The sequence below is a fragment of the Perognathus longimembris genome, chromosome 3 (assembly GCF_023159225.1).
Source record: "Perognathus longimembris pacificus isolate PPM17 chromosome 3, ASM2315922v1, whole genome shotgun sequence".
NCBI classification, from domain to species: Eukaryota; Metazoa; Chordata; class Mammalia; order Rodentia; family Heteromyidae; genus Perognathus; species Perognathus longimembris.
This window is the reverse complement of record NC_063163.1, coordinates 116484723-116599065: the sequence shown is the minus strand read 5'-3', so window position 1 is coordinate 116599065 and position 114343 is coordinate 116484723. Positions and strand designations below refer to the sequence as shown.

The 114343-nt window shown below is 50.1% G+C and overlaps 3 protein-coding genes and 1 pseudogene across 8 annotated transcripts; 2 read left to right on the top strand and 2 right to left on the bottom strand.

Moving 5' to 3' along the window:
- Positions 1-278: 278 nt before the first annotated feature.
- Positions 279-57226, bottom strand: Cep164 (centrosomal protein 164). Of its 5 annotated transcripts, none has more exons than XM_048343906.1 (32): positions 57110-57226; positions 52206-52308; positions 50564-50675; positions 44722-44926; positions 37403-37558; positions 36862-36996; positions 35030-35107; positions 25813-26205; positions 24476-24553; positions 22139-22222; positions 18446-18531; positions 17663-17830; positions 17054-17200; positions 13154-13363; positions 11177-11308; positions 10880-11096; positions 9959-10036; positions 9637-9768; positions 9194-9316; positions 8060-8203; positions 7580-7663; positions 7387-7455; positions 6944-7119; positions 6542-6662; positions 6203-6267; positions 5566-5773; positions 4935-5042; positions 4588-4699; positions 3783-4136; positions 2587-2653; positions 1772-1894; positions 279-1645 (listed from the first exon to the last, which is right to left on the bottom strand). In XM_048343906.1, exons 2-32 carry the CDS (start codon positions 52285-52287, stop codon positions 1552-1554), a joined length of 4341 nt encoding a protein of 1446 aa, XP_048199863.1. In that variant the 5' UTR covers positions 52288-52308; positions 57110-57226; the 3' UTR covers positions 279-1551. The 5 variants fall into 5 exon arrangements, with proteins under 5 accessions (XP_048199863.1, XP_048199865.1, XP_048199866.1 ...); XM_048343908.1 differs by having other exon boundaries at positions 6542-6659; XM_048343909.1 differs by having other exon boundaries at positions 36862-36987.
- On the top strand, positions 10138-10236 carry LOC125349761 (annotated as a pseudogene).
- Positions 57227-63221: 5995 nt separating the features above from the next.
- On the top strand, positions 63222-89419 carry Bace1 (beta-secretase 1). The gene is given in 10 exon segments (XM_048343905.1): positions 63222-63473; positions 63475-63666; positions 80883-80971; positions 82256-82472; positions 82960-83097; positions 83745-83879; positions 84825-84926; positions 85882-86031; positions 86240-86411; positions 87012-89419. Coding segments are annotated over 10 exon segments (1527 nt in total). The 5' UTR covers positions 63222-63383; the 3' UTR covers positions 87254-89419.
- A 1738-nt stretch (positions 89420-91157) lies between these two features.
- On the bottom strand, positions 91158-113479 carry Rnf214 (ring finger protein 214). 2 transcript variants are annotated; one of them, XM_048343903.1, is made up of 15 exons: positions 113217-113479; positions 111365-111486; positions 108127-108637; positions 107298-107357; positions 103396-103536; positions 100263-100402; positions 96599-96695; positions 96348-96436; positions 94576-94666; positions 94281-94379; positions 93475-93851; positions 93249-93381; positions 92956-93060; positions 92594-92689; positions 91158-91759 (listed from the first exon to the last, which is right to left on the bottom strand). In XM_048343903.1, exons 2-15 carry the CDS (start codon positions 111472-111474, stop codon positions 91694-91696), a joined length of 2115 nt encoding a protein of 704 aa, XP_048199860.1. In that variant the 5' UTR covers positions 111475-111486; positions 113217-113479; the 3' UTR covers positions 91158-91693. The 2 variants fall into 2 exon arrangements, with proteins under 2 accessions (XP_048199860.1, XP_048199861.1); XM_048343904.1 differs by having other exon boundaries at positions 113261-113479.
- Between the last annotated feature and the right edge of the window lie 864 nt (positions 113480-114343).

Sequence of the window (114343 nt, the reverse complement as noted above, 5' to 3'; positions counted from 1 at the left end):
ACCAGCACGTCCTCAGCCAGCTGGCCAGGGGCTCTAGGAGAGCGAGGAAGGAAGTGGACGGCTCTACGCCTTCAAGTCAACTTCCGTTTCTGCTCCTCTATAAAAACGGAGCTGAAAATATCCCTAGCAGTATCTACACTGTTAGGACGATTAAATCAGATACCCAGGAAGGCGCTGGTGAAGAGTAAAGCCTCCCTCCTCCCTCCTCCCTCCTCCCTCCTCCCTCCTCCCTCCTCCCTCCTCGGGAGGAAGCGTTCCGAAAGAGAGGCCAGTCACCCGGCGGCTGCCTTGCTGCCTTGTACAGAGCAGGCCTGCAGAGATTTAATTGATGCGGAAACACAGGATTGTCACCAGACTTGGTCGGTCGTATCACATGAGCTATTCCCAAGGCGCACAGAAGGATCCAAACAACAAAATGGATTTTTTTTTTTCTAAAAACTATCTGAGGAGGTAAAGAAACCAATCGGCTCACAGTGCCTTATTCCACGGCAAAGAAACGAGCAGCAGGGACGGCGCTTTCTGTGGGTTGGAGGGCAGAGGCGACCCCGCAGCTCTGAAGACAAGGAAAAATGGGGACATTTTGTCTAAACAATGGGACAGATGTCGGCGCACACGGCCTGCCACCGAGGAGCCTGCTGGTGCAAGTGCGGCTGCGGGGAGCCGTGCCAGCCGGCAGCAGCTCCACCTGGCACCGGCCCTCCCTCCAGTGCCAGGCACCAGCCCAGCCCTGCCCGCCAAGCCGAGAGGTGGCGGCGGCGAGACGGGATGGAGCGGCACAGGTAGAACAGACGGAAACAGAGCCCTGAACAACAAACAACAAGCCAGGACCAGAAGCCACTCAGGTTTTTCCTATGGCTTTTTGGCTTCGGGGGGGGGGGGGGTATTTGAGACCTGAGGGGGGCCAGGAGGCCCCGGCAGGAGCTACAGGCCCCATAAAGCACAGTGCGGCACAGGAGAAAGGGCGTCCTCAGCAGGGCTCGGGCGGCTGAGGGCAGGCCTGAGATAGTCGAAAGGAAACACCAAATGCACGAGAAAGGAGTCATTTAAAAAATAAAAGATTAAAGAGGGGAAACGAGAGAGGAAGGACGGGAGGCTGAGGTATTGGACAGCTGAGGCAGGTCCAGGCCCGGAAGAGCCAGGTCCTAGGCACAGACGTGTTGGGAGGCCTGGCCCTCCTAACCAAGGGCCTCACCTCCGTGGAGCCCCAGGCAGGGGCCTGAGGGCAAGGGCCCCACCCCATGTGTCTAACGGCCGCTCCTCCAAGGCGACCCTGGCTCCCAAGGGGACTCAGGTCCCAGAAGCTCCTGGAAGCAAACACTTGTCCTCGATGCCACCAAGTTGACACGGGAGCTGACACCATCCACAGCGGAGCCACGACGGCCTGGTCACAGGGCGCAGCTGTCTCCAGCCCCGGCACCCTTTCCCTCCAGCCCGGGGTGGCGTGGTTCCTCTGCATCCCGGGCGGGAGTGCGTGGCGAGGGCGCGGACGAGGAGGCTTCCGCGGAGGCGCTGGGCGCGGGGAGGCGGCCAGCTGCCTCGGGCCTCCAGGGCTCAGTAGCGATACACGTTCAGCCGGTCGTTCTCGTCCAAGCCCAGCTGCAGCAGCTCCGCGGTGCCCATCGGCTTGGGCACGGAGAAGAGATGACTGGCCACGAGGTAAAGGAAAACTGAGGAGAGCCGCGCACATCTACATAGGGCCAGAGACGGGCCAGGTGCTGAGGGGGGAGGGCAGCAAGGAGGGAGGGGGCGTGGGAACCCGCCAAGAGGATACGTCTGGGGGTTGTTCTTGAAATTCTCTAGCCACTTGCGATTGGACTCGATCATCGTCTGGATGTCGGTGTTGCTCACCTCGGGGACTCGGGAATGGGGGCGCTGCACGAGGCGGAGCTGCTCACTGGGCGGGGGGGGGGGGGAGAGGGAGGGAGGGAGGGGAAGAACAGGCCTGGTGTCAGGGGTGGGGGCACGCACAGCAAGGCGCCTCCCCCCTCCTCTCGCGGGGCGGGGTCTCCCAGGAGGGAGGGTGGGGACGGTCCTTCCGCCCCTCAGCGCTGCCCCATGCCCCCCATCTACTCCCAGCCGCCCGGCCAGCCAGGGACTATGTCAGCTCACACGCCTGCCCGGCCTCCACTCCCAAGCGGGCCCAAAGAAACAGGGGTGTCCTTGGGGGCGAGGGGTGGGGCAGAGGCAGAGTGGGGGGATGTATTTGGCAGGAAATAATGGGAACTTGGAAACAGGTTTAAGTAATCGCCTGTCTGTCTCCCACGTGGGGGTCCTCCTCAGTCCAGATGTTGCTGGGCAGGACTTGGCGAAGGGGAGGACTGTGGCAAAGGCAAAGGCCGGCGCCCAGGGCTGGAGGGGCGCTGGAGGGGCGCTGGGACGGGCTGCCGCTCCAGGGCAGCTTCCTGGAGGAGCTGGCTGGGAAGCGCAGCCCCCACACTGGGTCTCGGCAGCAGGGGCTTGGCTGCTCCCTGGCTGTGGGCTGGGACCTGCCTGTCCCCCTGAGCCACAGGGGGCCCCCCCAGCCTACAGAGGCGCGGCCAGCAGCTGGACTATGAGGGTTCACCCCAAGCCCACGGCGCCACTTACCTGACGGGCACATAACCCATTCGGTTCTCCAGGGACGCGGGGCAGCTGCTGAGCAGCGGGATGCCAGCTGGAGGGCAGAGGGCAGAGGGCAGAGGTCAGAGCAGCCACGGGCGGCCGGGCTGCCCAGTCCTGGGGGCCACCGCCCTGCTCTGTCACCCCACTCATGCACACGGCAGCACCCCCAGAAAAGACACCCAAAAGCAGAGCGCGTTTCCATGACTGGAAGTGAGGGACAGGTGACAGACAGGAACTGTCCTACTTTATTTCTAAACTTAAATGTTGAATCGTGAGTGGGCCAAAGGAAGAGATCTTTCCACATCTGCCCTGAAATGACTGCCTTTGTCGCTTCTCGCATTCCGCAGCCAGGACTGGGACCGAGGGGGACACCAGGCCCAGGAGGCAGAGGGAGCCACACAGCCAAGGGGTGACGAGCAGAATCCTGGGGTCACAGACACGTGGGCTCAAAACTCAGGTTCTGACTCGCTGGTAATTTTGCTGAGCCTTACCTACATGTCTGTAAAAGGGGGACTGATCACACCTCAGACAATGATGACACGGTCTACGTTAAAAATATGTGTATGTCGGGCTGGGAATATGGCCTAGGGGCAAGAGTGCTTGTCTCGTATACAGGAAGCCCTGGGTTCAATTCCCCAGCACCACATATATAGAAAACAGCCAGAAGGTGCGCTGTGGCTCAAGTGGCAGAGTGCTAGCCTTGAGCAAAAAGAAGCCAGGGACAGTGCTCAGGCCCTGAGTCCAAGGCCCAGGACTGGCAAAAAAATAAAAATTATTTTTAAAAAATATGTGTATGTACTTGTAGTGTGTGTGTGTATACATATATGGAAGTATATGTAAACACACACACACACACTACACCGCACAGGATGATAGACATTACAGTGGTGACAATGGCCTTTTATGTTCTGCTGAGCTCTAGAAACCACAGGGAAGACCCCAAGCATCTCAGCCTCCACACGATGCCTCCTGACCACAGAGCCTCGGTCGGGCTGCAGGATTCCAGCAAGGTCTTCATGATCAGGGACCCCAGACAGAGCCAATGGCTCTAGGATGAGCGCAAGGTAAGGGGTAAGGGAAAAAAAAAGACCAGGAGGAAGAAGGCAGAAAAGGAAAGGGGAAGAGGAGGGATGGGGCGGGGGGGGGGGGGGGGGCAGCCCAGAAACAAGCATGAGACTTACAGGGAAAATACTTGCGCCATTTCTCCAGCAGGAAGTCATCCACCGACTGAGTGCTGCTAGAGGAAGAGGGCCTGGGCCCCTGGCCTGGGCCCCAGGCCCACTGGGTGGCCATGGGCGAGGCAGAGGTGGAGGAGGAGGTGGAGGCTCTGGTCGAGGAGGCGTAGGTGGGCGTGGGGGCGCTCTTGGAGGAGCGGGGTGAGAACGGAGCTGGGGAGGAAGTCAGGAAAGGCAGCGGCTGCGAGTTGAGGCTGCCCAGCACGCCAAGGACGCTGTTGAGCTCACTGCTGATCCGCTGCAGCGAGCTGCTCAGGTAATGGATCTTGTTGGGGGCGATGGGACTTGGAGTCAGGGTGTCTGGGAAGAAAGAGGCAGATGGTAAGAAAAGCTCGGGGCCTGGCGTCTGGGAAGTCATGGGTCCTGCTGGCACTACAGCACACGCTGGGGTTCCCCAGCTTCGTGGGGACACTGAGGGATGGCAGGGCTTCTGTGTTCCAGACAGTGCAAGCCACAGGGCAGGGGGCCGGCAGAGAGGTAAGGAAGGGAGAAGAACCTGCTCAGCCTGCCGGCCAGAGAACACAGTGCAGGGACAGGGACCCCCTCCAGGAAGCCTACGAGAGGCACAGTGTACAGTGCTCTGCAGCACCCCAAATGTTTTCCCTGGCCTTCTTAGGCTTCATGCTACCAGCTCACCCCTCTACCCTATAGGACTAAGCAATGCTGACTGGACATACGTCCCCACACTCCCCCCTCTTCCCAGACACTGGAGGCTTCACCCCGTCTCTCGCTCCCTCCTTCCACCACTTGCCGTGGGCCAGGAAACTGGATTCCGAGCTCTCGCTGTTGGTGTCTTCTGTGTCACTGAGGTCGAAGGTCACCTTCTTGGCGGAGGCTCCCCTCAGGGTTTCCTCATCCGAGGCCTGATGGGCAGAGGCAGCTGTTGGTCCCACCCCTTCCCACAGGCCTTCTACCTGCTTGCTGCCCTTTCTGCCTGCAGCACTGAGGCGTCAGCAAACAGTTGGCACCAGGGCCGTTTTACCAGCCAAAAGGCCAAGCAAGCCGCCACCAGTTCTGGACCCTAGAGGCCCAAATCCACCTGGTCCAGAACCAAGAAGCCAAGCCCACCCCAGGAGCAGCAGAGGGAAGGGAGGCTACCTCCTCCAGAAGCGAGGACTCCAGCTGGTTCAGCTTCTCCTCCTTCTTCTTCAGGAGGTCGTGGCCCCTCCGCATGATGGACTTCATCTCATCCAGCTGCCTGGTCTCCTGCAGCCAGAGGGGAGAGAGGAGGGGAGGGAAGAGGTGACGCACGGCAGACACATCGGCTCCATGCTCGTGAACCAATCAGGTTGTGAGACGTGAATCAGATAGGGTGTGGTACACGTCTCACACCATGCCCACGCCAGCCAGGAGTGGGTGGTGCATGCCACGCAGGAGGCACAGAGAAGGAGGATGGTGGCCTAAGGCCAAAAAGTCTAATGCTGAGATACTTTGTGTCCAAAAGATTTTCACTCTGAAATCCTCAGCCCTCAGTCATATTCCCCCCCATCTGGAAAACGGTATCTTAATACACAGCGGGGGGGGGAGGGGGCATCCCTGATTCGGAATGCATACTGGAGCTTTCTTTCTATCACCTGGTACGTTAGCGTATGGGTAACGTGAGGTCCAAACCGTTCACTACGAGGGAAGGTGTTTGCACCAATGCACTGCCACACCTTGGGGGACCCCAAAGGTGAGCCCCCTCCCCCCCGAGTCAGCGGGTCAGCGGGCTCTTGTCCAGGCTCCTGACCTCCTCGAGGTTCTTGCGCACGTCTTCCAGGACTGTGGGACCAGGCAGGTCTTCGGGCGACTCCGGGCTCCCGGACAGCTCGTGGTGCCAGTGCTGCTGGGCGGCTTTCAGGGCCGTCTGCCGCTTCCGCATGGACCGCGTCTGCCGCACTAGGAACTCCCTGGCATTGCGGACGGCTATGCTCTCGGCGGAGAGGTAGTGGCGGACACTGTGGAGGCCAGGCAGCGGAGAGGAAGAGAGAAGATGGGAAGAGCCCTGCCCTGGGTCACGGGGATAGGCCTCCAGCAGACGTTCACCCAGCACATACAGCAGCTACCGGGCTGGGCAGCCCACAGGCAGGGACGCCCCGGTTCAACACCTGCAGATGGGACACGTGGGACTATCTGTCCCCAACCCTGACTCTGAGAGGAAGTGCGCCTGCGCCTGCAGACAGATGCCAGAAACTCCCAGCAAGCTGACCCTCAGCCAGAGGTGGGCGGGAGGCAGCAGTTCGGATTGGCAGAGAACACTCCTCCATCCCTGGGTGTCCCTTGTGAGCCCAGCCCCATGGTGGTCACTATGGCTTCTGCTCCGTGACACAATCACTCACCCCCTCGTGGTGCCCTCACCCCAGAGCGCGACCAGCTGCAAGACCCACCTGTCCGTGGGCAAGTCCGTCTCCTCCTTGCTCTGGGAGAGAGCAGACACTTCCTGGGTGTGGTTCTATGGACACGTGGTAGAAAAGACCCACTGAGGGGCGCAAAACCAGACCCCCTGCAATCTCAAGACCCTGAAGCCCCTCCCAGTGTCCTTGACAAGGCCTCTGCCAGAGGCCAGACCCCTCCGCTTGAAACCATCTGATTGGTGAAGAGGACAGGAGGAGGAGGAGAACAGAAGGCCGGGTTGTGAGGAGCAGAGCTGGGCCCCCTCCGGATCCTCCCCCTCCACCCCGCCTTCCCCTGCCCACCCCCACCCCAGCCCCAGGCCCCTGGCTCACAAGGGATTTCCTCAGGTCCTCAGTGCGGAGTTCTGGCTCAAAATGTGAGGAAGCATTACTTTCCTCAACGGCCAGTTGTTTCAAGATGTCCTTCTTCCGCTGAGCTTCGGCCTCCAGGCTGCTGCGGTGGGAAGGGAAAACGTGGAGCCGTGAGGCCGGCGCCGGGGTCAGCTCCGCGTCCTCCCTCCCACGGGCAGGGTGAGGGCTGGCTTTCAACTCAGGCCCTCCCTGAGCTCCACTCATCGGGCCACAATGATGGGGCCTGAGTGGAAGCAGGCAAAGGCTGGGGCAGGGGGGCAGAAGGCTAAGGGGCGGAGGGGTGGGGCAGGGGGGGCAGAAGGCTAAGGGCCGGGGGCAGGGGTGGCGGAAGGCTAGCTGCGGGGGGTGGGGGGGCTTCTCCACCTGACATGCTTCTGCAGCCTCTGACTCTGGGCCTGCAGCAGATCCACCTGGGACTCCAGATCCAGCTTGCGGGCGCGCAGCTCCTCCAGTGCCCTTCGGAGCTGCCGCTTTGACTCTACCAAATTCATGTGCTCCTTCTTCGCATCCTCCACGTGCTGCCGGGTGATGGTGGCTTCCTGGGGGCAGAGGGAAAGATACAACACCCAGAGACACCTAGGGCAGGGCCAGAGCCACTGAAGCTACTGGAGCAGGGGGGCTGCAGGGTCTACAGGCCCCCAGCCTCCCACCTCAGCCCGACTCCTTGAGGTTCCCAAGATGGGTCCACAGGGTAGCATGGTTTGTGGAATACAGGCCAACAGAGTTTGGCGCCAGTGTCCTACGCACTGCAGGTGAACACAGCGTGGGGCACGGAGGAAAGCAAAGGGACGGGGAGGCAGACAGACCTCCCTCTCCAGCGCAGCCCGCCTCTGCACCTCCAGCAGCTGCTGCTCCTCCTTCCGCACCGTCTCCTCCTGCGGGGATACGGAGATGGGCCCCCGCGGACGGCAGAGCCCCAGGCTGGCCTGTGCAGAGGTTCAGACTCTGCGCTCCGGGGCGCCCTGAGGCAGGGCACATCTATCTACCCAACTCCCTCACCTGGACACTCAGCTGAGCCAATCTGGCCTTGATGTCTTTACTTCTGGTTTTAAGTTCCAGCTCTAAATCTTGAAGTTTCCGTTCCTGCCCCGAAGTGTAATGAAAGACACAGATGTAGAAAGAGCATAAAGTGTGAGCTGAGGAGCAGGAGGCTGATCCCGAACTCGCTGTAGCACACCACAACCTCCAGGCTGGCTCAGGCCAAGCACCCACCTTGCCAATTCCCAGAGGGCAAGGAGACTCAAGCACACACACACACACACACACACACACACACACACACACACACACACACACCTGCCGCCCCAAAGGGGCTCACCGCCCCTTCAAAGCGTGAGCATGCTCCGGGGCACAGAAAACACAGGCACAAAGATGTCCCCACGCTCAGACATGGCCCTTGTGAGATGCCCGTCCTGAAGATGTGCCTGCATCGATCCCCAGCAGGGAGGCGGCTGAGGAGCAGCCCAGCCCGGGCCTCACCTGCTCCCGGTACCGGTGCCGCAGGTCCTCCAGCTGCTGGTCCTGCTGCTGCCTCACGGTGTCTAGCTCCCGCTCGTGGACGCGGCGCAGCCGCTCGAGCTCCCCAGTCAGGTGCCCCAGGAGGTCGGCACGCTGCTTCCTCTCCTGCAAAGAGGGCAGGGCTGCCAGTGGGAGCCGCAGTGGCTCCTCACACCCCGAAAATCAAGTCTTCCCCACCCTGCAGCCTTGGGGATCTGCAAGGTCAGAGTCATCGCCAGCTCGGCACCCCAACATGCCCACCCCCCTCCTCCCCACAGCTGCGGGAGATGTTGGCCAGACACCACGAAGGAAGCCCCCTGTGGAACAACTAGTCAACTAGCACTAGACTTTCGCAGGTCAGAACTGATCCGGGAAGTGATGTGGCACAACTTCGTCCTAGGGCCAATTCTGCTCTGGAAGATTAAAGAACCAGTCCGGGATATAGACCCCAGGGACTGAAACAGAGTCTCCAGGACCCTATGGGGGTCAAGCTGTGGGCCAAAGCCACCACCTCACTTCTGCCCACTACCCCTACACAAGCCAGCCAAACAGGCTCGAGTCCACTCGAGTAAGCCTCGGGCCAAACTGAAGCGGGGAAGGCTTTCACCTACATACTGTTTGGCTTGTGCCCTTCAGTATCTCCTGACCCCTGGTAGCACAGGGCTGGAGTGACCAAAACGCAGGGCTCTGGAGCCCAACAGCTGCGCCAGAATCCTCAGTCTTCGTGTGGTCTTAGGAAGCACGTGTGTTCTCCGGGCCTCTGCCCATATCTTTGACGGCTAGGTAGTGACAGTGCCCACCTCTCAAGGCTACCAGGAGGACAAAGCAGGAGATGAGGCCTAGAAGCCCAAAGCAGCACTTGGCCTGCAGTACAAGCTCGGGGTCTGTCAGCTGTTACTACCACTGGAGGGGTCTGTCAGCTGTTACTACCACTGGACGCACCTCTCAGGGGAGGGGCGTTTTTAGTAAAAAGCCAAGCAGTCACTTTACCACGGCAGGGAACCACAAGGAAGGAAGGCCTCCCAGCCCCCTGCCCTGCGGCCAGCTGGGAAGAACCCCAGGACGGGTGCGCAGGTGCGCGTGTACACACGCAGACCAGGGGTGTGGCAGAGCTACCTCGACTTCATACCACTCTCTGGCCTCGGACATCACTTGCTGGTGCTCCTCCTTCATCTTGTCCATCTTCCTTTCGTGTTCCCGCTCCACTTCCTGACGCTTCTCTCGCAGGAGGCTGCTGAGCTGGAGGGGAGGGAGGCAGCGGGAGTGCACCACGCAAGACGCAGGGTGGGCCGCACCCACGGCCTGGTCTTCCAGGTGCTGGATGGGGTCCCTGGCCTAGCACCACACACACAGCACCGAGGCACAAGAACGGCCGGACCTCCGCGCCACGGCCCTGCGGCACGCAGGAGTGGGGGTGGAGGAGAACCTGGCCTTGAGGGAGCACGGGTGGCGTGGTGGAGGCAGAAATGCCCGCTCCTACTGAGCTGCTCGCAGCAGAGTGCAGGGCACTGAGGTGGACAGCCCGGCAGGTCAGAACGGAGCCACAGACCAGGACTCACCTCCTGCTCGTACTCCATCACCTGGTGGACCTTCTGGTGGGCTCTCTGCTCCGCCCACCCATGGCTCTCCCCCAGCCGAGCCTCTTCTTTCTGCTGAGCTTCCTCTACCTTCTTCTGGAGGCCGGAGACCGCCTGAGGAGGGGCCAGCACATGCAGCAGCCAGGCCTACCCCGCAGGGACGCCGTCGTCTCAAGGCCGAGGGGGAGGGGAGGCTCGCTCCACAGTGGCCAGGGCGGGGGCGCAGCTCTCTGCACACCACTGAGAAAGGGGGTCCTGGGATGCCCAGGCTTGGCGCCCGCCGCCCCAACGGGCCGTGTCTCACCTCCTGGTGCTTGGCCTCCAGCAAGGCCTGGAGCCGCTCCAGCTCTGCCCTGTGCTCTCTCTCCAGCCCTGCCACCGCCTGGGAAGCAAGAGACCTGTGAGGAAAGCCAGCAGGAGGACCCCGAGACAGAAAGCCAAGGGGAATAGCGGGTACGTCCTCATCCTTCTAAAATAACTCAGGTGCTCGCTTCGGCAGCACATATACTAACACTGGAACGATTCCTAGCATGGCCCCTATGCAAGGATGACACGCAAAGTCATGAAGCATTCCCTATTTATAAAACAAGAATAAAATGGAGTAACTCAGTTCCCAAGTCTACAGATGGCAAAGGGATACAACCCAAAAGTGGAGGACATCTTCAGGCGGCAGGTTTCGGCTAGCCATAGGAACACAGTGAGCTCCCCAGCCGGGGAGCGCCCGAGATCTGAGCCGTCCTGTCTCGCTACAGTTCTAACTCCGTCCTTACCGGAAGCAAAGCTCTGCCTGGCCTGCTCCTCCAGCATGTGTCCCTGGGACACAGATGGGGAGCTGGAGGGAGGGCAGGAGGACAGAATGGAAAGCCCCTCCCATGCCAAGGCAGGGAGGAGGCCTGGGAAAGGCGGGCAGGCTGCCGCCTGCAGGGGCACAGGGACGGGGCACCCGCAACTCAAGTCCACCAGTCTGGGAAGCATCCCCAAACCCACAGGATGCATACCGTCTAGCTTCTGCACCCCACCCCCCACCACTGACAACGTCAGCTGCTCCCACCATCCAGCGCTACCCTGAGGAGGCCCACGGTACCCTGCTGGATCCTGCCAGAAGGCCGGGCAAAGGGACCCAGTCAGCTCTCCCTCCCAGCCTGTCTGTGCACACCACCATCTAGGGCTCCCCCCGCAGGCAACCTGAGCTGGGGGTGGGGCTGCCCCCACGTGACTCACTCACTTCCTTCCTCTCCTCTTCCAGCTGCTCCTTCAACTGCTGCAGGGCCACGTCGCTCTCAGCTTTCAGGACCGCACAGGCTCTCCTCTCGGAAGCCTCCAGCTCCTCCCGGAGCTGCTCCAGGGCCTGCCTGCTCTTCTCCTCCAGACCAGCCCTCTCCGCCTTCTGCTGGGAGGCTGCCTCTTCTCTCAACCTCTGCAGTGAAGCCTCCTGCTCAGCTCTGGGCAGACAACACAGTGGGAACCACGCGATGCGTGTGGGTCCCCTCCAGGTACTGGGACACTTCCAGTGTATTCTTACCTCATTCGGTCCTCATCTGCTTCCGCACTGGATTGGACTTGAGCTCGAAGCTGGGACAGTCTCCGGCTTTCCTCCTCTCTCATCAGAGCCTCCTCTTCCTTAGCAGCTTTCTGCAGCTGCTCCTTCAGGGCTCTGAGCAAAAAACAGCAAGGTGGGGTGTTTCTTGGAGGAACCAAAGGTCTTGCCTGGTCTACTCCAAGTCCCTGCCTCTCCCTCCAAGAGCACCACAGCTTGACTGAAAAGTAGCCTATCTTACAGCTAGGTCTAATTTCAGCCTCTGGGTGCGCGCTACCTCCCAATGGTGCCTTCACGGGGTAATGAGGGACCCAGAAACTCCACTACCCTTTGCCAGGGAAGCACACTGCAGGCTTCAGGGTCCTTGGCCCTCCCCCCCACAAGACCAAGGGATATGCTATCCACGTAAGGGATTTAATGCTAAGGAAAATACAGTTCAAGCCAGGCTCTGGTGGCTCACGCCTGTAACCCTAGCTTCTAAAGAGGCTTAGATCTGAGGACCATGGTCAAATACCAGCCTGAACAAAAAAGTGCATAGACTCTTATCTCCAATTAACCACCAGTGTCCAGGCCCCAAATTCAAGCCTCAGGACCAGCAAAAAGAAAAATAAAGTAACATTTTGACCCAAGTATGGTGGTATATACCTATAATCCTGGTACTCAGGAAGCTAAGGAAGGAAGGTAAAGTGTTTGAGGCTACCTTGAGCTATACTGCAAGATCCTGTCCCAAAACAAAACAAAACTCTCATGAGTTTGAAGCCAATTTCTTTGAAAAGCTCCACAGAAAATTCCAAAGCCAAAAAGATATAGGATAATATGCTGCATTGCAAGTTATCAACACAACTGCTCTAAGAAAATCTGAGTCAAGCAAAAATCTTTCCTTCTAGGCTCCCTAGAAACACTTCCTCTTTTTCCCATGGTTAAATGTACAAACAGATGTTAGAGCTGGCAGGAATATTAGAGGTGAAGTCCAGTGCCCCCATTTGACAACTAACCCAATTGAGGTCAAGCCTACTTGCCTTCACTTTAAAAAAAAAAAATCATTTGTTACAAGAGCAGTCATGGCTTTCTGCTGCCCAGTGCAGGTTCCCCAGCAGAGAGGGGGCCCCACCCCTCAGAAAGGCTCCGGTACAAACAAACAAGATTCTTGTAATGAACTGCTTTGAGGAGAGCCAAAAAAGGTTTTATCCACAGAGAAATCACTTTGTGGAGACTAACTGAAACTATATTGATTTCAACTGAAAATAAATGCAAGTGCTGCCATTTATAGAGCAACTACCACGTTCCCAGCCTCAAGTCAGATCATTCTGGCATGACAGTCTCCACCACACACTGCCAGAGCTCACAGGAGACCCCCCTCGGTGCAGGATGAGGGGGGAGTACAGAAAACACAGCTCCAGACCAAGGTCAGCAAGATGGAGGAGCCACCAAGACTGCCTCCACAGTACTGCATGGGGAGGTCTTTTGAGGGCATGACAGAAGGACTCTGTATCTGCACACCCCATGTTGCACTGAGGAAATTGCTCCTGACCTTATTCTCCAAATCAGGCATAAAAGTTTCAGCCACTCTCTGCTCTGTATATCTAAAACTAGTAATTCTCTACCACGCTTGGATATTCTGTCCTAAAGGACAAGATTTAGCCTCTAGTTAAACTGTCAACGAATACAGTACTGTTGTTTTGAGCTCCTTTCCCACCCTTGGACTGTGACAGGTTGCTCACTCTCTTGACTATGTCCATTTGACCTTTCTTCTGAACTAATAGTGCTCTGGTTTTATTCTGGCACAGAAGGAATAAAAAAAAAAAAAAAAGAATGTTTCCCAGGGTCTCCTGCAACTGAGGAACTCCATGGGATACCAGGGGGAGGTACTGACTAAGGTCTCTAGGAGCATCCTAGTGGGGCGCAGGGCGGAGGAGGGGGTCCCCTCGCACCCCACATCATTCTGCAGGGCAGGAGCAGAACCTGAGGGTCCTCTCCTTCTGCTGGCGAAGCTGGCGCATCTCCTCCTCCTCTTCTCGATGCAGCTTCTCCCGCAGCTGCTGGATCTTCTCTTGCTGCAATCCCAGAAGCCGCCTCTGTTGGTCCTCGAGGTCCTCGGCCGCAGCCTCTCCCGTGGCCTTCGGTGCTGCCTGTGAGAGCCGCTTTAGGGGAGCGGCAGGTTCTGTGGATTGCCTGCAGGGATCACCACACGGTAATATCCACTCAGCTACACATATCACAGAGAAACCCCAATGCAGGGCTCATAGACAAGAGTCTCATATGCAAACCAGGCCACACAAAGTCAGGCAATCAGATATAGTCAACACCTATGATACGGGACAATCCCCCCCTGTAGGAGAGTAAGGCTGAGGAGAAGGGCTGCCCACGGCCAGCTGTCAGTAGACCTGGTAAGGTATGGCCTGAGATCAAAACCTAAAGCTGTGTCAAGAGCTGGCAGCAGAGAACATGAAGCTCTCCATGTCTCCTCCACTAGAGCCCTGCCCACCTATGCCGGAATTCAGAAATGGTTCCCAGCTATTGCTCTCTGCCTCCCAAACTGAGCAGGCCAAGACAATAAAAATGAGCTGATAGAGAGGTAGTAACGTCCCCTCCCCTTGTACCCAGGGAGCCAGACTCTTTACTGAGCCAAAAATGGCGGGAGGTTTTCACTCGTTAAGAGTTAAAGGTTTGGGCTAGGAATATGGCCTAGTGGCAAGAGTGCTTGCCTCATATACATAAAGCCCTGGGTTCGATTCCCCAGAACCACATATATAGAAAATGGCCAGAAGTGGCGCTGTGGCTCAAGTGGTAGAGTGCTAGCCTTGAGCAAAAAGAAGCCAGGGACAGTGCTCAGGCCCTGAGTTCAAGGCCCAGGACTGGCAAAAAAAAAAAAAAAGAGTTAAAGGTTTGGAAAGAGGCGAAAGAAAGTCAGAGCTGACCTGAATGAATGCACAGGCGAGTGGGAAGGGATAATGGCACTACTTTACAAGGTGTTTACAGAGTAATCAGGACTGTCATTTTGCTTGCTTCTGGTTCTTGAAAGAAATACCCAAATGAACATTTGAGAAAATGTGAACAACGAAGGCCTAAGCAAGATAAAGCATTCACCTGCCAGGATGACTCTCTTAAAGGCCAGTAGGTGTGAGCACTGCTGGGTCCCTGAGCCTTGTGTTAGAAATTGATACTGGCGCACAGCCAGCACCCTTCAGTACAGTGCTCGGACACTTCAGGCTGGCACAGTGGCTTAGGAACATGTAGGCAGGGACTGAATCAAAGAGGACTGAGCAAAAGTCAAACGGGTGGAGCCTGCTTCACACAGTAGCAAATTGAAGGGAGTAGGCAGGAGATCAGAAGAACAACAGCAACAAAAAAAAACTTAGGGGTTGGGGTTCTAGTTCAGTGGAAGAGCACTTGCCTGGCAAGTGCCAAGGCCCTGATTTTGGTCCTCAGCTCTGAAAAATTAAAAAAGAAAGGAAGGAAAGGAAAAGAAAGGAAAGGAAAGGGAAAGGAAAAGAGCTTGGGAATCCTATTGAAGCCCCTTGAGGTCAGAGAGAGGCTACAAAAGAAGCTGAAATGCCATTAAGACTCATCCTTCCCTCTTTTCTAAAAGCAGAATCGGATCAGAAAGAGTCTTGCGGCATATCTTCAATTCTTTTCAGCTCCCACCTCCTCCCTCCTTCCAAACCCTGGCTCCCTCTGAGCCCCCAGACACAGCTTAACTGATTCAGACATACGCAACGTGGCTGTCATCTCCTCTGAGACGCTGCCTTTGGAAAGGGTCTTCCCCTCACAGCTCTTCGCCTCATCAACCCCCCAACTCATTTCCAACCTTGGCTGAAGACATCTTTTTTCCCCTGTGATGGCACCTCTTAACGGCCGACCCCCTTATGGGCTGTGCAGCCATGTGGATCACCAGGGGCTGGTGGTCTGGGAAGAAGGGCACTGGCGGCAGCACGCGCCCAAGCACCAGTAGGCCCATCTGTGCACCTGGCACGCAGGCTAACAGAGCTGGCTCCTCCCTCTCCCATTATTTCAAAGATACCCAAACACCCCACTTAGGTCCAAGGCACTGAACTATGTCTGAAAGTTCTAGAAGAAAATGGGAAAGCTTTGTACTCCAAGGGTAACAGAAGGCCAACCCCTCAGATATCAGCCTCAGTGAGTCCCGGTTTCCAACCAGGACAAGGACAGTGGAGGCTCTGCAGGTAGCTTGGAGACACGTGAGTAAGGGAAAGGAAGACGGGAATGCTGGGAGGAAGAGGAAGGAAGGAGAAATGGTAGCCCGGGAATGCCCTCAAGTGCGTGACTGACCTGGTCATGTGGGTGAGTGACTGACCTGGTCTCCTGTCACAAACCACTGATTGGTACTCACCTACCATTTCACTGCAAATCCTCGCCAAGATGCTACAGTGAAAAAGGGAGGACCCTCAGGGTGCCCAGTCTCAGCCTTCTGGCCACACGGCCTGGCCCTGCCCTCTCTAGCGCATGCTCTGCTCCTCACCCTTCAGATTTCAGCTGTCAGAGGTACTTCCTAAAGTACCCTGAAAACCACATGGCCCCTCATACAGTTATGACCATTAATAACAAGGAAGTTACGGGGCCCAAAATACTTATTAGGAAAGGCAGGAGTGGGATAAACAGGGCCAGCAAGGTCAGGGAAAGTATCTGGAAATCTGGAAACCCTAACAGACAGCACTGTCAGAGTAAGGAGGAAACACAAAACCAAGGCACCATCCAAAACACTGGGGGAGAAGCCGGAGACTGTGCTCCCCTCCAAGGGTCCAGAGAAGACAGCCCCTGGCCTCTGATTAGCCTATCCTCTCTGAGGCTTCTCTCCTCCTGGAAAGTGCCCTGACCTGCCTGTCAACGGCCACTAAGGAGACCTGGGAAAGCCACTTGATTCTGTGGGTCATAGCACCATCTGACTATATGAGGATTTGAGAGCGTGAGCACCAGTGCCTGGCAGTCGTTGGTGACACTTCCTTATTCATCATCAGTGTAGGATCCTGTCTCTGCTCAACAGAGGAGAATATGAATAAATAAATTTCAGCACTGGTCTTCCTCCACAAACAAAGTGCACTGGTTGTACACCGGAAACCAGAAGTAGGGTCTAGTAGGGTCTAGTCCTATGAAGTTGTGGCTCAAGTGGTAGAGCACTAGCCTTGAGCAATAAAGCCCAGAGAGGGCACACAAGCCCTGAGTTCAAGCCCTAAGACTGCCCCCCCAAAGGAAGTATTAGTATGGGAGGAAAGAAGCTAGATGACTTCTAAATTGCCACAGTTCTTGGCACAATGTAAGTAAATCAAATACACACTGAGCTCTGAACCCAGCACATTTCCCAGTCCCAGCACATTCCATTTATAGGAGGGTGGAGAACTGGAAAAATTAGCCTACAGGATGGAAGCCAGAGCAGAAAGGCACTAAGTGGTGGAGAAGAGAAGGAGGAAATTTTCCAGAAGGATGGAAACATCCTGTGTGTCATTAACCTGAGGGGCTGCTGTGTGGCATGCACACAGGCAGACACCACTGAATGGGACAGTTCCAATTATAAACCACAGTGCATTTAAGTACCTCAATAACAATGACTTAAAAAGAAAAAATTAGTGCTTGCAACATGACTGACCAGGTTTCTGCAAATGAGAGAAGGTCTGTCTGTCTAGCCCTCAAATCCTGACCAAGAGTCCCCAGGACCTAAGCTAAAGGTGTGCAAGGATCAGTGACGGTGACGGCTGCTGGCAGGCTCAGGCGGATGCGCTCCGCCTCCCCCTCCGCTGCACTCCCTGGCCAGAGACTGAGCACTGCCTCCCAAACCACACAAGGGAATGGGCACTCAAGCCATGCACACCAGGGAGGGACAGGGAGACACATGAAAGTGGCCCTTACACCTCTGGAGAGACTGGCGGGGTGGGGCTGGCCGCCACCTTCTTGGGCTCCTTGGCCTCTTCGTGGCCAGGGCCCAGCTCCGGGGCCTGAGAGTGCTGCTGCTCCTTGCCCCTCTCCAGTGCAGAAGGTGGGCTTGGGGCCTGCTCCCTTGAGAGCAATAGGAAAGCACGTTAAAGCCAGCAGGAAGGCAAGAGGTTCAATTAGCGCCCCATTCCAGGTGAGAGACCTGAGGTGGGGATGGGTGGAGCAGGACAACCCCAGAAGGCTTCCCTGCCTCGACTCCAGCCCCCTCCCCTCGTGGCCTCCCACCCCTAGAGGAGAAGCTCTCCACACAGCAGGCATTCAGGGCATGCTGCTGACGAGGACTGCCACGGCTCAGTCCCCAGTGGCCCAATCCACCCAGATGGACGCTAAGACCAGACAGACCGCTCACCAGGGGCGCAGGGGCACAGGGCCTTTAGCAAATGGGAGGCCTGCCATCTGGCTTCAGGGCTCTCCCCATTCCCACCCCCCTCTCATGGCCCACTCCATCTTTCTCAGCTCCAGTGCACACACCAACAACACCCAGAGGGGCTACCACACCCAGGGGCCCTTCTCCTAAGACCTTACCCATGGAGGGACACCAGCAGGTTGGGACGAGCTACAGAGTCCTCCCTAGGCTCCTCTGAGCCCTTACACTCAGACTGCTCCTCGGGGACCTGCAGAGAACCCTCTTCACTGGCCTTGCTGTGTGGGGGACTGTGGAGCTGCTGACCATGCAGAAGAGGAGGAGATAACCTGGTGTGGCCAACAGAGCACCAGTCAGGACCCTCCCTGTGGCCAACAGGAAGAGGACTCGGAAGGACAGTGGTCCCTGGGTGGGTCTCTCCTCAGCCAGTCCCTCACCTGCCCGCACCCCCCCCCCCCCACAGAGCCGCGGGCACGCAGCTGGATGCGCAGCAAGGAAAGATGCTCTCCTGAGCTCAAGGCTCAGCTCCCTGCTTAGTCTACTAGGACCAGCAGAGGTGGACACGCTCACAAGGGGTGCACTCCCAGAGTTCACCATCACTGGGCCAGAGAGGAATGGAAGAGCTAAGTGGAGACTAGGCTCAAGTGGTCAGCCTACAGAAAACGCACGAGGCTGCAGCAGTAAGAAAGTGAAGATCCAGAGAGCTTTCTGAGGTTCAAGAAAAGGATGACTATTTCATTCCACTTCCAGGTGTGGGAGGAGTCCCTCTCCTACCGGGGGAGCCCCTCTCCTACTAGAGGACCCCTCTTCTACCAGGGAAGCCCCTCTCCTACTGGAGGAGCCCCACTCCACTGCAGATCAAGGTGAGAAGCAGGAAGCCTGGTCAGTGTCCCTGTCGGTATCTCTGCCTCCAGTCCCTGAGAGCTGCCCCCCGTGTACTGTACCTCTTCAAGCCTTTGGACTCCTTGCTCTGCAGCTCTCCCGGGATGGACTGGCTGTCATCCTGCTCTTCTCTTCCTAACCCCTGGGCCTGCGGGCAAGAAGCAATGAAAAGTGTACATTACAGAGTCTGGGTTGCCCTGCTGAGTCCCATACTTAGCAGCCCCAGAAGAAGCCCTCAAGAAGATGGAGGTCCCAGGGGACACCGAACGGAAGGCTAGCCTTCTGTGAAATGCAGCTCCAAGAGCTCTGGCTAAGCCTCAGGCTTATAGCTGAAGCAGGGGGCAGAGGATCACAGCCACTGCACGTAGGGTCAGAAACCAGGGGCAGGAGAAGAACACACATGAAGAAATAATCCCAGAGCCTGGGTTTGATGGCTCACGCCTGTAATCCCAGCTACTCAAGAGACTGAGATCTGAGGATCGCAATTCAAAGCCAGCCCAGGCAGGAAAGTCTATAAGACTCTTATCTCCAATCAACCACCAGAAAACTGGAAGTGGTGTGTGGCTCTAAGTGGTAGAGAGTGCTAGCCTTGAGCAAAAGGGCTCAAGGACAATGCCCAAGCTATGAGTTCAAGCTCCACAACTGACCAAAATAAAAAGAAATCCTGGCTTCCCAGTACTAGAAACCTGCACTGCTAACTGCAAAAGGAGAGAAGAGTGATCCGTGAGCAGCCCAAATCCATGGAGGCACAGGTCAGCAGTGTCAGCAATACACAGGGTGCTGAAGTTAAGTGGACAGACTGAAGACAGCAGGCAAGTACATTCAAAAAGAGTAATTCTGGAGAGCAGGGATCTCGATGAGGAACGAGAAAGCTGTGCCCCAAACCAAAGGGTCTCCACCTGACACCAGGAAGGAGGGACACAGTAACCTTCTTTCCACTGCCCCCTTCCAGGCTCACCTAAAGACATGGGTCCCATTAGCAGACCAGAATGTCCCCTTTCCAGTCTAGGATTATATCATCCATTCAAAAATAAAATCCCCAAAGCTTATTTTAAGTCTCAGTATCTAGGCAAACTTAGCAAGCTGATGAGAAAAAGACAGTGAGAGCAAGAGCGAGAGAGAATTCTTAACGCTAGCAAGTGTTTCCCGCAAGGGTACGGTGGTGCAGTCAGCCTGGGCCATTCTTTGCTCTAGCACTTCCTGCCTAGAAGTCCAACTCCTTCCTGTACAATGGGAGGGAAGTTCACAGGTGAGGATTAAATGAGATCAAGTACGAGAAGCCTGGCTCCAGGTCTGAAGAAGGCGTGCCACAAATGTTACCGCCTCCTCACTTGCCTCTCCCTCTCACTAGCCTGCGGCAGTAAGGAAAAAGAAAAGGCTTTGCCCGTGCTGGTTCCCATTCTAAGACTCGCACTCCTTCTGTCACCCCAAAGGGAGCCCCGTCTGTTCCGGGACACAAGGGTCAACAGGAGAGGAGGAACAAGAGACAGCTCACTCTGTCTTCCCCGTGGGGTCCCCAGCCCTGTCCCACCACCCTCACGCCTCTCCACTGGCAGCCTGAGCCCCAACAGCTGTGGCTGACTCTGCCATCTGGATGAACGAGGAAGGGCAGAGCTTGAACTAAAACCCAGTTCCCCCAAATTACATTAAAAATAGCAATGCCGCCTGTGAGCACCTCTCAGAGCCTGCAGCAGAAGGGCTCCCTGCCAGAGCTGCCAGTCCTCATCGCATCAGCCTGGGCAGAGCCTGCAGACAATGCCAGGGGCAAGCAGCCCTCCTGCCCCACCTCCTTCCCCTTCCATTGTTCAACTTACAACATGGCTTTACCGCCACACCAGACAAGCTCTCAAAATGGCTCCTTTTCTCTCTTTTCAAGGAAAAATTAGTAATAATCACACAAGCTGGGCATTGGTGATTAATAGTAATCACAAAAGCCTATAAATAGGCTCAGATCTGGGGACCAGGGTTCAAAGCCAGCCTGGGCATGAACGTCCATGAGACTCTTATCTCCAATTAACCACCAAAAAGCTGGAAATGGAGCTATGGCACAGATGGTAGAATGCCAGCCTTGAGGAAAAAAGCTCAGGGACAGCATCCAGGCCCTGACTAGAACACACGCATATGCATATTCTCTCTCTCTCTCTCTCTCTCTCTCTGTGTGTGTGTGTGTGTGTGTGTGTGTGTGTGTGTGTGTGTCACGGGTCAACTCCACTTAACACAATTAAAGACCAGGGATAAAAATTGGGAAATTAAGGTGAGTCAAAAGAACTCCAGGGCTTGATGCTAAGTGCAGGAGCAAATAAGCAGGAAGATTAGAGGTCTACACAGCAGTCTAGGTCTTTCTGTCTGCTCTCATCTTGTTGCATCTTCTTTATTTTTACAGCAAACTGAACAAGCTCCCATGGTATAGTAGAGATACAGAAAGGAGGTCCTGGGCTGGGATGTAGCTCAGTAGCAATGCTTGCCTAGCAAATGCAACATCCTGGGTTTGATCCTCAGTACAAAAAAAAAAAAAAGAAGAAAGAAAGGAAGGAAGGAAGAAAGGAAGGAAGGAAGGAAGGAAGGAAGGAAGGAAGGAAGGAAGGAAGGAAAGAAGGAAGGAAGGAAAGAAGGAAGGAAGGAAGGAAGGAAGAAAGGAAGGATGGAAGTCCTTTATATAGGTTTATCTATCCCTTAGACCTTCTTGAAAAAGAAACAAAAGCCAGGTAAGTAAAAGTAGCCAGCGGGGTCAGCACTGTTCAGAAAGGGGAGATAGAAGGCAGAGAGTAAGCCTCTGGCTTAATACTGCTCAAGATACTATGTCCCCATTCCTAACTCAGCTAGGGGACACAAAGAGATGTTTGTGGCACTAGGGATTGAACCTAGATCCTCATGTGTGCAAGGCAACTGCTCTACCGCTTGAGCTATACCCCCAGTCCTTTCATTGTGCTTCATTTTGGAGAGAGGTTCTCATTAACTTTGCCTCAGCTAGCCTTGAATTCTACATCTTCCTGCCTCCCCTCTATAGGCATCCATTGCAACACCTGCCTCAAAGATTTTTGTTCAAGATCCAGTCCAAGGTGAAGGGGAACAAATTCTCGCTGAAACTTGCAGACATCATGTGCCAAAATCTCTCTTCTATCCATCAAAGAAAAAAATAAAGCTCTTCTTAACTTGGACTCCTAAAGACAGGGGGTCTGTGTTTTAGTCATCCTACTTGTGTCAGAAGTCCTCAAGCAACACCGAGCTCACATCTGGCAAGGCAGGCAAACAACCATAAAACAAACGAAGAAGCCTCAAGGAGAGCAAAGGAGGAAACAATTCCCCCTGCCTGGAGGAGGTGGCATCGGAAGTCGGCCTCCATGACCAAGAAAGAATTTGCCGGACAGAAGGGGAAGCAGCAGGTAGGCAGAACGTAATGGAGGTGGCGAATGTGCTTGAGGAAGAGTGAGTGGCAGGCCCAAGTGGGGGGTGGCGGGTGGGCTGAGCAGGAGGCTGAGGGAGGGATGGGCCAGGGAGGGCAGTGCCTTCAAATCCACCATCACCAAAGTGCTTGCACATGAGCAGGGGGTCAATCCACAGTCACTGAGCCAATCGATAAAAGGATAAATGCAGAGAGAGAAATGCTTCCATTCACAGCAGAAACAGGACAGGAATGGTGAGAAGTACCATCAAAGGCACAGCCAGTCCAGTGGCTTATGGAAGGAGAAGGGAGAGGACGTCAGGATTGGGCAGGGGTCGTCCCTGGGTTATTAGGAAAACACCCGGAGACTCACCTCCCAGCGAGCTCCATCCAGGACTGGGGATAGCATGTCGCCATCTAACAGCTGCTCACAGATCCGGCTGCGAAAACCAAAATCCTGGAGAGAGTGGGAAGGGGAAAGCCCGCTCTGGCTCTGCCGCAGTTTGTGCTGACCGGGCCTTTCCACCCACAGCCCACCAACAACAACCCTCCAGAACACCGCCTACTGTGTGCAAGGCACTGTGCTAAGCGACCGCATTTACCCATTTCATTTTTAAAGTGACTAGATTGAAAGATATAGGAGAAAGGAAGTATGCTAAAATATGTGTCACAGATACATAATGAAATTCCTTTACATTTTTCTACTTATTTAAAACTTGTCATAATGCATAAAAAATAACCCTAGAACACTGAAGCTCTTGTCCTCCTCTCACAGATGCTGCGATAGGTTGAGGTCACAGAGCCGATAAGCAGATCGGCTAGGGTCAGGTGGGCCCTTAGGCTGACTCCAGGACACATTCTACCAAGTAGCATGTCACTTTACAGCTTACGGCTGTCCCTCCCTGCTCAGTACCCAACCAGGACACCAGCAATGCCAGAAAACCTGTGGGAAGTTTGGGGATGAGGACTGGTGGGCTCCTTCCGGCTCATTCCTTCCCCCTTCCTCATACAGGTGTCCCTCTGGATGATGGAGATTAATTGCCAGTGCTTTCTCCACAGGCTTCTCTTGGGGCCAGGCAGCAGGCGGCCGTACCAGGGTCGGCTCCTTGCTGCCCTTTAGCTGCCACACGGCTACACTCCCCCCCCCCCCCCCGACCTTGGGAGCCTAAGACGCCTGCTAGCAGGGCTAAGTGAAGGATGGCTACCTGACAGCACGCGGATGGGGACAGTTCTGTCATCCGCCTGATAAATGGCGGGACTCCCAGAAATGGTCTGGTCCTGCTGTCCACGGCCTCCTCTCCTCACTCTCATCAAGAAGAAAAATGCTGATGGGTGTATTTTGTTAAATGGCATCTTTTCTGGAAGAGCCAGACCCTTTTGCTTCCAAGAGTTTGGTAACATGGCTATTCTTCATGCGTGGTTTTTGCCAACAACATGACTCTTTCTTTCCCTTCCCAGCTTGTGGGGCTTTTTAATTTTTTTTCCCTTTTTCTTTCTTTTGTGGCATTTTCCTTGCAGTTTGAGTCCTACGCCACCTAATACAGCTGCCATCTGTCTCCTAAGCCCAAAGCTTGGTGTGGGGCCAGAGCACACAACCGCCTAATTCCTGTGCACCCCTCATATCATCACTGTTCATCCTTGACCCTCTCCTGCTCATCCCTTCCCTGTCATCTGCCTCCTCCAAACAGATGGACGGTGGCTTGGAGGAATAACACTTGGCCAGAAAGCACCAAAACCCCTCCCCTGAGCCTGAGACCTGGCAAACAGAATCAGGACACAGCAGGCTGGGTGGAAGGTCTGGGACAAAGAAACCATGGATGCTGGCAGTCCAAGACAAAGCCCTAACTTTAAAAGGAAAACCACAAGTCAGGCACCAGAGGTACAGCCTGTAATGCTAGCCACTCAGGAGACTCAGACTTGAAGGTTCACAGTCTGAAGCAGCCTGGGGAAGGAGTTTCTGAGACTCCATCTCCACTTACCTCACAAGATACTATACTAGAGTCATGGCTCAGGTGGTAGAGCAAGAAAAGTTCAGAGTGTGACGCTCTGATTTCAAGCCCCCAGTACCAGCACACACACAAAAAGGAAACAGTCCCCCTGGCCAGAGTCTAGGGACCCATCCTTACCACAGCTCAGTGATCCTAAAAATGTACTAGCTTCCTCGGTTTGTGCACTGGTCCTGCTAGAGCTCTGAGGCTCATCACATGACCTCACAGACAAGTCAAACAAAAGACATAGCTACATTGAGTGTTTATATACTCCAATTTTTTTTTTTTTTTTTTTGCCAGTCCTGGGCCATGGACTCAGGGCCTGAGCACTGTCCCTGGCTTCCTTTTTGCTCAAGGCTAGCACTCTGCCACTTGAGCCACAGCGCCACTTCTGGCCGTTTTTTGTTTTTTTTTCCTGTATATGTGGTGCTGGGGAATCGAACCCAGGGCCTCATGTATACGAGGCAAGCTCTCTTGCCACTAGGCCATATCCCCAGCCCCCTATACTCCAATTTTATGTACTCCTATTTTACATTCTCTACCCTACTCTTCTCACAGCAAAGCTATAAAGTAGCGTTATGTTTAATGAGTAAAAAACTATAGCTAACAAGATGTAAGTGTTGAGTTCTAACTTGCTCACTTACTAGCTGTATGACATTACTTATTTAACCCTGAGGACAAAAAATTCAACCACCACACACTTCCCCTTACTGCAAACTCACCAGGCCACAGAAAGACTTGGAGTCAGAAGCCACAGAGTCTGAGAGATGTTCCTTCACGTGTTCCATGATCTCTGACACCTGGGGAGGGGGAAAAAAAAAAAAAGGCACCAATACAGAAGTTTGATGCTATCCCCAAAGTGTGATGAGCCAGTCACCAGTAGCTCATACCTGTAATCCTACCTACTCAGGAGGTTGAGACCTGAGCAGTGTAGTAACAAAGCTACCTTGGCAGGAAAGTCCATGAGACTCTTACCTCCAATTAGCCACCAAAAAATCCAGAAGTAGAGCCGTGGCTCAAAGTAGTAGAGCACTAAGCCTTGAGTACCAAAGCTCATCAGGGACAACACCCAGACCTTGAGGTTCAAGCCCCAGGACCAAACAAACAAACTAAAAGCTTGGATGATATCTTTTTTTTTTTTGCCAGTCCTGGGCCTTGGACTCAGGGCCTGAGCACTGTCCCTGGCTTTTTTTGCTCAAGGCTAGCACTCTGCTACTTGAACCACAGCGCCACTTCTGGCCGTTTTCTGTTTATGTGGTGCTGAGGAATCGAACCCAGGGCTTCATGTATAGGAGGAAAGCACTCTTGCCACTAGGCCATATTCCCAGCCCTTGGATGATATCTTTTCCATGAAGTAAATGTTCTTTAAATAAATTCTCTCACTCTCTACCTAGAAAAACAAGATTCAGAGTAGGAAAGTTGACAATGCTGAAGGCCCTCCACTTAGACCTACATCTGCCCACCTTGTTTACCGGCCTTGTCTTGTGAAAAAATACCACTTTCATGTTCTGTGAAGATCCAGAAAGAACCACAGAAACAGATGTGAAGAGTCTTCCTATAACCTAACCTGTTCAGCAGAACACTCCCAACTGTGGTAACCTTCGCCTTTCCTTGCATATATGCACACACACACAAACACACACACACACACACACACACACACACACACCCCACACACAAACAGCTCCTTATAAGAACTTACACCGCTGCAGCAAACCAAGTCTAGAAGCAGAAGGTGGAGGTAGGGAAAGGGAAGGGGAAGTAGGAGAGAAGAGCATGAATATCCCAGGAGGGGGCCAACAGTAAAGCAGGTTTCTGCTCTGAATTTCCAGTGCCAGCAGGTTTTCAGTTTTCGTTCAAGGTTTTACAGCCTGCTGGGTCTGGGCATATTTGTCACAATTAAAGGTTCTGGCTGATGCTGACAGCCCAGTGCAAAACCTGCAAATAAATGAAGCTCTTGACTCGGTAATAAAGACATGACGCTAGGAAGCTGTACAAGGCTGGAGAGAGCAACAGAGGGTGACAATCCGGCAAGAGCCCAAGGGACACAATAACATACCTCGCTGGCATCAGACCTGCTCTCTTTCATGCCAGATGCCTCCTTCTTGGTCTCTTTTGCTACCTCTTCCCTCTTGGAACCCTCCTCTTCTTTATCTACCAAATCTTCTGGTGGCTTCTTTTTAGAAGGCAGGCTTGTTAGGGCAGGCTCATCCTCCCTAAGCTTTGTTCCAAAGACCACTGGACTCGTGGGAGCCCTAGAATCAATCTTCTCATCCTCTTCTTTGTCTTGGGGCCAAGGACTCCCTCTTTCCTTCTGCTCAGTGCCATCAGCAATGCTCAGGCTGCTGTCCGCACCTTGGCTGAAAAGGTTGCCGGGAGAGGGGGGCCTGGCAATGTCTGGGTCAAGAGAAACATCCTTCTTCTCCTCTGGCTGACTTGATCTTGGAGAATCCTGGAGAAGGGCAGGCCACATCAGAAAGGAAGATGTAAGGGATGCAGGAGAGGATTTTAACATGCTACAAGACACAGTTGCCATTCCTTAACTCTCATGGGACAGTGTTTGAGCTCTGACCCCAGTGGTTTCCTAATACACAAGTAGCTTTTTTTTTTTTTTTTTTTGGCCAGTCCTGGGCCTTGGACTCAGGGCCTGAGCACTGTCCCTGGCTTCTTCCCGCTCAAGGCTAGCACTCCGCCACTTGAGCCACAGCGCCGCTTCTGGCCGTTTTCTGTATATGTGGTGCTGGGGAATCGAACCTAGGGCCTTGTGTATCCGAGGCAGGCACTCTTGCCACTAGGCTATATCCCCAGCCCAGGAACTGTGTTTTAAAAAGCTACTTGTGTGGGGCTGGGGATATAGCCTAGTGGCAAGAGTGCCTGCCTCGGATACACAAGGCCCTAGGTTCGATTCCCCAGCACCACATATACAGAAAACGGCCAGAAGCGGCGCTGTGGCTCAAGTGGCGGAGTGCTAGCCTTGAGCGGGAAGAAGCCAGGGACAGTGCTCAGGCCCTGAGTCCAAGGCCCAGGACTGGCCAAAAAAAAAAAAAAAAACAGTTCCTACACACACACATGCATGCACATGCATACATAGCCCAGATCTACTGAATCAGAATTTTACTGGTGACACCAACTGAGCCCCCATCCACTACTGGGCCTGAAAATCACTGCAGCTCAGTCCTCTCTCGCATGTCCTGCAATGATAAATCTATCTCACTCCAACAACATTAGCCAGATCATAAGACTGCACACTTAGAAGCCAATAATTAAAGATGAAGATGGACAGTCAGGTGAGAGAAAGGTGGCAAAGCCTAACATTTCTGGCTTTTTTTTTTTCCATAGGCAGCAGGGGAAAACAAAGAAGGTGCCCTTCTCTCCAAAGCCTGCCTATACATGCTCATCACTGCAACTGTGCAGATAGCATTCTCTGTCCAAGACTGTTGGTTGACCTGAGTCCTCGGAGCAGCAGATGCTGGGAGACAGCTGGATACTCAAAAGGTTTATTAGGGAGAGACCTAAGGCAGATAAAGGAGGCTGAGAGGGCTTTGGGAACACAACATATGACCCTGTCTATGACAGACAGGAGGAAGCAAGTATAACACAGTCCAGTAAAAGTACTGGCCAGTTCAGTACAATTCCCAAGCCATCACAAAAGACCCTCATTTCTGAGATGGTTTTTTTGTTTTGTTTTGTTTTGTCGGTCATGGGGCTTGAACTCAGGGCCTGAGTGCTGTTCCTGAGCTCTTCTGCTCAAGACTAATGCTCTACACTTTGAGCCACAGTTCCACTTTCTTCTGGTGGTTACTTGAAGATAAGCATCTCATGGACTTTCCTGCCTGGGCTGGTTTGAACTGCAATCCTGAGATCTCAGCCTTCTGAGTAGCCAGAATTACAGGTGTAAGCTACCAGCACCCAGTGACCCTCTTTTCTGAAAGAACCACAGTCTTGGCATCAGCCAGGAAAGACAGAAGGGCAGCAGCCAGCAGCTCTCATCTCTAAGCCACCTTCAACGGGTGGTGTGTGTGTGTGTGTGTGTGTGTGTGTGTGTGTGTGGTACTGTGTGTGTGTGTTGGTACTGTGTGTGTGTGTGTTGGTACTGTGTGTGTGTGTGTGTGTGTGTGTGTGTTGGTACTGGGACTTGAATTAAGTCCTGGGCACTGTCCCTTAGCTTTTCCACTAAAGTCTAGCACTCTACCACTGGAGCCACATCTCCACTTCAGGTTTTTGGTGGTTAAATAGAGTAAGTCTTGAGGATTTCAGCCTCCTGAGTAGCTAGGATTACAGGCATGAGCCTGGCTCAGTAGGATCTTTTGAAAAGAGATGTGAGGACACTTGCCAGTGGCCACACCCTGCTTCTTCTACACACACTACACTCTACAGACTAGTAAAAACCCAAGAATGCTTTTCCCTAAATTCTTTCGAGTTGACCAAAATAGAAACAGAAAATCTTCTCTTGGAAATATGGCCAGTGATCTCCCTGGGGCTCAGGCTGAGAAGCCTCCCCCCAGAAAACATCTGTGCTAACAACACTTAGGCTGACAGGCTGAACAACTTATGTGAGGGATTTTCAAGATTCCCTTTCCTAAAAGGTCAAACAAGAAGCATGATTAATGCAATGGTTTGGATCTGGGAGGGCCCCAAAAGGCCTGAGTGTTGGATGATTGGTGCCTGGGGTGGCACTATTAAGGACAGAACCTTTGGGGAGTGAGACTTCATCTTATGTTATTGGGAGTGCTCCCTTAAAGGGGATTGTCGTGCCTTAGTCCCTTCCTTTCTTCACTCCTGGATGTGATGCAAGTCATTTTACTCTACCATATACACCCACCAGGATGTGTAGCCTCACCCCAGGCCCAAGTCAATCATGGATGTGTGCTTCCAAAACTGTAAGCCAAACTTAACCTTTTTTTTTTTTTTTTTTTTTTGGCTGTTAATTCTTTCAGCTATTTCATTATAGTGACAGAAAACCGGCTCTCACATCTAGAGAGCTGAAAGGTCAAAGGAGTCACCCAAAAGAGAGTATCTATTTATGCTCTCTGATAGTGTCTGTGAAGCCCAAAGACATGGCCATTGCCTGCAGGACTGGCCACCCACCTACAAGTGAACCCAAGCATCAGGGAGAGTGGAGGCAGTAAAGCAGCATGGTTTAGAGTCAACTTTGGAGACAGAATGCCTAAGCTCTGATCTTAACTCCATATTTGTGGATAGAGAGATGCAGAAAAGGCTCTTAATCTTAAGCAGATCATTTCACTTCTCTGTGCTTCAGTTTCTTCTCTTAAATACAAGGATCTAAGTAGTGCCTACCTCACAGGGCTGATTAGAAGATTAAATAAGCAAGCACTAAGTTCGCATTCAATGGAACTGTGCCTGGTATGCTGTCAGTATCTCATGAATGTTAACTCATGTTTAATGATGAGACTCCCTCATTCATCCACTCAGCACCATCTATGGGCAGAACACCACCTTGAGGAAACTAAGTATGACCAGACAGATCATGCCCTCAGGGAACTGAGCCAACTCTGAGAAAAGTGAAATGTTCCAGATGGGTCTTGTTATGAGCCTTGACTGCCCAATACAAAGAAGCTCCAGACGTAGGGATGGCATTATCACCAGCTCCAAGACTGACCCTGGAAGAAAATCAGCGGGGAGGAAGTAGAAAAGGTGGTGAAGAGCCAGACTTTGAAGTCAGGCCCCACTCTACCACGCAAACCTGAGATAAGCAGGCCCTGTGAGCAAACCCAGGACAAGCTTATTAGGGCCCAGCCGGTCAAGAACTCTAACCGCTAGGAATGCTTAACTCTAACCGCCCCCAGAATGCCTCGAGCCCTGAGCCAATCAGATTTGTACCCGTGTCCTAATCTTGCTTGCTTGAACACCGGATGGCTGTAACTTTGTTTTTTTGTCTTGCTTGAACACCTGATGGCTGTAACTTTGTTTTTTGTCTTGCTTGAACACCTGATGGCTGTAACTTTGTTTTTTGCCTTTATAAGCCCTGTGCAATCGCAGCTCGGGGCTTCCTCCTAACCTCCGCTGTGTCGGGTGGTAGGATGAGGCCCGGGCCGTGGCCCGCTTGAATAAAGTCTTGCCTTGCTTTTGCATTTCGGAACATCTGAGTCTCGGTGGCCTTCTTGGTGGTCGTTTCGCACCTTGGCATAACAGTGGGTACCACCCAGTGCCACCTCCCTGCATCCCAAGCTCAGACGGAGTAAGTCTGCTGTGATCACTGAGCGACGCAAAGGGGAACAAGCTCCTGTCCTTCAGACAAGTACCTTCAGGCTGTAGCCAGGCCTCGTTCCCAAGTCCGCAGCAGTACGCAGCACTCAGCCCTCAACAGGAGTCTCCAAGGAGGAGGTGGAAGTTTCTTGGGGTAGTCAAGGGGTGTCTGGCCGTCCACACTCCTCACTTAGCAAGGAGGGACAATCTAACCTGGCCAAGTGCATGCTGGGCCAAGATTAAGGAAGACTTTCTTACTTGAAGCTGGGAATGAAGCCTGGCCCAAAAAACACTAACTAGCAACAGACCTTGGATAAGGAGGCAAGAAGAGGTGTCAGGGACAAAGGCCACACCTCCTCACTTGACCCAAGGCATTTCCTGCCTGCTGCTCGGAGCTTATTTCCAGCCATACCCTACTCATATCTTCTTCTGCCTGCGGCTAAATGTCATGGTATTTAATGTCAAGAATATGTTAGGCACATTGTTGTTCTGTTTGGGGTTTTTTGTTTGTTTGTTTTAGTGGTTTCGCGACTTGGCACAACACAGAAAGCGGCCAGAACTGGCGCTGTGGCTCAAGTGGTAGAGTGCTAGCCTTGAGTAAAAAGAAGCCAGGGACAGTGCTTGGGCCCTGAGTCCAAGGCCCAGGACTGGCCTAAATAAATAGATAAAAACAATTAGTTGAAAGAAAAAAAAACGAGTCTAATAGACTTTCCTGCCTGGGCTGGGAGCTGACTTCAAAACATAATCTTCAGATCTCAGCCTCCTGAGCAGCTAGGATTACAGGCAAGAGCCACCAGCACCTAGCTCCAATTCTTTTTTATTGACTGATTTGGTACAACCTGGGGCCTTGCATATGTTAAGCATGTACTCTATCACTGAACCAAACCTCCAGCCCTCAAAACAAAGTCTCTCTCTACTCCGGGCCCCACTTCTCTCCTAACAAATGGCCACTGGTCCTCCACAGCACTGCCTCCCCCAAAAGCCCTGATTCCTGGGCAGAGTCTTGCCCATCCTCTGCCAGTAGCTGTATTACAATTGCTGGTTGCTGGTATTCTTGTCTGTTTCCCTCAACAGATTAGCACCCTCTTGTGCTCAAGACCTGGCACATAGCAGTATAAAGTCTCATTGGCTAGATGCTCTTAAATGAATGTGTAACAGAGATGTAGGAGTTGAGGCTTCCGTCTCTGCCAAAGGGAGATGTAATATTTATGCATCAAGGTCATACAGAGATTAGACTATTTGTATAGTGAGTATGAAAGGAACAAACATCAACTATTCATTAACTATTCAAAATGATGAAAAACACAAGTAGCCCATCAAAACAGTGGCATCAGTGCTGGAGTGTGACTTAGCAGTAGAGTGCTGTCTAGTATGCCCAGTGCCCTAGGTTTGAGCCCCAAGGCAGAAGAAGAAATGAGGGGGGGAAAAAAAGGTTATACTTGAGGAAACATTCATCTGGTAACATTCCATTGTCCGATGATAAGAACCTTTGCTCAGCCAAGTGTGGATTGCTCAGGCCTGTAATCCTAGCTACTCAGGAGGCTGAGACCTGAGGATGGTGGTTCAAAGTCAGCCCGGGCAGGAAAGTCTGTGAGACTCTTATCTCCAGTTAAACACCAGAAAATCAGAAGTTGCACTGTGGTTCAAAGTGGTAGAGCGCTAGCCTTGAGCAAAAGAGCTCAGGGACAGCACCCCAAGCCCTGAGTTCAAGCCCCACAACTGAAAAAAGAAAAAAATCATTGCTCCAGTCCATTCAACTCTCAAGGTTAAATCCTCAAAAGATTTTCAGCTTGGGATACTGTTTATTGGTAGAGTATGTACTTAGCATGTAACAACAAGGCCCTGGATTTGGTCCTCAACACCCTCCAAAATAGATTTTTTTCACATCCGGGGACTGATCTTAGCCTGCCTGCCTGAAAAGTTGTTGTTGAAACATAGCTCATGTTAAAATAAATGACTTCACTTTCTGCACATATGCAGACTAATTTCAGTCATCAGTCTGAGTCATACTCTGAAAGAAGAGGGAGACTAATACCGGCCACGGACTGTCCACAGCTGGACGTGAAGCATCGCATCTGACTCCGTGCTTATCTCTCCACCCACGCCCACAGCTGGAAGCCCCTGACCACCACACACACTCAGGCATGTGCACAGGTTTCTGTCCCAGGCTCAGTGGGTACACAGCTTTGCCCTGGGCCCAGCCATGCTCACACTCCTCGGTCTCCTGCCATACCCTCAAGCTTTAAGACTGTGCCATCTGCACAGAGTATGTGCGGAGAAGTCCGTAAGAACCATTGCATAAACATAAATAATGAACATGCCCCCAAAGCTATGAGCTCTCCAGGCTCACGGCCACCTCCACCCTCTACCCAGGACAAAAGCGGGGCACCTATGATCCTAACTGCACAGGATGGGGTAGCAGTTCAACACACTGTCCATGCGTTGACCCTGCTCTGGGGAGAACCCCACCAAGCCAAACATCAACTCTCGTGCTCATCCAGTTGGTCTCAATTCTTTGTGTCGCTCACACTTCCGATCACACTGACATCATCCTGTGATTGCTAAGCCCTGGCTCCTCCCGCTCCTCCCACTCCTCCGGCCAGCTGATGGGTTTTCATCAGCACCACATGGCCATACACAAGGCCTGCTTACCACCCCTCGGCCTCCCCCACTCGCTCAGACGCGTTCTCGGTGCCAATTCCAAGAACCTTTCCCTGCTGGTTTGTAATAGACTAGAAATGGATTTGACATAAGAGGGAGAAGGAAACAGAGCTCTATTTTTGCCATCCTACTGCCCTCTCATGGAATCCTGTGCAAAGTGACTGCTCAGTGAACCCGAGGGGGAGAAAGCAAACCCATGAAGGATGCTCTGTCACGGTCTGCCTGGGACGGCCAGGGGCAAGACAAAGTGGACAGCTCAGAGGAGCCAAGGACTTTATGCTGAGATGAAAGCCATTTCAGAGAACAAGGCCCAAACAGGGACAGCTTTGCCTGTCCAGAACCCCACAATCATCCCCATCACTAACCTCTCAACAGAAAAGCTCTGTTCCTGCCTAGTTCCTCCACAGCAATACAAACACCCCCTGTGGTGAAAAGAAAGGAATCTGCTAGATGCTAGAGACTGGGATGAACAGTGCTGTGAACCCTGTCCTCTCTGCACCGTAGTACCAAAGAGGTCATGAGAATGTTTCAAAGCTCCCAGTCCCCCACAAAGCACATATCATTAGAGAGGTTGACAAGTCCAAGACACGTCACAGACGTGCCTTTTTTGTGGACATTCGAAATTCCTTATGAAGTAAGGTTAGCCCAAAGTCAGAGTGAATCTGGGATCTTCAATCCACCAGCTGATAGCAGTACCAGTACCTACTCAACTCAGAAACTGAGAAAGAAAAAGGATGGGGAAAAAAAGCCACACAGTCTACCTGGATACTGCCCACCCCATCCCAGTGTGGCTCACGCATTCATTCTCGCAATTGTTGAGCAAAGCATACCAAAGCACGTCTATGTTCTAGGTAAGTGGGCTACGTGCTGGACATACAGACATGAATGAAGCCACCCTCAACTTGCTGAGTCGCTAGAAAATGCAAGACTTTCCCCAACACTTCTACCCATGTTCATCTTCCCAGGCACAAAACCAAGAACATTACTTTTCATTCCAACAGTCCATCTATGTTGATTAGTGGCAGGTGATAAGAGAACAAAGTTATCACATCAGAGAACTAGGAAACCAAACACATTCTCTGTGTGTGTGTGTGCGCGCGCATGCGCGCACACGCGTGTGACTTGAACTAAGGGCCTCATGCTCTTGCTTGGCTTTTTTCCTCAGAGCTGGTGTTCCACTTCTGGTCTTTTGTTGGATAATTGGACATGAGAGTCTCACAGATTTGTCTGCTCAGGCTGGCTTTGAACCACATTCCCAGACCTCAACCTCCTGAGTAGCTAGGATTACAGGCATGAACCATCAGCAGCTGGCTCCAAACACACTAAATTCTTTACCCCAACCAGACCAGGCCCCAATCAGAAGGAAGAATTTCAAAGTAAGAACGTATCAGGTTGATGATAGAAATGGGACATTCAGGGGAAAAAGTGCCATCTTTGGTAGAAAATGCTGAAGTCACTATCAAAACATATCTGACTATGCCTAACCAAAAAGCTCGGGGACAGCACCCAGGCCCTGAGTTCAAGCTCCAGGACTGGCACACGCACACACGCGCACACACGCGCACACGCATACACAAAGTAATGAATCAGACATTAAACAAAGAACACATAGTAGGGAATCTTCCTTTCCAAATACAAAAACAAAGTTATTACAACTGACAAGATGAGTTTTACTGTTCTTTAAAAGAACGGTCTGGGGGCTGGGGATATGGCCTAGTGGCAAGAGTGCTTGCCCCATATACATGAGGCCCTGGGTTCGATTCCCCAGCACCACATATATAGAAAATGGCCAGAAGTGACGCTGTGACTCAAGTGGCAGAGTGCTAGCCTTGAGCAAAAAAAAGCCAGGGACAGTGCTGAGACCCTGAGTCCAAGCCCCAGGACTGGCCAAAAATAAATTAATTAATTAATTAATTAATTAAAAGAACGGTCTGAGCTGGGCACAGATGTTTCATGCCTGAAATCCCAGCTACTCAGGAGGCTGAGATCTGAGGATTGTAGGTCAAAGCCAGTAGGAAAGTCTGTGAGACTCTCATCTCCAATTAACAACCAGAAAACTGCAAGTGGCATGACACTGTGGCTCAAAGTGGTAGGGCACTACTACCCTTGAGTGAAAAAGCTCAGGGACAGCACCCAGGCCCTGAGTTCAAGCCTTATGACCGACAAAACAAAGAAAAAAAAAACCATTTTGGTGGTAATAGAGAACAAACTACAGAGAAAAAGGATTTGAATCTTGATAATAATAAATGGTTGATACACGAATAAACCAAAAATGCCCCAAATCCCAGAAATCCTGAGCAAGGCTAGACAAAATGCTTCTCTTTCCAAATATGCCTCCCACTGATAGAAAGGCCCAGAAGGAAGGAAGGGCACAGCGGCATATGTTTATCAACAATCTCAGATCTTACCTCATATCCAAAGTTATCCCCCAGGGCCCCAAGGTCCAGGTGCAGATTCTTCAGAAGCTCGCCGGAACTTCGGACACTCTGGAAACAAGTGGTTACAAGTAATGAAGTCCAGGGGGCCAGGTGAGCCCAGGTGAGGGGCTGCAGAGGGAGGAGAGGGTAGGACTTTGCCAGCAGGCAGTGCCCAGGCAAGGGCTCAGAGGACTCCAGGGAAGGACCTCTTCTAAGGAGGCCTCACCTGTGTGCACAATGCTTTGTGACAAGCAGCTCCTGTTGGTTCTGCTTTCTGGATCAGACCTAGGAGGTGTATAGACTGATCAAGAAAGGAAGCTGTGGTCTGGAAATCCATTTTTACTTTGAGATTTTCTGAGCTTCCTACTTGCTAAGCTAGCATTCTACAACTTGAGCCATTCTGCTGGTCCCTTTTTGTGTTGGTATTTTCGCGATAAAAATCTTGCTTTTTGCCCAGGCAAGCATGGACTTGGATCCTCCTATTTGTGCTTTCCTTTGTCTCTGGGATAACAAGCTTGTCCACTGCACTGAAATAACATGCACGCCACTAGGCCTGGTCATTGACTGAAATGGAATCTTGCAAACTTTGATGCTGTGATCCTCCAAGCCCCACCTCCCAGCTGTGACAAGCACACTCATTCATTTTTACTTTTTTTTTTTTTTGGCCAGTCCTGCGGCTTGAACTCAGGGCCTGAGCACTGTCCCTGGCTTCTTTTGCACAAGGCTAGCACTCTGCCACTTGAGCCACAGCACCACTTCTGGCCATTTTCTGTATATGTGGTGCTGGGAAATTGAACCCAAGGCTTCATGTATATGAAGCAAGCACTCTTGCCACTAGGCCATATCCCCAGCCCTCATTTTTACTTTAAAACAGCATCATGCACTTGCCAACAGATGAGTGGGTAAGCAAAATATGATATACATTGAAGTATCATTCAACCTTCAAAAGTGGTGACATTTTAATACATGCTACACAACACGAACCTTGCAAATACGCTAAGCAAAAGATGCCACACAGAAAGAAAAATATTGTTATGATTGTGCTGATATGACATCTCTCAAACAGGTAAGTTCACAGACTAGATTAGAAATCACCAGAGACTGGAGAGAGCTATCATTTAATGGATACAGTTTCCATCTGGCATTATGAACAAGTTCTGGAAATGGATAGCAGTGATAGTAGCAGAACATTGTGAAGGTATTTAACACCCTTGAACTGTACATTTAAAAATGGTTAAAATGAGCCAGGCACTGGTGGTTCACGCCTGTAATCCTAGCTACTCAGGGGGCTGAGATCTAAAGGATCATGGTTCAGAGACAGTGCAGGTAGGAAAGTCTGTAAGACTCTTATTTCCAATTAACCACCAAAGCCAGATGTGGAACTGTGGTTCAAGTGGTAGAGCACTAGCTTCAAGCAAAAAAGCTCAGAGATAGTGCCTAGGCCCTGAGTTCAAGTCCCAGGACTGTCACAAAAAAATAAAATAAAGGTTAAAATGACTGGGTGCTGATAGATCATGCCTGTAATCTAGCTACTCAGAAAGCTGAGATCTAAGGATCCAGATTCAAAACCAGACCAGACAGAAAAGTTCATGAGACTTTTATCTCCAATTCACCAACAAAAAGCCAAAAGTGGAGATATGGCTCAAGTGGTAGAGAGCCAGCCTTGAGTGAAAACACAAAGCAATGCACAAAACAAACCATTAATTCAAGTCCCAGTACTAGAACACACGAACACGAACACACACACTAAAATGGCAATCTATCTTTTAAAATGTTATATAGCACAGAATGCTTATAGGCCAGGGAGAGGACTTGAACATTACCTGGTTGTCACTGTCCCCTTCATCCTCCTCGTTGGTCTCCTCCCCTAAAGCCAAGAGGTTGAGAGCATTCTTGTCCTGATGGATGGCGCTCAAGAGACCCCTTGCACAAGCAGAAGTCTTAAGAGGCTGTGGAGGCTCCAAAAGAGAGGAGGAACATGTAAGAACCCAGCCAGAAGCCCTTCCCAGTGACCCCAGAATGACTTCCCCACTTCCTTTCTTGATGGCTCCCAGCCAAGTCCCGCCCAGTCTATGAAACTGAACACAGACTCCAGTTCACCAGACTCCCTTCTCCAACTCCGACTGACTGGGCTATGTGGGCAAGAAGTCGAGCAGTACATCCCTAAGGCACCATAGTCCGCCTTTCTCCTGCCCACATCCAGAATCCACATCCAGCACCATATAGGCAGGAGTACTCTCCTGAACTAGATTGTGAACTCAAAGATCCAATTTAGGCTCTGTTTCTCCTTAGTGAATCACTCAGTGTGGCACGAAGGAGGCTTTGCAACAACTAAACACACTGCCCAGCAGAAAAAGTACTCACCAGTGTGAGTTCTCCAAGCTGACCTGACTCAGCTGCGCTACCTGGGCTCATGCTTTGAGATCCACGCACAGCAGAGGGAGGGACATCCGCATGACCTCGTAAAGGCCCCAGGCCCCACAGAGGAACATGCACTGGGGCCAAGGAGGAACCCAGGGCCTGGGCAACAGAAAACATTTTGTTAAAAAAAAAACCAGAAATCATGTGACTCTGGAAGTGTTGGAGACAGATATAAAAATAAAACATCTAAATCTTGCCCACTCAAATTTAAACCGCCTCCACTTGGAGGCTGCTAATGAAACACAACATCCAGAAATTATCATTGTGCCAACTGTGTGAGAAATCACATAACTCGAATGCCATCTCACATAAACAGTTCTCTCACATCTGGCAGATGCTGCATGGGGTTCTGTTCTCCTTCCAGAAGCCATAGAGGAGTATGCGGGAAGGAAAGGAGGAGACAAAACCCTCAGCTACCAGAAGTTCCAACAGATAATGGTTAAAACTGATGCATCAAGAAAAAGCAGTCTCAGCAAATGATTACCAAAGATGGAAGTAAACACCAGGAAAAAGGAGGAGGCTTCTGAGGAGGACGGCACTCACCGAGGACTGCTCTACTTTAGTATATGCCTTTGAGTGCTCTTTGGCTTCAACGATGGGCATGTGTGCCTTTAATCAAAGTAATTAACTGTGGAAAGTACGCTTGAGCAACAAAAAGAACTCTTCCCCCTCTCCAATGATGAGGAAGGGGGCTAGAAGGAATCCTGCACAGGGGAAGGAGCCGCAGGGGACTGACCAGGTCTTCTCTGTTCTCAGTAGGGCCATACAAATGCTCCATACTAGTGAGGAATGAGGGAGAGGGGGTCCAGGATGGGATCAGAAGGTGTAAAACTCCAGTTTACTAATCTACCAAGGTACCTGCCATGCCCTGAGGTTTGCAGAGCTGCTCCAGTCAGATGAAAGCCAAGGGGCCTGCGTGAGCAGTCAGGGCCATGTCAACATTATGGCATTCACACTGTGATCATCTGGGCTTAGCAGAAGTAGAAGCCAGGATAGCATCCTGGGACAATTTATGAAAAGCTCTTCAAAACTCTTTCTCAAATTAAAAATGCATAGAACAAAGCAAAAATTTCATTCCTAACTGGTGTTGGTGGGCTGAGAGCTATGGATTACAGTTCAAAGCCAGACCAGGCAGAAAAGTCCATGAAACTCTTATCTCCAATAAACTACTCAGAAAAAGCGGGAAACGGCCCTGTGGCTCAAGCGGTAGAGCACTAGCCTTAAGCTAGCACTGGCCTTACGCTAGCAGTAGCCTTAAGCTCAGGGAGAGTGTCTGGGTCCTAAATTCAAGCTCCAAGACAGAAATGATAAAAGGAAAAAAGCCTTTATTCCACAGGGACTAAAGAGAGAAGGCGGAAATCTTTGTTTGGGTCAGCCATCTTCTCCACCTCAGCTTAACCACCAGGCTGGCCCCAGTAAAGCCTGCTTCTGCACAGAGAGGGTTTCAAGGCTCGGGCAATGCCCAGTGCCTGTGGCTCACACCTATAGTCCTAGCTGTTCAGGAGTCTGAGATCTGAGGATTATAGTTTGAAGCCAGCCCAGGCAGGAAAGTCTATGAGTCTCTTATCTCCAATTAATCACCAAATAAAAAAAAAGAAGAAGAAAAAGAGGCAGAAGTGGAGCTGTGGCTCACTCAGTAGAGTACTATCCTTGAACAAAAAAGCTCAGCTGAAAAAAAGCTGAGCTCAAGCCCAAGGACACCCCCGCCACACACACACACACACACACACACACACACACACACACACACGCGCTCAACTGAAAGAAAGGTGAGAGGAGCCCCACTCCTGAGCCTCTGCAGATCCCTCATTGTATGGCCTGTTGCAGAAAAGGCACTGACAGGGACAAATGAGGAAGGCTTGAGCACCAGCCACTGGTGTGATGTCTCATTTTACTCTCACAACAACCCGAGGCGGGTAAGGTCATCAAGAGTCCAAAGTCACAGGGTCACAGGGGGGCAGTGATGGAAGTGAGCCCTAGGTCATCGCGAAGACAGTACTTCAGGCTGCCTTCTGAATGTAGAAGGATTAAAAAGCCAAGGAAAAGCTTCTGTGAGTGAACCACAAGCCAAGGGCCGGCTCCTCCCATCTCTAGCCCTTCCAACAGCCCCAGCGTACCAGCAAGCAAAATTCTTCCCACATTGTATTTATAGAAAATTACAGACTCCTAACATGGCTAATTTGCAAACGTACTGGGGGCCTGAGCGAGGGAGACAGGCATGCTGAGGGCTTTGTTCTCCCGGGCCTTTACTAAATCAGTGGTTAGCAGGGAAATTATACATTCCTGGCTTCTAGCTGATCATCTTCTATAGCTGGCCATTAACTGAGTATGGTGCTGTGCGTGGCGTTGTCCTTCCAGAGCAGATAAACTTGCTGCCATTGGGCTAATTAAAACTTTCAGGATAATCTGCAGCTTATCTGATATTTATAGTGCTACAGTAGTTATTAGTGCTAACAGAAAACCAGTTCTGCTGGCAATTAGGAACCAGAGGGAACAACTGGGTAAAGCTACAGCTGGACCATGGCAAAGTTCACACTGATCTCCTTGGTCTCTGATCCAACTTGATTCCTTCTGAATGAAGAGTATGGTTACTTTTCAAAGGGACAAAGACTCAGAAAGACAGGGCAGCCCAGCCCTTCAGCAAAACCCAGTAGCAAAGGAAAGGCAGTCACAAATATGGTCTATACATAATGACATGGGTGAGCCATGCAATTTCCAGACCCTAGGAGACAAGGACAGGCACAGCTGACTAGATGACAGAGGAGAACTGTGGGCTTTACTCCTTTGTGAAAATATTAACTCTAGTTCTCTATGCCTCCCAGAAAGGCCGAGTTCAGAGTGTGAGGTAGGGTGCGTCTCTCTCTAGAATCAACAAAAGGGAAAGGCTTCCCAAATCCCCGAGGGCACCCCTGTCCTATGTAAAGGCCACCCTGTCCACCCTTGGACTCAGTCACCTGCAAAGCATGTGAGCCGCCCATGAATTACAGTTAGATGCAAGGAAGGGAAATCATAGGTACATTCAGTTCTACCTTGCGGGTAGCAGAGAGGAACTAATTTGAAATACCTATCATCCCATTACGATGGCACCTGGGGAGTTAGGAGATCAATAGTTAGAACAGTTAGCACAGTTACCAAGGGAAGGGAAGAGGGAAGCAGACCGGGTGGCTGGAGCAGACATCAGCTCCAGCAGCTCCACCAGCTCCCCCGCCCAGCTCAGGCCGCCGAGGCCTGGGGCTTTAGGCACTCTCTATCTGAAAAGCCTACCTGGTTAAGAAGCTTCATCTCGTCCTGCTCTGCAGTGAGCCCCGTGTCGGAACTCAGCTCTACCAGACTCTGCTGGGGGAAGCCGCTGCCTGGCTGGCAATGTGCCTGCTGAGAGGCCTCCTGTCCATCCGAGGCCAGGGCCAGCCCCCGAGGACACTCTAGCAGCTCTGGGCCCCAGGTTAGAAATCTCTCTGTGGCTCTGACCGCCTCGTTCTCACCCTCACTGGACATCCTGGAAGACTCGGCGGCCATGAAACAGACCATGCTGGCGATGTCTTTGCACGGCGCTTCCTGCGTGCTCTCGGGCAGCCCCAGGCCCTCTAGCCGCCTGGAGATCTTGACCATCTGCAGGATGTGCTGGTAGAACCTCTGATCCTCAGAGTAGTCTTCACTGTGTGACTGCTCCTCAGCCGAGCTCTGCACCAGTGACAGCTCCGGCCCCAGATAGGGACAGGAGTGTGGATCTCTGGGCCCCGGGCCTGACTGACCTGTGACTGCCACAGACGCCCAGGAGCTCTGCAGGTCCCAAGGGATATTGTGCACCTCACCCAGGATATGAGAGCCCAAGGGTGAGGCCGGGCTGCCGCAACTGCCACTGCTGCTCTCCAACACGCTAGGATTCCTATCTCCCCTGAGGGTCTCTAGAGACTCTTGGGGGTGTCTCTTCCTATTAGCTGAATGCCCGGCAGGGGCGCTCTGAGCGGGTTCTGAAGCCAGGGCATCGGGTGGTCTTAGTAAAAGGCACTGGGGTGGGTCTTCAGCTCTAGCCGCCCCTGGAGCCACAGAGGCCTCAGGCTCTGTTTCTTGGCAACCTCCTGGGGTGTCCTTATTGACAAGCTTGGAGATCTGTCCCATCCACAGTCCTGCAGTCTCTCTCCTTCGCCTCCCCCAGCCCAGACCCCCACCTTCCCCAGGAACTTGCTGCCAGCTCAGGTCTTCAGCTGGGCTGCTATCTAGTAAGAACTTGTACTTCGGAGTGGGCAGCATGTGGTCAGAAGAACAAAGGGACAAAGAGGGCTCCTCCTCAGGGGGTGGCAAGGGAATGGGACTCGGACCCTTGTCCCCTCCTGGGCCACTGGCTATGCTGTGGCTCTGCTGCTCCCCTTTCGGCTGCAGGTCATTGACGGTATCAGAAAGCTTAGTGAGGACAGGGGTCTGGCTCCGGCATCCTAGCGTATCTTGCCCATCTTGGAGAGGCCCCGTGTTCTGGGGGCCCAGGAGACCAGGTTTCTGCTGTCTGGCCCTTATCTCCAGCTCTTCTACTTCAGGGTTGGAAAACCCCAGGTAGATTTTCTCTGTTGCCTTCTGGGGTACCTCCAGACCCTGCTGATCACCTAATTCTGTCCTACATTGCGCTGGAGCCCTGCCTAAGATTTTCTCCACGTCGTCAAGTACCGGGTGGGTTCTAGAAGCTTGGCCTTTGGAGAGTGGCTGCAGCTTGCTAGGGAGGGCACCCATAAGAGGCATACATGGGCTCTTCCCTTTCTTAAAGGAACCCTCACTTTTAGCCTGTATCTCTTGGTCTATGTCCAGATCAGCAAGCCCAGGTGCTGGGAGAGGGGATGGGCCACGGAGAAAGAGGGAAGCAGGCAGAAGTCCCTGCTCAGGCTGTGTTTCCTAGATGGGCATACAAACATGCAGAGAAAACTAAGAGAAAGCATTCCAAATGCACTCCCTCAGCCCTTGAGAAGCCCTTGACAGAAAGAAACCCCTCCATTTAAAGTAAAACAGGAATCAAAGGGAGAAGAAAAGCTAAAAACTCCCCCGGGCCAAACATATGTTATTTTCTGGGCTCCAATTTCTCTCTATAAAGAGGAAGCTCCACTTGATCAAAGGCCTGCACCCTTGCCCCATGGAACCTGGGGGCTCAGCATAGAAGGGGCAGCAATAGTGCGTGGGGGACAGAAATGTCATGACCCACATCCCCAGGGAAATCAGGGTCGTTTCATTTCCTTTTTTTCATAAGCTAGACCTCTACAGAGGAACTGATCTGAAAACGTGGGCTTTACTGCCAACAAAAGCCTGAAAAGTAGCAAAACTAGGTTATCCCTAAGGTACCATGTAGACCTTAAGTTCTTTGGTTACTTTTATAAAACCTGCCATGTTTATGGAGGGCTCCCAGAAATTTCCTAAGAGGGAAAGAAGAAGAAAAGTACAGCCAGTGGCCTGAGCTTTCAAAATTCAAGTACCCTTCTACCCAAGGCCTAAGTTGGTACTTCTGTCATGTCCAGTCATAGAATCTTGAGGCTAGGAGAAAACCCTAACAAATTCAACCACACCCTGAACATATTCACTTGTAAACCTTACTCAGCCGGGAGCACACACCTTCAGAGGCCCAAACCACCTAACCCCAGGCAGCCCGCCTGCTTCACACCTATCCCTGCACCAACTCAAACTTGAGGCGCTCCATCTAAATCCTCAGAACCAGCCTGCTGCGAAGCTATCCAATTGTCCTTATTTTCCAAAATCACAGAAGGGAGCATTTCCAACAAGGAACTCCAGAAACTCACACTCAGCCAGGACTGGGAGTGTCACCCAAGTCTAGAACCCTCAGTTCACTCCCTCTTCCTCTGTCAGTCATGCCAGAGCCTCTCAGGTTCTTGCCTATCATTTCAAATAATCCTGGGCTAGGGAAAAGTCTATCGGCCACCTTATGCCTTTCAAACATAGAACATTTTAAAAATTCAACCTATTTGGGAACTCACCTGCCTCCTTTTCTCTGTCTGGAAGAACAGGCCTTTTATCTTGCTTCTTAGATTCATGAGTGATATGTTAAGGAGAGGAGGGAGGGGGAGCAGTAACAGTAAAATATGCCAAATGAATCAACAACTGTTCAAAGCAATAACTGATACCTTAGGAAAGAAGACAGGGCTGAGTATGTAGCTCAGTAGTAAGGTGCTTCTAATGTGAATGAGAGCTCGGGTTCATCCCTAGCACCATCAAAAAAAAAGAGGAAAGAAGCAAGCAAGGAGGGAAGGAGAGCAGCAGGCAGGCTTAAACAAATTCTAATGGGAAATAAAAACAGAAAAAGGACAAAGGAACAAACAACTAGGCCATTGAGAGGATGGAAAAAAAAAATCCAGGACTCGTCACCTGGCTGAACTGAGTTCAGTTCAGTTCCTCACAAGGCCACCAACCCCCCTCTTGGTTTGGCCTCCCACCCTCAGCTGGGCAAGGGAAATGAGGCATGTCCCCCCCCCCCCCCCACACACACCCCCCAGCAATCAGCAAGAGCCTGGGTCTCATGTCAGTACGGCCACCACTAAAATAAGGGCAATCATTACCACCTCCCAGTTCACACATGCTATGTGGATAAAAAATAATGGGTAAGAGTTCTCTGAACTCAGTATAAAAACTACTCAAAGACCACAGTGAGCAGGCTGTAATTCAATGTCAGTTATCTATCACTAACCAAGGACACTGGCCACAAGGACAAGCCACAGAGGAGGGAAAGCCTGGGGCTCTCATTTGAATCCTGAAGGCATGGGTGTTCTGATAACGAAATTCACACCACTTAAAGACAAACATGAACACACACCCGCTCACCTAGGCACACGGGCCTCATTGGCTATTCCGGAATGACAGAAACCACCTCATCCCAGATTGCTACAGAACACCATCCTGGACAGACTGTGCTATATCCTGTTATGTAACACATGCTCCCCAACAAAAGAAATTATTTAAAGAAGGTAACAATCACCAGAAACTGAAGAGAAAAAATCAGCTAGAAGATAGGCAAAATTCAGACAATGTACTATCAAAAAATTTATTATTGGGGTTTTCTTCGGGGGGGGGCGGTGTTTTTGTTTGAGACAGGGTCTCACTACATAACCCAGGCTGGCCTTAAAACACCTGCCTCAGCCTTCCGAGTACTAGGCTTACAGGTACGGGCCACTACAGCTGGATTGCACCTCCTCCCTGCTACAGACATCTAGAGATAGCCAATACCCCTCAGTTTTCAACCCTGCCTCTCTGGAAGCTAGCACCCGCTGACTCACCCGGAGACTTTTGGTGGTCTCTTTGTCTTTCTTGTTCTTCTTCTCCTTCTTCTTTTTCTTCTCTTTCTTCTTAGTGGCCCCAGGAGTGGATAGCTTCTCCCGCTCCTGGATCACCAAGTTCCGATAGTGCTCATCACACGGATGGTCCCACATGGACTGCCCATTGGCGAAGTTGAAGTAGTAAATATCACCGGTGATGTCCTGGCTGGGGATAAGCAGAGTTCAAAAGTTTGTCTCTGCCCAGGTCCCAAAGTACTCAGAAGAAAAACAGAGAAGAGGCAGGAAAAGAACACGAAAGGGTTAGATAGAAAGTGGGGAACAGGATTAACAAGAAATTGAAGATATCATTGATACAGAATAAGGAGCTAGTTATGTGTCAGTGGCTCATGCCTCTAGCCACTACGGAGGCTGATATCTGAGGATCACAATCCAAAGCCAGCCCAAGAAGGAAAGTCCTTGAGATTCTTTATTTCCTATTAATCTCTACAAAGCTGGAAGTAGAACTGTGGTTCAAGTGGCAGAGTGCCATCCTAAAGCAAAAAAGCTAAGAGAGTGCCCAGGCCCTGGGTTCAAGCCCCAGTAGTAGCACAAAAAAATATACATAGGTCTATAGGTAGATCTAAAAGTGTACTGTGAAAGTTTTGTTTGTTTTTTGCAGAATATTCTAAGCTCCTAAGAAGTGACAAGTCACTCTATCAGGAAAAGGAAATAATGTAGGAGAAAATGTGTATCAACAAGGTAACCACTCATCTACCACCCTAACTCCACCCCATCTCCACTAGGATAGCTAACAGGAAAAAGAACCCACTCACAACAGCAAAATTGACAATAAATCCAAAATGTGTAAAATCTTTGCAAAACTTCACAGTTAAAGAGAAAACACACACACACACACACACACACACACACACACACACGAGCTAGGCATCAGTGTCTTAGGCTGTAATCCTAGCTACTGAGAAGGCTGAGATCTGAGGACCATGGCTCAAAGCCAGTCTGTGCAGGAAAGTCTATGAGACATTTACCTTCAACTAACCACCAAGAAAGAAAGAAGTGGAGCTCAGAGACAGCGCCCAAGCCCTGAATCCAAGCCCCAAGATCAGCAGTCCGTGTTTCTGAACTGCAAGACCCATGGGGCTGAGGATATGGCCTAGTGGCAAGAGTGCTTGCCCCGTATACATGAAGGAAGTCCTAGGTTCAATTCCCCAGCACCATATACACAGAAAATGACCAGAAGTGGGGCTAGGGATATGGCCTAGTGGCAAGAGTGCTTGCCCCGTATACATAAAGCCCTGGGTTCAATTCCCCAGCACCACATATATAGAAAATGGCCAGAAGTGGTGCTGTGGCTCAAGTGGCAGAGTGCTAGCCTTGAGCAAAAGGAAGCCAGGGACAGTGCTCAGGCCCTGAGTCCAAGGCCCAGGACTGGCAAAAAAAAAAAAGAAAGAAAATGACCAGAAGTGGCACTGTGGCTCCAGTGGTAGAGTGCTAGCCCTGAGCAAAAAGAAGCCAGGGACAGTGCTCAGGCCCTGAGTCCAAGCCCCAGGACTTGCAAAAATTTAAAAAAAAAAAAAAGTAACTAAACTGGAAGACCCAAATCTGACAAAATGTCAAATGAATGAACAAATCCAATACAATCCCACTCAGGCTCCCTATAAATCTGACACACTGAGTCTTAATTCAAATAAAGGAGAAAATGAGGAAAACATTAGAAAGGAAAGAGAGTTATGTGATGGAAGTGGTTTGTCCCTCAAGAGTTCATGCACTGGAAGTTTGGTCCCCAGTGTGGTGATGCTAGGAGACGACGGAACCTCTGGGAAATAGGGAGCGGGACTTGGGAGGTGGCTACGGTTGTTGAGTGCCTAGCTAGCACTCTTAGCCTAACCAGCGCATGAGCTTTGGCGGCTCATGACTCTAATCCTAGCTAAATGAGAGCTAAAGTTCGAGGACAAGTTATGGAGGAGCCCATCTCAACCAATAAAAGGCTGGGTGATATGGCATATGCCTACCGTCCCAGGTATGGGAAAAGCATATATAGAAGGCTCGTAATTACCACGTCACGCTAGGCATCAACGAGACACCCTATTTGAAAAGTAACAAGAGGAAGCGGGGAGGAGGGAGCAGATGAGAGGAAAGAGTAAAGTGAGAAGAGATGGCCTAAATCTTATATCCATTAAAGAAACTGTGTTTGTAGTTGGAATCTTTCCCACCAAGAAAACCTTAAGGCCCAGACGACTACATCAGTAAATTCTATCAAATATTTAAGGAAATAATACCAACCCTACACACGCTTGTCCAGAAAAACAAACGCAGGAATTCACAAATCATTCCATAAAACCAATAGTGTACGGAAACAAGACAAAAACATCATAAGAAAAATGATACTATAGACCAATTTCCCCCCATGAACACAGAGGCAATAATATTTAACAAAATTTTAGAAAATGAAATACCATAAAACATAAAAAAGGATAATATATCATGACAAAGTGAAGTTGATCCTAGGAATACAATTGGTTTAACCTCTGAACATCAATCAGTACAACTTATTACACGAACAGACTAGAAAAAGGGGAAAAAAATTACTATGATTCTATCAGACGTAGAAGAAAATATTGTGAGACTCTCTCTTAGAACAAGGCAAAGATATGCTGTCGGTATCTGTATTTATAAATAATACCAAAGGCTCCAGCCAAGGCATTAGGGAAAGAAACAGAAATAAGAGGTAACCAGATTAGAAAGGAAGCAGTAAAAATGTCTCTATTCCCAGAAGACATAACCATCTCTAGCAATCCTATAGAAAAAAAAAGGGGGGGTGGAGGCTATTAGACTTGACATAATTGAGTTTAGCAAGGTTGCACACTGCAAGATCGATATACAAAAACAATTTTACCTCTGAATAAAAGCAAGAAACAACTGGAAACTGAAAATATATCACTTGTAGAGGCATCCAAAATATGAACTATATAGGAATAGATCTGATAAAAATAAATGCGACATGTACATAAAAACTGTAAATTATTTCTTAGAGATAATAAAGTCTAACTGGAAATAGATCACATTCATTGACTTAAAGATCCAACATTGTTTAAGATGTCAATTCTCCCCCAATTTATTTACACTACATGATTTCAAGATGTATTAAAAAGCTACAATCGTCAAGACAGAATGTGAGCCAGGCACTGGTGACCCGTGCTTGTCATCCGCTACTCAGGAGCCTGAGATCTGAGAATCAAGTTCAAAATCAGCCCAGGCGGGAAAGTCTGTGAGACTCTTACCTCCAATTAACCAGCAAAAAGCCAGGAGTAGAGCTGTGGCTCCACTTGAACAAAGAAGCTAAAGGACAATATCTAGGCCCTGAGTGCAAGCCCCAGTAGCAGCACACACTCAAAAAAAGATATAGATATAAATACAGGCAGAATATGCTTGTATAAAAATAAACAGATCAATAGAAAAGAGCAGAGAATCCAAAAATAGACCTTCATAAATACCCAAATCTCCTTCAGTGTAACAGTAGTTAAGCTGGGCATGGTGTACACATCTATGATCCCAGTAATCAGTAGTTTGAAGCAAAAGGATTGTACTAGATTACAGTGCAAGATCACCTTAAAAATCAAAGCCAGCTGGGCGCCAGTGGCTCATGCCTACAGTCCTAGCAACTCAGGAGGCCAGGATCTGAGAATTGTGGTTCCACACCAGCGTGAGCAGAAAAGTCCTCAAGATGCTTACCTCCAATTAAGCAGCAAAATGCCAGACTAGAGGTATGGCTCAAATGATAAAATGCTAGCTGTGAGCCAAGAAGTCAAGCAAAATCATAAGGCCCTAAGTTTAAGCCCCAGTACCAACACAAGAAAAAATAAGGTAGAGTAAGACACAGTGGTTCACACCTATAATCCCAGCACTTTGGGAAACTGAGGCAGAAGGATTCTGAGTCCAAAGCTAACCTTGGCTATAGAGCAAGACCCTGTCTAGGGCTGGTAGTGTGTCTCAAGTGGTAGAGTACCTTGCCTTTCAATAGCAAGGTCCTGAATCCAATCCCTAGCACCAAATAAATTAATCCTTTTTTTAAAAGACCCTGTCTAAACAATTAAAACAGGAACGAAGTGGACTTCCATCCTCCTGCATCTACTGACATGGAAGAATAGTGCCTATAATATAGCACTTACATTTAAAGTGTGTGTTGAACAGGTCTGAAAGGAATTTACCAACTTGGAAAAGGGACTAGGGTGGAAGATGGCATGTACAAGTAAGCTCTTAAGCTTTTTCTATTATTTTTAACAATGAAAAATAGAAAGCAATGGAAGAGGTGACATTGTCCAGAAAAGAAATGTACTCATTACCTGACTTGCGAAATGGTAACCTCTCTGTGCAACACCTTACTAAGAACAGTCAAATATTTTTAAATTTTTAAAAATAAATAAACAGGGGGCTGGGAATATGGCCTAGTGGCAAGAGTGCTTGATTTGTATACATGAAGCCCTGGGTTCAATTCCCCAGCACCACATATATAGAAAACGGCCAGATATGGCGCTGTGGCTCAAGTGACAGAGTGCTAGCCTTGAGCAAAGAGAAGCCAGGGACAGTGCTCAGGCCCTGAGTCCAAGGCCCAGGACTGGCAAAATAAATAAATAAATAAATAAACAGTTCATGTTCTTCCTCCAGGACAAGGGAGGGTGAGCGCCCATGGGTGCCTGGAGGCGGCTGGCACAAAGCCTGTCACACAGCCATCCGGTAACCGTTGACAGCTCCCCAGTACCCTGTAGGCTGACCCCACAACCACCACCAGGCGGCCCGAGCACTTGAGCACTTGCCATGCAGTGTGCAGTGCCCCCGGGCCTGCCACAGGAAAGAGGTGAGACTGGAAAGGGTCCGCAGCAGGCAAGGCCGTAAAAAAGCTCTAGAGAAGCTGGAAGTGCCGGTGGAAAAAAGCTAAAAGGATTAGAATCCTTCAGCTGAGAAGAGTGAAATGACAATCACAGTTACTCTGAAGGACAGCCAACATGTTCAATAGTACGGCTAAGAACAGGACAACTTCACCTTGCCCACCAAACCTTGTCTTCCTGGCCTGAGAGGGGATCCCTGACACCAGAAGACAAGTGCAGGACAACCACACTGTACGCACTGTACGCACTGTATGCACACTGTACGGTCAAAAATAGGCGTATGGCTCTTGCTTGAGGGAGACAATTTGGAGAGAGCGCTGTGCATGAGGGGAGGGAGTGGTGGGGAAGAGAAAGCAGAGCCACAGGTGGCATCAGTGTCACACTGAGGGGGAGGGGTGCGGCCCTCGCCCACGCCATGGAGTCTGCAGCACGACACACCGTAGCGCCTCACTATGAACCTCCGCTTTCCTGAGAGAACCTGAATCCAAAGCACAATAACTGAACTCGGAAATACCCAAAAAAGCAACGATGAATATGAAGCTATTCATGACTAGGTTGCAGGAATCCACGGCTGCCAAGGGAGACAGAAACCTTCTGCAGGTCTGTGCAGACTCACCACAAATCCCTCTGGCACCAGTGTCCACCTTGGACATGGTAAGGCGGCCCAGATATTCCTCTGAGCGTCAGAGTGTGGGAATATCAACGGCCCCTGCCCTCCTCAGCACAGCCAAACCAGAGGAGGGCACCAGGGGATGGACCCAGAGCAGCAGCTCTGTGTTCCGAGGGTAAATGCTGGACCCACAATAGGGACGGGCAAGTCAGCCTGCCTCGGGCCTCCTGGCGGAGAAATGGCACGGTGCTGTCCCTGATCATGCCGGGTAGCCTTGCTGAAGGTCATCTCCGGGGCCAGGCCCCGCTGCTTCTAGCAGGCTAGGGAAGCCACACTCCCTGTCACTCACCATGGTTTCCATTCCACAGGCAGCGGGGCAACAATGCCTTCCCGAGCTAGCCACATCAGTTCTGGTTCCTTGATGGGATCGATTCCAATCTCTCGGGCGAATTCAAGAATTTCTGCAAAGAGAAGGAGAGGCAGGAGAGTGAAATGGCAAAAGACATGGAAGGGCAGGAAATGGGATGGAATGAAGAAAAAGAAATCACAGTCCTTTACCAACCTTGTCTTTATGTTTCAATTTTTTGTTCAGTAGGAAAGTATTTCTTGCTGAAGAAAACATAAGCAATATATAGGTATCTGTTTCCCTACATCCTCATTTATAAAGGGCACACATGAATCGTGTCATGCTATCTTCTCCATACTCCCAAGGACACAGTCTGAAGCCAAGTCTAACAAACGCAAAAAGAAAGAAAAAGAAAAAAGAAACCAAAGCTTCATGGTGCCCAGGGCCTCAGGAAGAGACCAAAGCCACAGGCAAACCATCCAGGAAGCGGCGCCTTGCCAAAAGGAGATAAGCTCTCCTGAGATTTGCAAAAGCCTCTGTCCCTCAAACAACTACATCACTAGAAAAATAGAAAGTTCAAGGCCAGCCTGAGTTACATACTAAGGATGTCTTAAAAAATAAAAGTAATAATCAGACTCACTGAGGTGTTATGGGGGTTGTAAGGTAATAGAGACTGATACAAAATATAAAACAGAGAATGATACATAGTAACACTAAATGGCCATAATCATGCCACTGCATAAAAAAAAAAGCTCATTAAAAAAAAAAAAAACTCAGTTCTTAAGAAACTAGGTTTAGGGCTGAGGATATGGCCTAGTGGCAAGAGCACTTGCCTTGTATACTTGAAGGCCTGGGTTCGATTCCCCAGCACCACATATACAGAAAATGGCCAGAAGTGGCGCTGTGGCTCAAGTGGCAGAGTGCTAGCCTTGAGCAAAAAGAAGCCAGGGACAGTGCTCAGGCCCTGAGTCCAAAGCCCAGGACTGGCAAAAAAAAAAAAAAAAGAAAGAAAGAAACTAGGTTTAGGGATCTTGGTTTGAGGCCAGCCCCAAGAAAAAAGTTATTTAGACTCCTATTCAAACCAAATAACCCACAGACATGGTAGCGTGCACCTGAAGTCCCTGCCTGGTGGGGTATAGGTAGGAGCATCTTGGTCCAGTCCTGTCCTAGGCAAAAATACAAGGCCCTATATGAAAAATAACTACAGCATAAAAGGGCTAAGGCTGGAGTTCAAGTAGTTAGACAACATGCTCAGAAAGTACAAAGCCATGAATTCAAATCCTGGTACCACCAAAACTGAGTGGTCCTGACTTCAAGACACACTGAATTTCATAAAAATCCCCTATATGTTTTCATTTAAAACTAACCACTCATCTAACTCAGGAACAAATGTTTTCTGGGAAGGAGCGGAGAGTAAATATTGCAGGCTCTGGAGGTCTTTCTGTTATAACCACTCGACTGTCAAAGCATGAAGGCAGCCACAGACAACAGAGAAACAAGCGTGGCTGCTTTCCGATATAATTTTATTTACCAGAACAGCTAATGTGGCAACTTAGGCCCATGAACTAACTTGGAATATGCAGAGCGGCGCTGTGCATGTGTCAGACATAAGGCCTGCCCTCAACGCACTGCACTCGCCTCTCACCTTGCTCACTGGGAATGTAGGTCTCATCATAATCTTCCTCCAAAACCAGCTGGTCTCCTATGCGGATAGGTCGTCCGGCCATGGCTGGTCTGGGCTTGAATACCTACACGGACCCCACCCAAGAGAAACACAGTGAGCGCGGTCACAGAGCACCAGGGTCAGCCCAGCCGCAGCCAGCCAGCATGGCCAGGGACTCGCCGCAGACACAAAGGGTTGGGAGAGGAATAAAGCTCGGAACTCAAGCCTTACACGCGCCACACTAGGAATGTTCCCCCAAGATGTCCCTCCCAGAAATATGACCCCCAGGAAGGGGGGAAAAAATAGCACACAGAACCCCAAGTGGAAAAACCCCAGAGGCACCAAACCATCAGACCCCTCCCCATACCTGAGCACCCCAGAGTGCATCACACCATCACACCCACCACTGGGGAGCATTTACACTGGGAGAAGACGCAAGGGGACAAGGCTCCTGATGGGGGAAGCGCTGACAAAGGGCACCACACTCCGCAGGAGGAGGGGGAAAGCGTCCTAGACAGAGAGCTCCCTCTGGCCACATGTGGGGCACATGGCAGGGGCTGGCACGGTGGGCCTGTAGACTGTGCCGAAGAGCCCTGCAGCACAGCAGTCGCTGGGGGCTTCGGGGAAAAGAGACACACGATCTGTCAGGCCAGGGACTCTAATGGGACTGGTGTGGCTAGACGGGAGAAATGAGAAGCTGGTTTTCTCAGGAAAACCACTTGAGGGGGCTGCCATCCAAGGGCAAGAGGATGAGGCTTAAACGAGGGCAGAAGCAGCAGCAGGAACGGGGAAGGGACTGACTCCATGGACACAGGCCCAGGATGTAGGGAAGGCAAGAGAGAAGTCTCAATGGTTGTGTCCTTCCAAATACTGAAACCCTGTTTTGCAATGTGGCTTTGTTAAAGGTAGGGTCATTAGGAGGAAATTAAGGATTAGTGGTCTTATAAGAAGTTGTTGAGAGCCAGTGTGGGTAGCTCATGCCTGTCATCCTAGCTACTCAGGAGGCTGAGATCTGAGGACTGCGGTTCAAAGCCAGCCCAGGCAGGAAAATCCGTGAGACTCTTATCTCAAATTAACCACCAGAAAACAGGATGTGGTATTCTGGTTCAAATGGTAGAACCCTAGCCTTGAGCTGAAGAGCTCAGGGACAGCACCTAGGCCCAGAGTTCAAGCCCCATGACCAACAAAAAAAAAAAAAAAAAGGAGGACTGGGAACGTGGCTTAGTGGTAGAGAGCTTGCCTAGCATGCATGAAGCCCTGGGTTCGATTTCTCACCACCGCATAAACAGAAAAAGCCAGAAATGGCGCTATGGCTCAATAGGTAGAGTGCTAGCCTTGAGCAAAAAGAAGTTATGAACAGTGCTCCGGCCCTGAGTCTCAAGCCCAAGGACTGGCATATATATAAAATTTGAGAAATCAGAACTTTCTTTCTTTGCCAAGTGATAACAAGGGAAGAAAGCAGGAACTAGGATTTCTGTTGTATAAGTTACCCTGCATATGATACTGCTATAGTAGCCTGAAGAGTCTATTTTAAATCCAAGGTTTCTAACTTCAGGGAGGGGATGGCACTAGATTTCTAACTGACAAGCTGGTACAATTCTACATTTGTGCTAGAATCCTACATAGGAGGATTGTGGTCCAGGCAGGAAGGGAGAAAGAAAGCAGGGGAGAGAAGGAATGAAAGACCCTATCTGGGGCTGGGAATATGGCCTAGTGGCAAGAGTGCTTGCCTCCTACACATGAAGCTCTCGGTTCGATTCCCCAGCACCACATATATGGAAAACGGCCAGAAGGGGTGCTGTGGCTCAGGTGGCAGAGTGCTAGCCTTGAGCAAAAAGAAGCCAGGGACAGTGCTCAGGCCCTGAGTCCAAGGCCCAGGACTGGCCAAAAAAAAAAGAAAGAAAGACCCTATCTAACAAATAGCTGAAGCAGAAGGGATGGATGCATGTCTTCAGTGGTAGAGTACCTGTCTAGCAACATGAGACCTTGAGTTTAAAACTTCAGTACTAGTCAGGCAGTAGTGGCTCACATGTGTAATCCCAGTTACTCAGGAAGCTGAGATCTGAGAATCGCGGTTCAAAGCCAGCCCATCAGGAAAGTCTATGAGACACTTATCTCCAATTAGCCACCAGAAAACAAGAAGTGGAGCTATGGCTCAAAGTAGTAGAGCACTAACTAGCCTTGAGCAAAAGAGCTCAGGGGCAGCTCCCAGGACTGGAGTTCAAGCCCCATGCATAGGTTGGGGACAGGGGGCAGAAAAACCACTACTGTGCCTCCCCTTTACAAAAACAAAACCATAGCAGAAACAGACCTGGAACTAGTGCAGCAAATGAGGTGTACGACCTCATATCTTAAGGAGCCACTTGAACCTTTAATCCTCTTAAGGAGAGAGAGAGAAAGAGACAGGAAAGGTGCCCAAGGATAAAGAGGACTGGATAGTGACCCAACACTAGGACAATCAAGCACTCTACAAAAAGAATTGTATTACCTATGGCAGAGAATGTGAGCGAAGTCTGCATCTTGAGAAATATCACCTATCCTTAGAAACTTCCCACCTGGAAAGCAGGCCTAATTAACTATGCATATAACTATCCACAGTGAATAATTATTAATGGCCAGGATGAATATAGAAAAGTCGGGTTTGTGGATTATCCAAATTTCAAACAAATCTACCAGGAAAAACAAAATTTTAAATGGTCAACTATATTCCACGTTCTTCCCTGGCTTCCGGGAAGATAGGAGCAAAAAGCTGCAGGAAAGAGGAGTTTGGCTAGTAGAAGCTACTTAGTTGTTGAAGTTTATTTCTAGGCACTAGCAATGCAGCAATGACTAAACAGACGCTGCCGTCACTCCCCTGAGCTACAGTCCAGTCTAGTGAGGACTGCTTGACCAAACAGTCACAGACAAGTGTTTCATTAGAAATGGGAGATGGGCACTGGTGGCTCACACCTATCATCCTAGCTACTCAAGAGGCTACAATCTGAGCAATGAGGTTCAAATCCAGCCCAGGCAAACAAATCCAAGAGATTTTTCTCTCCAATTAACTAGCAAAAAGCCAGAATTCAAGGTGTAGCTCAAGAAGTAAGGTGCCAGCCTGAGGGGAAAAAAAAAAAAAGCTTAAGCCCTGGTTTAAAAAAAAAAAAAAAGTACAAGCATTGAAGAAATGAGCCTGGTGAGATGATGCCTATGCTGAGAACTGAAGGATGAGTAGGGAGTCACATGACACCAAGAAAAGGAAATGTGGCCTAACAGCCAGAGCAGCTGCACGTGCAAAGGCCCTTAGGTAGAGAGCATGAAGAAGCAAGAAGCAGCATAGCTAAAAATAATGCTTTAGAGGCAGGTAGAAGCCAGGTCAGGCCAAGGAGTTGGCCTTTATCATAAGGGAAAAGAGGCTAGGAAGTTTTTCCAATGTACATTCTAGGGAGGCGGGGGAGGGCTCTGGAAGCCATTGGGATTATGAAGTAGAAAGGAGGCCAGCTGAAAGGAGATCAGTAGCTGTGGAGAGCTGATATGGGAAGCCATGAGACAGTCTAGGTCAGAGCTGGTAGCAGCTTGGACTAAAGTTGTAATGGAGAGGGCAGAAGAGTAAGAAGAGCCAGGTGCTGGTGGCTCCCACCTGTAATCCTAGCTACTCAAAGAGGCTGAGATCTGACAATCATGGTTGGAAGCCAGTCGGGAAAGAAATATACAAAGGATTCTCATCTCCCATTAACCAGTAAGTGGAGGTATGGCTCAAGTGGTAGAGCACCAACTGTAAGCAATAAAGCAGAACTGAAGCCCAGTACTGGCGAGAGCATCCATACACACGTGTGTATGTGTGTGTGTATATATATACACACATATATACACATATATATGTACACACATGAGAGGGAAGACCTTAGGTAACTATGACAAATAACAACTGTGGGAACATTTCCCTCCACACTTAGGACTGAGAGGAACATTCTAGCCAATCATGTCACATAGACAATGGCCTCAACACTGTAGTGCACGTAGCAGTCACCAACAGATCAGATGACACCTGATGGGGTATATATACTTGCTACCTGCCTGGACCGTGCCCATCAGGAGCTTTAAGAGTTGTTGGGGAAGGTCTCTACACTGCACCTCTCCATCCAAACATCTAGCCGAGGAGTGGTACACACACACACACACACACACACACACAGCTCCTCCAGGAGACTGAGTGGTGAAAGTTCTTGAGAAATGGAGAAAGACGAACAGACCCGTGGGCCCAGAGGGGTTGAGGATGATGCTCACCAGGCTAAACTCAGAGCTAAGGTCTGGCTGGGGAGGCTTTGGCTGAATACACAGTGATGGGGTGGCGGGGAGAGGGGGGGCGGGGGGGAGGGGGGAGTGGCTGCCAGCTGCCAAAGTTTGGGGAAACCGAGGAGCCTTCAGTCGCGGAAGGCGGGTGGCGGAAAACGGTTACAGAAAGGGAGGCAGGTTCTTGAAATCAGTGCGAAGAAAACGGAAGAACAAACGCAAACTTTCCAACTGTCCCAGCTGGCAGCCAATGGCGTCGGGCCGGGCTGGCCCAGGGCTGGCGGACGACCCGGAGAGGAGGACCCCGCCCCACCCACCGCCCCCCTCACGCACACGCACACGCACACCGCCCCACGCCCGAGAGCAGCTCTCCGGCGAGGCCACAGGCCGGGCCTCGCTCCCAGCCTCGCTCACCCGCCAGGCCCCGGCCTCGCGCCCGCCCGGCCGAGGTTTGAACCAGGCCGGCCCGCCGCCGCCGCCGCCGCCGCCGCCGTTCCCGCCCGTCGGCCCCAGTTCCCGCCCACACTCGTGCAAACCCCTCCGTGGGCTCGCCGAGCGCCTCCTTCCCCCGCCACACCCCGCCATGCCACCGCACCCCTGCCCCAGGGGCTCCTCACCTGCCCCCCTCCCGGGGAGGACCCCGGAGATAAATCTACGCCGCCTCCCCGGCACCACCCCGGCTCCCCGCTTCCAGGGACGCCGGGGTGTTGCCCCGTGGCGACCAACAACCACTTCCGGAAGGATGCTAACCTAGCAACGGAGAGTCCCGCCCCTAGCCGGAGCCAATAGGTAGCTGGCTGAGAGCTCTGGTAGTGGATTGGTTTGAGGTCCCGTCAAATTACGCAGAAATGCGGCACGTTTTCCCGCTGCACGATGGGAGTTGTAGTTCAAGTAGTTGATGGGACTAGCCTCCACTAGGAGTAGAGTTCTGTATTTTAGATGTGGGAATGTCTTCCAATTCAGAGAAGGACTATTCATAATTAATAGCAACATGAATTATCCAAGGAAGTCTATTGATCATAGCTCTCAGAAGTATTGTTAATATCCAATAAATATCTAGGAAATAGCACTGCCTAACAAAAATCAACCCATTGACTGGACTTTTAATAAACCAGAGAAATGTGACTGTAAGGATCTCAAGACCTCCCGACTCCATCCCTATCCCTATTCCCTAACCCTCAAATAAAATACAAAAGCTGGATCACCTGTGCTCTGATTATATCAATGAACTCCTGACCAGGAAAATTAAGAGAACTAGTTTCTATTACCCATCTTTTCACCAGAGCACAGGGCTCAGTTTGCCTTTCTACAAGATAGGGATAATAAAGTCTGTCATATTTATTTTAGAATCTACAGAATAAGAAAAAAGTGGCATAGTGTATAGACAACTCGTGCCACGTATCCTGTCTGACAAAAGAACTGGTACGAACATAATTCCAAAGAGCTTCCAGTTTGCTTGCATGGGGGGAAAAACACAAAACTCTTTTCTCTCCTGTGTGGCCAGTCTCCATAATAAATAGAGCAAGGACAGCTTCGGACACTTTGTCAATAGGAAAATAGGAACAGAAAAGTGGAGATGTCTCATTGCTAGTTGAAAGGGAGGCAATTGGCCAAGTACCTGATAGCCAAGACATGTAGGACTTGAACTCATCACCTAGGCACTGTCCCTTTGATTTTTCACGCCAGTCTAGCACTCTACCTAGTTCCACTTATGGCTTTTTGCAGGATAACTGGAGATAAGAGACATAAAAACTTTTCTGTCTGGGCTGGCTTCAAGCTGTGATCATCTTCAGATCTCAGCCTCCTGAGTATAATCAGGATTACAAGTGCGAGCCACCAGTGCCCATCTAGGATATGTGTTTTAGCTTCAGACTTTTCTACTGAAGTTCAACCTGTTCTTCCTCTAATCCACTGCCGTTAATTTTTTTTTTCAGATTATTGGTCCTCCTTTCTGTCCTCACTCCTTCAAAGTCTCACTGAGGCCCTGAGTTCAAACCACCTAAACAAACAAACTTACTAGACACTGTGTTGAAAATGAACTACACAACTTGTAGGTTGTAGATGGGAGGGAGAAAGTGGGAGATAGCAAAAGAAGAGATGACATTGTCAAAAAAGAAATGTACTCTTTACCTGACTTATATAACTGTAACCCTCGGGCTGGGGATATGGCCTAGTGGCAAGAGAGAGCTTGCCTCCTATACATGAAGCCCTGGGATCGATTGCCCAGCACCACATATATAGAAAACGGCCATAAGTGGCGCTGTGGCTCAAGTGGCAGAGTACTAGCCTTGAGCAAAAAGAAGCCAGGGACAATGCTCAGGCCCTGAGTTCAAGGCCCAGGACTGGCAAATAATAATAATAATAACTGTAACCCCCTCTGCACATTACCTTTACAACAGTAATAAATAAATAGTCTCCCTAAGGGACCAATGGAACCACTCTGAGCAGTCCACATCCACTACAGACCTTATAAATCAGGGACTTCAAAACACCATTTTTATCACCCTATATCCAAAAGCTTGCCACCAATTGTGTCCGTTTTAATTGCCATCAAAATGCTTAACTTGAAGCCAGGCACTTAGAATCCTAGCTACTCAGGAGACTGAGACTTGAAGATCTCAGTTTGAAGCCAGCCTGGACTTATCTCCAATTAATCACCAGAACCCCAGAAGTGGTGCTGTGGCTCAAAGTGGTAGAGCATTACTAGCCTTGAGCACAAAGCTCAGAGGCAGAACCCAGGCCCTGAGTTCAAGCCACATAAACAGAAAAGTTAAAAAAATAAAATAAAAAGCTTAACTTTTTCAGGTATGATGGTCCATACCTATAATCTCAGCAACTCAGAATGCTAATGCAGAAAAATTGTCAACCTGGGGTACACAATGAGATCTGAGTAAAAAATAAAATAACATGTAACATTTGTTCCTTAACATGGATTCCTAGCATTATAATAAAACACAGGATGCGGTGAGATCCATGGGGTTACCCACACAGAGAAGCAATGCGCATTTTATCAGGTTTCTCCCACAGGTCCATACTTAGAAATGTGAGCCTTGGGGCTGGGGATATAGCCTAGTGGCAAGAGTGCCTGCCTCGGATACACGAGGCCCTAGGTTCGATTCCCCAGCACCACATATACAGAAAACGGCCAGAAGCGGTGCTGTGGCTCAAGTGGCAGAGTGCTAGCCTTGAGCGGGAAGAAACCAGGGACAGTGCTCAGGCCCTGAGTCCAAGGCCCAGGACTGGCAAAAAAAAAAAAAAAAGAAATGTGAGCCAATTTATCAAGCACCCTCAGGCAAACATATAATTAAGAAAGTAAATCTTTGGGGGAACATAGGGAAAAATGACACATACCCGAACCTATGAGGAAGAGAGAGGTTCTCACTCATCATAGATCATCTATTAAGATTTTCTTTGTTTCTTTCTTTCTTTCTTTCTTTCTTTCTTTCTTTCTTTCTTTCTTTCTTTCTTTCTTCCTTTTCTGCCAGTCCTGGGGCTTAAACTCAGGGCCTGAGCACTGTCCCTGGCTTCCTTTTGCTCAAGGCTAGGACTCTGCCCCTTGAGCCACAGCGCCACTTCTGGCCGTTTTCTATATATGTGGTGCTGGGGAATCGAACCCAGGGCTTCATGTATAGGAGGCAAGCACTCTTGCCACTAGGCCATATTCCAAGCCCCTAAGTTTTATTTTTTACTTTTTTTAAGAAAACCTTAATAGGGGCTGGGAATATGGCCTAGTGGCAAGAGTGCTTGCCTTCTATACATGAAGCCCTACGTTCGATTCCTCAGCACCATATATATAGAAAAGGCCAGAAGTGGCACTGTGGCTCAAGTGGCAGAGTGCTAGCTTTGAGCAAAAAGAAGCCAGGAACAGTGCTCAGGCCCTGAGTCCAAGCCCAGGACTGGCCAAAAAATTAAAAAAAAAAAAAACTTAGGCAACACACAGGCTGGACTGATTAAATATTTGGAACGTCTGTAGAATCAGAAGAACCCCATCATTGTTAGTAGTCCAATTCTGGCTCTTCGGCTTAGTAGCTGGGAGCCCACCGGCTCATTTCTTAACCTTCCTATGATGTCTCATTTCCTAAATTGCAAAATGGGATAATAATAATATGACTTCAAGATGTAAGAAAGCAATGAAATAGTCCATGTAAGGCTCTTAGAATGGTGTGTGGTATGTTGTAAATTTCAGGTGTACCCGCACCAGTATTTGGGACAGACCATTCTTTCCTTTGCTCTGCGTCACTAATAAACTTTCTTCGTTTCTATCTTACTGTGTCCTAAACTTCTCCCTTACAACAGCATCAGCACCCCATACCCAAGGGCTAGGTAGAGGCTTCCTCCCTTTGAAAGAACTCCCTGGACCTCACTGGTTCTTGTAACATATGAATGCCACACACACACACACACACACACACACACACACACACACACACACACTGCATGCTATAGATTGAACCCAGGGCCTTGAACATGCACAGCAAGAGCTCTGCCTCGGAGCCACACCTTAGTCCCTTAGCTGGAGTCTTGTCACATCATTGCTAGGATTTTCCTCTCATATCATATAATCTGCAAATAACGATCCTTTTGCTTTCCAATATTTATGCCACTTACTTTATTTTCTTATTGTATTGAGTTGGCCAGACCAAGCTAAACCCTGTGGAATAATAGTAGTGACAGGGATCTTCCTTTTCTTAAGCCCAACTTCAGTGAGACTAACCTTAGCATTCTTTTTGTTGTTGTTGTTCTGGTACTAGGGCTTCAATTCAGGGCCTGGGTGCTGTCCTTTAACTTTTTCACTCAAGGCTAGCACTCTACCACTTAAGTTTTTTGAGCTACACCCTCATTTCTTGTTTTGTTTTTGTTTTTTGGTGGAAAATTGGGAATAAGAGTCTCACAGATTTTCCTGCCTGGTCTGACTTTGAACCATTATCCTCAGATCTCAGCCTTCTAGTAGATAGGATAGCCAGTATAAGCCACCAGTGCCCAGTCTCTCTCTCTCTCTCTCTCTCTCTCTCTCTCTCTCTCTCTCTCTCTCTCTCTCTCAGAATTTGAACTCAGAGCCTCAGCATCCTGAGTAGCCAGGATTGCATAAGCCATCAGCAGCAAACATTAACTTCCTTTTCTTTTTTTCCTGGCAGTCATGGAGATTGAGCTCAGGGCCTAGTGCTGTCCCTGAGCTCTTTCACTCAAGACTAGTGCTCTACTACTTCTACACTTTGAGCCACAGTGTCACTTCTGGTTTTCTGGGGGTTAATTGGAGATAAGAGTCTCACAGACTTTCCTGCCCCAGTTGGCTTTGAACCATGATCCTCAGATCTTAAGCTTCTGAGTAGTTAGGATTACAGACATGAGCCACTGGTGCCTGGCTAGCTTTCTTAACATATTATGTTTCCTATGAGTTTCTATGCTCTATGTTCTCTATGATTATTATTATTATCATTATCACTATGTTGGGTTGTTTTGTTTTTGTCCAAGACCAGGATGCAAACTCACCATCAGATGCTTGCTGTTGCTCATTGTCTGGGCTCTACCACCTGAGCCATGCCTCCAGCCCCTCCCCGTTTTTTTTTTTCTTTAAATGAGAACGACTACTGATTTCTTAAATGTAATTTTATTGTCATTATGACTGCTGGATTTTATCCAGGTCTTTTCATGCTTGATGAATAATAGGATGACACAATCCTACAGCGTTTTCTCCGTTAAGCTATTGGAGCTCTACAGCTCTTCATCTTAAGCTCTTTTTCAATTAATACGCTGGCGCGTCTTGGAGGGAGCGATCACACTTCAAAGCTTTCCACAGCCATTTACCCTTGGTCCGGTAGACTGACGGGTGCAGGAAGCAGGGAGGGTGGGGCAGGAGGACTCACTGCCCGGGAGCCTCGAGGGCAGCGGCAGACTCAGCCCCAGGAGCCTGCGCGGGCTCCTAGCTGCCCGCAGATTGCAGTGGGGATGGGGGGGGGGGGTTGGTGGGGGGGGGCAGACTGCGCCTTGGTTTGCTGTGTGAAACATCCATGCACCCCTTTAACCCTGCTCCCCCCCGATCGCTGCTCCCCCATCTACTCGGAATGAACTGCCAGCTCCTCCCGCGGCCTCCTCCCAGGCTCTCCCAAACCCCACAGGAGGCCGCACGGCGTGTGCGTAAAGCCCCGCGGTGGCCGGGATGGCTTCGTGTCCACCCCCCCGCCCCCTCCCCCGGGGAACCGGGGCTGGGGTGCGCGGTGTGGCCGCGGGCGGGGCCGGCAGGTGCGCGGGGCGCCGCGCCCCCTCCCCCCCGCCCCCCGCCCGCCGCCCGGGTGGAGCGGGGGAGGGGGGGCCTGCAGGGCGGACTCCGGCTCGGCAGAGGGCATCCCAGACCCCTCTCCAGCTCCGGAAGCCCCGGGAAGACTACACTTCCCAGCGACGCCAGGGACGCGCGAGAACCCCGGGCTTTGACAGCCGCCGCCGCCAGTCTTTCCGCCTCCCCGGGCCGCCTGGGAGCCGGAGCCGGAGCGGGGTGGCGGCGGCGGCGGTGGCGGTGGCCTGAGCCGCCGGAGCCCGGCGACCCCGCGGGGAGGACCGAGGACGCAGCCGGGCGCCCCGCGGCCATGGCCGCCCCTCCCAGCCCCCCGGGGGCCCCGAGCCCCCCGCCGCGGCCGGCCGCCCCGGCCCCGCTGTAACCCGCGGGGTCCCCCCGGTGCCCGCCGCGCCCTGCTCGCCCGCGCCGCGCGCGCTGCGGATTTCTCCGGCCCGCTTCGCTTCCGCTGGGCCCCCCGCGAGCGAAGTCGACTCGGCGCAGGGACCCGGGAGATCGTGGGGGGCGGGGGGGTCCCCCATGCCTCCGGGCCCCGTCTCCTGAGCCCAGCCACCAGCGCCGGGACTCGGGGCAGGCGCGCGCCCACCAGGCCCGGGCGCACCATGGCCCCGGCCCTGCCCTGGCTCCTGCTGTGGGTGGGCTGGGGCGTCCTGCCGGCCCCCGGCACCCCGCGCACCCCCGCGCACCCCGCGCGGCGGCATCCGCCTGCCCCTGCGCAGCGGCCTGGCCGGGGCTCCGCTGGGGCTGCGGCTGCCCCGGGACACCGACGAGGAGCGCGAGGAGCCCGGGCCCAGGGGCAGCTTTGTGGAGATGGTGGACAACCTGAGGGGCAAATCCGGCCAAGGCTACTACGTGGAGATGACCGTGGGCAGCCCCCCGCAGACGGTAAGGGGATGGGGCCGGCGCAGCCCTCCTTCCTGGGGACACTGGGGGACAGGCCCCGGAGGCAGCAGCTAAGGGGGGGGACTCCTCCGGGGACCCCCCCCCAGGCCGTTCCTCCTGGCCGGTCCCTTTCCCCTCTCCTCGCGGACTCCCCATCCCCGAGGCCAAGCCACCCTCACCTCCCTGCCACTCTGCACGGGTCCCCTCGGTGCAGACTGGGGGACAGGGGACTGAAGCCGTTCCGTGGGGTCTCCTGAGTTAGGGAAGGGGCCTCGGGGGGCGCTAACAGGTGTCAGTCTCTCTCATGCTGGCCAATTCTTGACTCTCCCATCTGTCACCCTCTAGCTGCTGGCCACCAACTCTCCTTTCCTCCCTTATCCCCAGGCCCTCCCCCACCCCGGGCATTCTGCACTCCATCCCCTCCCCCACCCGTGCCTCCACACACAGCCAGAACTGAATTGAGCCTGTGGGGAAAAAGAACTGTAGGAAAGGAACACCCCATTCCTTTCAGGAGTGGGGTCCCTGCGGTGGCAAAGGGCCTGGCAGTGATGGAGAAAACACCCGTCCACTCCTCCCAGCCCTCCCCACCACCGTCAAGGTGGTGAAGGTTGCGTGGGGCCCTCACCTGCCCACCTGGCTTCGGGAGGGTGGGCCGGCGTGGCCCTGCATGCGGGGTGCCTGGCTGGCGTCGGTGAGCATCTGCCTCCTCTGTGGGGGAGTCTGTACACCAGGCACTGTGGGTCTGTCCAGGCCGGTTCGTGTCACCTTGAATCTGATCCTGGACATCTCTGTGAGCCACCCCCGGATGTGTGTCATGTCCATCCACAAAGCTTGTCCATGGAAGGTGTAGAAAGCCAGACCTAGGAGGAGCGCGCTATCCAGGAGCCATGTATATTGAGCACCCCATTCCCCCTCCTCTTCCCTACTAACTTTCCAGAAGTAGCATGGATTCTGTGCAGGCCCCGGGCAAACACGATGCTGAGGATTGTCTGGGAGCGGGAGCCGTGTGGAGACAGATCTACTCTCCTCACTGTTAGTGCAACCGCACAGACTGCACATGACATATCTCAGGATATTCTGGGCTTGCCCTGCTGCTGAGCCAAGAAGACTAGGAATGTCCAGGTTAGCCAGTAGCCCCAATAGCTTTCCCTTTTCCCAGTAGTGTGGCCCTAAGGTAACTTATGTAACCCCCCTGAGGCTGCGAATGGGACGCTAGCTCCCTCGAGGAGATTCCGTGAAATCTTGTAGGTGCAAGCACCTTGAACATAACTGACCGTCAGGGAAGTATTACCTCACTTTCTCCTTGACTGGTCTGGCGGCTTCAACTTCTTCGGTGCTCTCCAATGAGGTGTAAACATCCGGATGGCTGAAGCTCCCTGTTTGACCCATGGGAACTGGGGACCCACTACTGTACTTCCCGATTCTCAGCCCCGCACCTGGCAGAGTGTGCTCTGTGCTCTTTCTAGAAGCAAGAGAAGGGGCCTGGAGATGGCACATCACCCTAAGAGCCAGTGCCTGCCAGCCCTCGGCCCAGCTCTTCTGTGGACCGCGTGAGGCTCCTGTTGGCAGCCTATGCCAGCCAGTTTCTGTTCTGTGAGCTGTCTGCCCACCTTGGATTCAGTCCCTAGCAATGTGTAAGAAGGGCGGCGCTCTTTCTCCCTACCTGGTTGGAGGCATCACATGAGAAACAAAGAAAATGTAGGCAGCCAGTTTATGTTTGGGGGCTGATCCACAAATGTCAAACCTAAGGACCTTAGCATGGCAATGAAAGTAAGGGTCAAGGGTCAAGGTCACCCAGAGCTGTAATAACTCTGTGTGTGTGTGTGTGTGTGTGTGTGAGAGAGAGAGAGAGAGAGAGAGAGAGAGAGAGAGTCAATACTCAATACTGGGGCTTGAACTCAGGGCCCAGGTGCTGGCCCTTAGCTTTTTCACTCAAGACTGGTGCTCTACCTCTTGAGTCACACAGCTCCGCTTCTGACTTTTTAGTTGTTAATTGGAGACAAGAGTCTCACAGACTTTCCTGTCTGGGCTTGATCCTCGGATCTCAGTCTCCTAAGTAGCTAGGATGACAGGTGTGAGCCAGTGGTGCCCCACATAGACAATAATAATGAAAGGGATTGTCTGTAGGTCCTTACCATGAAAACCTGCTGAGCGCTTACGTTCTCTAGTCCCCACTAGCCCCCAGGAGTCTCTGGGAACGCTTCTGGAGCTGAGCTGTGGAAGCACAAGGGGTGAGGGTGAGGGATGAGTGTTTCAAGTATTCTGGAGGTAATGAGTTCACCTGGGAAGGCTTCAGGGAGGAGGTGTGCCCTGAGCCAGGGTCTGAGGGGTGGTTAGGAGATGGCGGCTCCGATTCCTCTCTACTGTAATTGCACTCTTCTGGTCTTCCCACCCTCCCTTCATAGACGAGGCGAGGCCATACTGAATGAGAGAATAAGTTGTGTGTGGTTGGGCTCGTGTATGTTTGTTCAAGAGACAGGAGAAAGCCAGACCAGTTAATATTACAGCTTTATGCTGAGAACAAATACATTTGGGTAAACAAAATAGAGCTAAATTGCCCAAAGCCTTAAATGTCAAGCTATAAGGTTTGGACTTTGGTCTTCAGCTAATGAGGCAAACATTGAATTCATTTGTACTGGGGAAAGAAATGAAAGAAAGCCATCTCTTAGGAATTACAGGAAGAATGGGATAGAGAGATCTGGGCGGCTGAAGGCTCTGTTGGGCCAATCCAGGTGTGAGATTGTGATAAGACAGACAGGAAAGGGAGGATGAGGGTGTGAGCAATGTTCCAAGGCAGGACCTGTGACGCTTGTGTGAAGGACGAGGAAGACTTCCTAGGAGAGTCTGAGTGGGGGGGGGGGGGGGGGGGGATGGTGGATGGCTACTGATGGAATGGAAAAGTTGGCAGGTGAGTATAATAGGACTGATTTACTGGTTTGTTCCAAGTAGATGCAAAGTTGGTTTTATGCATTCTATGTGTTTTCTTTTGTTCGTCACGGCGGTCCTGCCATATACATATGCATACAGTTGGTATTCAGCTTCCAGTAGAATACATGGGTTAAGTAGTTGATCAGGAGACGGCCAAATGAGCTGAGAGCCTGTCTCCTTGTTCTTCCTACTGTGCTGTTGTCTTGCTGGGGCATAGCTTATCCCGAGGGTCCCTCTTCCATTCTCCCCTGACACCTGCTTGCACCCTCTTACAACAGTGGCTATGATGTGTTATCACTGATTTGGGTTCCCACATAAAACTTCAAGTTTGTAGGGCTGGAAATGAAGCTCAGTGGAGGGTGCATGCCTTGTATGCAGAAGGGTCTGGGTTCAATTCCTAGCATTGCAAGAAAAAAAAAAGTGAGGGGAGAATCATATTCTAACAGCTATGACATTGTCAAGCTTAAAATATTTTTCTCAAAAATGTTGGATGAGCCTATTATCCTTGCTATTCAGGAGGCTGAGATATGAGGGTCAAGGTTTCAAACCAGCTTTAAGGCTCTAATCTCCAATTAACCAGAAAAAAGCTGGACATGGAACTGTGGCTCAAGTGGTAGAATGTCAGCCTTGAGTGGAAAAAAAAAACAAACAAAAACCAGGCTACAGCTTGCAAGACCTTGAGTTCAAGTACCCCAAGTGCTGGCACACACACACACAAAAAAAAAACCAACTGTGGGTAAGTGAATAAATTGCAAGAGATCTAAGCAAAACTGCTGATGGGCAGTTGTAAATGTTGAAGTAGAATTCCTAGAGACAGTATTTTTATTCTTTTCATTTAAAAGGATATCATCTTGTGGGGGGAGAGGGGAATGAGGGAGGAGGTAACAAACAGTACAAGAAATGTATCCAATGCCTAACGTATGAAAGTGTACCCTCTCTGTACCTCAGTTTGACAATAAAAATTTAAGAAAAAAAAAAAGGATATCATCTTAGGATAACATGAGCATCACTGAGCCAACACAGAGTAATAATATATGTGTTATTAATGAAATTTGGAAATAGTCAATTCAGGATAACAAATAGTTATTGAGACCTATTGTGTATAGAAGAGAAAGATTTTTTTAAAAAGGAGAGAAAGATAATAAATAATAACATAGGGCTGGGGATATAGCCTAGTGGCAAGAGTGCCTGCCTCGGATACACGAGGCCCTAGGTTCGATTCCCCAGCACCACATATACAGAAAACGGCCAGAAGCGGCGCTGTGGCTCAAGTGGCAGAGTGCTAGCCTTGAGCGGGAAGAAGCCAGGGACAGTGCTCAGGCCCTGAGTCCAAGCCCCAGGACTGGCCAAAAAAAAAAAAAAAAAGAAAAAAAAATAATAACATAGTCTTAGCCCTTGGCAAGCCCACCGTTTGATGTGAGACATAGACATACAAATACACAAACACAACAATCATTCCAAATCAGGCGCACCTGTTTCCCAAGAGCAATAGTTCTTGGAAGTGCTTGGAGAGGCACGTGTGTGTGTGTGTGTGTGTGTGTGTGTGTGTGTGTGTGTGTGTGATTACTGGTACTACAGTTTGGACCCAGGACCTTGCACCTTCCCTTAGTTTTTTCACCATTTGAGTTGCGCCTCCATTTCTGGCTTTTTGCTGGCTAGTTGGAGAGAAGAGTCTCACAAATGTGTATTGCCCAGACCGGCTTCAAAAGTGTGGACCTCAGATCTCGGCCTTCTGAGTGGCTAGGGTTATAAGTGTGAGCCTCCAGCTCCCAGCTACTTCTGCTTCGATGCATTCTCATTCTGTAAACCTGCACATTCCGAGAGGATACAGGCTTGCTTGGAAAGGAAGTATTTCCTGTACAGCCTTGGTATTTGACTCTGGCTTTGAAAGATGCTGAGAAAGCTGCGCTGCATGGAGAAAGATGTGGGAGGGCATGCCTTCCCGTGAGCGGCGATGAGAAAGAGGCTGGAAGTTGTAGTTGTGGCGGGGTAGAGTTTGGGTCTTATTCTGGAAGCCGTCAGGAGCCCTAGTAGATATGAGAAGACGGATGGTGGCATCTAATTTTGGGTGGAGGAACATGACTTCAGTGTGGAGGAGGACTTAAATAATCCTGCGCGTGAGACAAGGAATCCAAATGCAGGAGGTGACAGAGAGGGCAGAGAGGCGGACAGGTTTCACTGGGTGCCGGAGTTCACAGCTCAGTTCAGTCTTTCTTGGCCTCTGATGAGATTTAAGGGGTGAGAGAGAAGGGTGAGGAGATGGCCTCTTGTTTAGTCTCTGACTTGTGGGTGTCTGGGAACATATCAAAAGGAGCAAGCTCTGTGTCTGTGTGTGCGTGTGCACGCATGCGCACACACCCGTACTAGAGCTTGAACTCAGGGCCTGGGTGCTGTCCCTTAGCATTTCCAGGCTGGTGCTCTACCACCTGAGCCACAGCTCTACCTCTGGCTTTTTACTGGTTAATTGAAGATTGGTCTCATAGACTTTCCTCAGACTAATGATGAGCCAGGATTCTTAGATCTCAGCTTCCTAAGTAGCTAGGATTACAGGTATGAGCAACCAAGGCCCAGCATGGAGTAAGCGTTTAAAGCACACTATAATTTACAAGTTCTGCATTTATTTTTTGCTGTAATTATAAGGATTAAGGTATTTGTCATATGTCTTTTGGTAATTAAAAAATATGGCTTAGGGCTGGGAATGTGGCCTAGTGGTAGAGTACTTGCCTAGCATACATGAAGCCCTGGGTTCAATTCCTCAGCACCACACACATAGAAAAAACCAGAAGTGGCCACCGTGGCTCAAGTGGTAGAGTGCTAGCCTTGAGCAAAAAAAGCCAAGGACGGTGCCCTGAGTTCAAGGCCCAAGACTGGCAAAAAAAAAAAAAAAAAAAAAAAAAGAAAGGAAGAAAGAAAGAAAGAATTCTTTTTTTTTTTTTTTTGCCAGTCCTGGGGCTTGGACTCAGGGCCTGAGCACTGTCCCTGGCTTCTTTTTGCTCAAGGCTAGCACTCTGCCACTTGAGCCACAGCCACTTCTGGCCATTTTCTATATATGTGGTGTTGGGGAATTGAACCCAGGGCCTCATGTATATGAGTCAAGCACTCTTGCCACTAGGCCATATCCCCAGCCCCAGAAAGAAAGAATTCTGGCTTAGAAATATTTAATTGGTTGGGCGCCGGTGGCTTACATCTGTAATCCTAGCTACTCAGAAGGCTGGGATCTGAGGATCACAGTTCAAAGCCAGCCTGGGCAGGAAAGTCCATGAGACTCTTATCTCCAAATGACCACCAGAAAACCAGAAGTAGCACTGTGGCTCAAGTGGTAGAGTGCTAGCCTTGAGCTGAAGAGCTCAAGGACAATGCCCAGGCCCAGAGTTCAAACCCATGACTGACAAAAAAAAAAAAAAAGATTTGTCTTGCCCAAAGTTACTTGCTAGAAGAACTGAGCTGAAGTTTCATTCTTTAGACTGCAGTTTCTAATACCACGTTTACAGTCCTAGACATTGGTTGACACTGGGGCTTGTGGTGGAAGGCTAGCATAGCTCTTCAGATTCTTGCTTAGGGGTCCTAGGTGAGGTTGAGATAGGTTGGGTTCTGAAGTCTAAGGCTTTCTTTTGGTAAGCTAAAGATACCTTGTTCCTAGATCTTTGTTGTTGACCCCAACTTGTCGTTAAATAAAATCTTTCTTGAAATATTGAGTGGGGGGGGGGTCTCATAGCCTTCTTGTGAAAGGCCTTGACCTTGGTAGGCTATTTTAATCTTTTTTTTTTTTTTTTTTTTGCCAGTCGTGGGGCTTGAACTCAGGGCCTGAGCACTGTCCCTGGCTTCTTTTTGCTCAAGGCTAGTACTCTGCCACTTGAGCCACAGCGCCACTTCTGGCCATTTTGTATATATGTGGTGCTGAGGAATTGAACGTAGGGCTTCATGTATACGAGGCAAGCACTCTTGCCACTAGGCCATATCCCCAGCCCGGCTATTTTAATCTTAACTGAAGCTTTAGTTGTGAGTCTCAGAGACCTTGTGATCACTTCTTCCATTCTAGGGTTCCGGTGCGTATCACTAACACTACCTACAGGCTGCTACCTGTGAGGCTGGCCATGGTACCAGGAGGGCACTTAGGATGGGAAACATAGATTTGGAAGTTACCCACCATGGCGGTTGTAGAAGTCAAATTAGCTAATAAACTTGTTCTGTAAGAGAATGGAGAGCTAAAAGAGGAAAATGGTTAGAGAAAGAATAATGAGTCTAGGCAAGGAAGCAGGTACACCGCCAGAGAATTAAAGCCACGAGGCTCAGGATCTCAACCCAAGAAGTGGTATTTCTTACCCCTGCCCCTCCCGTGTATGTGTACGTGTGTGTATGTGTACGTGTGTGTGTGTGTGTGTGTGTGTGTGTGTGTGTGTGTGTGTTGGTTGGTCCTGGGGCTTGAACTCAGGGTCTGGGCACTGTCCCTGAGCTTCATTTTGCTCAAGGCTAGCACTCAACTACTTGGAGCCATGGCATTACTTCCAGCTTTTTCTGAGTAGTTTATTTGTTTTGGGTTTTTTTTTTTTTTTTTGCCAGTCCTGGGCCTTGGACTCAGGGCCTGAGCACTGTCCCTGGCTTCTTTTTGCTCAAGGTTAGCACTCTGCCACTTGAGCCACAGCGCCACTTCTGGCCATTCTCTGTATATGTGGTGCTGGGGAACTGAACCCAGGGCTTCATGTATACGAGGCAAGCACTCTTGCCACTAGGCCATATTCCCAGCCCTTTTCTGAGTAGTTTATTGAAGAGAGGAGTCTCGTGAGCTTTCCTGCCCAGGCTGGCTTGGAATTATGATCCTCAGATCTCAGACTCCTGAGTAGCTAGGATTACAGGTGTGAACCATAATGATTTCTTTCTTTCTTGGGTTTTTTTGTTTTTGCCAGTCCTGGGACTTGAACTCGGGGCCTGGGCTGTGTCCCTGAGCTCCTTTTGCTCAAGGCTAGCACTCTACCACTTGTGTCACAGTGCTACTTCTGGCTTTTTCTGTGACTTAACTGGAGATAACAGTCTCACAGACTTTCCTGCCCAGGCTAATGTTCCATCCCGATCCTCATATCTCAGCCTCCTGAGTAGCTAGGATGACAGGCGAGAGCCACCAGCAACTGGCACAGATTCTAAACTGCCTCGCAGAGTAGTGGCAAGAGTTCTCCAAGGCAAAAGGGAAGGTCAAAAGAAACATGAGCCAGCAAAGATCTCTTTCTATCACTGAGTCCTCCATCCTCTTATCTGTCTTGATCCTCCTCTTTATTATTTTACACTGTGGACTTTTAGGTTAAAAAAAATATCATCGAAGTCAAAGAGCCATTCTCCTAACTAGGCAAAGCAGGCAACGATTCCAGCTGTCCAAGTTGCCTTCCTAGCTGGCTGGGCTTTGTGTGGCAAGCAGGCTGCTGATTGGGCCCCTCTGTCCTTTCCCATGCTTCTCTGCTGCCTCTCCAGCTCAGGGGAGGTTTACCGCTTACCAGAGTAGAAGGTCAGGCCCTCCTGGAGCATCTCCAATAAAGAGCCAAGCAGAAACCTGGTGGATAATCCAGGAAGAAGACAGACTTCCCATCTCTGACAACGTTTTTTTCTACTGGAAGCCCCTCCCCCATCTCTCTCTCTCTCTCTCTCTCTCTCTCTCTCTCTCTCTCTCCTCTCTCTCTCTCTCTCTCTCTCTCTCACCTGGGCAGCGGAAAGGTCTGGGGAGGAGTCAGGCATTCACAGGGGTCCCACGCAGGTGGGGAGGAGTCAGGCATTCACAGGGGTTTCCCACGCAGGTATAACCCGCCAGGTGCTTCCTGAGAGTGGGGTGGGTGTTTTGAGGAGCCTCTGTATCTTCATCCCAGGGGCATTTGGACACAGGAAGTGGAGACTTCTGGGTCCCTTTCTCCCCCAGCAGACACTGCCAAAGCCGTGGCGTGCTAACCCAGCTCTGACTTCCTCAGGCCAGCGTCGGGCCGCCCGACCTGCCTTCACCCTGTGGTTTGTCTCCTCTGCTGCCCTCTGTATCTGCGTCGTGTCCAGCCCGGAAGTCCTCTCACAGGACTAATAAACACCACCACCTCTCCCTTTCCAGAGCCTGGGGAGATACTGTTCCCCCAGGAGGCCCGAGTTCCTGTGTGACAAGCCCAGGTACCGTGGGGGCAGTCAGGCAGAGGCCAGAGATCTGCTTCATTTTCCACTGGGGTACGCCACGACAAGATGAAAGCCAGTCTCACTTGGAGTGGGACCAAGTAAGACAGCAGGAAGGACTTACTGTCTGATAAGGAGAAGGTAGCTGATAAGGTAGCTAGTAGCTCCTGTAATGCCTTACAGATAGAGGTTTTGCCTGGTAGAGTCCAGAATGTCGATGCTGACACCTGTAATCCTAGCTACTCAGGAAGCTGAGATCTGAGGCTCACAGTTCAAAGCCAGCCTGGGCAAGAAAGTCTGTGAGACTTTGAGCTCCCATTAACTACCAAAAAACCAGAAGTGGAGCTGTGGCTCAAGTGGTAGAATGCTAGCCTTAAGCATAAAAAGCTCAGAGACAGTGCCCAGGTTCTACCCCAGGACCAGCAATTCCCTCCTCCCACAAAAGAAAAAAAAAGGCCTCAGAAGTCAGCAGGGCAGCTGTGCACAAGGTGGTGCTCAGTGGTAGAGAATACTAGGTTAGCATGCATGATGCCCAGCTGCTCCTCTACCCCTTAAAATAAAAAATTGTCTTGGATGTGTTAAGAGCATGCATGACAGTTTTCAAATGTCCCCATCCATCATCTCATCTGAACTCTAAGCACTGATAAGTGGTACTTGGGCTGGCATGGGGGTTGGGAAGAAAAGGAACAGCCTGGCTAAAAGAGGGAGTAAGTTTGGCTTAGGGTGACCCAGCTACTTTGTGATTCCTTAGATTGTCTGGTGGGGGTACACTGTGGGGGGAGGTGTGAGTGGTACCAGGGACCCTGCCTTGTTCTCCGGTCCCAGCTGCAGCCTGAAGAAGTGAAAGGTAGAGGACGCATTTGGGAAAGGGAGCCTATTTGCCTAGGGTCAGCTGTTTGGTTCAAGGTGGAGGAACCTGGACAAGGCCCAATCCTGGTCTCAGTAACAGGCAGGACCTGCTGTTGGCCATAAGCCACTCCCAGATGCTGCCTTTTGGCTCCCCATGTCCTTTCTTGCCCCTTCTCTTAGCCTTGGACCAGCTCCAGACTGGGCAAATCTCCTTAGGAAAGCAGATGGAACTGACTCGGAACTGACTCCCGGGGCTTTAAGAACCAAAGGGCTTCAGGCAGACATCGGTTACTGGGCTTGAGTTTGGAAGGTATCAGTTGTCATGGTGACTGTGCCCAGTGGCCATGCAAAGTGCCAGTTTGAGAATCACCCCTGCAAGGGCCCTGGGGCTGAGAATTAATAGCCAGTGTCTGTAGGCTCATTGGGAGCCAAATAGAGAACGTGAGGCAATTACTGTCAATTAAGAAAAACCAGTGTGGAGCACCTACTCACCTACTGCAGTTAGGGGAAATTAGGTAAGAATGCCAAGGGCTCCCCTCCCTGAAGGCTCCAAGGGAGGGCACAGACAGATGACATTGAATGAGGGATTCAGGCTTGGGAAAGGGCTAGCCAGAAAAGCCTAGGGGCCACTGAGGAGCTTGCCTGAGGCATCAAGATGAGACTCAGGAGACTCTGGCTGTTTAACCAAGCAGGAAGCCAGGTGCAGGTAGATGGCTTGTGTCTATAATCCTAACTACTCAGAGAGCTAAGAGTTTGCTTTGAATTCAGCCCAGACAGGGAAAGTCCATGAGACTTTGGAGACTAGAATCTCTAACCACCAAAAAACCATTAGTGGGGTCAAGTGGTAGAGTGCTAGCCTTGAGCAAAAAAAAACTAACAGACAGCACCCAGGCCCTGAGTTCAAGTATCAATACTATAGGAAGGGAGAGAAAGAGGGAAGAAGGGAGGGAGGGAGACAGGGAATAGGGCACACAGGAAGAGAACATTCCAGGCAAAGGAAAATCATAAGCAACACTCCACGGGTGAGGTCACGAACCTCCTAGGAAACTTTACAAGCGGCAGGGTGACTGCAGGTGGTGATCCTGGCTGGCCTACGGCTGATCAGCTGTCCCCAAGGTCAAGGGTCTTAGGACCTAATTCATGGAGTCTGTGTCAGTTACCCGAAATTGGGTAACGAACGATGCCAAAATACAGTGGCTTAGGCCCAGCCACTCGTCAGGACTCTGTGGTCGGCTCGTGGGCCTTCCACTTGAGCCCACTGACGTGGCTGTTGAGCTGGCGGGCCAGCCGGGGCGGGACTGAGCCAGGTCTGCCGGGCTTCTGGCTCTGAAGTCATTCAACCTCAAGGAAGCCAGGCTGAGCAGTTACATAGGACCTCAGGGCAGGGTTCCAAGAGGGCAGTACCTCCTTGTGTTTGAGGGTGTCCTGTTCATTTTGTTATGCCAAGTGGCGAAACGACCACCAAGAAGGCCACCGAGACTCAGACGTTCCGAAATGCAAAAGCAAGGCAAGACTTTATTCAGGCGAGCTGCAACTCGGGCCTCATCCTACCCACCCGACACAGCGGAGGTTAGGAGGAAGCCCCGAGCTGCGATTACACAGGGCTTATAAAGGCAAAAAACAAAGTTACAGCCATCAGATGTTCAAGCAAGACAAAAAACAAAGTTACAGCCATCCGGTGTTCAAGCAAGCAAGATTAGGACACGGGTTCAAATCTGATTGGCTCAGGGCTCGAGGCTCAGGGCTCGAGGCATTCTGGGGGCGGTTAGAGTTAAGCATTCCCAGCGCTTAGAGTTCTTGACCGGCTGGGCCCTAATAAGCTTGTCCTGGGTTTGCTCACAGGGCCTGCTTATCTCAGGTTCACGTGGTAAAGTGGGGTCCGCGTGGTAAAGTGGGGCCTGACTTCAAAGTCTGGCTCCTCAATTTAAGCAAGTGTCGTGCCCACCAATCTACACCCTGTGCCCCAATGCCCAGCCTAGATTAGTCACGGAAGACTCTTCAAAGCAGGAAAGATGCCTGCTGAAGTGTTATTCTCATCCAGAGGGATCCGAACTAGCTCTGTCTGCTGGAGAAAGTTGGGGTCAAGACTGGTATGAGAATGCGGGGGGAACAAACTGCTCCTCAGGCTCCATACCTATTTCACTCTCCGAAAGCTATGGCTGATCACAGAGCATGAGGCAGGGCAGGTGTGCCGTTCCCTGTGGGGCTTGTTAGCTCTGCCCTCCGGGCCCCCGGGGGGCACATTTGTTTATTAAGTGATTGGCACTGACCTAGCCCTGACCCCGGGCCACAGCCTCCTGGGCATCTGACTTGTGGGTCTGCCTGAGCCAGGGGACCAGGAAGATGGCTGCAACGACCAGAGGCAGCCTGCTTACCACCTCCCTTGTGGGGGCCTGGGGGGGGGGGGCCAGGTGTGAGCTGGCGCTATTCCTACAGCCTACAACCACTGGAGCACACCCACCACTACGAACAGGGTAAAGCTCTCCCACCTCCTCTCTTCCCTAGGCAGTCATCCATTCAAGAAAAACTTATTTCCAAGCACTGTGGTACATGCCCTCTGGGACCACTCCAGGAATTTAAAAATGCCATGTAAAGGGGGGTGAGCATCCGAGCGGGGAGCTGTGAATAAGGGAATGGGACCTAGGCTTTGTCCTCCAGGAAGCCCCCTTTCGGCTCAGACTGAAGGAGGAGGGATGAGCAGGCACAATCCAAGTGAACGGAGGGTGGTCCAGGCAGAGAGCGCGCGCGCAGCTTCGTCTGTAGAGAACACAGGTGTTAAGGAAGTGAAATGAGGCCCCGGCGGTTGGTGGAGGAGGAAGCTGGGGTGGGGTGGGGTGGGGTGGGGGGGAACGAGGACAAATGGAGGCTGGGCGAGCTGGGCCCGCCCAGGGGGGCAGAGTTTGGAGGACACCGAGGCCTGCGGGTACTCGGGAGGAGGCGGATTGTCCGGGATGCGAAGAGGAGGGTGTGAAGATGTCGCTGAAGTTGCTGCCCACCCAACAGATGGGGCGCTGACGTCACTCACTGGGCCGGGGACCTGGGCAGGACAGTGGCGGAGAATCTGGCTTTGAGGTGCTTGGAGGGAAGGAAAGGATGAGCCTTAGAAGTTTAAGGTCTTGGGGCTCCGGGGGAGGTGCTCAAGGAGAGTGAAAAGGGGGGAAGCTAAGGCCAGGCTGGGATGTGAACCTATGAGAAGGGGAGAAGTGAGAGGTGGGGTGGAGACCGACTCGCAGTGGGGGACATGAAATCACGGTGAACTCTAGTAAGGGCTGCTTGCTAGTAGAGGGATCTTGGCAAACCCAGTTTTAGAATAGGTTGAGGAATGAGTGGGAGGTGAAGAAATGAAGACAGCTTGGCTGAGAGCTTGGGTTGTGGAGGGGAAGGAGAGAAGGGCACTGGAGGCGGGTGTGAGGGGAAGGAAAGGTTTTTTGTGATTGCTGCTGCCGTTGTTTTTTTTTTTTTTTTAATGAAGAAATTCAAGCCTTTGTAAATGCCAATGGGAAGAATCCAGTTTGGTGGTACTGAGGGGAGGGGGCAGGATATACCTGAAAGAAAATTAATCATTACTAGTCAGGTGTACGGGGAACAGAGGCTCCTGCTTGTAACCCGAGCCACTTGGGAGAATCTTGGTTTGTCACCAAGCTAGGCATAAAGGTATTCATATCTCATCTCAACCAAACAAAGCAGTCATGGTGCTGCTGCCTGCCTCTATCATCCCAACTATGCTGGAGGTATAAGTGAGAGGATCTCATTCAAGGCTGGCCCTGGGCAAAAAGCAAGACCCTATCTGAAAAAAAATAACCTGAAAAGCAAAAAGTGGGGTAAGACTGAAGTGATAGAGTTCCTACAAGAGCCTGAGCTCTAACCCCAGTACTGCCAGAAAATGGAAGGGAGGGAGGGAGGGAGGGAGGGAGGGAGGGAGGGGAGGGAGGAAGGAAGGAAGGAAGGAAGGAAGGAAGGAAGGAAGGAAGGAAGGAAGGACCTGAAAGTGGAGGAGGCCAGACTCCTGATTCTAGATGGAAACAGAGGCCTGAGCCTGGAGAGACTGCTGAGGGTAGTAGCGGGGGCAGCCGCAAATGCAGATGAGGGGTTGTGTAGGGGTCCCCCTGAATGGCCCCAGCCTGGGAAACTAGGAGGTGAGGTTTCTGTGCATATTCCTATCTCCGGGCTCCCGAGGGCCACGTTCCGCGATGAGCAAGCCCCGTGCGCGGCCCAGGCCGCTGCGTTGTGAGCCGGAGAGGGGCTGCTAGGAGGTTCCCATGGAAACGCTGAAGGACAGCAGTCACTTCTCAGCTTCAGACATTTCCTGGGAGGGAATCTCGGTGTTTACTCTGGTCTCCCATTTTGTGGTGGGGTACAGACAGGCTGAAGCAGAGGGCAGCGAGAGCCTGAAACCAGGGATGGGAGCCAGACAGCTTGTTCTTTCCTGGGTTTGGCCTCTTTGGGGGTGGGAGAAGGAAGGCCAGAGGAAAGAGGACTGGGCTGGAAGGGCAACAGGAGTACCTGGGGAGAGAAGCCCAAGCTTGCAGAGAGGAGAGGGGGCACAGGGAGGGGGCAGCAGGATTCCACCCCCGCCCCCCAAAGGCTCCATGCCACTGTAAAGGCACGGCCATATTTGGTAGAGCTGGCCAGTTACACACACTGCAGGCAGCGCCTGGCTCTCACCGGGCTGCAGGGACGGTGTGGTGAGGCCTTCTTTCTTTGAAGTCCAGTAGCAGCCGAGGAGGCCCCTCCCGGTGCTAGGGAAAAGGGGTCTAGGGAGGGGAAGGGGAAGCTTTTTTAAATCATTAACCTAGTTGATTGAAATCAGACCCACGGAGCCTCCCAGCCCTATCGATTTTCTCTGAAAACCCAGCAGCTGGAGCTGGTGGCTGCCCAGAGACCTGGGAGAGGGACCGGAGGAGCGGTGGAGAGGGGGGAAGGGAGGCAATGGGACCGGGGCCAGGAGTGCAGGCTTGGGGAGGGTTGGCAGCCAGGGCCCAGGGGTCTTTGGGGACAGGAGGGCGGCCAGGAAGCGCGAGCAGGCACTGGGGGAGTGGCCAGTGCAGCCGCACAGGCCCTGCAGCGAGAGCGGAGGAGCTGGCAGACAGGACAGAAAGCAGCACAGTGACCTGCTCAAGGTGACAGGGCCGGAGGCTGGCTGCTGACTTCCGTGCACTGAGGCAAGGGGACAGAAAGGAAGGCCCTAGGTCAGAGCGGAGGCTCCAGAGATCTGAGACACAGACGGTGGGCTTTCGGAGGCCAGGACCCGCCTTGTTTTGCTCACAGAGATGCAGCGGAGGGCTAAGGGAGGGCCAGGCCATTGGCAGGCCCGTTGTGTCTTCTGTACAGTAGGCCTGTCACTAAAGTGACAAGCTTTGCAAAAGTTTATCTATGATAAGTATATCCTGTACGTCAACCAAAGTGATCTGTGTGTTTTTTTTCACTCAACACACAGTGTATTCTTTTGCTTTCAAGCTACAGCTCAGACTTTTTTGTCCACCTGTCCTAAACTTTACCTTTATCCCTGTTACTCTAAATATCATCCTCCCTATTTTCTTCTCCTCCTCCTCCTTCTTCTCCCTCTCCTCTTCTCCCTGTCCTCTCTCTCTCCTTCCCCCCTCTCTTAATGTGCACTCACCAGAACTGGGATTTGAACTCAGGACCTGGGCACTGTCTTTTAGCTTTTTGTGCTCAAGGTTGGTGCTCCACTTCCTATTTTTTGGTGGTTACTTGAAGATAAGATTCTCATGGACTTTCCTGCCTGGGCTGACTTAGAACCTCAATCCTCCATCTTTAGAAGGTCAAAGATATGAGCCACCAACACCCCACCTAATTCCTAATTTCTTTTTCCATGATATTTTTTGGTGTTAAACTTCCATCGAATGTATAATTGCTTTTGTATTTCTCTACTGGATCCTAAATTCTATTAAAAATAAAATCTTTATTTAATGAGAAAAAAAAAACAGTTTATCTATGAGGTGACTAAATATGAGGATAAAGAGCTCCCAGACTCAAACCTGCCTCTCTGAGGTGAAGGTTTATGGGCACTGACAGGGTAAAGAAACACGGCTTGTGTCGTTTTGAATTGTCCCCCACGTGTTGAAGGCGTGGTCCCCAGCTTGGTGCTCCTGGGAGTAGTACCTGTAGGAGGTGGAGCCGAGCAGGGGGAAGTTAGGTAATTGGGGGAGGGGGGTGTCCTTGAAGGAATGTTGGGAACTGAGCCTCTTCCTGGCCACTGAGAGTTGACCAAGCCTGCTCTACCAGGCTATAGTGTGCTGCCACTGGCCCAAAGCAGCATAGCCAAGCAACCATGGACTGGAATTAGAAGGCAAAACCGTCCTTCCAAGTTGCCTTTCTAATCTCATTACAGACATAGTTAGAGGAGGAGGAAGGGGAACAAGTCAGAAGAGATGCTGGGAGGACCTCAGCAAGGACCACAGAGAAAACAGCCGAAACAAGTGCTGTCGAGATGGGGTTTCGCCAGGACATGGTATGGGGCTCCTGGCTCTCCAGAATGTCTAACGGTGGCCCACATCGCTGAGATCCCACATTCTGGTGGGCAGGTCACACAGGTGCCTCACGAGCCATCCTGGCCCCCACAACTCCACCTGCGCCCAGACTCTCTCTTCTGAGCTGGAGGGAACGCAGCAAGCCTCTTCATGGAAAAGCCAGGAAAGAAGGGGAAGATAGACTCTGTCATCTCCACAAAGGGCTGAGGCTGATGGCTCACACCTGAGTAACCCTGGCTACTCAGGAGTTTGAGATCGAAAGATCATGGTTCAAAGCCAGCCTGGGGCAGAAAGGTCCCCATGAGTCTCTTTATCTCCAATTAACCACTCAAAAATCAGAAATGGAGCCGTGACTCAAAGTGAAAGTGTATTATCACTTTGATAAAGAGCTCAGGGAGAGCGCCCAGGCCCCAAGTTCAAGCCCTACAACTGACCAAAAAAAAAAAAAAAAAAAGCAACAACCTGATGGTTAGAGACACACAGACACACACACACAGACACACAGACACACACACAGACACAGACACACAGACACACACACACACACACACACACACACACACACACACACACACACACACAGGCTCCAGTGATAGAAAATGTTAGGATTCCGGAGACAGAAGCAGACATGAAGTTCTGAGGCCATGCCAAGGGCAGAAGACCCAGAGTTGTGGCTGTGGCCCAGCAGGTGCCGGCCTGAGCAGCCCTGCATCGCAGGACACTCCAAGAGGAGATTATGGCTGTGGGGGACAGGCCCAGCAGGCTGGTGAGTCCAAAGCTGTCTGTCTGTTTATACTCTTCTCTCCTTTCTGATAGCTCAACATCCTGGTGGACACAGGCAGCAGTAACTTTGCAGTGGGCGCAGCCCCTCACCCTTTCCTGCATCGCTACTACCAGAGACAGCTGTGAGTCACGGCGGCGGTGGGGAGCCCCGGTGGGGAAGAGTCTTTCCCGACAGGAGACGGGGGAGGGGGTGAGATCGCAGGTCCTGTGGCCCTGCTGGGAAAGTGGAAGGAAAAAGCAGCCAGCCGGAGTGAGAAGGGTTGGAGGACCCATAGCACAGTGGTGGGCAGCCTCCCACGAGAGGGGATGAAGAAGAGCCAGCTGCCCCACGCCTCCCAGGGCACTCTGCCTGTGCACACGACGGGGACTCACGTCTTCTCGGGGGCTTGCAGTTTTCTGACACCAGCGGCAGAGTCGAGGCTGAACAGGCTACAGCAAGGAGCTCCCTTTGCTCTGCTTTTACCCAGGGGCCACCCCATCCAGGTGGCTTCTAATCATCCAAGGATGTGAAGGAAAGAATCTTCTCCTAACCCTCTGGGAGGGCTCTCGTGTCCAATGTCTCTTCTGTGGACCACTGAGTACCAACAGCTGGAGGCAGGGTGGGTTCCCGTGGGTTTTTAGGTAGGAGAGGCGGGGAGGGGTGATCTGGAAGGCCCTCTAGGCATAAAATCAGGACAGCAAGGTGGTGAGAGGTTGTCTTCACATCTGAGGGATCTGTGTGTGACAGAACGTGAGCACCTTGCACTTCCAGGAAGGTGTGAACCCGTTCCCCATGTCTTGCCTTCTTTGAGCCCTTTGCCTTGAATCTTGAACATCCTTAGCTAAGGAAACAGTTGGGGAGGGGAGAGAGGGCAGGACCAGACTCGGCCTTCCTCCCAGTCCCGCCCTAGCCCCCGCCCAGGCCCAGGTGAGGGGCGTGCCACTTGGATGAGTGTGCTTTCCCACGAGGAACGCAACACCTCCCTGCTCTGGTCCGATGCCTGTGCGAATCTCTTCCATCTTTGCCCTGCCTGGTACATTCGCCACCACTCGGGTGGCACCACCAGGCCCCAAGGCAACATGACCGTCAATGGCTCCTTTTCTCCGGGAGCTTGCTGCAGTGGGGGAGGAAGAGATGTCCAGCGAGCTGTCCGTGCAGGAGCAGCAGGCACAATGCACAAAGCCCAGCTTGTTCTTCCCAGGCCTGAGCTCCAGACCCAGGAATATGAGCTACAGACAGGAGAGCAAGCCCCAGCACCAGTTCCCCCACCCCCCTCCTCTCGCAAGGTCATCTTACATTCTGTTCTGGGAAACGGAGCAGACTCTAGGACGCCCTGGGGGATGTTGGCATTGGGAGGTAGGTTTGATCCTGGATCCCTAGGCCTGTTGTGGGTTGGCACCCACAGATCTCTGCTTACTCTCCACAGGTCCAGCACGTACCGGGACCTCCGGAAGGGTGTATATGTGCCCTACACCCAGGGCAAGTGGGAGGGGGAGCTGGGCACCGACCTGGTGAGCATCCCTCATGGTCCCAACGTCACTGTGCGTGCCAACATCGCTGCCATCACTGAATCGGATAAATTCTTCATCAATGGCTCCAACTGGGAGGGCATCCTGGGACTGGCATATGCTGAGATTGCCAGGGTAAGGAGAACAAGGCCTGGCCCTCCTCAGGGTCTGCACCCTGCACACCGCGTGGGACAAGGGGAGGGACTGGGAGAAAGAGAGGAAGTGGGCTAAGAGGAAAACACGTGAGATGGCAGGATTATTGAACAGAGCTAGGATGGCCGTCTTGAGAGCAGCTGTGACAGGCGCTGGAATGATTAGATCATGATTTCTATATATCTTAGGATCTTTAAAAGGCCTTGTAAATCTAAAGTACATTAGGTTATGGGGAAGAAAGACTATGGTCCTGTATTTTCCCGTGTGCATTGCCAGTGTGCTGGCGCTCTCTCTCTCCCTCCCTCGCCCCCCTTCTCTGTCTCTCTCTCTGCCAGAGCTTAGTATCTCAAGGTAGCCTTTCTAACGAACACTCCCGTTTTGCTTACGCCCTCCAACACAAGGGAGGAATCTGGCCTCATTCGTCAGGACCTCCACAAAAGGACTCACTCCTTGTCTCTTTCCGCCACAGCCTGACGACTCCCTGGAGCCCTTTTTCGATTCCTTGGTGAAGCAGACCCACGTTCCCAACCTCTTCTCCCTGCAGCTCTGTGGCACGGGCTTCCCCCTCAACCAGTCTGAGGTGCTTGCCTCAGTTGGAGGGAGCATGGTGAGTATGTCCCGAGGGAGGCAAGGCCCTGACATCAGAAGAGATGGCATCCATGTGCTTGCCTTCCTCGGTGTCATGGCGCTCTTGGCTCCCCCCTTAATGTCAAGAGAAGCCATCTCTACTTGGTCCCCACTCTTTTCTTCCTTGCATTTGATCTCCCTCAAGGCACTTGAGGGAAAAGTCAGAAATGGATTAGGAAAAATTCAACGGAAATGAGAGTAAGACCTACTAAATTAACGATTTTTCAGTCTGATAGTCAGAAGGCAAAGATGTAAGGAATTTAAGTCTATTTATTGACTAAGACAATAGTGAAAGATTCAACAGGCAGAGAAAAATCAAACTTATAACAGAAGTACATAATAATTCATTCAACATTTATTGTGCCAGTGTAGGTTTTAAATAACTTATATCAAGGGCTATGGAACTCTGAAACAAATAATTAAAAATCCTGGACAGTCTCTTCCCTCAAACACACTTAAGAAACTGTAAGTCACTTGAGGGCATGATTTGATTAGAAGTCGGAAGGTGAAAACAATGATGTGTAAAGGGCCTTCGTGGGCAGAAATGACGGAACTTATTGCTAGGTCTGCACACGGGCTGCTCTATCTCTGGGGCAGGACACGGCTGCGAGCTCTTTCTTCCCTTAGATCATTGGGGGCATCGACCATTCGCTGTACACGGGCAGCCTCTGGTACACACCCATCCGGCGGGAATGGTATTATGAGGTGATCATTGTGCGGGTGGAAATCAACGGACAAGACCTGAAAATGGACTGCAAGGAGGTAAGAGCCCCGTGGGGGAGCTGGCGGGGGGGAGGGAAAGGGGAGGCATCACAGTGAGGAAGTGAAGGAAGCTGGGGCTGTGCCCAGAAGCTGGAATGGAATGGTCACATTAAGCCTGACGGGCTGGTGGTGCTTCGTGGCCTAGGGAAGCCATTTATCGGGCAGGATGGAGTCACAAAGACCTGAATTGGAGTCTAGCTCTGCTCTTTACAAGCTATGTGCCCTCTGGGCCGATTTCCTCATCTCAAAAACTGGTGAAAACAATTCCTTCAGGGACTGTGGAAAAGATTAAAGTTCAAAGTGTTAATCCCCGAGGGTGGCAGTATCCAAGGAGTGCCAGCTAAACCATTTGGGTCTCCTTCCCTAGACTCTTATGCACGATAGATCAGAAAAGGAGCACTTTCCAGGTATCCATATTCTAGAACCGAATAATGCCTGCCCACCCTAGCTAAGAGTTAACATTTACTGAGTGCCTCCTAGCTGCCAGGGACCATTCTCATTATTTAGTCCTCACAATAACCTTTGAGGTAGGGACTCCTAAGAGCCTCATTTTGGAGATGAGGAAACGGAGGCACAGAGTTGTTAAGTAACTTGCACAAGGAGGTTCGCAGAGGCAAAGCCAAGAAGCCAACCCAGGGCTGGGGATATAGCCTAGTGGCAAGAGTGCCTGCCTCGGATACACGAGGCCCTAGGTTCGATTCCCCAGCACCACATATACAGAAAACGGCCAGAAGCGGCGCTGTGGCTCAAGTGGCAGAGTGCTAGCCTTGAGCGGGAAGAAGCCAGGGACAGTACTCAGGCCCTGAGTCCAAGGCCCAGGACTGGCCAAAAAAAAAAAAGAAGCCAACCCAGGCAGGACGACAAGCAGCGAGGCTCATGCTCCAACTCTCCTCAGAGTGGGGCATCCTCAAAAAAGCTCTTCTCACCCTCTCCTCTCTTCTTTAGTACAACTATGACAAGAGTATTGTGGACAGTGGCACCACCAACCTGCGTTTGCCCAAGAAAGTGTTTGAAGCTGCAGTCAAGTCCATCAAGGCAGCCTCCTCGGTCAGTGGACTAAGCGTGTGGGGACAGGGATGGCACGGTGGCAGAGGAGTTGGCGACAGTCACGTTCCTTGCAAGAGCCAAGATGCTTTCACTTGAAAACCTATTCTTGCAGCTGGGCGCCAGCGGTTCATACCTACAATCCTAACTATTTGGGAGGCTGAGACATGGAGGATGATAGTCTGAAAGCCAGCCTAGGCAGAAAAGTCACAAGACTCCTCCATGGGGCTGGGGATATGGCCTAGTGGCAAGAGTGCCTGCCTCATATACATGAGGCCCTGGGTTCGATTCCCTAGCACCACATATACAGAAAATGGCCAGAAGTGGCGCTGTGGCTCAAGTGGCAGAGTGCTAGCCTTGAGCAAAAAGAAGCCAGGGACAGTGCTCAGGCCCTGAGTCCAAGCCCCAGGACTGGCAAAAAACAAACAAACAAGACTCCTCCAATTAACCAGCAAAAAAAAATAGGCTGGAAGATGCCTCCAGAGGTAGAGTGACGGCCAAGCAAGTTCAAGTCACTCAACTCAAACTCCAGTACTGGTGCCAAAACACCACCACCCCCCCCCCTGCCCCCAAAAAAGCGAAAAACTGTTCTTTATGAGTCTCAATGTATGGTGAGTACAATGTATGGTGTCCCCCTAGGACAAAATGGTTGTTTTTGTCTTGTTTTGTCAGAGTCTCACTATCTAGCCCAGGCTAGCTGTACACTCATGACCCTTTGGCCTCAGCTTCCTGAGTGCTGAGATTACAGGTGTGTACCATACATACACCTGACTGTCCTGGTACAAATTCCTCCTGCTCTCTGTCCCTGGCTCCTGGGTTACAGAGTTCACCTTCCTTACTTTGGGTATTTCCCTGGAAATATGTAAAGCAAATTAAGAGGCCGGTCAATGTTATATGAAAACTAAGCGGTGAAATGGTGACAGGCAGGTGACTAGTCATCTATTTCTCCCTGACACAGACAGAGAAGTTCCCGGATGGGTTTTGGCTAGGGGAGCAGCTGGTATGCTGGCAAGCAGGCACCACCCCATGGAACATCTTCCCAGTCATCTCACTCTACCTCATGGGTGAGGTCACCAATCAGTCTTTCCGCATCACCATCCTTCCACAGGTACGCACCACCCATGGGCACGCGTGGGGACGGCAAGCCCGGGTGGCCTCTCCAGACTTGGAAGACAAAATAGACAAGGAGGGCCAGTGGTAAAGGGGTCTTGGGAAACCCAAGCCCTCGGGGCTCAGGAATGGCCCTGGTGGGCAGAGGTGGGGTGAAGGGTGGAATGAGGTGGCCACCCTCTGACCATGCACTCTTCTTCTCCTAGCAATACCTGCGGCCAGTGGAGGATGTGGCCACGTCCCAGGACGACTGCTACAAGTTTGCCATCTCCCAGTCCTCTACAGGCACTGTCATGGGGGCCGTCATCATGGAGGGCTTCTATGTTGTCTTTGATCGGGCCCGAAAACGAATTGGCTTTGCCGTCAGTGCTTGCCATGGTAAGAGCACCAGGGATCATGGGGCCAGTCTATCCATACTCTGCGGGTAGGCTACCTTGATCCCATCTGTTTGGGAGGTAGTAGTACATGCACACCATATGCAAAGCTGGTGTCAGTGCCTGCCTTTTGTATCATCTGTTCTGGTGCCCCTGCCTGGCTCCTGAAGCCCTGGGGCAAACCTAGAGCGTTAGGGGAGGCTGAGGCATTGACAAGCCCTAGATGGAGAGGCAGGAAGCTGAGCCTTTAGCTACCCCACAGGGAGGATGAATGCTAGCAGAGGTGGCAGGGTTCACAGCTGGACTTGCACAGTGGCAGGTGAGTTTGCTATGGGTGTGAAGGGCTAGCTTGGGCTAGCTTATTAACTTGGAAGGCCTCTTAGGTATCTTACTACAGGATGGGTAAACGGGGAAGGGTGGCTGCATCAATGCCCCTGGGAGAGACAGGTCACCCACCCGACACTGCTTTCCTTGCCTGCCCCTCTGGCTGCAGAGGGGTGACCAAGCAGCTTACAAGGGCATACTTGGTTTGGAGTGTCGCCATCAGGAAGTTCTTTCTGTTGTGTGACAATGACAGCTCGCCTCCTCTCTGCCCTCTCCCCAGTGCACGATGAGTTCAGGACAGCGGCAGTTGAAGGCCCTTTTGTCACTCCAGACATGGAAGACTGCGGCTACAACATTCCACAGACAGACGAGTCCACCCTCATGACCATAGCCTATGTCATGGCTGCCATCTGTGCCCTCTTCATGCTGCCACTCTGCCTCATGGTGTGCCAGTGGCGCTGCCTCCGCTGCCTGCGCCAGCAGCACGATGACTTTGCCGATGACATCTCCCTGCTGAAGTGAGGAGGCCCGAAGGCGCAAGACAGAAATTGCCCGGGACCACATCTGGGTGGTTCACCTTGGTCACAAGTCGGGGAGACGCAGGTGGCCCTCAGGACCCTCAACCACCCACCAAATGCCTCTGCCTTGAGGGAAGAGAAGGGCCGCAGGGGGATTCCAGGGCTTGTACCCAGAGGAAACAGGAGGGAAGCAGCAGCACTCTGCTAGCAGGAATGCTTTCGGTCACCTCAAACTCCACTTGGGAAATTCTGCTGCTTAAACCTTTAGTCCTGAACTTTTGCCCACCATCCCTTTAGGTTTTCCAACCCAAAGTGTTCTTTCCTTATGTCTGGGAGTACTTGCATCGCGCTCAGGCCACCCTGGTACGTATCTCTGTGGTACCCTGGCAGAGAGAGGGCCAACTTCACTTTTCTGCTGACCTAAGTCAAAAGATGCAGTTTGCTATTTGCTTTAGAGATAGGGCCTGCAGAAACAGCCTACACTGGTGCAAAGACTGTTCCTGAATTAAACGAAGAACAATGAGATGAAATATTTGTACTTATGGGGGGTGGTCAGAGAGAGAAGAAGGGGGAGGCACGGCTCAGCGGTAGAGCACCTACCTGCCTAGCAAGTGCAAGGCCCTGAATTCTAACACAGTTACCACCACCACCACCCCCCCAAAAAAAAGAAAGGAAGAGAGGAGGAGAGAGAATAAAAACACAGGGAACAGTTGGTAGGAAAAGCTAGGAAAGGCAGGAACACAACACTTGCCAACCCCAGTTTTAGACCTCATCTCCAAGACACAACTCCATGTCCTAAAATGGTGTGGCTCCCCCCAGTGTTTAGTGGTAGAGTGAGATGACAAGAAGGCTTACCCAAGCCAAAGAGCTCTCTTCAGTGACAAGTACCCACCAGGAAGCTCACGTAACCAATTCCTACCTTATTAATCCCACTTGTCTCTACTCACACCCTTCCTTCCATGTATGATAGTGGCACTGAGACATCCCAACCACCAGAGCCCCGGTTCCCTGTGGGAGGACAAGTGGAATGTAGCAGGGCAGGCTGGACACTGTCTTCCTGATCACAGGTTCACTCCTCCACACAACTGATGGCTCTGGAGCTTTGCAGCTGAGGTGCTAAGGCTATAGAAAGGAGGTCTCTCCTACCTAATCCTAGTGAATCCTGAAAATTCATTCAACAGGTACAGGTTGATGCCTATATCTCTTCCTGGATTTCTTCTGATCAGTGGTACCAAGTGGTAAGACCTTTAACCCAGTACTGAGCAGTTCCACTGCTTTCTCTCCCTAATGGTCCTCCACTTATTTGGCTAATGCATCCATACACTGGCTAGTATTACACCACGAATGTACAGACTAGAGGGCTTTCTGCCTTGGTAACTGTCTCCAGTATCAAGGCTACCTAGAGAAAGAACAGCAGCCTCAAGGCTTCCTGGTTTCCTTCTCTACCTTTCCCAGATGAAGGCCACCTTCTCCCCCTATCCTGCTTTCTGCTCCCCACTCCCTGTAGTACATGGGTACCCAGGCTGGTTCTTGGGCTAGGTCGTGGGGCCACGTTCATTTCCTCTGTCAGTTCAACACTGTGGCTCGTGTGAATGGGAAGTTAGCTGCTGGATAGCCTGTTCCTATCTGGTCTGCACAATGCCTCCAGGTAGGGACCTGTCAAGGCAGAGAGAAATGGAAGGAGGGCCTCTGGAGTTGCTGGTCTAAGCCAGCTGCCCACAAGCCATAAACCAATAAAACAAGAACACTGAGTCACAGTTTTTATCCTGTTCTCTTCATTCCCACTGCACTTGGTGCTGTCTAACTGGGAACTCCCCATGATTCTAAAAACTGACAGACTGGAGACTGGCTGCTTCCAGTTCAGAGCTTACAGTGTAAATCACCCAGAACTGCTGCAGGAGGAAAATGACACATTCTGCTTCATAGTTTATACCCATGTTGGGGAAAACTAGCTCTTTCCAGGGCACAAATCTCAATCCAAACATTAGTAACTCTTGTTTCCTATTGTTTGTTTGTGACTTGTTTTGTTCTTTAAAGAAAACTTGCATTTGTCTTGTCACAGTTACTTCATTTCTACCCTGAAACTATGAATTCTAAATGTAAAAAAGATCTTGACAACAGCTTCTTGCTTGTAAAAATATGTATTCTATATCTCTATTTCTAAATTCTATTCCTGAGACTGTCCCATCTCCACACACTGCGCTTGGGGCCTTGGCCACTGGTCTGCACAGCTTGAACCACTACCACTGCAGGCCAAGAAGCAGAGGGAGAAAGAACAGAACGCCCAATGCTTCGGCGTGGTATCTGACTGATCCGGCCTCCACTCCCATGTACTCTCCAGAATACTTGCCTCCCGCCAGAAGTGGCTTTCTAGGGCCTTTCACAGGGAGCTCTGCCTCCTACTCATCTCATTTTTTTCTCTCTGCTCTTTCAGCTTCAAAGGTTGTAATGGGGAAAGAAATAATATTCTTTTTTTTTTTTTCTTGTGGCCAGTCCTGGGCCTTGAACTCAGGGCCTGAGCACTGTCCCTGGCTTCCTTTTGCTCAAGGCTAGCACTCTGCCACTTGAGCCACAGCGCCCCTTCTGGCCGTTTTCTATATATGTGGTGCTGGGGAATCGAACCCAGGGCTTCATGTATACGAGGCAAGCGCTCTTGCCACTAGGTCATATTCCCAGCCCCAAGAAATAATATTCTTTATGCCAATTTCTGAATATTTAGGAGGCACAGGTAGCTCAAGGCTGGTGCAAAGTTGAAGAAAGGGAAAAATCTAAAATTACAAGATAAAAAGTGAATCCTCCAAATGAAAGAACAAATGAACTGGTCTTCCATTTTTGCTTCTTTTCCTGTTCATGATAGCACCAAACTGGAGGAAGTAGAATTTCATTAAGCAATGAAAAGTATGTCCTCTGACCTCTAAAGAGTTGGTACTGAGGCCATTCTAGTTACTCTACAAGATGCCAAAGTAGGCCAGGGAAGTTCAGTTCTTTAGGCTGATGCTGGTCAGTAAACCTGGGCACATAAGGCAAGAGCAAGAGAAATCTGTCCAGGAGCTAACAGGCAAGGATGAGTGACAAAAAAGAAAGATGGTAACAAGAACAGAGAATTTAGGTGGATCTGAAAGGAAGACTTTGCTGCCCTGATACATATTACTAAAGCCAATAAACTTTTCCAAGTCTCAGAATGGGAAAATGCGATTGCTAAAAATAGGGATACTGTTCCCCTAGAACCATTAGCACTTTATAGTTACTTAATTCCAAAGGAGAAGGGAGCTAAAGCCATTTCCTGTAGGAATAAAAAGGAAAAGATTTAAAGCTCTATTACATTGCCTTCCCAGGTATAAAACCTAAAAAACAGAAGTGCTCAATAAGCAGAGGTGGAAAAATGACCCAGTTCCAGATTAACCATAAACTCCCATACCACCCTTTTTCAGCACTTTGGTTTCCATTTTTCCCAGGACAGAAAACATACCACCCCCTGCCCATAGCTTTCTTGCTCCAAAAAGTAACACAGTATCCCAAGGTTAGTCTGCAAGTAACTGCACAGACATCTCACCCCAGTGCCTGTCAGGAGCTCATCCAAGGTCACCCAACTACTCGGTTGTGAACCAGTTGCCTTAACCTTTGAGGGGAATGGGGGTTTAGCCAGACTAGCAGACCAGAGGGATGGGTAGAGGTCAGGACTTCACAAGGCTGGGCTTCTAGACCTTGAGTGGAAGCCAAGCCAGTGACGGAAAGGAATGGCTTAGCCCTGGAAAAACCTGTGGGTTGCCCAGGAAGGTGGGTGGACCCAAGTGTGTGGGAGAAATGGGACCTGGTTATATTGTTGTTCTTGGACTGTGAATTTGGTTGATGTACAACAATATTCTGTAAACCTGATGTCTATGTATAAATAATGAGCATTAACACAGTAAAATATTCAACGAGAAGTCAATTAGGATTACATCTTTCCCTTCAAGAGTCTTATTTTATCTGTTCAGAGTGGAGCGGCTACAACACTGAGGCTTCCAGAGGCTCTCCGCAAGCAAGGCATCTGGTTGGACAGCAGGTGAGCACCAGGCTGCAAATCTGCACACATGAGCCTTAAGAAAATGGACTAGGGGCTGAGCCAAACCAAAGCAGGATGGCCTTAGAGCGACAGCAGCTTCCTAGATGTATTTGAAAACAAGATATTATAATTCCGAGACCAAACTAAACAAAATCTTCTCTACAATCTGCCTCCCCCAAAAGGACTGCAAGATGAGGGGGAAACAATGTTTCTGCGTTATATACATATTTTCATTTACGAACAGCTGAATACAGACTTTCTATACACACATTACCTATAGAATAAAAATGTACATGGCATGAGTATATATCACTGTATAAATATAGAGTTTTAGAAATCTCCAACCCGCGCTTCCTGCTCACATCAGTTCCTCCTCTTCTTCCTGATCAGACAGGTCGGTCATTTAAGAGTTGGACAAAAGGGACAAGTGTCATTTGTGTTGGTCTGGGCCCAGAATTTAATACACTGGAAAGAGAGAGAGAGAGAGAGAGAGAGAGATACCTCAGGTTTATCTGGGAAGATGAAGGGAAGGATGGACAGATGACAACTAAGCTTCACAAGGTCTAATTCTGAAGCACTCTGACTAGGGAGACTAGCAGAGCTATTTCAATGGCTCTTACTCCCAAAGAATCTCTACAACAGGTGAACTGGTTCTTCTCATGAGGACCAAGAACACTCAGCTAGTCAGGGTGCTCAGGAAGCTGCTTTTGTGGAGTAATGTGGCTTGCCTCCTCATGATCATCTGGCCTAAGATGAGTTTCACTTAATATCTTTTACTCCAAAGTCTTATTCAGGGCTTTAACAAGAATTTAGGTATCAGTTCAGTTTCTACTCTTGGAATAACAAAATGAACAAATCAAAATCATTACAGAACAATCACCCTTGCTGCTGAGGAACTTGCCTCTGCCTAGCAACACACAGAATAGGACCGACCAGAGTTAGTGAAGACATCTCACAGGTGGTCCTTCAAGCTGTTGTGTTAATGGAGTTGCTGATCTCATAGTCAAGCTCCTTATCCACTCCTCTCAGCTAAACCAATTCTCCTGACAGTGTATATTCAAAACAACCGCTACACATGGAGAGCTCTCTCTTATTGGCAGCTTTCCAGTGCCCAAAAGGAACTGAGATGGAAAGAAGCGGATACTAGCTGCAGTATTCTGCATTCTGCTGATGTTCAAGCTACAATTTACTGAAAACCTTGTGATGTTACTGATGAGAAAACCAAGCCAGTAAAATGCTCAAGAGAAATGATCTCAGCTGTTGGAAAAGAATAGGAAACGAGGGGTCCATAATACCCACCTCCTTGTGCAATACATGAGTACATGCCATGGGGTGCAGCTCACTGGGCTGGACAAGTTTCTGGCACATCAGACACAGCTTACAGGTGGCGGGAGCCTGCAGAAGAGAGAAGTGGTTGGCCACAAGGTCACCTTGCCTTTATGCCCATGACTCCATCTGTTATTTCCATGTAGACAGAAGGGTCTTACACCAAAGCAAAGAAAAGTCAAAATATAGATTCTTGCCTGAAGTATTTGTATACTCCCAAGATGGCTGCCAACAATGCAGCTGAGTGATGGTTTCCTCCTGCACGCTACCTGTAAACCCGCGCCTTCCTCACCCTGAGCTGCTGCATACCCTAGTATGCAGAGAAAGAGTCATACCTGTGAAGACCTTCCAGAATATGAAACCTGGGCAGAGGGCAAGAACATCGGGGTACTGATTTGGGTCAGGGGGGCAGGATACAAGGCCCGGATCCGACCAAGTGGCTGTGGATAAAAATAATTTAGAGTAAGAGAAGTCTGAGTAACACGGCATGCAGCAAAAAGACATCATTTTCTTCCAACTCCAGCAAAGCAAGAAAGTGGACTAGAAACCCCAGCGATGATGCTTCTGCCACCCCAGCTTCTCTGGAGTCTGCCTCTCGGCCTCTCAAGTGGCAGGCTGCTTGTCTCACCTGAGTACCTGCTGCTGCCCGCTCATGCTCTGCCAGCCGCGCAGCTACCAGCTGGATCAGTTCCTCCATCGTCAGGCCAGCCATCGTGGTGCGTGCTGTCTTGATCTGCTGAAGAATGTTGGTCAGCTGGGCCCTAAGAAAGAAAAAATGTTGAGGGAGGAGACTCCACACTCCGTCCATGGGAAATAGCCATGAAAATCATGAATGAATCCTTACACCCACTTACTTATTGCACTGTGGGAACCGTGTCAGCAGCTTCTCCAGGATCTTCTCCAGTTTGTCTACTGGTTGGGGCCTGGGAGTTTCAGTAGAGGCCTTAACACCGCCCAGGCCTGGGGGAGGCGGGATGGAGGCGGCAGGAGGCATGTGTGGGCCGTGGGGGCTGACAAGGGAACCCAGACCAGGGCTATTTCTCCCATGGGAGCCAGGAAGGGGTGGGGAAGGCTGGTTGGACTGTGACAGGGTAGGATTCAGGATTGGGAAAGACAAGGAACGAGGATCTGCACTGGGCATAACCATGGGCATTGTGACCTGCCCAATGGAGAAGGGCATCCGAGGAGCCAGGGAGGGACTGGGTTGAAACACTTGAAGCATGAAGTCTGTCTGCAGAGGGGAAGAGTGGAAGGCGAGAGAGATAAAAACAAACTCTAGGAATCTAGAGCAAAATGAATGAGCAACTCTACACTAAACAAGAACAAACCCAATATCTTTATAAAAAGAAAAAGGTAGCAGGGCGCCAGTGGCTCAGGCCTGTAATCCTAGCTATTCGGGAAGCTGAGCTCTGAGGATCGTGAATAGAAGCCAATCAGGGCAGAAAAGTCCCCTGAGACTCTTTAACAATTAACCACTCAAAAACCAGAAGTGGCACTGTGGCTCAAAGTGGTAGGGCATTCGCCTTGAGCAAAAGAGCTCAGGGACAGTGCCCAGGCTGACTAGAAAAAAAGAAGAAAAAAAAAAAAGAAAGAAAAAGGAGAAGACTTTGGCTCTACCATCAACACAGAAAAGTAGAGTCCCCAAAGCCAACTCTCTTACCTCTGAGGGGGGCGGAGGCAAAGTGGGGGTGGGGATTTGAGGAAGGCTGCTTAGCTTGGCTCCATTCCTCACTAGCTGGATGTGACTATTAAATTGGTCCTAGACAAAAAAGCAAAAGAAAGAATCATCCTTCACTGTGAGTGAAGTGAGCCCCTAAGGAAGCATAATATCGACTCTCATAGAAACCCAGAACAGCAGGCAGACTCAAAGTGCAACACAAAGGCTGCCTCCCTAATGCCAGAAGAGCTGAAGAACAAACAAACACTGACTAATAGCTACCTGTCACTACACTTACACGGACATTCTTCTTCATCATCCGAACTCCATTCAGTCTTGTCTCCCACTCCTGTTTGGAACGAACTGTCTCCAATGTTGGAGGAGTTGACCTTTCAAGAAACCAACAGGAATTTATGCAATTAAAGAAAATCCCATTCCTGATTCTCTGAGATAGCAAAAGAGTTTCTGGGTAATTGGCCTTGAGAGAAGAGGTAGGAACAGGTGCAGGAGCAGCCTGGGAGTCTAAGCCATCTGTCTCATTAAACTCTACCATCTTTTAAGGGAAATATTGGAGAGAGAACTAACCCAGAGAGAAGGTTCTGTCTGCCCAAAAATGCCCCAGGGCTCATCTGAATTCCACAGCAGGAAAAGAAAAAGTGGCCACCTAAGACTCAAAACTCCAAGGCCTTTGTTATTTTGACAGCTTGACAGATCGTATATATATACATATGTGTGTATATGTATATATGTGTGTGTATATATATATATTTTTTATTTTATTTTATTTTATTTTTTTGCCAGTCCTGGGGCTTGAACTCAGGGTTTGAGCACTGTCTCTGGCTTCTTTTTGCTCAAGGCTAGCACTCTACCACTTGAGACACAGCGCCACCTCTGGCTCTTTATATATGGTGCTGAGGAATCGAACCCAGGGCTTCATGTATACAAGGCAAGCACTCTACCACTAGGCCATATTCCCAGCCCCTGACAGATTGTATTTATTCAAGTGACAGCAATATAATAAAAAGGGCAAAACTTTCTTTTAAAATTTATTTTGTGGGGCTGGGAATGTGGCTTAGTGGTAGAGTGCTTGTCTACCACACATGAAGCCCTGGGTTCAATTCCTCAGCACCACATAAACAGAAAAGCTGGAAATGGTGCAGTGGCTCAAGAGGTAGAGTGCTAGCCTTGAGCAAAAAGAAGCCAGGGACAGTGCGCAGGCCCTGAGTCCAAGCCCCAGGACCAAAAACAAATAAAGAAAATTTACTTTCTTATTAGCCTGCATTAGTTATACAGGGGTTTGGAGATTTCATTGTTACCTTTCCACATATTTCATTGAATTCAAATCAATCTCACTACCTCTACCACTCTCCCTGCTTATATTGTATTGTATTAAACTATACTGTACTATATTATATTGGCAATGTAGTTTATGCCTATAATCCTGGCTACTCAAAAGGCTCATATGTAGAGGACGGTGGCTGAAAGCCATCTGAGGCAAAAATCAGGCTCTGTCTCCAAAATAATAGCAAAACCAAACAAAAAGCACACTCTAAAAGGGAAGAATGAGGAAGTATAGAATGGAGTATTTGCTGAGCAATTACAAGTGCATAGACAGAAATGGCCTTAAAATTCTCATGAAGAGGGGCTGGGGATATAGCCTAGTGGCAAGAGTGCCTGCCTCGGATACACGAGGCCCTAGGTTCGATTCCCCAGCACCACATATACAGAAAACGGCCAGAAGCGGTGCTATGGCTCAAGTGGCAGAGTGCTAGCCTTGAGCGGGAAGAAGCCAGGGACAGTGCTCAGGCCCTGAGTCCAAGGCCCAGGACTGGCAAAAAAAAAAAAAAAAAAAAAAAAAATTCTCATGAAGATAGGGTGCCAGGATTGCTGGCATAGGGATTCAAACACCTAAACAACAAGTACAGTGGCAATGTGGCTCTAAGTGGTAGAGCACTAGCCTTGAGCAAAAAGAGCTCAGGGACAGTACCCAGGCCCTGAATTCAAGCCCCACTACCGATAAAAAAATAAAATTAATTAATTAATACAGCGTTAGAATGAGAAGATACTTACTTGAGGTAAGTAAGATGAAGCTCTGCTTCTTTTTCTGCTTCTTCTAGTTTCAATACCAGCAATTCTTTCCGACTCTCTAGTGATAAGATCTAAGGAAATCACACAGACACACACACACACACACCTCTTATTAATTTTACATACACAAACCACCTAGATAGTTAAATGTTTATCAGCTGTTTAGTACTATACCCAAAGTGTACCATCTGGGAGCCCCAAAATAAGGCTTTCAGGATGTCAGTTTTTCTCACCTCCGCTTTCCAGGCTCGTTCTGTCTCTTCCATAATGTTACGATTAATTTCACCATCCTGATTCTTCAGTCTATCCAGTTCCATTTCCCACACTTCTCTGTAGGATAAGAAATCAAAAACAGGCTGAGTGCAGGTGAAGATTAAAACAATGAATTCTCTAGAAGGTGACTTAGCCAAGGTTTTTGTGGTCGAACAGCACATGAACTAGTCAGATGCTGGTGGCTCACATCTGTGATCTTCACTTTTTAGGAAGCTGAAATCTAAGAATTACACCCAGCCTGGGCAATAGAGTCCATGAGACTCTTATCTCTGATTAACCACCAAAAAGCTGGAAGTAGAACTGTGGTTCAAGTGGTACAGTGCTTTGAGTAAAACAGCTCAGAGACAGTGTTCAGGCCTTGAGTTCAAACCTAAGGACTGGCACAAATAGTAACAGCATCAAACAACACAAGTTCTTTAATACCAAAACAGTACATACACCAAAACTGTTATCAATCACCATTTGCATTCATTCAACCAGATGGAAGCGAAATCAGAGACACACTGTATAAAAAGTACACATCAAGGGGCTGGGGATATAGCCTAGTGGCAAGAGTGCCTGCCTCGGATACACGAGGCCCTAGGTTCGATTCCCCAGCACCACATATACAGAAAACGGCCAGAAGCGGCGCTGTGGCTCAAGTGGCAGAGTGCTAGCCTTGAGCGGGAAGAAGCCAGGGACAGTGCTCAGGCCCTGAGTTCAAGGCCCAGGACTGGCCAAAAAAAAAAAAAAAAAAAGTACACATCAAGCTCGGCACCAGTAGCTCACACCTATAATCCTAGCTACTCAAGACACTGAGCTCTGAGGATTGCGGTTTGAAGCCAGCCCAGGCAGGAAAGTCCCTAAGACTCTTCTCTCCAATTAACTACCAGAAAACCGGACGTGACACTGTGGCTCAAAGTGGTAGAGCAAAAAAAACTCAGAGACAGTGCCTAGGGCCTGAGTTCAAGCCCCACAAAAGTACACATTAAAAGGAACAAGAATAAAATCACAAGCCCATCTCCCCAGTGCCTACTCTTTAGGAGCTCTGCTAAGCACCACATGGACACGTCCGGGAATGTGCGTCATCCTCCCCACACAGACCATGAAGACAATGCAGAGACCGTGCCGCTGTAGGGCTGTCAATGCTTGGCACAGTGTACTGTTCTGCAGTACTCTACACCACCGCTGGGACTGACTCATCTCCTTATCACACAGTGTGAGACTAGATTCTCAACAGAACAAATGACTGCCCGGTAGGTCTTCTCCCCAATGTTCTCCTCATAGGAAGCTTCCAGTTAGTTACTTTTCTCAGACTTGAAAGGTGATTCAGCAAATAGCTCACTACTCGTAACTTCACTCTCTCACACTTTTGCAGAAGCCAAGATTTTCTCAATAAACATGCATGTTAGAGAATTTGAGTAAAACCAATACAATATTCAAAGCTAATTTCCAAGCAGCTTATTGTAAGAAATCTGGGAATCCGACCAAATTCTAGGCCCACCTGGGTCTTCCCGCAGCACCCAGATGATCCTCTCATGAATAACTTACAATGTTACTTTCTAAAATTGCTTTTGGTGCTGAATAACATACATCTTATAATCATTCAAAATATTCTCATGGCCTAAGTTGTTTTAAAACTTTGGGTTATAAAGCTAGTGAAATAGGTGCTGGATGCCTATCAAATTGGTTTGTTTTCAGGGACTTGCCCTTGTTAAGCAGGAGCTTTGCTGTTTAAGCCACACACCTAGTTACAGTAGTTCTTTGTCCAATAGTATCTTGCATTTTTGCCTGGGCTAGCCTGGACTGTGATTCTCCTCTTTGTGCTTCCTGCATAGCTGGGAGGACAGGTGTGTACCAAGCCCAGGTTTTATTTGTTGAAAGAGGGGTCTCGTTAACTTTTAGACCAGGCTGGCTTTGAATCTGAGCCTCCTAATCTCTGCCTCCATAGAATTATAGGATCCTACCAAGCCTGGCTCGAAATGTTGATCGTAATTGGAACCCAACAATTAAATGATATAATTTCTTCTTTAATATTATTTTTATTAGCATACATTAATAGCACAGAGATTTCATTGTGATCTTTCCATAGATGCATGTAGTATACTCTGAACAAATTTACCTCCTCTATTATATTCCTACCCCAGCTTCTGCAAACACAAAGAGAAAGTGAGATTATGAAAACAGTTGAAACTTTTTTTTTTCCTTGCCAGTCCTCGCGCTTGAACTCAGGGCCCGAGCACTGTCCCTGGCTTTTTTTTTTTTTTTGGCTTTTTTTTTTTTCCTTAAGGCTAGCACTCTGCCACTTGAGCCACAGCGCCACTTCTGGCCATTTTCTATATATGTGGTGCTGGGGAATTGAACCCAGGGCTTCATGTATAGGAGGCAGGTACTTTACCACTAGGCCATATTCTCAGCCCCCAGTTAAAACTTTTTGTTTCGTGCCATTCCCAGGGACATGAACTCAGCGCCTGGGTGCTGTCCCTGAGTTTTTTCACTCAAGGCTAGCACTCCACCACTTGAGCCACAACCTCACTCTGGCTTTTTGGTAGTTAACTAGAGGTAAGATTTTCACAAACTTTCCTGCCCAGGCTGTCTTTGAATCTCGATCTTCAGATCTCAGCCTCCTGAGTAGTAGGAATACAGGCATGAGCCAATGGTACCCAGCTTGAAACTTTTCTTATAACATAAGATGCTGAGAATACTTGAGTGCTTGCTTTATTAACACAAACTACATTAAAAGCACAGAAACTAGCTGGCCACTGATAACTCATGCCTGTAATCCTAACTGTTCAGGAGGGTGATATCTGAGGACCACAGTTCACAGCCAGCACAAGCAGTAAAGTTTATGAAACTCTTATCTCAACTGGCCACCGAAAAGCCAAAGCAGAGCTGTGGCTCAAGTGGTAGAGTGCCAGCCTTCAACAGACAAAGCTATGGGATAGTGCCCAGGTCCTGAGTTCAAGCTTCAGTATTGACATGACAAAAAAAAAAAAAGAGAGAGAGAGAGAGAGAAAGAAGAGAAACTAGACTGGTGGCATACCCCTGTAATCTCTGCACTGGGGAGGTTGAGATAAGAGAACCACAAGTTCCATTCCAGCCTTGGATAGTGAAGCAAGCACAAATACAAGTGGGACTGGGGGGCTGGGGATATGGCCTAGTGGCAAGAGTGCCTGCCTCATATACATGAGGCCCTGGGTTCGATTCCCCAGCACCACATATACAGAAAATGGCCAGAAGTGGCGCTGTGGCTCAAGTGGCAGAGTGCTAGCCTTGAGCAAAAAGAAGCCAGGGACAGTGCTCAGGCCCTGAGTCCAAGCCCCAGGACTGGCCAAAAAAAAAACAAGTGGGACTGGCCCATTATGCACATGTGTGTACATGTGTGTACATGTGTGTAAGGGTTTATTCTTTTTTTTTTTGGCCGGTCCTGGGGGCTTGGAGTCAGGGCCTGAGCACTGTCCCTTGGCTTCTTTTTCATCAAGGCTAGCACTCTACCTCTTGAGCCACAGCGCCACTTCCAACTTTTTCTGTGCATGTGGTGCTGAGGAATCGAACCCAGGGCTTCATGCATGCTAAGCAAGAATTCTACCACTAAGCCACATTCCCAGCCCCAGAGTTTTATTGTTAACAGCATCATTACATTACCTTCTGCCTTTCTCACAAAGCTTCTCAATTTCAGCTTTCAGATCCTGCTCCTTCTGCAAAAACTCCTTCTTTTCTTTCTCTATTTTCTTCTTTGTTTCTTCCCGCTTTATGGTCACATCCTGAATAGCCTTCAGTATCTCCTGTAGCCCACACAATTATAGTCATACACAAAGAAGGAAACAAATTAGTTCTTTTTTCTTTCTTTCTTTTTTTTTTTTTTTTTTTTTTGGTCAGTCCTGGAGCTTGGACTCAGGGCCTGAGCACTGTCCCTGGCTTCTTTTTGCTCAAGGCTAGCACTCTACCACTTGAGACACAGTGCCACGTCTGGCTATTTTCTACATATGTGGTGCTAGGGAATCAAACCCAGGGAGGGCTTCATGTATAGGAGGCAAGCACTCTTGCCACTAGGCCATATTCCCAGCCCCAAATTAGTTCTTTTGATCTGAAAGTCTTTTCTCTCCCTCTTCCCCTCCCCCACCCTTTTTTGTGGTGCTAGGGTTCAAACCAAGTTCTTACACATGTTAGGTCTTAAATTCACTATGTCGCCCAGGCTGGCCCCAAACTCTCAATCCTCCTGCCTCTACCTTCTGAATGCTGGAATTACAGGCCTGGGCCTGACAATACTAATTATCAGTAATTTTTCCAAAAGGTCATCCACAAATCATATTCTTCCCAAATAACATCTGAAGTTCACTTTACCTCACCCCTAACAACTCACTTTATATATAGTTTATTTATAGTTTCTGAGATTTCTGTCTTGCTTAAAATGACCCCTTACAATATGAAGTTTTAAATATTCTAATTTACCATTTATTTATTTATTTCCAGTCCTGGGCCTTGGACTCAGGGCCTGAGCACTGTCCCTGGCTTCTCTTTGCTCAAGGCTAGCACTCTGCCACTTGAGCCACAGTGCTACTTCTGGTCGTTTTCTATATATGTGATGGTGGGGAATTGAACCCAGGGCTTCATGTATATGAGGCAAGCACTCTTGCCACTAAGCCATATTCCCAGCCTCTAATTTACTTTTTTTTTTTTTTTTTTGCCAGTCCTGGGCCTTGGACTCAGGGCCTGAGCACTGTCCCTGGCTTCTTTTTGCTCAAGGCTAGCGCTCTGCCACTTGAGCCACAGCGCCACTTCTGGCCATTTTCTATATATGTGGTGCTGGGGAATTGAACGCAGGGCTTCAGGTATACGAGGCAAGCGCTCTTGCCACTAGGCCATATTCCCAGCCCCTCTAATTTACATTTTTATATGCAGATTTTTAATCCACTTGGAACAATATTTTTACATGTGAGGTAGGAGAGTAAGCAAGAATTTCCCAGGTGGTTAATTATAAGTAAATTAGTTTTTTCTTTCTTTCTTTCTTTTTTTTTTTGTTCATTTGTTTTTTGGCCAGTCCTGGGGGCTTGGACTCAAGGCCTGAGCACTGTCCCTGGCTTCATTTTGTTCAAGGCTAGCACTCTTCCACTTGAGCCATAGAACCACTTGTGGCCTTTTCTATATATGCAGTGATGAGGAATCGAACCCAGAGCTTCATGTATATGAGGCAAGCACTCTTGCCATTAGGCCATATTCCTAGCCTATAAATCAGTTTTTTCTACATGAGCAAAACAGGAGTAAGACTTTAGACAAGAGGGCTTCAAAGCTTTATATCCTTAAGCTGGGCATGGTAGTACATGCCTGTAATCTAGTACTCAGGAGCCTAAAGCAGGAGAATTCAAGCCTAGCTTGGGCCACACAGCTAGAACCTGTACAACAGCAACAAGAATCATTAAAAAGTAAATACTGAGCCTTCTAAGGAAATGGAAGGACTTGGAAAAAATTATACTAAGTGAAGTGAGCCAGACCCAAAGAAACATGGACTCTATGGCCTCCCTTATTGGGAATAATTAGTACAGGTTTAGGCAAGCCATAGCAGAGCATCACAAGGCCCAATAGCTATACCCTTAGAAACACATAAGATGATGCTAATTGAAATGAACTCCATGTTATGGAAACAAGTGATATATCACAGTTGTAACTACTTTCAACGTCCTATGTGTATGTGTAGTTTCTATTATTGATAATGTTTTGTATCACCTTCCTATGTTTGTGCCTACACTATCTCTGTAATCTTATCTGAGTATATTGGAAACCGTGTTTACTGGTATTGGAAGTAGGAAATTCAAAGGGAATACCAAATTCGAGAGACACAGGGTAAAAAAAGAGAAATAACTACAAAAGCAATACTTGCAAAACTGTTTGGTGTAAGTGAACTGAACACCTGGGGGGGGGAGGGAAAGGGGGGGAGGGAGGGGGGCATGAGGGACAAGGCAACAAACAGTACAAGAAATGTATCCAATGCCCAACGTATGATACTGTAACCTCTCTGTACGTCAGTTTGATAATAAAAATTTGAGGAAAAAAAAAAAAAAAACCTTTTACAAAGAGGAAAAAAAAAAAAAGTAAATACTGAGCTGGGCACATATAACACACATATGAGTCACTCTACCACTATGGGTTCAGGCCTATAATCACAGCTATTCAGGAGGCTGAGATCTGAGGATTGTGGTTCTAAGCCAGCCCGGGCAGGAAAGTCTGAGACTCTTATTTCTTATTTCCTTCCTTCCTTTTTTTTTTTTTTTTGGCCAGCCCTGCGGCTTGGACTCAGGGCCTGAGCACTGTCCCTGGCTTCTCTTTGCTCAAGGATAGCACTCTGCCACTTGAGTCACAGTGCCACTTCTGGCTGTTTTCTATATATGTGGTGCTGGGGAATCGAACCCAGGGCTTCATGTATAGGAGGCAAACACTCTTGCCACTAGGCCATATTCCCAGCCCCTGAGACTCTTATTTCCAATTAATCACCAGAAAACCAAACTAGTGCTGCACTCAAAGTAGTATAGAGCTAGCATTGAGCAAAACAAACAAACAACTCAGGGACAGCGCCTAGGACCTGAGTTCAAGCCCCATGACTCACCAAAAAAAAAAACAGTAAATACTGATTTACTGATTCTCTTTCTCTATTGACTTAGATATACAAAAAGGCTGATATTATTTAGTGACAACTTGATTTTTTTTCTTTTGCTGTGCTAAGAATCAAACCCATGGCCTGAGTTTTATCCTCATATGAACAATTTAACTATAAGAAAAATACCTGGTGATTCTTCATTTCCTCTTCTCTCCTTTGCTGCAGTTGCTTTAGTTGCACTTGGAGCTGATTCTCCACCTGTCTCTGCTTATCCAGGACTTCCTGATACCGCTCCTTCAACAGAGTTCTCTCTGTCATCATTTTGTCCTATTGGAACAGCACAAGAAAAGCTTATTTCCCAATTTAATAACAAGAAACAATGACCCAGTGGCTGTCAAGAACGTTATAACGAGCTGGACAGTGGTGACTCACACCTATAATCCTAGCTACAAGGGAGGCTGCTATCTGAAGCCTGTAATTCAAAACTAGAATGAGCAGGAAAGTTTGTGAGGCTCTTATCTCCAATTAATCAGCAAAAAGCCAGAAGTGGAGCTGTGGCTCAAGTGGTAGAATGACAGTGCCCAGGCTCTGAGTTCAAGCCCTACCACAGCCACATATACTTGCACACACATGCATGTGAACACACACTCATACACACATCAAGCAAATAAAACATGAAGATCCTATCACTACATTGTCTTATACTAACCATATGTAGCTATCTAACTTGAAATTAATTTAAGTATGATAAAATGACAAAAATCCAGGCCCCAGTAGCCCCCTTTAAGTGTTCAAAAGCCCTATGTGACTAGTGGTTATCATCCCCGACCGCACAGACAAAAACCATTCCTGTAACTGCAAAGTCCTACTATATGACACTGTTCTAAAGCAGGGCTGGCAACCTACAGAATATAAGACAAACCCTCTACTGGACAGCCACTGCCTGTCTTTATTGCTGTTGTTGTTTGTGTTTGCTGTTTATTATTATTTTTTGTTTTTCTTGCCAGTCCTGGGGCCTTGGACTCAGGACCTGAGCACTATCCCTGGATTCTTTTTGCTCAAGGCTAGCACTCTGCCACTTGAGCCACAGTGCCACGTCTGGCCGTTTTCTGTATATGTGGTGCTGAGGAATCGAACCCATGGCTTCATGTATACAAGGCAAGCACTCTTGCCACTAGGCCATATCCCCAGCCCTGTTTGCTGTTTAGTATATGAAGCCTTAGGCCTTGCATTCACTCAGTTTGCACATCAGGTCCCCAGACCTCTTCGGTAGATCTGACAAAGTATCGCTTCCTCTTACCCTTCTGAGCAGGGGTTAGCGCGTGCTTTCTGTTAGCTTCTGTGGGCTCAGTGCCCTTGGTATAACTGGTCCATTCAGCTGTTATAGTTGGAAAGACCCTGTAAACCAGTGGGTGTGGCTGTGTTCCAGTAAGACTGTCATTAACAAAACAGTAGGGCTGGATGTGGCTCAGTGGCACAGCACTTGCCGAGTATACCCAAAGACCTGGGCTCAATTTCTAGCACCACAAAAAAAAAAAAAAAAAAAAAATACAACTACATATGCATGGCATAAGACAATCTGTGGAGAGGTTTAAACTGAGAACACTGGGCTGGGAATATGGCCTAGTGGGAAGAGTGCTTGACTCGTATATATGAAGCCTTGGGTTCGATTCCCCAGCACCACATATATAGAAAACGGCCAGAAGTGGTGCTGTGGCTCAAGTGGCAGAGTGCTAGCCTTGAGCAAAAAGAAGCCAGGGACAGTGCTCAGGCCCTGAGTCCAAGGCCCAGGACTGGAAAAAAAAAAAAAAAAAACAATAACCCAAGAGCATTAAATGGAGTTTGTTCATCAGTAGATTCCTATTTTCAAAGAAAAGGAAGGTTCTAGAAAATGGAAAATTTTACCATATTATGATCATAAAAATAAGCTCTCAAGATGATTTAGCTTTGGGATAAGCTAGTCTTCAGTGCACGCACCGAAATGTGACCATGGCTACCCACACAGCTGTTTCCTCAGCTCACAGCTCTGCAGGGATCCTCAATGTGGAGTCCGTGGAGAGCCCTCAGGGTCTCTGAGATTCATGTAGGAGTGCGTATGCGTGCATGCATGCGTGCCTGTGTACGTGTGTATGTGTATGCATGCGCACACATGTTTATTTCACTGAGGTAAGAATTCAGTTTTCAAGATTCTGAAAGAAGACCTGCACTTAAGAAAAGTTAAAAGGTAGGGCGGGGGATATGGCCTAGTGGCAAGAGTGCCTGACTCATATACATGAGGCCCTGGGTTCGATTCCCCAGCACCACATATACAGAAAATGGCCAGAAGTGGCGCTGTGGCTCAAGTGGCAGAGTGCTAGCCTTGAGCAAAAAGTAGCCAGGGACAGTGCTCAGGCCCTGAGTCCAAGCCCCAGGACTGGCAAAAAAAAAAAAAAGAAAAGTTAAAAGTTTGAGAGGCAGTCACTCAAGCCAGTAATTAAGAGGATTCTTTTCCTTTTAACCACAAGTTTCCCTTTGCTTCCTCATGGCACATCCCTTGTCCAGGATACATGTTTAGAACAGCACAGAAGGGGGAAAGTATGCACATCATGGAAAGAAGTCTATTAGTACACATACAATAGCACATACTATTAGCACACAGGAACAGACAACTTAAAGGCATACAGTAAATCACTTAATCTGCTGTTACTTTGTTCCTAGTACCAGAAGTAACAGTTTGAATTGCAGGAAGTTGGCTAATTAACCTTAAATATATGAAAAGGAGAGAAAATAAACAAGTCTAGGGATATTGCTGAGTGGTAGAGCTCTTTTCAAGCAAGAAAGGGAGGGACGGAGAAAGGAACAGAAGAACATGGTGTCAAGGCTCAGGCCTAAAATCCCAACACTTATGAGACAGAGGCAGAAGGATAGAGTTCAAGGTTCTAGCTTGAGCTATTAAATATTAAGATCCTACCTAAAGATAAATAAGGATTGGGATATGACTCAAATGATAGAATGTTTGCCTAGAAAGTGTGAGGCTCTGAGTTCAAACCCCAGTACTCCCAAAGGAAAAAAAGAGCTACACAGGAACTACATTTCTTTATACTGTCACCAAGCTTAACACCCACCTGAGCAGGAAAAGTCCATAGGACTCTTTATCTTTAATAAACCCCCCCCCCTGCAAAAAATAAGTCAGAAGGAGAGCTGTGGCTCAAGTGGCAGAGAAAAGAAGTTCAGGAACAGCACCCAGGCCCTGAATTCAAACCCCAGGACTGATACAAAAACAAAACAAAACACTGACACTAGGAGGAAGATACCAGAATGACAGGATAAAAGACTGAGGGGGAAAAAAAAAAACATGAAGAATGGTAAAAACATGGGCAGAGAAGGGTGCAGGTGGCTCACACCTGTAATCCTAAACTACTCAGGAGGCAGAGATCTGAGGATTGCAGTTCAAAGCCAGCCCAGGCAGGAAAGTCCTTGAGACTCTTATCTCCAATAAAGCACTCCGAAAAAACTGAAAGTGGCACTGTGGCTCAAGTGGTAGAGCACTAGCCTTGAGCTGACAGCCTTGAGCTGGGCCTGGGACGGCACCCAAGCCCAGAATTCAAGCCCCACAACTGACAAAACAACAAACAAAACATGTGCAGCTATTTCACTGCAAGGCTCAGACCTGATAGAGAGTGGGTCTCTGTGGGAGGGATGGAGGGTAGTGGGCATCTGTGGGAGGGATTTGGGGTGGTGGGTATCTACGGGAAGGATGTGGGGTAGTGAGTGTCTGTGGAAGGCAGGAAGTCTGTGTTTCTGAAGTCAGCAAGTAGAAGGCAATGGACCATCCATGAGGGATTTTTTTTTTTTTTTGCCAGTCCTGGAGCTTGAAATCAGGGTTGAGCCTCCCTGTTCTCAAGGCTAGTGCTCTACCACTTGAGCCAGAGCACCACTTCCAGTTTTTTCTAAGTGGTCTCATGGCTTTTCTGCCCCCGGCTGGCTTTGAAGCACATTCCTCAGATCTTAGATCCTAATAGCAAGGATTACAGTGTAAGCATAAGGGATTTTATAAAACATTCCTACATCTTTTCTAACTTTGATTATAACAGTGACACTTTACTTACCAAATTCTTTTCAATATCTTGATCTGTGTTTACTTCGGAATCAGCCGTCTTAAAGTCAGTCTATAAAGGAAAAAATAGATTATAGGCGTGAGCCTCATTGCCAGGCTTATTCTATCTATACTTTCACTTAAAAATCTACCACAAGCAACTAACATGCTACTTTTTTGCTTTTTTCCTTTACCAACTTCACTGCAAGTGAAGCAAGGCACTGTGGCAAATGGACACCAGTATCTGTCTTTATACCAATCATTCAGCCCACAATAAACCTAAGACCCAACACTTGGCTGAAAGCCTCAAATCAGAGACCTGTCCCCAACAACCTACTGTTCCCATACCTCTTCCTATGACAGAGCTCTGCAACTAGAAGGCACAATGTACTAAGAGGTGGGTCAGGGAATTAAGATGTGAGGACAAGTTTTGACTGCAGTTAGAACTGACACCGGGCTGGGAATGTGGCTTAATGTAGGAGTACTTGCACAGCATGCATGAAACCCTAGGTTTAATTCCTCAGTACCACATAAACAGAAAAGGCTGGACGTGGCACTGTGGCTTCAAGTGGTAGGTAGAGTACTAGTATTGAGCAAAATAAAGCTCAGGGATAGTGCCCAGGCCCTGAATTCAAGTCCCAGGACTAGCAAAAAAAAAAAAAAAAAAGAATTGACACCTGGCTGGTGACTTATTTCTACAACACCAGAATGAAGTCATTGCACGGCAAATGTATGAAAGCAGCACAATGGTTGCAGTCATGAAACAGGACAGTATGCAGAAGTATTGCCTGACCTCAATGTCCCCCCAATTCCATTCTAATAGTAGAAACTTGATGCTCAACCTGCACAGCGATGTTCTGAGAAAGCTTCAGGGAAGAGCTGTCCTGATCATCCTCCGGCTCCACTCGGACTCCTTCAACCCCATTTGCCGGAGGCACTCCAGGTCGGAAATCCAAGCCTGTGTCCTTGCTAGCTTCCTTTAGGATGGAGCCTTGTGGGGATTTCTCTTCGGAACAATTCCTGGAGGCAAGCTGCTTTGCATGGCCCCCTGCCTTAAGGGACCGAGCGACCGGATGGAGGCTCTCCTGGAGGCTCATGTCCCCTTCCTCTCCTGCTGTGGTGGCCAAGTCCTTCAAATCAGACTGAGAGCCACTGCCAGAGAGACAAAGGGCCGTGGCTACCGAGTTCTCTCCTAAGGCCTCCGGGTGGGCTGCTGCAGGGTCGCCCGCAGATGAGCCAGGATTCTGCTCGGGGTGATCCACACGCACATTCCTGTTATTCTCCTTCGTGATCATTTGGCTACTTATACTCGATGGTGGCGAGTTCTTCTGCTTCTGCACAGGGTCTTTGGGACTGGGGAAAACACAAGATGAAATTGATTACACAACTTGTGGGGAGGATGGGAGGGAGAAACAGAGAGCGAGGGAAGGGATGGCATTGTCCAAAAAGAAATGTAGTCTTCACCTAACATATGTAACTTTTATTTATTTTTTTTTTTGCCAGTCCTGGGGCTTAAACTCAGGGCCTGGCCACTGTCCCCGAGCTTCTTTTGCTCAAGGCTAGCACCCTACCACTTCTGGCCTTTTCTGTTTATGTGGTACTGAGGGATTGAACCCAGGCTTCATGCATGCTAGGCAAGCACTCTACCACTAAGCCACATTCCCAGCCTGATTCATGTAACTTTAACCCCTCTGTACATCACCTTTATAATAACAATTTGAAAAATTTTATATATAAAATATAAGGTAAAACATTTCTGAGCTGGGGAGGTATAGTTCAGCAGAAGGGCTGCCTGGTATGCATGGGGCACCACAAAAAAAAAAAGGTTTCTCGCTTTGCCCAGGATGAACTACACAACAAACTAACTTTTCACAGACGAATACAACTGGTCTACATAAACCTTCTCAATCACCAGAATGAACATGTTTCTATCCAACATCCCATCTCCATCCCATAAGCAGGGAATCCAGCTTAGTGAGTGACAGTCTATGGGAAAGTGTCTCAACATAAATGACCCTGAAGACCCAAAGAAATTTGAGGGCCAATTTGAAGAACATATTGATAAAAAATAGAACGATGCTAGTCAGAATGTGATTATAAGTAATAATTTATTTACACATATTTCATGAATAAAGTATTAACTTAGGCATACTGTTTTTTGTTTGTTTCTCTTTTTGGTTGACCTGGAGCTTGAATTCAGGGCCTGGGTACTGTTTCTGATGCTAGTGCTCTACCCCATAGGCCACAGCTCCACTTCTGGCTTTTTTGATGCTTAATTGGAGTTAAGAATTTCACAGATCTTCCTGTTCCGACTAGCTTCAAACTGCCATCCTCAGATCTCAGCCTCCTGAGTAGCTAGGGTTACCAGTATGAGCAACCAGCACCTGGCTAGGAATATTTTTTTTTTTTTTTTTTTTTTTTGCCAGTCTTGGGCCTTGGACTCAGGGCCCTGAGCACTGTCCCTGGCTTCTTTTTGCTCAAGGCTAGCACTCTGCCACATGAGCCACAGCACCACTTCTGACCTTTTCTATATATGTGGTGCTGGGGAAATCGAACCCAGGGCTTCATGTATATGAGACAAGCACTCTTGCCACTGGGCCGTATTCCCAACAGGAATATTGTTTTTATTTTTGTAATTCACAAAAGTAATTGCCCTTCAAACTCATTATACAAGTATTTGACCACAACTACTTTTCAGGACTCAACAGTTTGCCAGAGCATAGCATCACCTCAAGCTGTCAAACGCACCATTCTGAATCCAAATAGAAGTTGTCAATAGAATATTTTTCCTAAGTTGGGTGCTTATGCCTGTAATCCTAGCTATTCGGGAGGCTGAGATATGAGGCTCATGGTTCAAAGCCAGCCTGGGCAGGAAAGTCCGTGAGACTCTCATCTCCAATTAACCACCAGAAAACTAGCAGTGGCACTGTGGCTCAAGTGGTAGAGTACTACTAGACTTGAGCTGAAGAGCACAGGGACAGTACCCAGGCTCAGAGTTCAAGCCCCACAACCAAGACAACAACAACACAACAAAAAGACATTCACAAGTGATATTTACAATGATATCCAATATTGACAAAAGTCTTTCACTCAGGAGTTTAATCCACGTTAAATTTCTTTTCTCTCCACTTTCTAACACTGTTTGAGGCTTCAGGTTAATGTGCCTCTTTACTCAACAATATTTGTTCAAAATAAAACAATTGCCGGGCGCCGGTGGCTCACACTGTAATCCTAGCTACACAGAGGCTGAAGCTGAGGATGGTGGTTTGAAACCAGACAAGCAGATAAGCCCATGAAATTCTTATCTCCAACTAGCCACCAAAAAGCTGGAAGTGAGACGGTAACTCAAGTGAGAGAAGCACTAGCATTGGGGAAAAAGAAAAGCAACAAAACAGGCTAATGGAGAGCTCCTCAGTCCTGCGTTCAAGCCCCTGCACAGGCGCGGCATGTGTGTGCAGGCATGCACACACACGCGCACACACACACACACACGCAAAGAACAAAATGCATACATTGAGCAATAGATCATATAAATAAAAATATAGATATATATCTAACTGTGTGATAAGTATGAATTTCATAAGTAAACACAGGTTAAATGAACATACAAGTCTATGTTGGTGAGGAAATATTTGCATGGACTGATCGCTATAGTCTAACAGTTTTATCCAATAGATACAAAGCATGTATCAAATGCTGTGTTGGGTACCAGCATTACAAAGCCAAGTCAGGCACTCCTGTCCTTCAAAAAGCTTAACCTAAACTGAGTGCTGGCGGCTCACTCCCGTAAGCCTAGTTAGTCAGGAAGCTGAGATGTGAGGATCGTGGTTTGAAGCCAGCCCCAGAAAGAAAGTAAAAAGCCAGAAGTGGAGCTGTGGCTCAAGTGATAGAGCATTATCCTTGAGGGAAAAGGGTAAGCGCCCAGACCCTGAGTTCAAGCCTTAGCCCCAGCACACACATACAAAAATCTCAAGCTACTATAGCGCCCTTACAACCACAAAGAGGAAAGATGAGCTACAGAGTCCCATCTGAAAGCCCTTTCTCTAAAAAAGACTTTCCCAGCACGCGCCCACACATTACCTTAGAGCATCGGGGAGCCCTTCGTCTGACTTGGAAGCACATAGACTAGAAGAGGATTCTGGAGGACTGGTGGCATTGGCCCCAAGTCCAGCTACTTCAGAAGCCGCCATGGCGCGCTGTACCTTCAGAAACAAATGACAGGGTACAAGTTTCAAAAGTTTAAAATAAATATATCGGCCCCCAACCAGCGTCAACACAACAGGATTCTTCCAAATAAGTACAAAGAAATACTCATTTAATACACAAAGAGCATTCTAAGGGATGGTATTAAAAGAGCTACTGCCTGCAATTAAGACCAGGGGGGCACCAAACCTCAGGAGTCCTATATCTTTTTTTTTAAATAGGAGTCTATGCAAACCTTGTTTTCTCTTTTGGCAGAAATACAATCAGTTAAAATAGATGATTGCTGGGAGTTTGAGGCTCATGCCTGAATTCCTGGTATTCAGAAGGTGGGATCTGAAGATGCTGGTTTTGAAGCCAGCCGGGGCAGGAAAGTCCATGAAACTCTTATCATCAGTTAAAAAAGGCAGATGTGGAGGTGTGCATCAAATGGTAGAGCACTTGAGTTAAAAAGCTAAGGGAAAGCACCCAGGTCTTGATGTCAAGCCCTGGTACCAGCACAAAAATAAAATAGACAATAAATTGCTGAGGCTCTTCCAAAGAGTTCATATACCTACCATGTCTACTACCATTTATAAATGATGAACTGTTGATCCGGTATCAATAATGTCTTATGCCTTACGCGGCTTTGTGGCTGCTACACGCAAGGCATTTTCCATCAGTTTAAGTGAAGCTTTTCTGAAGGTTTTGTGAGAACAAGCAATACCATATTGAGCAATCCCCAGCGTCTTTTATCCATCAGTGTAATGATACCCACAGCCTGGGCAAAGTACAGGCTCTTTCTGGGCTACTACAGTGGTGCAAGAAAGGATAAGACTTGGTAATCTAGCAGGATATTGAGACGCTAAAAATACATGGTAAGGGAACCCAGGTATCTTTACTATTATTATAATTATATCAAACATCCCTTTTGCTGCAAGACAAACCCCATAGCCTTCTATGGTGACATGGGAAAAGAAACAAAACACAAAAAACAAAAAGCCTTGGGCGCTGGGCTAGGTTCCCATTGTTATTTTGATAACATCACAGGGATAGCGTCAACTTTGAAAGATGCACAAAACAGACGGGGAGCGGCGGCGGTGTCAACCCTGAAGACACGGCCTCAGTTTCCCTCACTATACAAAACACCCGGACAAAAAAAATCGAATAGACGACCCCCCACCATCACCACCATCACCACCACCATCACCATCGACTGCTTTCACAGATGCCAGCGTTCTGCCCCGGCCAAGCCCAGTGCCCGGGTCCCCGGTGCCCGTCAACAAAACCGCAGGACGAGGGTCCCAGGCGCCCGGCCGCGGGCGAGGGGCGAGGGCCGAGGGGCGGGGGCTGAGCCCTAGCGGGCCGCAGGCGCCGGCGCGCCCCGGGGAGCCCCGCCACCCCGCGGGGGGGACCCCCAGAGAGGCCGGCGGCGGCGCGGGGACAGCCGGGGGACAATGGGGCAGGCCGCGCCGAGGGTCGCGACCACCCCCCACGGGGACCCCCGCCTCGCCCGCCCTCCGCCTCCCCCCTCGGGGCCCCGCGCACTCCCTAGGCCAGGCTCCCCGCCCCCACGACCCCCGCCTCGGGCCCTGCAGCCCCCCCCCCCGCTCCACGCTCCCACACGCCCGCCGCCTCAGGCCCTCACGACCCCCGCCACGACCCCCGCCTCGGCACCCGCAGCCCCGGCGCGCTCCCCCCCCCTCCCCATCCCCACCCCCGCGCCCGGCGCGCCGCCCCACCCCACACACACCTCCCGCGCCGCGCCGCGCCGCGCCGCGCCCCCCGAGGACGCACCTGAGCGGGCGGAGCGGGGGGGAGGGGGACGGCCGGCCGCGGGGGGAGGGGTCGAGCGCGGCCCGCGCGCGCGACACCGCCCACTTCCGGCGGCACGAGCGGAGGGGGCGGGGCTCCGGGGGCGACAGGAGAGGCCGCGGCGGCCGCGCGCCGCCCCCGACGGCGCCCCCTGGCGGCGATGGCGGACTCCGCCTCCACCCCCCCACCCCCCCCCCGGGATGCCGCGCGAGATCCCAGGAGATCCGGGACCCGGGCTCCGGGGGGAGCGGGGACGCCAGGTGACCCGCGGGACCGGGGCCGAGCCGGAGGCCGGAGCCGCTCCGGGAAGGGCACGGCGATCCGAGGGGGAAGAAGACCGAGCCACCAGGCGCGCCGAGATGCGCTTCCCCGGGGCCGCCGTGAGGAAGCAGCGCCCGCCGCCGAGGGCTCCGCTGGCCGGCCCGGGCTGAGGGCCGCCCAAGCCCCGCGCGCGAAGCCCGCCGCCCGGCCCGCCCGGCCCGCCCCCCGCGCCCGCGGCGCCCCGGCCGCAGGACCCGCCGCTGATTGGCTGCGGCCCGGGCGGAAGTGATGCCGCTGTCACTGGCTGCCCCGGCTCCCGGGAAGCCGCGAGTTTCCGCAGGGAGGCGGCGGCGACTGCTGCGGGCGGCCGGGTGAGTGGGGAGCCGGCGGCGGGGGGGGGGGGGGCTGGCGGCCCGTGGAGCGGGCGCTGCACCGGGCGCCTCCGTCCGGGCCGGGGGTGGGGGTGGGGGGGCCTGGTCCCGGATTCCAGAGCGGGGTGGGTCCTGGTGAGGAGAGGGCTCCGTGCACCGGGCGGTCCAGGCCCGGAGGAGGGGGGCGTCCGCGACGGGAGCCCCTGTGTGTGACCCGGTTGCTAGGACGGGGGGGGGGGGGCGAGAGAGGATGCTAGGACGGTGGCTTGGAAGCAAAGATTTGGACTCTCTTTCTCTCTCTCTCTCTCTCTCTCTCTCCCTCCCTCTCTCCCCCTCCCCCCTCCCTCTCTCTCCCCCTCTCTCCCTCTCTCCTCCTCTTCTCTCTCCTTCTCCTGCCTTAGAAGTTGGAGTTCAGGAAGTATTTGCCGTGCGT

Bases quoted from the DNA above. Each gene is read 5' to 3' on its own strand.
- Cep164 (XM_048343906.1), bottom strand. From the start codon at position 52,287: ATGGCCGGACGACCTATCCGCATAGGAGACCAGCTGGTTTTGGAGGAA. The intron at 24,554-25,812 runs GTATGTTATTGT...CCCCCTCCCCAG, and splicing joins GCAGGTCTGATGCCAGCGAG to GTGTCAGAGATCATGGAACA. The intron at 4,700-4,934 runs GTAGCCTCCCTT...TCTGCCCATCAG, and splicing joins AGTCCTCGCTTCTGGAGGAG to GCCTCGGATGAGGAAACCCT.
- Rnf214 (XM_048343903.1), bottom strand. From the start codon at position 111,474: ATGGCGGCTTCTGAAGTAGCTGGACTTGGGGCCAATGCCACCAGTCCT. The intron at 107,358-108,126 runs GTTGAGCATCAA...TTTCCTTTATAG, and splicing joins CTCAGAACATCGCTGTGCAG to ACTGACTTTAAGACGGCTGA. The intron at 100,403-103,395 runs GTATTTTTCTTA...TGTGGGCTACAG, and splicing joins AGGAAATGAAGAATCACCAG to GAGATACTGAAGGCTATTCA.